Source organism: Mus caroli, unplaced genomic scaffold (genome assembly GCF_978045245.1).
Source record: "Mus caroli unplaced genomic scaffold, Mus_caroli_1 scaffold_19, whole genome shotgun sequence".
Classification (NCBI taxonomy): Eukaryota; Metazoa; Chordata; class Mammalia; order Rodentia; family Muridae; genus Mus; species Mus caroli.
The window spans coordinates 3,924,132-4,068,310 of record NW_028227274.1 but is presented as its reverse complement, the minus strand read 5'-3'; the positions used below and the strand labels follow the sequence as shown (position 1 = coordinate 4,068,310).

The window sequence follows — 144,179 nt, the reverse complement described above, 5'->3', positions numbered from 1 at the left end:
TGTGTAAGAGCTAGGAAGTTAATGTTGAGAACAGTGCAGAGAATGAAGGTCTGGCTTGTGAAATTTCAGATGGAAAAAAGACTCTTTTCAGTGCCATTGCTATTTTGGATTGTGAAGATTCTGTGGTTCTGGTTAGTTGGGGCTGAAGAATCAGCTGTGATTAACAAGATACCAGAACTACTAAAGTGAAAACTTTTCCTTACTGGGATTATATATGCTGGTTAGCTGGAGCTAAGAAATTAGAGGTGATTAAGAAGAGACCAGCATCATTGAAGCGCTATCTTCTGGGAAGTGTTTTCTGAGAGGACAGAGGCTATGTTCCAGAGATAGCCAATATTGTACTCCTGTTGCAGCGGGACTTGGTAATGTGTAAGAGTCACCCAGGTAATACTGGATTTGAAGGCATGAAGGGGTCGCACAGTGCAGCTGAGGCTCGGCACTGTGAGAGGCCATGGAAGGTCATTGGCAAAGGTGCAGCCTCAGTTGCAATTGACAGCCCAGGACTGAAGGGGTCATGCAGTGTTTTGGAGATGCCAGTACCATAAGATGACCACCAAGAGCAGCAGCAGCAGTGGAGTACAGGCATCTGGAGCCTAGAGGACAACTCGTGTGCTACAAAGGGCATGGCTGGAAAAGTGACCCAATCCCTTGGAGGAGCCCAGAAGATGGTGAGTTGGATCCCAGACATTGGATGGTTGGAGACTGATTTTTGCTTTTGATTGTGACTGTGCCCTGATATTTCCCCTCTTGAAGGAAGAAACTATTTTAGTGGAGCCCACAGTTAAGAGACTTAATTGTAAAAAAGACTTTGGATTTTTAAACAGATATTTTAAAGTGATTGAAATTTTAAGAATATGGAATGACTGTGGGACATTTAAAGTTATTTGGACATTGGGGATGAATAAGAATGTAAGGGTTGAGGCTTACTAGTGATGTGTTTGTGTGTCAAGTTGACAAGGGGTCAATTGTTCTGGCTAGTTTTGTATCAACTTGACACAGCTGGAGTTATCACAGAGAAAGGAGCTTCAGTTGAGGAAATGCCTCCATGAGATACAACTGTAAAGCATTTTCTCAATTAGTGATCAAGGGGGAAAGGCCACTTGTGGGTGGGACTATCTCTGGGCTGGTAGTCTTGGGTACTATAAGAGAGCAGGCTGAGCAAGTCAGGGGAAGCAAGCCAGTAAATAACACCCCTCCATGGCCTCTGCATCAGCTCCTGCTTCCTGACCTGTTTGAGTTCCAGTCCTGACTTCCTTGGTGATAAACAGCAGTATGGAAGTGTAAGCCAAATAAACCTTTTCCTCCCCAACTTGTTTCTTGGTCATGATGTTTGTGCAGGAATAGAAACCCTGAATAAGACAGGTAGTGTCTGTCTTATTTCCTGAGATGGGTTTCCTGTAAGCAGCAAAACATTGGGTACTGTTTGTGCTGCCAGTCTGTTAGTTTATGTCTTTTTATTGGGGAATTGAGTCCATTAAGATATATTAAAGAAAAGTAATTGTTGCTTCCTGTTATTTTTGTTGTTAAAGTTGGGATTCTGTTCTTGTGGCTGTCTTCTTTTTGGTTTGTTGAAGGATTACTTTCTTGCTCTTTCTAGGGTGTAGTTTCCATCCTTGTCTTGGTGTTTTCCCTTTATTATCCTTTGAAAGTCTGGATTCTTAGAAAGATATTGTGTGAATTTGGTTTTGTCATGGAATACTTTGGTTTCTCCATCTATAGTAATTAAGAGTTTTGTTGGGTATAGTAGTCTGGACTGGCATTTGTTTTCTCTTAGGGTCTGTATAAGATCTGTCCAGGATCTTCCGGCTTTCATAGTCTCTGGTGAAAAGTCTGGTGTAGTTCTGATAGGCCTTCCATTATATGTTACTTGACCTTTTCCCCTTACTGCTTTTAATATTCTATCTTTATTTAGTGCATTTGTTGTTCTGATTATTATGTGTCAGGAGGAATTTCTTTCCTGGTCCAGTCTACTTGGACTTCTGTGGGTATCTTGTATGTTCATGGGCATCTCTTTCTTTAGGTTAGGGAAGTTTTCTGCTATAATTTTTTGAAGATATTTGCTGGCCCTTTAAGTTGAAAATTTTCATTGTCATCTACTTCTATTATCCATAGGTTTGGCTTCTCATTGTGTCCTGGATATCCTGGATGTTTTGAGTTAAGATCTTTTTGCCTTTTGCATTTTCTTTTTTTTTTTTCTTTTTTTTTTTTTTTTTTTTTTTTTTGGTTTTTCGAGACAGGGTTTCTCTGTGTAGCCTTGGCTGTCCTGGAACTCACTTTGTAGACCAGGCTGGCCTCGAACTCAGAAATCCGCCTGCCTCTGCCTCCCAAGTGCTGGGCTTAAAGGCGTGCGCCACCACGCCCGGCGTGCATTTTCTTTAATTGTTGTGACCATGTTCTCTATGGAATATCTGCATCTGAGATTCTCTCTTCCAGCTCTTGTATTCTGTTGCTGATATTCACATCTAAGGTTCCTGATTTCTTTCCAATGGTTTCTATCTCCAGAGTTGTCTCCTGTTGTGTTTTCTTTATTGTTTCTGCTTCCATCTTTAGATCTTGGATGGTTTTGTTCAATTCCATCACCTGTTTGGTTTTGTTTTCCTGTAATTCTTTAAGGGATTTTTGTGTTTCTTCTTTAAGGGCTTCCACTTGTTTAGCAGTGTTTTCCTGTAATTCTTTAAGGGATTTTTATGCTTCCTCTTTAAGGCCCTCTACCTATTTAGCCATGTTCTCCTGTATTTCTTTAAGTGAGTCATTAATTTCCTTCTTAAAATCCTGTACCAGTATCATGAGATACAATTTTAAATATGAGTCTTGCTTTTCGGGTGTATTGGGGTATCCAGCACTCACTGAGGTGGGAGTGCTGGGTTCTGATGATGGTGAGCGGTCTTGGTTTCTGTTAGTAAGATTCTTATGTTTGCCTTTCATGCATCTGGTAATCTCTGGAGTTAGTTGTCATAGCTGTCTCTGGCTGGAGTTTGTTCCTCCTGTGATTCTGTTAGCCTCTGTCAGCACTCTGGGGGGTCTAACTCTCTCTTGAGTCTCAGTGGTCAGAGTACTCTCTGCAGGCCATCTCTCCTCTGAAGGGGTAGGAGTGCAGATGTCTGGAACTCAGATCTGCTTCCTGGCTGAAGATGACTACCTAAAACTGGTCCTGTCCCAGAAGCTATGTTGCTTCTGCAGTCCACAGGATCTCCTGCACAGACTGGTCTCTGAGAGACCCGGGATACAAGATCGATTTTTATATTTTCAACTGTTAATATTCAACAGACAGAATAATTATTTTAAGATATATTTTGTTGTTATGTCTCTCTTTTCATTTCTGATTTTATTAATTTGAATACTGTCTCTGTGCTCTCTGATTAGTCTGGCTAAGGATTTATCTATTTTGTTGATTTTCTCAAAGAACCATCTCCTGGTTTTGTTGACTCTTTGTATAGTTCATTTTTTTTCTATTTGGTTGATTTAATCTCTGAGTTTGAGAATTTCCTGCCATCTACTTCTCTTGGCTGTACTTGCTTCTTTTTGTTCTAGAACTTTCAGGTGTGCTGTCAAGCTGCTAGTGTATGCTCTCTCTACCTTCTTTTTGGAGGCACTTAGAGCTATGTGTTTTCCTCTTAGCACTGCTTTGTGTCCCAGAAAGTTGGGTATGCTGTGCCTTCATTTCCATTAAATTCAGAGAAGCTTTTAATTTCTTTATTTATTTATTCCTTGACCAAGTTATCATTGAGTGGAACACTGTTCAACTTCCATGTGTATGTGTGCTTTCTGTTGTTTTTGTTGGTATTTAAGACCAGCCTTGTTCTCTAAGGAATCTTCTGCACCTGAGATTCTCTCTTCCATCTCTTGTATTCTGTTGCTGATTCTCGCATTTATGGTTCCAGATTTCTTTACTAGTGTTTCTATCTCCAGTGGTGTCTCACTTTGGGTTTTCTTTATTGTGTCTCCCTTTTTAGGTCTTGTATGGTTTTGTTCATTTCCATCACCTGTTTGGATGCATTTTCCTGTTTTCTTTAAGAACTTCTACCTGTTTGGTTGTGTTTTCCTGTTTTTCTTTAAGGACTGTAACTCTTTAGCAGTGTTCTCCTGTATTTCTTTAACTGAGTTACTAAAGTCCTTCTTGATGTCCTCTACCATCATCATGAGATATGCTTTTAAATCCAGGTCTAGCTTTTTGTGTCTGTCAGGACCAGCTGAGGTGGGAATGCTGGGTTCTGATGATGGTGAGTGGTCTTGGTTTCTGTTAGTAAGATTCTGTTAGTAAGAGTCTCAGGTGCAGAAGATTCCATAGAGAACATGGTCACAACAGTCAAAGAAAATGCAAAAGGCAAAAAGATCTTAACTCAAAACATCCAGGATATCCAGGACACAATGAGAAGCCAAACCTACGGATAATAGAAGTAGATGACAATGAAGATTTTCAACCTAAAGGGCCAGCAAATATCTTTAAAAAAATTATAGCAGAAAACTTCCCTAACCTAAAGAAAGAGATGCCCATGAACATACAAGAAGCCTACAGAACTCCAAATAGACTGGACCAGAAAAGAAATTCCTCCTGACACATAATAATCAGAACAACAAATGCACTAAATAAAGATAGAATATTAAAAGCAGTAAGGGGAAAATGTCAAGTAACATGTAATGGAAGGCCTATCAGAATTACACCAGACTTTTCACCAGAGACTATGAAAGCCAGAAGATCCTAGACAGATGTTATACAGACACTAAGAGAACACAAATGCCAGCACAGGCTACTATACCCAGCCAAACTTTCAATTACCATACATGGAGAAACCAAAGTATTCCATGACAAAACCAAATTCACAAATTATCTTTCCACGAATCCAGCCCTTCAAGGGATAATAACAGAAAAACACCAATACAAGGACGGAAACCATGTCCTAGAAAAAGCAAGAAAGTAATCCTTTAACAAACCTAAAAGAAGACAGCCACAAGAACAGAATGTCAACTCTAACAACAAAAATTGGGACAGACAGGTAGATCAATGGAATAGAACTGAAGACCCAGAAATGAATCCACACACCTATGGTCACATGATCATTGACACAAGAGCTAAAACCATCCAGTGGAAAAAGATGGGATTTTCAACAAATGGTGCTGGCACAAATAGCAGTTATCATGTAGAAGAATGTGAATTGATCCATTCTTATCTCCTTGTACAAAGCTGAAGTTTAAGTGGATCAAATAACTCCACATAAAACCAGAGACACTGAAATTTATAGAGGAGAAAGTGGGGAAGAGCCTCAAAGATATGGACACAGGAGAAAACTTCCTGAACAGAACAGCAATGGCTTGTCCTGTAAGATCAAGAATCAACGATGGGACCTCATAAAATTGCAAAGCTTCTGTAAGGCAAAAGATACTGTCAATAAGACAAAATGGCCACCAATTGAGTGGGAAAAATTTTTTACCAATCCTAAATCTGATAGGGGACTGTAATGGTTTGTATATCCTTGGACTAGGGAGTGGCACCATCTGGAGGTGTGGCCTTGTTGGAATAGGTGTGACCTGGTTGGAGTGGGTGTGTCACTGTGGGTGTGGGCATAAGTTCCTCACCTTAGTTGCCTGGAAGTCAGTCTTCCACTAGCAGCCTATGGATGAAGACATAGAACTCTCAGCTCCTTCTGAGCCATGCCTGCCTGGATACTGCCATGCTCCCACCTTGATGATAATGGACTGAACCTCTGAACCTGTAAGCCAGACCTAATTAAATGTTGTTTTTTATAAGATTTGCCTTGGTCATGGTGTCTGTTCACAGCAGTAAAACCCTAACTAAGACAGGGACTAATATCCAATATATATAAAGAGCTCAAGAAGCTGGATCTAGAAATTCAAATAACCCCATTAAAAATGGGGTACAGAGCTAAACAAAGAATTCTCAACTGAGGAATACCGAATGGCTGAGAAGCACCTGAAAAAATGTTCAAATTCCTTAATCATCTGGGAAATGCAAATCAAAACAACCCTGAGATTCCACCTCACTCCAGTCAGAATGGCTAAGATCAAAAATTCAGGTGATATCAGATGCTGGCCAGGATGTGGAGAAAGAGGAACAGTCCTCCATTGCTGGTGGGATTGCAAGGTTCTACAACCACTCTGGAAATCAGTCTGGCAGTTCCTCAGAAAATTGCACATAGTACTACCAGCCCACAAATATACAAGAAGCCTACAGAACTCCAAATAGTTTGGACCAGAAAAGAAATTCCTCCTGTCACATAATAATCAAAATACCAAATGCAAAAAAGAAAAGATATTAAAAGCAGTGAGGGGAAAACTGGATATAGTACTACTGGAAGATCCAGCAATACCTTTCCTGGGCATATATCCAGAAGATGCTCCAACTGGTAATAAGGACACATACTCGACTACGTTCATAGCAGCCTTATTTATAATAGCCAGAAGCTGGAAAGAACTCAGATGTCCCTCAACAAAGGAATGGATACAGAAAATGTATATTCACACAATGGAGTGCTACTCAGCTATTAAAAACAATGAATTTGGACACCCGCCATGGGAGTTTAAGACTTCTGGTGAGTGGAACACAGTGTCTGCTCCAATCCAATCTCGCAGGACCTGAGACTGCATTAGTTAGGGAAGCAGAAAACCGGCCTGAGTAGGGGCACAAGCCCCTTCTGGTCCGACCAGCACCAGGGTAGCTAGGGCACAGAGTCGGCTGACACCCGCCAGCTACTCACAACACCAGTCACAGGATCTTAAGACTTCAGGTGATCCGGCCAGAGGACAAGTCTCCGCCCGGCCCGGGAGCCCTTTGCCTCAGGATCAGAGGGAGCCATCTTGGTTCCGGGACTACGCTGAACTTAGTCTGCACAGGTGAGAGTGTGCACCACAGAAGCTGACAGCTTCTGGGACAAGAGGGAGCCACAGAGCTACTGAGGCAGCACCCTTTTCGGGCCCCAGACATCTGGCCACCTTCCTGGCCAGAGGACAGGTGTCCACCCGGCCCTGGAGGCTTTTGCCTCTAGATTGGCAGTAGACATCTTGGTTCTGGGACTCCACCGAACATAGTCTGCACAGGTGAGAGTGTACACCACACAAGCTGACAGCTTCTGTGACCCACCAAAGCAACACAGCTTCTGGGAAAGGTCCTGTTTTGGGTCTTCATCTTCGGCCAGGAGGAGGTCCAAACACCAGATATCTGTGCACCTTCCCTGTAAGAGGAGAGCTTGCCTGCAGAGAGTGCTCTGACCACTGAAACTCAGAGGAGAGAGCTAGTCTCCCAGGTCTGCTGATAGACGGTAACAGAATCACCAGAAGAACAATCTCTAAACAGAGACAACTATAATAACTAACTCCAGAGATTACCAGATGGCGAAAGGTAAACGTAAGAATCTTACTAACAGGAACCAAGACCACTCACCATCATCAGAACCCATCACTCCCACTTTGCCCATTCCAGGGCACCCCAACACACTGGAAAAGCTAGACCCGGATCCAAAGGCATATCTCATGATGATGGTAGAGGACATCAAGAAGGACTTTAATAACACACTTAAAGAAATACAGGAGAACACTGCTAAACAGGTAGAAGACATTAAAGAGGAAGCACAAAATGAACTAACTAGTACCTCCAGAGCTCGTGTCTCTAGCTGCATATGTAGGAGAAGATAGTCTAGTTGGCCATCATTGTGAAGAGAGGCCCCCTGGTCTTGCAAACTTTATATGCCTCAGTACAGGGGACTGCCAAGGCCAAGAAATGGGAGTGGGTGGATAGTGGAACAGGGTGGGGGACTTTCAGGATAGCATTTGAAATATAAATGAAGAAAATATGTAATAAAAATTGAAATAAATAAATAAATATTTATTTTAAAAAAAGAAAAGAAAATATTAAAATCAAGTTCTACAAACATCACGGAAATATTATTGATAATCTTTCTCACTGTGCTTGAAATTAGCATTTTCTTAATGTTTAGCTTCAAGAGTTTTTGCTATTATGAAATTTTTAAAATATACTTACTGATAAAATACGTTCCCCCTAGAAACACTGATAATCTTAAGTAAACTGATGATTAGACAATGTACACAGATATATAGTGCATTCTAAATACTCTTTTACTATGTAAGGTGGTATCATATAAGGGCTTTTGAATATAGTTCTTAATGATTCATTTTTAATGTTTTATGCTCTTTTACTATGCTTAATTCCCAAAGAATATTTTGCATTTTTTAAAAAATGATTTAGTATTCAACATTAAATATAGGATCCTCAGTTATGGATACTATTAAATATTCATTAATGATTTTTTTTAGGGTATGAAAAGATATCAATATAAAAGTTGAACAAGGTTTTTATGTATTATTTGATTCTCAAAATACTTAATATTATTAATATGTTTGACGTATAAAATGCATTTAAATAATAAAAACATTTAAGAAAAAGGTGAAGATCATTAATTTAGAAAAATATTGATAAAATACCCATGTTTTTTATTTAAATCACCTGAAAAGGTAATCAAAATTATATTAACAAATGATCCTTGGATGGTAAGAAAAGAAGTTTATTTTCTTATTTTGCTTCCCTAATTTTCAATTTACTCACTGAACACATATGGTTTTGTAAGAATAAAATACACAGAGGTGTGACCTCACTGACATTGTATTTTAGGCCATTATGCACCCGCAGCTGATTCCTGCAGTCATTTTTAAAGACTTTATAAACAGATTATTTTTAAAATCTAGGTGTGATTGCTCTCACCTATAATCCCAGGGGTGAGAAGGCAGAAGTCATGGAACTTTAATCCAAGCGTCATCTACCTAGTAGTTCCACCTAGTGTGGTCAAGCCTTGTAGGGCTACACATTGAAACTTGGTCTCAAGCAAAGAAGCAGAAATAAGTATATCACCTGGAATAGTCTCTGTGGAATCAGCTGAGGTCTTCCAGAGGACACAAATTCATGTTTGTAGCAGTCAAAGAAAGTTTCCTAATCATTAGTGTTATATTTTAATGTTTATGTGTCCACAAAATTCAAAAACAAATCTTTAAGTTTACAATATCAATCAATTGATAAATAAAATTTAAACGCTAGGGAATGTCCCGCAAGAAGTGCACAGACTACAGGAAATCCATGCTCTACAAAATCAGCTCACAGATTCAGCTAGTCCAACCTCTGGTCTGCTTTGGAGGCAAGAGCACAGAAGGCTGCTGCAGCAGAAATGGGGTTTATTTCCAGGGAAGTCGTGGGTGGGAGCTCCAGCCACAATCATCAGGGCCAGAGCCAGGCTAGTACTTGACCTTGTGTCCACCACTGGTCATCACGTTCAAAACAAACATCCCAGCTTCTTTACTTAGCAGCTGTCTGACCCTGAGCACAGATTCTTAACTGGAAAGTCTATGATCAGACTGCTTCAGACATCCTTGAGAGTTTTATTTTATTTTTTAAAGATTTATTTATTTATTTTATGTATATGAGTGCACCATTGCTCGCTCTCTCTTCAGACACCAGAAGAGGATATCAGACCCCATTACAAATGGTTGTGAGCTATTATGTGGTTGCTGGGAATTGAACTCAGGATCTCTGAAAGAGCAGTCAGAGCTCTTAACCACTGAGCCATGTCAATTTTCTGGAAAGCCCTGGAACATTGTCCAGTGCCCAAATGTTCCATGACTGTCAGTTCTCTGTTCAGTGTTTGTTCCCCCACTTGCAAGGACTTCATCATTTAAGCACTCACTCACAACTGCAAGTCACTCACCAGCGTCCAACCCTTCCCAGGAGGAAATCTGTGCTTGGCCTCATAGGACTTCATTCTTATTTATTCATTTAAAATCTCATCTGCTTGACGACATTGAGGCAGGGTCTGACTGGGTAGCTCCAGTTGACTTTGAACTTTCAATCTTCCTGTTTTAGCCTCCTGAGTTCTGGGATGACAAGAGTATGTTCGTACATCTGACTCTGCTTGCTTCATTGTTACATAATAAAAAGCGAAAGAAGCAGGTATGAGATCCCCACTTCCTGTTAGGTATCGGGGGTCCATGACTAACCAACCATCTAATGTTCACAAATGCTTTTATCTCCCAGTTTCAGTTTAGCACCATAACAAACCCTGCATCCCCTTAAGACCTGACATTGAATAGAAATCCTACAGATATTTAAGAACAAGACAACACAGAAAACATTCCTCATCTGCCCCCTTCAGGTAAGGAATGACATTTAGTAACAATTGAGAAGATAGCTGTTTCCAGTTACTGATGACATAAAATTGTGCCCTTTATTGTAAGATTTTGCTACTGAAAATAACCAACTGAAACTTTTTTAAAACTTTGGGAATTCAATTTTTGAACCAAAAATTTACACCTTTCTGAAGAATTTTAGTGGGATAATGTTCTTTATGAAAATAAAAACATGGTTATTCACTAGTTTTTCAAGAATTCGTTGCTATTAAGGGATATTTAAAAGTGAAATTTCAGCAAACTTCTGCATAATTTGTGACTGAGGCTCAAAACTATAAGTATAGTGTGGAACCCATTCCCTATGTTAACCTTTGTCTTGCTTTGAAATGTTCTTAAGGATGATGGCATTGCAAAGTTAAAAATGCTTACTAATAATAGGGAAATATTAAAGTATAAAACTCATTAACAGAAAAAGTAAATTCAGAAATCAAAACCAAATTCAGATTACCCTAATGTTAACAAAAATACTTAAAATCATAATAAATTCTTAGGAAAGAAATATAAACTGTGAGATCAAAAAGGTGGGAGTATCAAAGTATAGAAGATTGTGTGTGTGTGTGTGTGTAGGTGTGTGCATTTGTGTGCCTGTGTGTATGTGTGTGTACACGCACCTACATGTGCACACACAAGAGTGAGCATGCTTCTGAGTACACTGGAATTTGTAAAGTGGGCAGAGATCTGTATTAGATATTCTCAATAACTCTCCATCTTATTTTTTTTTTTTTTTTTTGGCAGGGTCTCTCACTGAACTTGCAGTTCACCAATTTAGCGAGGCTACCTGGCCAGAAAGCCCTGGGGATCCCTCAGCCTTCCCAACACCCAGTGCTGGGGATCTGAATTTAGGTCCTCATGTTTGCAGAACAAGCACTGTCCTGAGTGAGCAATCTCCCTAACCCAGTTGAGCATTTTTTACATGTCATAGTTATCCACTTGCTGACCTGTTATAATTGTTATTAGATGTTCTGTGTAAGCCTCACGGTAACCACAGAACAAAGACCTGTTGGAGCTTTACTGGAGATGTCAGCACTGAAAACAAGTCATTAGAATTTGAACCTAGATGCTAGTGTTTAGATCACTATTACATCCTGGTTTGGAAAAAGAGCATGAAGCAATTTCAATTTACATTGCTTTCATGAAAATATGAGTTGGTGATATCAACAGTTTTTATTATTTATTAAGGGTACTTTTGTGGGAGAAAAATATTTTTATATTAATGGATACATAAAATTTCAAGTCTATGTTAAAATACTGTTTAGTCTATCTTTGGTTTGCTTCTGTCCTTTCTTTTTGCTCTGGGACTTGAACCCATGGCTTTGCAAAAACTAGACAAGTACTCTACCATTCTGCTATGCCTGCTCTCTGGTTTTGACATTTGAAAGGTTTCCTTTTTACCTGCTTTAAAAAATGTACACAGCATAGCAGTACAATATTATGCCTTCTTACAAAGAATTACTATAGGTTAGAGCAGTATTTTTTTCAGATAAGTGTACAATCAAAGGGGTTGGATATTGCCCTAGAGCAATTTTTCTCAGCATATGGCTCAGAAAATAGCCCTCTGTAGCACTGTGAACGCTAAGTTACACACTCACACGCATACACACACACACACACACACACACACTACCTAAATGCGTCTGCTGTTTGGGACTTAGTGCACTGATGGATTCTGTGTGAGTGCATGTATATTTGTGTGTGTGTTTCATGTGTACCATGGTCTGTATGTGAAGGTCAGACAACCTCAGGTGTCCATCTTTATTTTCTACATTATTTGAGACAGTCTCTTTGCCTCCCTGTATTTGGGTTAACTGGCCCACAAACTTTCTGGAATTTTCCTATCTCTGCCTCCCATCTCATAGGAATACTAGGATTACAGATGTGCAGTACTGAAACCAGCCTGACATGGATTCTAGAAACAGAGACTTTGGTCTTTATGCTTATGTGGGCAATACTCATTGAGTCTTCTCCTCATCCCTCCCACAGTTCAGCTTTAACCTCAACATTTGTTCTTTGTGACCTCGCCATTGAGACCTCAAGGAAATGATTTTACATGTCACTGGCCTTCCACTCTCAAACTCAAGCTTGGTCACACTCTAATGTTGAAAAGATTTGTGCCACACAGTCAAGAAGTATGAACACAGCATACAGCCTTGCCTCATGCAACATGATTCCCATCTTCTGCCCAATGGTGGTGGTGGTGGGGGGTGAATCCCATTGCCCATCTCTAGGGGGCAGGGTCCATCCCATTGCTCTTCCACCAAGCGGGCAGGGTCTACCCATTGCCCATCCTCGGAGGATGGGGAGTAATATCATTTTCTTGCTTTTCCAATGTATGTTTCTGGAAGGATGTGGTCAATCTTTGCAAGAGCTACTCCTGGCAACAAAGATCATCAGGTGATATTGAAGCTGGGGTGTAGCTTCATCAAGAGAGGTCTTACCTTGTGAGCCCAAGGCCCAGCACTACGTAAGGTGAGCATGAACATGCCTGTAATCCCAGTACTCAGAGGAAGAAACATCATTAGTTACGTGCACACTTTGAGGCCAGGTTGGGATCCATGAGATCCTGCACTCCAGAAGAACATGATGTAGTTTAAAACATCACTACAAGTAAATCAACAAACATTCAAATCTAGAGAAGGAATTCCTGAGTCTGAAGCCAACTGCTCTTAAAGCAAAAATATTTTAAACTTAAATAAAACAACTAAAAAAAATTTAGCATTACTTAAACTATATGCTCATAATTTTCCTTTTCTCTGCTAATTTTGTATATCATTTCACAAATAATACTGTAAAGATAATATTCTAAAATTCTTCATGTTTATCACATTGTCTATTCCTTGATGAGAACTGTTTTCAGATTCTTGACACTTTCTGCAGATTTACACTTGTTTCTAACCCTTTAAAACACAAATCATGAAGGCGTGCTGGCTCTGATAACACAATTAATTACTTTGCTCAAAAGAAGATAAAAATACATTTCATGATATAAATACATTGTGAATTATCATTTATGTCTTTCAACTTATTTCTCACTTGAGGATTTTAAGCCTAGCCTCAAAATACCAAGACAATTGCAATAACACATTTATTTGTGTCTTGATATTTTTCCAACAAAAATCTTAATTTAATTTATATCTTTCCCCAGCATGTTTTATTGGTTAAGAAACATAGTAGTACATTAGCTTGATGTATGGCTTGTAAATATTTAGGCATATGATATATGGGCATTCTATTGCTTTCTTGCCTTGGGCCCCACCAAAGTTTAGCTATAGGCTTGATACAGTAAATCTGATAGAAGAGAAGGTGTGGAACAGCCTTGAATGAATTGGCACAGGAGAAGACTTCCTGAACACAACACCAACGACTGAGGCACTAAGAACAGCCTTCAGTGAAGGGGGCCTGATGAAAATGCAAAGCTTCTTTAAGGCAAAGGCCATGTCAATAGGACAAAATGGCAGCCTACAAAACGGGAAGAGATTTCACCAGCTTTGTTGGTGATTTTTAAGTGTGCTGTGATGTCACAGGCACAGGAGAGCTCTGAATAGGAGAAAAGGTGTTGCTTAATTAAGGGGCAATTGAAATGGCCTGAAGTCTAGAATAAGTGGAACCTATCAATATCTAAATGTCTGCAGAGCAGAGGTGTCACTCCAGGACATTTGTTCTGATATCATTCTTCCAGACAGTCTCAATGAAAAGATGTATATATTTTCATGATTTATTTTTTATTCACATTATACCCCAATCATGACTCTCTTTTCTCCTCTACCCCCAGATCTGCCCTTACAAATCTTTCCCCCACATTAGCCCTTCTGAACCCTGGGATATCCAGTTCCAGCAAAACTAAATACATCCTCTCCCACTAAGGCACAACCAGGCAGTATAGGTAGGAGAAGGGGATCCAATGGCAGTCAACAAAGTCAGAGACAGCCCCTGTTCCAAGTGTTAGGGGACCCACATGAAGTCCAAGCTGCATATGTGCCACAAATGAAGGGGAGCTCATTCAAGCTCTCTGGTTGGTGATTCAGTCTCTGTGAGTCTCAGTGGGCCCAGGTTAGTTAACTCTCTAGGTCTTCTTGTGATGTAGGATATGTTTTTTATTGGATATATTCTTTAAAACTCACAATTTTCCATACACAACGCTGACTGTGTCCCCGCACACTTCTGAGTACTACTCATACATCTCTCCCAGTCACCCTTCAGAGCACAAAGTCATTAGGCCTATGTGGTAGGCATATAGTGGGCATCAGTGGAGCTGGCATTTGGACTCAGGCAATTCCAGAAGATGCATGTCTTTGAGCTCTGTGCTTAACAGCAGAAAAGTCACTAACACAGTTCATTCTTAATTCTGCAGGTGGATATCTTGCATAGGTGAGGAGCAAATAGAATCTTATTGTCACCTGGAGCAGGATGGGCTTGTGAGAGTCCAACACTGTGTTAACAAGAACCATGAGCTCCACATTAACTGTGAGCTTACTCTCCAGACCAATAGCTGAACATTCCAAGGTTCCTGCAACGTGAAGACCATCCTTCCCACGGAAAATGAAAAGCAGTATGCCTTGGAATGGCCCCAGAGATCTTCCAAGGATCTTTGATCCACTTAGATTTGGGTTTTATGGTGATAAATATGGATCTATTTGCATTCTTTTGTATGCACCATCCAATTAGCCCAGCACCATTTGTTAAAGATGCTTCCTTTTCTCCATTGTACAATTTTGGCTTCTTTGTGAAAACTCAAGTGCCCATAGGTGTTTGGATTTACCTCTGAGTCTTTTATTCTATTCTGTTTACCAACTTGTCTGTTTTTATACCAATATCATGCAGTTATTATTACTATTGCTCTGTAGTACCACGTGAAATCAGGACAGATCTTATATTTCCATTCATTCTGCTGGATCTCAGGGCTTCACTCCTGGTCCTCCCCCCATCCCCATACCTGATCATGTTCCCATTTTCCTCTGCCCCTACCCCTCCACTGTCCCACTCAGTTCCCTCCCTCTCTCTGCCCTCTCCTTTCTCCTCCCTCCCAAGTGGAATTGAAGCATTCTCACTTGGATCCTTTGGCTTGTTAACCTTCTTCAGTTCTGTGGATTGTATCCTAGGCATTCTATACTTTTTTGGCTAATAACCACTCATTAGTGAGTACATACATTGCATTTCCTTTTGGGTTTGAGATACTCATGATTATATTTTCTAGATTCATCCACTTGCCTGTGAAAATTATGATGTCCTTGTTTTTAATAGCTGAATAGTATTCCATTGTGTAAATGAACTACATTTTCTGTATTCATTCTTCCATTGTGGGACATCTGGGTTGTTTCCAGCTTCTGGCTATCACAAATGAGGCTGCTATGAACATAGTGGAGCCCATGCCCTTGTGGTATGATGGGGGATCTTTTGGTATATGCTCAGGAATGGTATGGCTGGGTCTTCAGGTAGAACTATACCCAGTTTTTTGAGGAACCTCCAGATTGATTTCCAGAGTGGTTGTACCAGTTTGCAATCCCACCAGCAAAGGAGAAGTGTTCCTCTTTCTCGACATTCTCAAGAATATATAGGTGTTGGGGCTGGTGAGATGGCTCAGTGGGTAAGAGCACCCGACTGTTCTTCCGAAGGTCCAGAGTTCAAATCCCAGCAACCACAACCATCCGTAACAAGATCTGGCTCCCTCTTCTGGAGTGTCTGAAGACAGCTACAGTGTACTTACATATAATAATAAATAAATAAATCTTTAAAAAAAAAAAGAATATATAGGTGTTATCACCTGAGTTTTTAATCTTAGTCATTCTGGTTGGTATAAGGTGGAATCTCAGGGTTGTTTTGATATGCATTTCCCTAACCACTAAGGACTTTGAACATTTCTTTAAGTGCTTCTCAGCCATTCAAGATTCCTCTGTTGTGAATTTGCTGATTAGTTCTATACACCATTTTTTTTTGATTGGGTTGTTTGTTTTTTGTTTTTTGTTTATTTTGGAAGTTAGCTTTTTGACTTCCTTATATATTTTGGATATTAGCCCTCTATCGGATATGGGGCAAGTTAAGATTTTTTTTCCCAATCTGTAGGTTGCCAATTTGCCCTACGGACTGTCCTTTGCCTTATGGAAGCTTTTCAGTTTCATGAGGTCCCACTTATCAATTCTTAATCTTAGAGCATGAGCCATTGGAGTTCTGTTTAGAAAATTTCCCCCTGTGCCATTGAGTTCGAGGCTCTTTCCCACTTTCTCTTCTAGATGCAGTGTATCTGGTTTTACGTTGAGGTACTTGATCCACTTGGACTTGAGCTGTGTGCAAGGTGACAAATGTGGATTTAATTTTATTTTTCTGCATACTGACTGCTACTTAGAGCGGCACCATTTATTGAAGATACTTTCTTTTGTCCATTGTATAGTTTTGGCTTCTTTCTTTGTCAAAGATCAGGTGTTGATAAGTGTGTGGTTTTATTTCTGGGTCTTCAATTCTATTCCATTGATCAGCCTATCTGTCTCAGTAACAATGCCATGCATTTTTTATCACCATTGCTCTGTAGTATAACTTGAGGTCAGGGGTGGTGAAGCCCCAAGAAGTGCTTTTATTACTAAGAATTGTTTTCATTATCCTGGGTTTTTTGTCTTTCCATATGAAACTGAGAATTACTCTTTCTACGTCTTTGAAGAATTGTGTTGGAATTTTGATGGAGATTGCACTAAATCTGTAGATTGTTCTTGGTAGGATGGCTACTTTTATTATGTTACTCCTACCAATTCATGAGCATGTGAGATCTCTCCATTTAGTGAGGTCATCTTCAATTTCTTTCTTGAGAGACTTGAAGTTCTTGATTTTGTTATAAAGATCTTTCACTTATTTGGTTAGACTTACCCGAAGATATTTTGTATTATTTGTGACTATTGTGAAAGTTGTTGTTTCCCTATTTTTTCTCAGCCTACTTATCATTTGTATAAAGGAAGACTACTGATTTGTTTAAGTTAATTTTGTATCCAGCCACTTTGCTGAATTGTTTATCAGCCATAGAAGTTCTCAGGTAGAATTTTGGGGTCACTTATGTATACATTCATATCAACAGCAGATACTGATACCTTGACTTCTTTGCCAATCTGTATCCCCTTGATCTCCTTTTGTTGTCTTATTGCTCTGGCTAGAACTTCAAGTACTATATTTGTCTTAGTCAGGGTTTCTATTTCTTGACAAAACATCATGAACAAGAAGCAAGTTGGGGAGGAAAGGGTTTATTCAGCTTACACTTCCACATTGCTGTTCATCACCAAGGAAGTCAGGACTTGAACTCAAGCAGGTCAGGAAGCAGGAGCTGATGCAGAGGTCATGGAGGGATGTTCATTACTGGTTTGCTTCCACTGACTTGCTCAGCCTACTCTCTTATAGAACCCAAGACTACCAGCACAGAGATGTCCCACCCACAAGTGGCCTTTCCCCCTTGATCACTAATTGAGAAAATGCCTTACAGTTGGATCTCATGGAGGCATTTCCTCAACTGAAGCTCCTTTCTCTGTGATAACTCCAGCTGTGTCGAGTTGACACAAAACTAGCCAGTACAATTGACCCCTTGTCAACTTGACACACCAACACATCACTAGTAAGCCTCAACCTTTACATTCTTATTTATCCCCAAGATCTCAATAACTTTAAAAGTCCCACAGTCTTTACATATTAAAAGCTCAATTCCTTTAAAAGATTCAATATCTTTTAAAATTCAAAGTCCTTTAATAATTCAAATTCTCTTAACTATGGACTCCAATAAAATACCTTCTTTCTTCAAGAGGGAAAATATATCAGGGCACAGTCACAATCAAAAGCAAAAATCAGTCTCCAACCATCCAATGTCTGGGATCCAACTCACGATCTTCTTGACTCCTCCAAGGGCTTGGGTCACTTTTCCAGCCATGCCCTTTGTAGCACACACATTGTCTTCTAGGCTCCAGCTGCCTGTACTCCACTGCTGCTGCTGCTCTTGGTGGTCATCTCATGGTACTGGCATCTCCAAAACACTGCATGACCCCTTCAGTCCTGGGCCATCAATTGCAACTGAGGCTGCACCTTTGCCAATGGCCTTCCATGGCCTCTCACAGTACTGAGCCTCAGATGCTCTGCATGACCCCTTCATGCCTTCAAAACCAGTATCACCTGGGTGACTCTTACACATTACCAAATCCTGCTGCTGTACGAGGTACAACTTTGGCTATCCCTGGAACACAGACTCTTTGTTCTCTCAGAAAACACTCCCCAGATGTCACCTCAATGATGCTGGTCTCTTCTTAATCACCTCTAATTTCTTAGCTCCAGCTAACCAGCATCAATAGTCCCAGTAATGCAAAGGTTTCACTTTAGTAGTTCTGGTATCTTGTTAATCACAGGTGATTCTTTACCCCAGCTAACCAGAACAACAGAATCTTCACAATCAAAATAGCAATGGCCCTGAAAAGAGTCTTTAATTTTCCCTCTGAAATTTCGCAAACCAAGCCTCCATATTCTGCACTGTTCTCAACATTATCTTCCAAGCTCCTACACAACATCTGACAGAGCTCTTAACAACAAATGGATCTTCTAGCCTAAGGTTCCAAAGTCTTTCCACAGACCTCCACAAAACATGATCGGGTTGTCACAGGAATACCCCACTCTGCTGGTACCAATTTGTCTTAGTCAGGGTGTCTATTTCTAGACAAAACATCGTGGCCAAGAAGCAAGTTGGGGAGGAAAGGGTTTATTTGGCTTACACTTCCATACTGCTGTTCATCACCAAGGAAGTCAGGACTGGAACTCAAGCAGGTCTGAAAGCAGGAGCTGATGCAGAGGCCATGGAAGGATGTTCATTACTGGCTTGCCTCCACTGGCTTGCTCAGCCTGCTCTCTTATAGAACCAAGACTACCAGCCCAGAGATGGCACCACCCACAAGGGGACCTCCCCCCTTGATCACTAATTGAGAAAATGCCTCACAGCTGGATCTCGTGGAGATATTTCCCCAATTGAAGCTCCTTTCTCTGTGATAACTCCAGCCTTTGTCAAGTTGACACAAAACTAGCCAGTACAATATTGCATAGATACAAGGAGAGTGGGCAGCCTTGTCTTGTCCCTGATTTTAGTAGGATTGCTTCAAGTATTCATTTAATTTGATATTGGCTGTTAGTTTTCTGTATATTGCTTTTATTATGTTTAGGTATGGGCCTTGTATTCCTGATCTTTCCGATCCTTTTTAACATGAAGGGGTGTAGTACATTTGTCAAATGCTTTGTCAACATCTAATGAGATGACCATGTGATTTTTTTGAGTTTGTTTATATAGTGGATTATGTTAGTGGAATTTCATATATTAACCAAACCTTGCATTCCTGGAATGAAGCCTACTTGATTGTGGTAGATGCTGGCTTTGATGTGTCTTGGATTAGGTTTGCTAGAATTTTATTGAATAATTTTTGCATCAATATTCATAAGTGAAATTCATCTGAAGTTCTCTTTCTTTGTTGGGTCCCTGTGTGGTTTAGGAATCAGAGTAATTGTGGCTTCATAGAATGAATTAGTGTTCCTTCTGTTTCTATTTTATGGAATAGTTTAAGGAGTATTGGTATTAGCTCTTCTTTGAAGGCTTGGTAGAATTCTGTACTAAAACCATCTGTCCCTGGGCTTTTTGTTTGTTTGGGAGGTTTTTTAATGACTTCTATTTCCTTAGGGGATGTGGGCCTGTTTATATAGTTTACCTGCTCTTGATTTAACATCAGTACATAGTATCTTTCTAGAAAATCATCCATTTCATGTAGATTTTTCAGTTTTGTTGAGTATAGGCTTTTGTAGTATGATCTGATGATTTTCTGAATTTCCTCAGTTTCCATTGTTATGTCTCCCTTTTCATTTCTTATTTTGTTAATTTGGATACTGTTTCTGTGCCCTCTGCTTAGTCTGGCTAAGGGTTTGTCTATCTTGTTGATTTTTCAAAGAATCAGCTTTGGTTTTGTTGATTCTTTATATAGTTTTCTTTGTTTCTATGTGGTTGATTTCAACCCATATTTTGACTATTTCCTGCCTTGTACTCCTCCTGAATGTGTTTGTTTCTTTTTCTTTTAGGACTTTCAGGTTTGCTGTTAAGTTAGTGTATGATCTCTCCAATTTCTTTATGAGGCACTTAGTGCTATGAATTTTCCTCTTAGCACTGCTAAGAGGAAATGTGTCCCTACAATGAATTGTGTCCCATAAGTTTGGATATGTTGTGCCTTCATTTTCCTTGAATTCTAAAAAGTCTCTAATTTCTTTCTTTATTTCTTACATGACCAAACTATCATTGGGTAGAGAGTTGTTCAATTTCCATGGGTATTCTGTTGTTTTTGTTGTTATTGAAATGTAGCCCTAGTCCATGGTGACCTGATAGAATCCATGGGATTATTTCAATCTTCTTGTATCTGTTGAGGCTTGTTTTTTGATTGATTATATTGTCAATTTTGGAGAAGGTATCATGAGGTGCTAAGAAGAAGGTATATTCTTTTGTTTTAGGGTGAAGTGTTCTGTACATGTCTGTTAAATACATTTGGTTCATTACTTTTATTAGTTTCACTGTCTCTCTGTTTAGTTTCTGTTTCGATGACCTGACCATTAGTGAGAGTAGGGTGTTTAAGTCTTCCACTATTATTGTGGGATTCAATGTATGTTTTGAGATTCAGTAAATTTTCTTTTATGAATGTGGTTGCCCTTGCATTTGGGGCATAGATGTTCAGAACTGAGACTTTCTCTTAGTGGTTTTCCCTTTGACGAATATGAAGTGTTCTTTCCCATCACATTTGATAACTCTTGGTTGAATGTGGAGAGCCTTTTGGGGTGCCGCTTGGCAGAAGTCTGACATTGGCCAAAGACAAGGAAATGGGTTTCAGACAGGAATCTGACCTTGGCCATGACAGGGACATAAGCTCAGGCAGGAATCTGCCATTAGGGCATGATAAGGAAGTAAGTTTCGGCAAGAATCTAACTTTAGGCTATAATAGGGAAATAGAGTAAGGCAGGAATTTTAATCTTAGGGTGCAACAAAAGAAGTAGGCTTTGAGCAAGATTTTGGGCTTGGACAAGAAAGTGGGCTCAAGTACTTTGGTCATTATGACAAGCCCTTTTAAACAACTGTCTTGGGAGTAATCACAGGACTTTGCTTACTACCTTGTTAGTTCCTTATTGTACTGTTCATCCTTAATACTTGCATGTAATTAAAATGGTATAAAAAGCAGATTGGGAAAATTAAATTTGCCTTCAGTCTTAGAATTGACTGGGGTCATGCTACAATGTTGTCTAACTGTCTTTTTTCTTTTTAATTCTCACTCCCATGCTGGAGGACCACGCTGACTGACTGAGCAGGCTTGATCAGTTGAATTTCTGATTTATTGGATATTAGGATAGCAACTCCTGCTTGGTTCTTGAGACTGTTGGCTTAGAAAACTTGTTTTCAGCCTTTAATTCTGAAGTAGTGTTTGTCTTTGTCATTTAGGTGTGTTTCTAGTATGCAGCAAAATTCTGGATTCTGCTTGCATATCCAGTCTGTTAGCTTACATCTTTTTATTGGGGAGTTGAGTCCATTGATAATGTGAGATACTATAAAGAGATGATTGTTAGTTCCTGTCATGTTTGTTGTTGTAGGTGTTATGTATGCGATTCTCTTCTTTTGGTTTTGTTATGAGATGATTAATATTTTGTTTTTTTCTTTGATGTAGGTATACTCCTTGTGCTGAAGTTTTCCTTCTAGAATCCTCTGTAGGGCTCAATTGGTAGATTGTTTAAATTTGGTTTTATCGTGGAATATTTTGGTTTCTCCATCTATGATGATTGAGGGTTTTACAGGGTATAGTAGCCTGTGCTGGCACTTGTGTTCTCTTAGGGTCTATATAACCTCCATCTAGGCTCTTCTGGCTTTTAGGGTCTCTGTTGAGAAGTCTGGTATAATTCTGATATTCTGTCTGTATATTACTTGGCCCCTTTCCCTTACAGCTTTTAATATTCTTTCTTTGTTCTGTGCATTTGGTCTTTTGATTATTATGTGACAAGTGAATTTTCTTAACTGATCCAATCTATTTGGTGTTCTATAAGCCGCCTCTTTCTTTAGGTTGGGGAAGTTTTCTTCTATGATTTTGTTGAAGATGTTTTCAGGTCCTTTGAACTGGGAATCTTTGTTCTCTTCTATTCCTATTATTCTTAGATTTGGTCTTTTCATTATGTCCTGGATTTACTGGATGTTTTAGATTATGAGTTTTTTATGTTTTGAATTTTCTTTGACCATTGTGTCAGTATCTTCTAAGGTATTTTATACATCTGAGATTCTCTTGTATTCTGTTGCTAATGCTTGCATCTATAGTTTCTGACTGCTTTCCTAGGTTTTCCATTTCCAGGGTTGCTTCTATTTGTGTTTTCTTTATTGTTTCTACTTCAATTTTCAGGTCTTGGACTGCTTTGTTCAATTCCTTCACTGTTTGATTGTGTTTTCCTGTATTTCTTTTTTTTTTTTTTTTTTTTTTTTTTTGGTTTTTCGAGACAGGGTTTCTCTGTGTAGCCCTGGCTGTCCTGGAACTCACTTTGTAGACCAGGCTGGCCTCGAACTCAGAAATCCGCCTGCCTCTGCCTCCCCGAGTGCTAGGATTAAAGGCGTGCGCCACCACGCCCGGCCCTGTATTTCTTTAAGGGGTTTATTTGTTTCTTCTATAAGGGCTTCTACCTGTTTTACTGTATTTCTGTCAGTGATTTTTTTTTAATATCCTCCTTAAAGGACTCTATTATCTGTCTCTGCCTCCATTGCCTGCCTTTGGAGCCCTTCCCCTTAACTGGGGTGCTTTGTCTAGCCTCAAAAGAAGGTTTGCCTCTTCTTACTGCATTTGGACATTCCAAGGCTGGTTGATATCCATAAGAGGCCTCCCTTTTTCTGAGGAGAAGTGAGGGAATGAATGGGGATATGATATGAGTAAGGTAAGAGGGTGGGGCTGGGAGGAGAGGAGGGAGGGGAAGTTTGATTAGATGTAAAGTAAATAACTCAATTAATAAAAATATCACCAATGAAGATAAAAATCAAAAGAGGACTGATGACTTTACAAGCTATTCAGTATCTGCTGCCTGATTGTAAAATTATGATCCAAACATTTGTGAAACAGCCAGTATTCTCATACTTGGGACAAATGGACACATCCCTCCATAAGCTCCAATTGCTTTAGCACCATACAGACAAGTGTGTGCAAACAATACCTCTCTCCAATCTTGCTATCTCTTCTATTTACAGGTATGAGAAGTTTGGACTGGTGGTAGGGAGAGAGGAAGAGGGTTAGAGCTTGGCTTAGACCAGGGAAGGAAAAAGGAAAATCAGTACATGAGTTCAATTCATTTATTGTTTCCATACTTATTTATTTATATATTTATTCTTTCAACGGAAGCCCTAAATCTCTGTTAAAACCCAGATGGCTTGGGCATAAAACTTGAAAAACCTGGTGTGAGAGATGAAAACACTCTTTTCAATTTAAATTTCTGAAATAATGTTCTCTCTTTGCACATTTTGGGGAAGAATGTTGGTAATATTATAGTTACAAAATCTTTAGCAGACACATAAATGACAGTTTACGAAGATCTCTAACTCCAGCTTCAGGGGATCCACTCCTATCTCCAGGCCTCTAAAGGCACAAGACAGTCACATAATGTGCATACATACATCTGGTCAAAGTACTCACACACACACACACACACACACACACACACACACACACCACTACTTGTTTTGGCTCCTAAGAATTGCATTTACATTTTGACATAGTTGCAAAAAATAGAAAAATAATTTGTGGCATGGGGTGATTGCATAAAATTTAAGCTTCAGTGTCCATTTAAGTAAAGATTTATGGGAATACACCAACACTACCTCACTGACTCATGGTCAAGAGTTGGGGGTAAGGAAGAAGGGTGTAAATGGTTAAACACAGTGCTCAGGAATGAAATTCTCAAAAATAAAAACATTAAAGTTAAGTTTTTAAAAAGACAAATTCTGAAGAAGCAAAGGGTCAGGCAGGGCTGCTGCTCAGTTCGGGTTCTCCATTGGATACACCAGGACCAGGAAACAGCGCCGCCTGCTTCCAGCGTGGTATTCCCACCTCAACTGACACAATCAACATAAACTAGTCAATATGGTAGGAATTTCGTGTTTTCTTTGACTCCCCCCGCCCCCAGCACCCCAGGTTTCTTGAAACAGGGTTATTCTTTGTAGCCCTAGCTGTCCTGGAACTCTCTCTATAGACCAGGCTGGCGTCCAACTCATCTGCCTGCCTCTGCCTCCCAAGTGCTGGGATTAAGGTCCAGTAGTACCACCCCCTGGCAAGTAGCTACTAGATTAAGACTCTAATAGAACTTTTGTGCTATAAAACAAGGAGGACTACTTAATTCTCCCATTCCCTCCAACATAAAGGGAGGGTCATCAGGAGTTTCTAGGCCAACTCAGTGGGAGAAAATAGCCTGTAAACTGAACGGTTGCTCATATTCCTCCACTGATGGTCTGTGCCCTTCCCCCCCAGCCTTGAGCAGGATGAATCAGACTTTGGTTCTGCCAGAGTTGGCTAGCCCACCTAGGGTGGAGTCTTCGACCTAGGTAGTCTTTTGTCTGCCACATCTGCAGTTTCCTATAAGAAGCGACCTATGTGTTTTCCTGACTGAGATCCTGACAAAGTGACCAATGGGATTCTGGCATAGTGGGGGATGGGTCCCCCTGTTTAAAAATCAGACCCTAGAATTAAAGTTGAGCCTTGATTAGAGAACTTTGTCTTGGCTCTTTATTTCTCTTGCCATCCTTCACATCCATCCCCAGCTTTCCTTTCAGGAACCCAGTAACCTGTGGCAGCTGGCGAGTACAATGATCCTAGACAGATATTTTACACATAGACACTAGGTGAAATTATAAAAACAAAGTCAAGAAGTATAGATTGGGGGGGGGTCATATGGAATTTTGGCACATATTGAATTATACACACAGGAGTTAAAATTTAAAGTCTTGTTCTCTGGAGTCCATTAGGTCCCATGTAGAGTCCTAAACTGTGGCAAGTTTTTGCTACATTACACTAAATTCCTTTCTTCTTTCCTTTGCTCTTTCCTATTTACCTTCCTTCTTTGCTCCCTCCTTCTCTTCCTTCCTTCTTTTCTTTATTCCTGCCTGCCTGCCTCCCAAGATGGGGTTTGACTACATTGCCCAGGTCTTCAGCTTTTAACCTTATGTAATTCTTGGTGTCCACATAGTCAGGGTGACCACTTTGACATAAGGAAAATTGTTTCTCAAGCTAGAATGCTGTTCTCAAAATAATTTTAGTGTTCGAGTATTTCTAGATCTCTGAAGAACAGCAGTATGGCTGTTTTTCATGTGTGTGCACAGAAGGTACCCAAGCACACAGAAAGTTCCTAGGTCCTTTGGAATCAAGGGGCTGAGATTCCTTCCAGCTATTTCAGCAGCTATGAAATAAAACCAGATACCCCACTTAGGCTGCACTTGATTGATTGCTCATAATTTTTATTTTTAAAACACATCATAGCCATTTTTAAATTGCAGTGATAAAATACTTGCATGTTTTCAAAGGGACAGGTTACATTTGACTCATAAATAATTATTATCAAAGATGGTTATCTCACCAGACATTGTGGTACATAGCTATAATCCAGTCCTCAGAATGATGTAGCAGGAGGATTCTGAGTTTGAGGCCAACCTAGGTTACACAGTGAGACTTTGTCTTTTTAAAAAATTCAAAAATTATTGCAGCTGAGAGATGGCTCAGCAGTTAAAACCCTTGTAGCTCCTGTAGAGAACCCCGATTCAGTTCCCAGCACCCTTATGGGACTCTAGTTATGATAGTCTTATCTATGACTCTAGTCTAACGGAATCTGATACCCTTTTCTGACCTCCCCAGGTATCAGGCACATACTTGGTACCCAGGCATACATGTAGGCAAATCATTCATACATATAAAATGATAAAATAAATCTAAAATAATAATAATAACAATAATAATAATGATAAAAGCTCTTGTATTTATTAGCTGCTTTATGTGAAAAAAGTTAATATCCATGGACACTAAGCAAGGAGAAGGCTGCAGCACAGTCAATACTTGTACAAAGAATCCTATCTTACATCTTATTGCTCACAAGAACCAACCACATCCTTGCTATGAAAAGCTGAGTGTCAGTGCCCCTGGCTCTCAGAAACACACTGCAAAAATGACTGTCCTGCTTCTAGGTTGTTAAAAGACAAGCCCAACCAACCATCTGCATTAGAACCACAGACAGGAAGCATGGCCTAGCTGTACCCTGAATTACATACAGTATAATATTAAAACTCATTGGAGCATAAGATGGCTTTTGAAAATTGAAGATTAAATGGATTAGAAAATAACATATATTTATAATTATATCACACGTTAAATAAAATAGATGAAAGATTTTTGACAAATGTCCTTAACAGCTCCCTAGCTTCAGAAATGGCAATATGTTACTTTCAGGGTTTTTTGTCTGTTTTGTTTGTTTGTTTGTTTGTAACTACCTTAAAAATAGGGTTAGGAAAGATTGTGGAAAACTTATTACTTTTATTTTACACTTTAGTAAATTTGACAAAACCAACATCAAATTAACCAGAATTAAGTGTAGGGCTGGGGTTTTCATTCTCTGAGCAGGGGTTTCTTTTTTTGTCTCTCCCCTAGTAAATAAAGGGTACCTTCCACACACTCCACAGGAGCTTCCCTCTCCCCACCCCTGCTTCAAAGGGCAACTTTCACATCTGAGGCTGAAGATACAGATACACCACTTCATAGACTGGGAGAGTCTAAGTAAAAATCAATTTAGGAAAAGGTGAAATTTAATATGACGATAAAGGTGTCTGAGCTGTTATAAAAACATATACTTCCCCTCACACACAGGCTGAAACCTGGAACATTTTCTGTGAACTGTTTGGAAAACACTTTCATTTTTAACACGGGCCTTCTACTGTCCCTCTACTGCAAAATAGACCCGAGCCATTAAGTCCCCCAGTCCAACGGAGAAGTGATATATTAATTTCCAGTGACCTCACGTGAGACTAAGATGTGTGTGGCAAATATATATTTGTTTAATTCTGTACCTCTTATGCGCGGGGGGTGGGGGAGGAAGCTGTGTGCCAATGTATCACGCAGTCCCCGGTATTTTTTTTTAACGCATGTAAATACATTGAAACACTAAAGATCACAAAAGTCCTTTGTTCTGTACTACAATAGCATAACTGTAGCACACAGTTCCATAAACCAGTAGAATATTATAAAATCAGAATCACATTTGCTATTGCTACTTCGTCCTAGGGAAGGGCAGCTGAGGTCAGAAGGCGAGGTTGCAGCCCAATGCCTACCGAGCATCTTTACACAGAGACCGCGAAAGGGAATGAACTCTTTCTTCCTATGGATTGTCAACTGTACCCGCCTCTGTTGTGAAACGTGCCCGCTGAAAATCGGTGGTTGAAATTGTCAGATTTGTCCTTGGGGTTTAAGCCGCTGAGGTGGCATCTGTGAATGAGAGCCTGCCCTCATCCTACTGCACAAGCGCAGCGCAAAAGGCAGCAATGCAGTACCGCCAAGGAACATCACATAACAGAAACACGGGAACAGCACAAAAGTCGGTCGATCAAACTATGGTGCACATACGCGTGGAGCACAAAAATAAAAAGCCAGTCTCCTTCCTTGTTTAAATTGTGCCTTGCTGAGTTTCTTGTTGCTAGCTGAGGAGATGACAACTTTGAAGAATCGAGGGTGAGATTAGTTCTGGAAATAGCTTTATTATATATTTTAGCCACTTCTAGACCACATAAAAGGCAGATTCTTAGGTGGGGCTCTTGCCTGTGTGGCTATCGTTAAGGGAGAAAAGTACAAATGATACTAATTCTTTCAGGTATTTTTCGTGTTTAAGTCTTCTTTAGCTCTTAAAAGACATAGCCGGTACCAAGAACAGCGGAGCCCAGCCACCGGAGCAGGAGGCTTGATGCTCCACCTCCGTGACTCTCTGAGCTGTCACAATTTCTTGACGCTTCTTCCGTCCAACTGCGCAGTCTTTGGTAGATTACAAATCACATTTTAGAGAATGTGGTAGCCATTCTTTCTTCTTGCTCCGTATGACTTTAGGTTCTAACCCTGGGGCACATGTAGATAGATCCAAGTCTCCTCGCATTGTCTTCTGCACACCTGGCTGTGGTAGCACAGGCACCTGAGGTCGCCTTGCCCCACCTCTACCTGCAGGCATCTCAACCTCTGCAGTGCAAGTGATGCTTGCCTGGCCTTGACCTCCACAAGCCTGGACTTTGCAGGCCAGCTCAGCGACACCAAAGGGATCCCCAGGTGCAAGAAGCTCTAACCTCCAGCTAATCAGGAGGGAAACACCTGGGGTGTCTTCGCCACCTCCTTGCCCCCAGCCTGGGTTGGTGACATTTCCGACACCAGGAGCAGCTAAAAAACAGGATTTGCACTGCACTGTTGCAGTGCAACCTCTGTCCTGTTTACGCGAGCCCCAGGCTCCGGGCAGCTTCTCGGATTACACCTCTGAGCGCAAAAGGAAAGAAAAAGCTGGTTTTGCTGGGCGCTGCTTGGCAAAAGCATCAGGGAGCGGTGCCCCGCTGGGAGGATGAGACTGCCTCGGGTTCCCGGCTTGGCCGGTGGCTGCTGTCTACCAGAGGGGTTAACAGCAGCTCCCCGCCGCCCGACCGGCGCGATCGCTTCCTCTCTCGCCGCCCGGGAACATGGATACCGCACCCGCGGGATGTTCGCAGGCTGGGCCGGACAGTCGGGAAACATGAGAAGGCTTCGGTATTCCTGTTCCTGGGCCGCGCGCATCAGTCTGGGTAAATAAAGCCGAGACGACTCCGGTGGCCCCGGTGAACGCGTCGGAGCCTGAGCCGAGAACATGCGGTGGGGATGGGAGTGTGCCTAGTCCCGAGACAGGACAGTCAGCCGCTGGCTGCCGATTCCGCGGCCACAGGTATGGCCTTTTCTCCCCTTCCCCGAGCGCTGAACCCTAGGCTAACCAAGGCTGGGACGCCGCAACTCCTCTGCTCTCTGCATGCCCCGGCTCTGCCCTCCCCTCCCCCACCTCCGTCTGAGATCTTGTGGGGGGACCCGCTCCTAGTGTCGGTCAAAGCTAGAGGGTGGGTCTGGGAAGCAGCTAGCAACCCACCTGGCTGCCCTCGTTTTGCTTTTTAATTATCCGCCAGGCAGTTCTGCTGGGATCGCGCTCGTCAACACTGCTAGGAGCGAATCTAGGTACGCGTAGAGCACAGGGGCTGATATGGGGTGTTGGGGACCTCTCACTGGAGCCCCGGAAGAATTGGGAGCCGCAGGTCTTCACTGCCTCGTGCCTCACGCCCGTTGCAATAGTTCAGGGCTCTCCTGCCACGGCGCCTGCAGTCGCAGAATTAGAGCATGGCGGTGTTTGCAGACTGTGGGAAAGGTCTGTGGTGGCAAAGCTCACCAAGGCTTTTCTTGGGAAAGTGAGCCGTTGCGTTTAGGACTGGGTTGGTGGGAAGAAGTGGAATGGCATGGGGGAAGGGAGCTTGCACCCACAAATAGGAGTGGACACTAATCATTGGGGTGGGGGAGTCAGGCTTCCAAACTTGCATTGACACTTATCTACGAGGCGGGGTGCGCACTCCAGGCCTCCCGCTTGCGCAGGATTCAGCCCAAGGGCACAACGCAGTGGCCACCAGAGATCTGACTTCACTTTCCACACCAATACTGACCGTGGCCGTCACCTAGTTGCTGTGCCCTGTCCTAAATGTCGCGCGTAGCAGTAGTAGCCACTGCGCGGCGACAAAAGGAGGGGAGGGGGCAGTTAACGAGGGTAGGTGCTGCGTGTTCGAGAAGCTCTCTCTCTCTCTCTCTCTCTCTCTCTCTCTCTCTCTCTCTGTGTGTGTATGTGTGTGTGTGTGTGTGTGTGTGTGTGTGTTTTGAGGGGATGCGTGGGTTGAACGAGCTACCCGTAGTTGCGCGCGGACTAGGGAGGGTGTTGGAGGGAGATCCTGCCGGCGGCTTGTTCCGATTCTCACAACAGTATTGTGGCTGTTCTGCAGCCGCGCGGCCTTGCTTCGGATGTCCGCACCTGGCGGGCTGAGGCTCCGCGGCACTCCAACTCCAGAGGTGAGCCTCGGGCTGTCCTGGAGCCCACGGTCTGAATGGTATGCGGGTCTCTGCCAACTTGGAGGCTCCCGGCGTCCGAAATGGGCTCGAATTCCTGTGGACTGTAATCCCCAGAGACATAGGACCTGGCACCTTCGTTCGGAGTTCCCTAGCTAGATTGGAAGTGGGGGTGGGGAAATCTGTGACATCTTTTCCTTAGACCATTTGATTTTCAGGTTTGGGGCTCTATTCCTAACTTCCCATTGCCCTTATCCCACCGGGAGAGCTTAACCGAAAGACGCAGGGGTCTCCATCATACGGGTAACCGAAAGACGCAGGGGTCTCCATCATAAGGTCCAGGATCTAGAAAACATGAAAATCCTGACACCAAGATCTAGAGCGCATTGATGTGTCTTTGTGTACTCAATTATTCATTCATGTTATTTTAAATCGTCTCTTCCTTCCAACTTCTGGATACCCCAGAAGAGGCTTTAATCTGTGTGGCGCTTAATGAACATTTCCCTTACTTGTTTATTCCGCTTTGCTGTCCTGATTGTGTCTCTCTTAGAGACCGAAAGTTCCTTTGGAAATTGCTTTTCCTTACTAGGTAAATTATTTGTTTGAAGTTTCTAGAGGTGTGGGAGCTTGATTGGCCAGAGAAGCAGGGTAGGGAACTGTCCCAGGAGCGCTGTATGAGTGTGTAGGTAGCAAGGTATGGAAGAAGGGTGTTTCCTGGTCATTAGCACCACTACAGCCCCTTCCTTCAGCTCAGCAGCCCAGCAGCCATACCAAATTCTGGGCTCCTGGGTTGCGGGAACCTGGGAACGGTCGGAAATAACAGGCTGCGTCTTGATCTTCTAGAACCCGAGCCCTGCTGCGGAGCTCCTGTTGGACTCCGAGGCTCTGCCGCAAGGCCGCGCGTCCCTGCCAGCCCCCAATCATGAACACCATCGTCTTCAACAAGCTCGGGGGAGCCGTGCTTTTTGAAGACCGAGGCACCCCAGATCGGGAACGTGGCAGCCGGACATTCAGTGGTTTCCTGGACAATCCACACACAGGGCCGGAGGTGGGCATACCAGATGGCCCGCCCCTCAAGGACAATCTCAGCCTGAGACACCGGAGGACAGGGTATGCTTATGGTCGGGGTGCGGACCCGCTAATCCGAAAGGGTAGGGGCGGCGAAAAGCGGGTGGGTGAAGTATAACAAGATCAGGAGTCCGCAGCTGCCAGGATTTACCGCCCCAAAACTGGGAGGATTAATTCCTTAAAACAGTTCAAAAGAGGCTTGAAAAAAAAAATTGAGTCCGCTCCTAGTCTTCCCGCACCTTGGGGTCCCTGGTACTCAAGGACCCGGCGTAGTTTCTTGCTTCCTCTGTAGTATAGCAGGAGCAGATTGAACGCTGTGACAAGGTGGCGTCAAACAGATGGCTCCCAGGTGAGACCTCGGGCGCTTCCTTTTCTGTAGTCCGAGGACCTTACCCCAGCCTAGGACTAAGTGTTGGGAAGGTGTACTCTCCCAGGGTGTCCTTGGCTCACACAGCTCGGCGGGGCCCGCGGCGAGCCCGGAGAAAAAGGCTACTGACTTGAAGGCTTTCGGTTCCTGGGGCTAAGAGGGTTGTCGGGACCCAGGAACTCCAGGGCAAGCCCTCTGCTCCAGTCCCGGGGTGTGCGGCGCAGTGTGTGCCGGGCAAGGTTCTTGCGGCACCTAAAGCAGCCGGCCCTCTCTAGAACCACAGCACCAGCTGCTATTTTGCAGGACTGCTGGTTGGTAAGAGAGATTAGGCTTGCTCAGGCTGTTACTACCAGTCAGCGCGGGTGGAAATGCATTTCAGAGTTTGAAGACGCTCACGCCCTTGAGGCAGGGGCGCAGTCGCAAAAGCGGGAACTGGGGCTGGGAGAGCTTTCAGATGCGCGGCGACACCTCCCGGAGCCTCCCGGGAACGCAGCACCCAGTGCGGGCTCCAGGGCCAGCTGCTGAGTGTTCCTTCGAGGAGTCTTTTACAAGCCTTTAGCTGTTGGTACAACGATTTGTGCTTTTCAGATTCTTAAAGAGGGAAAAAGGCCTTAGAGCGCTTTTGTACGGTCTGTTCCTTTTCCAGCTTCTCGCATTTTCAGAGCATTAAATGAAACAAACCGGAGTTCACAGAACCTAGGCAGCCATCATCCTTTGCTTTGTTTCCAGAGTTCAGTGTGTGTTTCCTGACCACTGGTGACCCACAGCCCTAGGACCCGAGGAATAGAACTTGGAGGGCTGGCCCTCCTCTGTGGCCAGGACTCAATGGCCTGAAGGAGAGGTCGAAGCTCTAAGTCCAGATCTGCAGTCTAGTGAACGGTTTTCCAGCCACGTGGCATTCGTCCCTACCCCCACATCCCTGCCTTACTAGGATCAAAATAGCTCCCCCTTTCAGTATAAATGTAAAGCCTTGCATTGGGCGTGTGATTCCGTGGCCAGCCGGCTATTCAGAAAGATGCATAGTAGCCGGTGCTCACACTGAGAAATTGTGGTTTCCTTTTCTTGCTTTGCCCTGACTTTGGGGGCTGTTAGAGCTGAATTGCTTTAGTATAAATAGCCTGGGTTGCTGGGAGGTTGTGAGATGGGGGCACTCTGCTATTAATCCCGATCTGGGTGCTGACATCTCAGAAATGGGGTCTATCATGGAGGGCCTTCAGGCCACCCATAAGGTTCCACTAACACGTCCCTCTCCTCCCCTCACATCCCAGGGCCCGGCAGAATGGAGGGAAGGTGAGGCATAAGCGACAGGCCCTGCAAGACATGGCGCGTCCTCTTAAGCAGTGGCTTTACAAGCACCGTGACAACCCGTACCCTACGAAGACTGAGAAGATACTCTTGGCCCTAGGCTCGCAGATGACGCTAGTGCAGGTAATCCAGACTCCTCCAAATTAGGTCTCCCCGCTAGTGGCTGGGAAGCAGAAACACAGTGCTCCTGCGATTGTACCTCATCCTTCCTAGGATGGTGCCTCCGAGTTCAGAGGCAGGTCCAGATCTTTGCCTTCTGTTGCCACAGAGGATGAGGTGCCAGGTTCTGTCATGGAAAAGGGATTTCACCCCTATCAAACATCTCAGAGCAAATGGTTGGTTGCAGTAGGTATTTCCATGATTCGTTGTTTCGGGTGGAGGGAATGGAAGGCCAGCTGCATTATGATACAAAAATGGGTAGGAATCTGGATTTAAGAGCAATGATGGATAAGGATGGTATATTTACAGTTATTTTCTGTCATTAGTGTGTATCAGTTACCAGGAAGTGTACTTGGAGCACATATTGTATCCTGCTCTGCTCACTGTTCCTGATTTTGTAGTTCTGGGATGGGGCCATAATGTGCATTTCTAACGCGTTCCCAAGTGATGCTGAGGACACTGGTTCAGTTTGAGAACCCAGGAGCCTGCAGGTGCATATTGGACCCCAAGCTAAAACTCATGTACATACTTAGTAAGTAACTATTATTCAGAGGTAGCTCTGAAAACAGGAAAGGTGGGAAGAGGCTTTTAAATGCTGCCTCCTCCTGGCCCCAGTACGTTGCTTTCTGTTGGACTAGGGAGAGAAGACTCCAGAATGTGAGTGGCTGGTTCATGTTGCCTCCCATGCCAGCATGTTTCTTTTCTAGTGAACAAAAACACTACTTTACATTTAACTAGACTTTTTTTTTTCACAATCGGTATTTGGTATTCTCCCAAACACGTGCTCCAGAGCAATTACTATCAGTGTTTTACCAAGGTGAGAGTAAGCTGCAGGCAGAGGCCTCCAGATAACAAATCCCAGATTAAATGCTTTTCCATCACACTGCAGTGTTCTTTACTAAATGTCGAGATGCAAACTTTTATGTAAACAACAGATTCAGAACGAGGAGTCCACAGGGTGAGCTGGTAAGTTCTTTATGTTACAGAAGCTGGGAACTGTTTTTATATTACAGCAGCACATGCGTGAAAGTTTGGGCATTTCATCAAACATATGACAAGAGGAAACTGGGAGATCCAAGATAAAACTGCACTCGATAACATAAAAATCTCTTCCCAGAGTATTTAAGAATTACTGGAAGGTTTGACAGAGCATTTGTGTTGGCTTGTAGCAACTCGCCACAAAATTCTACCATGTATTTTTCTGCTTATTTTCAGAATACAGTTTTAGAGAAAAACATCTGCTTTCCTTCCTATTAACAGGAAATTGTAATAATGGTGATTTGCCACAGCACTGGAGGCAAAAACCAATCCTGTATTCTTGGCTTGAGATCCATTTAGCACAAAACTGTGAACTTTGCAAAAGCAGTTTCTAAATAAGTTATTACAATCAGAAAAAAAATTGACTTATGAAAATAAATTATATACTCCAATGTCAATTTAAACAGGCCTGTTACTTGTTCTGGACATATGCCCACTTACGGAGGTGCTTGATGCTAGCAGTGAGTTCAACAATAAAATAGTACATTATTTTGGTTATGATATGGCTTCACTGCTGTTCATATGTAAAACAAGTCTATTTGACACGTTTTTAAAAACAGCTTTAAGTGAGAAAATTAAACTATTATATATGAATTGTTATCTTGGGAAAACTGCAATACAAAGTTATATTTTTAATTTACTTAAGTAGTAATTTGCCACATTTGTTTGTTTGTTTATTAGTTTTTTGAGACAGGGTTTCTCTGTATAGCCCTGGCTGTCCTGGAGCTCACTCTATAGACCAGGCTGTCCTCGAACTCAAAAATCTGTCTGCCTCTGCCTCCCAAGTGCTGGGATTAAAGGCATGCGCCACCACTGCCCGGCTAATTTGCCACTTATAAAATTATAATGATAATTTTAATACAAAGAACTGTTTTCACACTTATATTTTGGTAACATTACAGTTTTTAAGAATTTATGTGAAATTTTTGTTCAAAATTTTTTGAACAAAAGAATAAAACAGAGAACAGAGAATAAAAAAATGTAATTCTTAAATGGAGTAAAGATTGTTTACAATAATAAATAATACATATATGATAATGGCTTTTTAATTATTGTCAGTATGATAAATTTCTTAAACTTTTTAAAAGTGATATGTGGAAAAATTGAATGCATAAAATTACCACCCTGGGATCTTACTTATAATCTATCTTCGGTTCAGTTACTTTCAACTATGCACAATGGCATATGTAAAGAACATACATCATGTGCATATACATATAGCCACATATTCAGCTATCTGTTTTTATATATAGGAATCTATATAAGTCAAAAATAACATCCAAAGCATAGTCCAGTTTTAGAAACCGCATCAATTATGCAAATACTTTACACTTCTAGAGGCAAAGCGAAGAACTGTGATGAGTCAAGTGTTTGATACCTGAGAATTAGACTCTGTGTCCTGAGTCACTCTCTCCTGTGGGGCCAGCCTTCTGGAGAAGAGTGGTCTTCTCTTCCTCACAGGGTCCACCCCACAGCATGGCTCATTCCCTGCAGCATACTATCCCTACGATACTATTCCTTCTGGGAAATGACATTAAAGTCATGCATAGCTTTCCAGAACATCTCTGGCCATTGTCAGAAGCCTTGAGCTCTGGCTGGTGAGAATCCTTCAGAAGACATGCACAGGGCAGCTTCTTAGCTTTTCCTATAGGCTGGTGACCAGGCTCAAGTAGGACTCACTTTAATTGTCTATGAATACATATGCCTGCAGGCAGTTATGGAAAGCTGCTTTTATTTTTGAGTCCTTGGTTCATGTTGACTGCAGGGCCTTCTCTTGCTTCTTCCTCAAGATTTATAGCAGCAATCTATCCCCCAAGACTATTTTATTCCTCAACAAGATGCTGTAAGTTGGGACACTGATTCTTCATTTAACATTTCCTCTGAGTGTGCGCCAGGCTTCCTACACAGTAATTTTAAGTTCCTTTGCTCCTCTTATGCTGTTGAGGAAGGTTGTGAAACCAGCTTTTCCTAATCTCCCATGAAGCCTAGAAGGAAAAAGGTAGAAATATGTTTTAGTACTTTTTCTGCTACACAGAATTCCAGAGGACATTGGTTAATACCTACAGTGTTCAACCTTGGGAAAATAGAACAGAAGTGAGTGAATGGACCATGTGACTCATTTATTGTCATTCACTGACCCTAACAGTTTGGCCCTAATTTGCTAGGAGTCTTTAACTCCTGTTTGCATGTGGTATCATCCTTATGACAGCATAAGAAGCATTTTGATCAAAATTAAGGATTTTGTGACATGCTTTGATGTCAACCAAACAAAATATTACACTAGTTGTGGTGCCTATCACTAACACTGTTCATGTATTATAAAAAATGTGCTGTGTACTCCTCAAATAGGAATAGCTTGTGTTGTTGTGTAGCAGTACCGAGTAGTGTGACATGGAAAGCTGGTGTTATTATGAGATTTGTAGCTCACCAAGGAGTAACGACTAGGTGTCTGGGACTCCTCTGAGACTATAATTTCACATTCCTGTGATGTGCTCCTGTATGCTTGGTAAAATCACAGTTCTACAAAAACTTTGCTTCCAACATTGGCATGGCTTCTTTTGCTGAAAGTTGAGGCAGTAGTTGCAATATTCAGCAAAGTCTTATATGAGGCTTTATACATCATTCCAAGTGTTGCTGGGTGTGGTGGCGCACACCTTTAGTCCCAGCACTTGGGAGGCAGAGGCAGGCAGATTTCTGAGTTCGAGGCCAGCCTAGTCTACAGAGTGAGTTCCAGGACAGACAGGGCTACACAGAGAAACCCTGTCTCAACAAACAAACAAACATCAAACAAACAAACAAACAAACAAAACCTTCTCTGTCCACATGGCAAACCTAAGCACCTTTGGTGAAGATGGCAGAAAGCAGGGTTTTTTTTTTCCCCCTTCTCTTCCAGCTTCTAAATATTCAGTTCTCTAAGCTTTCATTTTTAAAATATAGAGTTTTAAAGGCACTTCTGACATTTAAACGCTGTTCCAGAACCCACTCTTAGTAAGAAAATAGTCATTAATATGAAGGAATCTGAAGCAGGTGTAAAACGTAGAAAATGTGAATTTATATTTTTATTTTTGTCAGTGACACAAGACATTTCCATTAAGTCATGAGGAAAATTGCAAAAAAATGCAAATTCATCAGCCATCAGTACCTCTGCTGTTCATGGAAGTCAATATGAAACACCTCATCCTGCACCTTGCTGCTAAATTGTACTGTACATTTCTAGTGATAAATACAGCGGCATCTGCATGCTAGTATACTTGGTACCAATTGAACTTAGAAAACCGGTTTAGAAAAGCCTTTGTTAGATAACACAGACTATTCTGGGAATTCTCCAATGTTATTATAGTAGTTTAAGGGCTATGAGTATATAACACATTTAAAGGTAGATGGTCCCTAATTGTGAAAAGCCAGTTAATACCCATGACATTTAAATATTCTTTCTTTTTTTTTTTTTTGAAAGAGGGTGTCTCTGTGTAGCCCTGGCTGTCCTAAAACTCACTGTGTAGACCAAGAAACCAAGGCACTTTCAGTACTCTGTAGTCACAGGACAGAAGGGCATTAATGATGACTTGAGGAAGTGAATTGATTAAGTCAAAATAATGCATCACAATTGAATTTGGTAATAGTTGCTAAGACCCATATAAGAGAACAGAATGGAGACTAGGGAAGTTTGGAAGAATGTTTTTAAAGTCCCTTAGTAGTCAGGGGATTGCATGAATCTTTGGGCAGTGAGTGAGAGAATGAGAGGTGGGAAGGAAAGTTAGTGAAAGGAAAGTTAGTGAACAAGCTCCTGCTTCCATGGTCAATGACTGCCTGTGGTCTCAGATTATCACTTTTATTATAGTGGTTCAGGCAAGTGTGTGATGTTTGTAGATTCATGTGTGTTGATATGGTCTTGTCAAGGCCTGCACTTCATAGCACAGTTAGTACGCAATAGGTGCTCACTGTCTATTTGCTGAATAAATACTCCTGGAAGGTGCCCATGTGTGGAAAAGAAAGCCTGAGAATTTAAAGACCCACTGAATAACAGCTCAGTTTGACACGAATAGAAGTTGATGAAGACTAAGCTTTTAGCTATGACCTGGTACACAGTGTGAAAGGACAGCCATCTTGACAGAAGAGGCAATATGAGTGTGTCATGTTGAATTTATGTGAATAAAACAGTACATGCTAGACATGGAAGGAGAAAAATGTAATTTTACCTTTTAAAGCAGAAATCACAATAATAATTAGGAATCAAGCAATTTCCAAAGTTATTTATTTTGTATTTATAGCACTTACACTGTACTATAAATACATTAAGTCTATTTTATACAATGACTGAGAAAGAAAAAAAAATCTACCATTGAAAATATTGTCACACAAACCACTCTAATAATAGGAGTTTGTGTTCTGAGACAAATACACAGAAAAAAATACTTATATTTATATAGTTTATATTTTTAAAAGCAAGTATTGTTCTTTTACCTTTTTTTCTCTGAAACAGTTATATGCTGTTGATATCCTGATATTTTATGAGGAAAGTACAATTTTTCCTCTGAGAACTCAATGGCTCCTTGAAGAAAGAGTGAAAGTAATTTTTCTCTGCTTTCAAGTAACTTTTTTTGTCTTCACTGATGTAAATAAGAAACAATGGACTTTCAGTTTCAAGCAGGAAGCTCATTGGCCTCCTCCTCACTTCTCCAATTGCACTGCCTTTTGTCGGTTTGTTCGGTTTGCTAGCTCCTCTGTTAAGTGTCCAATCTCCTCAGTTGGCCTCCAAAGCTTGGCCCTCCACTGTCTTCATTAAGCCCACTCACATGTAGCCTTCTCCTCCCTCTGAGCCTCAAGTCTCAAACCTCACCCTACCTCTGCCTAAGTCTCATGTGTGCCTTTTGTTCTCCTGTTGGATATTCATCCCTGTGCTTCTCTAGTACCCTAACTTAGACATTTCCCAATCAGGACACACTGGCTCATCCTCAGAAGGCTCTCTTACTTTTCAAAATTTCAAAAAAACAAGTTAGCACTCTCAATATCATCATTAACTTTTCTACTCCTTGTGTTTGTGGAGTCTTGTATCCATTTGTCCTTCAACTCCCTTCTACTCCTTGTGTTTGTGGAGTCTTGTATCCATTTGTTCTTCAACTCCCTCTCTTTCTCTTCCTTTCTCCCCTTCCCTGTCTCTTTTGAGAAAACACCTTCCACTGTTCCCAAACCTGACTCTAAAACCTGGTCTCAAGTGATTCTCTTGCTGCAGCCTCCCAAGTAGCTAAGTGCATACCAACAACCCTGGACTTGGGTCCTTTAAGAGAAAGCAATTGCATGGCCACCACCACCATGTTTGTTGCTGTTTTTTGTTTATTTGTTTGCTTGTTGTTTTGTTTTTGTTTTTATTTTTTATTGGTTATTTTCTTTATTTACATTTCAAATACATTACATTTCAAATTTCCCAGTTCCCTCCCCCTGAGACCCTCATCCCATGCCCCTCCCCTGTTTCTATAAGGGTGTTCCCGTACCCATCCACCCACTCCTGCCTCCCCACCCTTGAATTCCCCTACACTGGGACATCGAGCCTTCACAGGACCAAGGGCCTCTCCTCCCATTGATGCCCAACAAGGCCATCCTCTGCTACATATGCAGCTGGAGCCATGGGTCCTTCAATGGTACTCTTTGGTTGGTGGTTTAGTCCTTGGGAACTCTGCAGGGTCTGGTTGGTTGATATTATTGTTCTTCCTATGGGGTTGCAAACCCCTTCAGCTCCTTCAGTCCTTTCTCTAACTACTCCATTGAGGACCCTGTGCTCAGTCCAATGGTTGGCTGAGAGCATCCACATCTATATTTCTCAGGCTCTGGCAGAGCCTCTCAGGAGACAGCAATATCAGGCTACTGACAGCATGCACTTGTTGGCATCCACAATAGTGTCTGGGTTTCGTGACTGAATATGGGGTGGATCCCCAGGTGGGGGCAGTCTTTGGATGGCCTTTCCTTCAGTCTCTGCTCTACAGTTTGTCTTCGTATTTCCTCCCATGAGTATTTTGTTCCCCCTTCTAAGAAGGACCGAAGCACCTACCCTGTGGTCTTTCTTCTTCTTGAGCTTCATGTGGTCTATGAATTGTATCTTGGGTATTCCAAGCTTTTGGGCTAATCAAAACAACTCTGAGATTCCACCTCACAGCAGTCAGAATGACTAAAACTCAAGTGACAGCAGATGCTGGCAATGGTGTGGAGAAAGAGGAACATTCCTCCATTGTTGGTGGGATTGCAAGCTGGTACACCACTCTGAAAATCAGTCAGGCGGTTCCTCAGAAAATTGGACATAGTATTACTTGAGTATCCAGCTATACTACTCCTGGGCATATACCCAAAAGATGCTCCAAAAAATAACAAGGACACATACTCCACTATGTTCATAGCACCCTTATTTATAGTAGCCAGATGCTGGAAAGAACCCAGATGTCCTTTAACAGAGGAATGGATACAGAAAGTGTGGTACATTTACACAATGGAGCTCTTAAAAACAATGTCAGCTCTTAAAAACAATGAATTCATGAAATTCTTAGACAAATGGATACAACTAGAAAATATCATCCTGAGTGAGGTAATCCAAACACAAAAGAACACACATGGTATGCACTCACTGATAAGTGGATATTAGCCCACCATGTTTTAATGCACTGTTAATTGAAAAATTAATGCCGTTTTAGGTGTCAAATTGGTTCGCTAATGCTAGACGTCGGCTGAAGAACACTGTCCGGCAGCCAGATTTAAGTTGGGCCTTAAGAATAAAGTTATACAACAAGTATGTTCAGGGCAACGCTGAACGGCTCAGTGTGAGCAGCGATGGCGACTCCTGCTCTGAAGGTTCGTTCAGGTTTTTGTTTTCCTGTCTTTGCTTTGCTTTTTCAACAAGTTCACCCTAGGTGCAGTCTTAATGACCCCGCAAGATATACTAGTCCACAGATTGTTTTCTATTCCATAAGGCAACTTCATCTTTACAGTTTTATAAAGCAACAGAAGTTATAGCCATTTCCTCTGTTTATATATCTGCCATGTGGAGGAAAAGTATTTTCATCAAAATTAAATACTCTAGGGAACAATCATGTAGGTCATTGCTTCTCTTTACCTAAAAATTAATCATATATAACAATAATCTTACATATGGCATATATTCTTCTGTTATGTATATTTTTAATGACTAAGTGTGACAGTTGAGCAGTTGGAGAAGGTATGTGCAAATACTAGTTGGTGATATTTCCCCCCTTAGATGGAGAAAATCCCCCAAGAAATCACATGAACGAAGAGGGCTATAGCACCCCTGCCCACCACACTGTGATTAAAGGGGAGAGCTCAGCAATAAAAGCTGGTGGGAGACCAGAGTCAAGGGCTGCTGAGGATTATGTGTCACCGCCCAAGTATAAGAGCAGCTTGTTGAACCGTTACCTTAACGACTCCTTGCGACATGTCATGGCCACCAGCACTGCCATGATGGGGAAAACAAGGCGAAGGAACCATTCGGGGTCTTTTAGCTCCAACGAATTTGAAGAAGAGTTGGTGTCTCCATCATCATCAGAAACTGAAGGCACCTTTGTCTATCGCACAGGTAAGCCCATTCTTTGTTCTAATTATGGTGACCTATGTAAGACAGATAAAAAGCTGTGATGTAGAGGTTTATTGTAAGAGGTATAAGAAAGCTGTGATACGTGGATTGCTACAATTTTTATGCAAAACTTTTGATTTGTTTTAAATTGGCAATAGGTACATTTGCTAATAGATGATGGTGACAGAGAGCCTTGAGACTTTTTCTTTAATAAGCATCTTCATTCTTACTGATAATTTTAGTTATGATGACATGATATCAGTATTTCTGTCTTTGCTGTGTGTTTTGTGTGTGCAGCTGTGCATGGGCCCATGTGTGCCAGATACCTTGCTCTATGACTTTTGGCTTTATGGCCTTGAGACTTGGTTTCAGTCTGAACCTAAATCTAGACTTGTAGCCAGTGACACACAGAAATGTTCATGTCTCTGACACAGGAGCCCTGGGTGACAGGCACAAGTCCCATCATGACTGATTCTTTTTATGTTGGTGCTGGGGATAAGAACTCAGGTCTTTATGCTTGTGCAGCAAGTTTTCTTGCATTTGGAGCCATTCCACCTGCCTGATGATAACAGTATTTAGAGGATGTATGTGTTCCCTTCATGAGTAATCCATATGGTGGAGAGTTGTGCTTGATTGTGGAGAGCCTTGCAAATGTTTCCTGTTACATCTTTTCCATATGTTGATTGATAGAAGTGAGAGGAAATGAATACAAAGTAACATGAGTGCCAGGATATCAGAGGGGAAAATGCAAGCCTGGATCCAGTGGCTTTGGAAATCTCTCTTTCATTCCTGGAAAGTACAAGTAATAGCACAGAAGATTTTATATTCATTCCAGAAATAGTGAGCTGGTTCTACCTGTCCAAAGCATCCAGATGGAATAGCAGGTTGTCGAAAAGTAGTAGTCTTGACTTTAGCTCAGAGAGATTTGCATTTAAGAATATTTGAGCAGGGTTACTTTGGAAAAAAGGATAGGTGAGATCTACATCTGGTATATTTGCTGCCTGGCTTCTAAAAACAACAGTGGATGAGAGTTAATGTTAGATCTGGAGACAAGGAAGCACTAGCCCAGGTAAAAGAAAGAGAGAGGCGGGTCATGGCCATGTGGAGAGAGGGGAGAAGGGAGAGAGAGAAGTGGGGCTAGAGATGAGAGTAAGAAAGGTGAGAGCTTAAAGAGAAAGGAGGGGACAAGCAGCCCCGTTTTTAGTGGGCTGGACTACCTTGCTGTTGTCAGGTAACTGTGGAGGTGGAGTCTAGCCAGAATGCCAGGAGCTTGGGGCTTTTTCTGAGTGACTGATAGTCACAGAATTATGGAGTTGGGGGCTCTGTGGTGTTAGGCCCCTGTCTCTGGGAATGTGGCTCACTGTTCCATCCCTTGTAGAGTTTTCTACTGCGTTTCTACTGGGTCTCTGGAGCAAGCCTCATTCAACCAAAACAGGCTGCCTTTCACGGTCCTACAATGGACCAAGTCAGAAAGACCACTAGGTGGAACTTGAAGCTGAAATAAATGACCTACACGATCTTCTTGGAGACCAGCAAGCATACGAAGGCAGAAAGAGAAAGGGATGCTACTTTGCCACCAACTCCCATGACAAGGATGTGATTTGCGTACGGCAGGCTCTTCTCTGTCTACTGGGCCCTTCTCTCTCTCATAATGGTATTTGTTCAACTCGTAGTGACTGATTAACTCGCTACTGTCATTCATTGACTAAGTAGCAAGGAAACATTTGGCCCTGCTACCGGGACTGCAGACCTTTACACAGCCTGGTGCTGTTGAGGGCCCATATGGCAGCAGCAGGGTGTGAGGAAGGAATCCACAGTTAGCACTAACTTCAGCCTTCGAATTGATTAGCCTGAAATCTCAAGTGTCTGCAGATGTGAACAGTGGTGCATTCTTAAAGTGTCAGCACACCCTTTAAACCCAAGTCAACATTTTTTAGTTAGCATCTCTAGCTCTCACGTGAAGTAATCCCAAGCACATGGCAATACAAAAACACCCTCAGAGGGTAGGACTGGATCTAGGAGGAAGTTAAAATAAAAAGCCACTTAGACAATAATGCAAATGAAGAAGCAATATATTAATATGTGACCACTATGGTTCAGATTTTTAGAAATATTTTCAGAGAAAGGAAAATAAATCTAAAAAAAGAACAAAAGTAAAAAGGGATTAAAATTGAAGGTAGAAAATAAATTAACCAAAAGTTTGAAGGCAGTAATAGATAAACAAAAAAATGGTCACAAATTAAAGTTGGAGATGACAAAGGGGTTAGAAACATACATAATTATTAAGCAGGAAATATGTATATTTAAATGATCACAGAGGACTGGGAGAGGACTCTGTAGCTAGGGCATCTGTCACATAAGCAGGAGGGTCATAGTTCAGATCGCCAACCCCACGTGATGTCAGTTGGGTTTGGTGGCTCTCCTAAACTCCCAGCAATTGGAAAGCAGACAATGTCCAGAGATAGCCAGCTAGTGAGACAAGCTGGATCAACAGGCTCTGGTCTCAATTGAGAAGCCCTTTTATAGCAGATAGGGAGGCAAGTAATTAAGGGTCACTCCAGGTATTAACAAATAGTTAAACAGTGCAAACACAGGTGCAAACACATGCACAAGCACATACATGCACACATACACACACATATCATGAAAAGTTGTTAACAGTTGTTTAATAGTACACCATCTGTAACTGAGTATGCACAATACATTTATATTAGTCTTAACATGAATGATAAATTCATAAATAAGAAAGTTTTATAAATGACAAATAACTCAGGAAAAATTCAAGTTTTTAGTAAATCCAGTGCCCCAAAATTGTGAATTGATGGAACTATTAGGATTTTGTTTTTTAAAATTTCAAGCCGGGCATGGTGGCCCACGCCTTTAATCCCAGCACTTGAGAGGAAGAGTCAGGTGGATTTCTGAGTTCGAGGTCAGCCTGGTCTACAAAGTGAGTTCCAGGACAACCAGGGCTACACAGAGAAACTCTGTCTCGAAAAAAAACCAAAACAAACAAACAAACAAAAAATCAAAAACAAAAAAAAAACTCAAGTAAATAAATTCTCTGCTTTACAGATTTTCTGAAACATTTAAAACCATAGAAAACTGAGTTAAGTACCAACCGTTTATTTAGAAAAAACAATGTTTCTTGTAAATGTGTTTATATTGACTAAGGCCATATGCCTATAATTTTTCTTTTGCTTTGAGGCTTTTGAAAATGCATGTTTTTGTCAAAGGTGACAAAATACAGTCAGAAGAAATGCTAGGCCTGCGGGTGATGCTTTTCAGACTTAGTATTGTCACTGTTTATTTTTTTTAAACCACCCCTAAAGTCCTTGGTTCATACTAAGCACTGTCCATCTGCCAAGCTCTCTTTAGAAGTGAAGTCCACTCTTCAGTTATTCAGCCAGTGAGAAGCAACCTAGACATGTAACTTTTCATGCCTGTGAGGAAACTTAAAAAGAACAATCTGATTTTTCCCTCTTGATGTTCAACCTTGGAGAATTAAGAGAGACTAAGGGCCTAAAAGTGTTATGCAAAGTTTGGGGCCAAACAATAAATGACTGTCTTCTGGGGGTGGGGTTGAGGGAAGGACTGAGCAATGGCCCTATCATAGCCAGGTTACCTCTTATGGAAACAGAAGCACAGGGGCGCTAATTGAGTAGCCACTGTAGCTTTCCTCTGCATTCGAGCCTACTCCAAATTCCTTTATCTGATTAAGTCTCTGTCCTCATCAGAACAGAATTGTTTACAGTCAGCCGTGCACTCATTCTCCTAGCCCAGCAGCTGTAGTACAAAGACTTTAACTCCATTTTAGAAGAGAGATTTGCTCATTTGTCTAGACTAAGCAATTATATCTCCCTGCACTTTTTTTCCCAGTTTTTTAAGAATGTACTTCATTAAGAATATAGAATCAGGACTCAAAATGAAAGTTGGTGTGTGAAAGAATCTTGGGGCACTGAGTTATATTTCACAGATTTTTTTTTCCTGACAGAGTCTCTGTTTATACCAGCGTGGCCTAGAACTCACAGAGATCTGCTTGCCTCTGCCTTTTAAGCACTAGGATTAGAGGTAGCTCCATACCATGCTCAACTTGCATCATTTCTTATTAAGTCATCAGAAGGAAGAGAGAACCTGTGCATTATAAAGTAAAAACCAGGAGTACAAAGATGTTTTGTTGACCTTTATGTAAACATTGTTTCTCTGTATTTTGCAGCCTTGGACATTATGCCAAGGCCATAATAGGTCTTCAGTAAATATTCACTGAAATATTTTCAATACACCTGATTAGAATTCCCAGTGTTCTAAATGAATTAAAGACACTGAAGGCAAGCAGTCACTCGTGTGTCCCCGGGAAGAAGTCCTGTGAATTAAAACAGTGATTTGTTTTCATTGTGCTGGGCTGATGAATAGGAAGGAATGTTCAGAGACTTGCTGGAGTGAATTTCTGTTACAATCTGACACCTAGTACTGAAGTGTGTCAGAACAATCAGAGTAAAAGTCTCTAGTATCATTTGTCCCCCTGTCCAATCTCTTCCTCATATTCTCTACACAAGTCCAACTTAGTATGCCACCTTATAAAACAAGCCTTCATTAGGACCTTGCCTAGAGGATTTAAATTTGACTCATGACTCAAAACCAAACCTATTGAATTTTCTTCTCTGTGGAAACAGGGAAAGAAATTTCTCAAAAGTGTAATGATTGGAAGACATCAGGAAGCCTAGAAATAAAATTTAAGGACTACTACTTTCAACTTGGCTGGAAAACAAGGTGTGTGTGTGTGTGTGTGCACTGTTTGTGTATTTGTGTATGTGTGTGCACTGTTTGTGTATTTGTGTGTGTGCACTGTTTGTGTATTTGTGTGTGTGTGCACTGTTTGTGTATTTGTGTGTGTGCACTGTTTCTGTATTTGTGTGTGTGCACTGTTTGTGTATTTGTGTGTGTGTGCACTGTTTGTGTATTTGTGTGTGTGCACTGTTTGTGTATTTGTGTGTGAGCACTGTTTCTGTATTTGTGTGTGTGTTTGCGTGCGTGTCTGTCTGTGTCTGTGTGAGTGTTCTTGGCTCACAAATGAATCTCTTTATACGTGACTGGAACACACAGACATTTCTCTGAGCTCCAATGTTAGTATATAATTCATCAGTGTAACCTGCTCCCAAGAGGCTGAGCATTTTAACTTACTCTTGTTAAGATGACTTAATTAGACACATTTGGCCTAGACAAAACATACAGGCCACTGGGACTGTGATGTGAATTAATCATGTTTAGCTTTTGCTGTGCTTGACTGAGGTGAATGTCCCCAAATAAAGGGAAACTTGTGATAGAGAGGAAAAAATAAAAGCTATATTCTGAGGTAGGAACTATTTAGGCTGCCTGCCATGCAGACTTGGAGGTAAGGCACTGGAGTTGCCGGAGAAGTACACAAAAGATTGTGAAGCATAAGGGCCTTTGCTGCTGTTGTTTTTTTCATAGCTGAAGGTGGCCCTTTAAGGAATAAGATGTTCTTTTCTGCTTCATTTCCTGCATACTGAAGTATATCAGAATTTAAGCTGGTGTCTATAGTAAGGTCCAGGTTTGCTAGTGAACCAAGCAAGCCATCAGGAAAACCTGGTCCATACACTCTGGTTCTGACAACCTATGAAAGTCTTTGAAAGTCTGTCCGTCCTGCCCAAGGTTCTCCTACCTACACGGTCACATACAGAACAGAGCATGAGGGCCAGGAACCCTGTGCTTTGGCCCAGCCCACTTCTCAATGAAACTTGAGTAGATGAACCAGAGGGAAGGTTTTAGAAGACACCTTAACAGTCATTTTTCAATGGTTAAAATCAATTATATCAGGTCTGCACCAGTAACTTCAAGATTTTTACTGAAGCATTGGTCCTCGAGGAGTGACAGGGCTTTGTGAAGGACAGTGTGTGAGTCTCTGTGTGCACATGAGGTTTCTCTTTGGATCGTGTATACCAGAACTTCTACTTTGGGTGCAGTTTTTTTTTTTTTTTCTAGTGTGTGTATGTGTGTGCTCATTCCTGTGCACTACCATTTGTGTGTGTGTGTGTGTGTGTGTGTGTGTGTTATAATTTGCCTGCTTCTTCTTAGTGAAAGTGTTGAGCTTTGCCATTTTTGATTATTCAGAACAGTGCTTTCCTGGCAGGGCAACAATAGTTGATAGAATACAGCAGAAAAGGATAAAACCAGCTTCCTCTGGTCCAGTCAGTGACATTTAAAGGAGATTTGAAAATTTACCCAGTTGGTTTTGGCCTTCTAGCTTACCTATCATACCATTTGGGAAGGAGGTAGTAGACATGAAAATTCAAGGTAGGAAAAATTTAAGTATAAATGTAAAACTGCAGAATTATCTACTTTCCTGGTGTCATAATACTTAACACTCCTTTCAGGATGTGTGTTCTAAGGGCCTTTCTTTTCTCTGCTTATGCTTCTTGCCTCCTTCTAGAGCTTCATTAAATTGTTCTAAGAATGAGATTCAGCCCAGGCCTTAGACAACAGGACAGCTAGTCTACCACTGAGCCACACTCCTCTCCCCACATGTCTTTTAGGAACTTTGTAACTTTTTCTAGCCAGAACCCTTGGAGTTTATCTCAACAGTAAGTGGACTCTTAACATCTTTGGGTAAAAAACAATGACTTCACAGGGCGTGGTGGAACAGGCCTTTAATCCCAGCACTTGGGAGGCAGAGGCAGGCAGATTTCTGAGTTCGAGGTCAGCCTGGCCTACAGAGTGAGTTTCAGGACATCCAGGACTACACAGAGAAACCCTGTCTCAGAAAATGAAAAAAAGAACAAAACAAACAAACAAACAAACAAACAGGACATCCAGGACTACACAGAGAAACCCTGTCTCAGAAAATGAAAAAAAGAACAAAACAAACAAACAAACAAACAAACAACAACAACAACAATAACAACAACAACAAAAACCCAATGACTTCATAGATTTTGAAAAGGGGAACTTTTTCATTTACTTATTTCCAGGCAATAATATTTCAAAGGAAACTTATAGACATTCTGACCACTGGGTAAGATCAGGACAACGTGAGATCTGTAGGTTCTTAGTAAACATTCAGTAATGAGCATATTTGCAAAACTCACAGTGCTCATATGAGGATGAAACAAATTGGTATTTGAATTTACATTTGCTTTATAGATTTACTTGAAAAATATAAATGGAGTTACACAAAGTGTCCCACCCATTATGTAGAACTGAAAGAGTCACAGGCAGAAGAGAAAGAGGCAGAGGCACAGAGTGACAGAGACAGAGAGACAGATAGACAGACAGAGAGAAACTGAGACTTGCTCACTCCCTGAGTGACTCATTCTTTGCCATGTTATGGGCACCTAAGAAGGCAAAATGAAGATCTGAGGCTCTCAACCTCAGTAGCAGGATGGCTTGTAGGTGAACCCAGAGCACCCATCTTAGTTTGGAGAATGTATGGATTTTTTTAAGAGCTGGGTTTGATCCAGATATATGTATTTTTTTTTTTTACGTTGTAACACTTAAGACATAACAATTCTAAGTTTATACTTGTCTTAATGTAAACAAAATATTGTGTGTTGTGTGTTCTCTTCGGTATTTCTCTCTTTCTATGTGCTGTGGTGTGTGTGTGTGTGTGTGTGTGTGTGTGTGTGTGATGTCCAGAAAGCAATTTTGTGAAGTTTGAGTCTCTTGACCTTTTTGTGGGTTCTGGAGTTTGGAGACCAAGGTTACCAAGGGGTGAGGTGCTGAGGTACTTTTTTTTTTTTTTTTTTTTTACCAAGGGGTGAGGTACTTTTACCTGCTGAGCCATCTTGCCATCCACAAAGGGTGATTTGAAATCCAGGCACATTCTTTCTCTCCATTATGTAATGATTCCCAGTGCCTTGCAGGCATTACAAGTTCTCAGTAGCCCTGAATGGGTGCTGTATTGTTTAAGTTTTGATATGCTCCCTAGAACTTCAGATAGTAATATACCCGCTCCCTAAATGTTTCTTAAGTGATTTAGCATGTCTGTTCTTAAAATATTGACAGACATTTAAATGTGCATAGGTGTATGTTGGTTCCTATTTGTCAGAACAGGAGAAAGAAAAAACGATTCTGAATAAGTTTCAGTTAATAAAACCCCAGATTTTAAAAGAAAAATATGTACAATTTTGTAACCAGAAAAAAATCTTAGATCAAATCAAGCTCCAAAGAGATTGTAAATGAAAGTAGATTTTACATAAAAGAGAAACTTCCAGGAAATTAATAGGTAATAAGTGGGAGAGATTGGCTAGTTTGAAGAAAGTCCATCAATGAAAGAAACATGTAGCAGGTATGTTTATCTTTATCAAGTACACAGTCTTAGAGACTAGGCTTCCGGGACAAAGTGAGACTCAGACCCATTCGTTAAAGCTCTCTGTCAGTCTCAGGGTGACAAGAATCTAGAACAGAGCTGTGCATTTGTAAGAATGACTGGGGTTGAGGGTGTCCCTTAGAGCACACACACAGCTGCCATGTGTGAGGACTTGAGAGTGTGTGCACTCCTCACCCCGACTGACTTCAGTTACATCTCAGAATAGGAGAAAGACTTTGCAGAAACTTACGTTTCTCCCCTCTAGTGTCTTTAAGAATGAAGAGCCCATTCACTTTATGTGGCTTCCTACTAAAACCAGTTGGTGAGCAGGGGACTTTGCTGCTGCAGGGGCATTCTCTCTGTTTAGTCCTGATTCTTCTGCTGGGGTCTGTCAGCAAATCCAGTGTGACTAGTTTCTGATGCTCAACCTTGCCCAGCCAGTCACCTCCCAGGTCAGTTCCTTGGATGTGCCTGTCCATGTCAGTATGTCTAAGACTGTGTCAATGTTTCCATTAAGAGACTTTTCATTCCCTGGGGTTTCTAAATAAGTCATTAAAATTCAAGCCAAATTCCAACCCTGGTGTAAAAAGGCTTTCCCCCTTGTTTTATGCATAAGGAATATAGGCCAATAACCCCCACTAATTCTAAGTTTCGTTAGGCACTTGAACTTTCTGAATACCAATGCGACTAAATAAGTGACATTGCCACCACTCTGTAGCTGGAGCCGAAAGAAGATGTAAAACATTTTTACTGCCTTTAAAAACTAAGATGTCTGTGTAATGAACATGACAACCCCACATCTGTTTCTGTGTGTGTGTCCTGCCTGTTTCCCTCTGTCTCCCTCTCTCCTTCACTTCCTCCCTCCCTCACTCCTTCTATTTCCTTCCTCCTTCCCTGCTTGATCAGTTACAGTTCGTTTCCCCATTCCTACTCCACTACTTGGTTTCTAAAATGCAGCAGGTATTTTTCTTTCTAAACCTAGCCTTGGTGTTATGGAAGCTTTACTCTGGGTAAATGTGTACTTTCTACCAGCCCTGAATATTTTGATCCTTTGAAGTTTTAAGGCTTCATGTTCTTGTTTTATATAATTCCTTAGATCATTGATAACTGTGAGTCTCTAGGAAGCAAAAGTGGATGATAATAAACTTGTTTACCCTGAATAGTACTTTTTTCTCGGAACTTTTTTCCTTGTGTTTTTTTTTTTTTCAGGTCGGTGAAAGATGGTATGTTTCAATACCAGTTATGTATTGAACCTGTCCTTCTTCCATGATGGCTTTGTTACAATTTCTCTCAGTGTGGTACACTAAAGGGTCAGGTGGGCATAGACTTTCCTGAAGGATCCTCAAATGGCTCTGGGTGCTGTCATAGGACCTGAAAGGTGCATTTTAAGATGTGAATAGCTTAGACTACTTGCTTTTGGTGATTCCAGGTATTGGTATTTGTTTAAGAATTCTTAACTCATTAGTGTTGAACTTTTGAGAACTTAGAACAAGTAGGCGTAAGAACATTTCTACCAGTTTCATCGTAATTAAAAATCACTTATTATTTTATGTGATAGAGTATACACATATACTCAAGTCAAAGTGTGTTCTCTGTGTGTGTGTGTGTGTGTGTGTGTGCGTGCGTGAGAGAGAGAGAGAGAGAGAGAGAGCTTGTGGTTGTAGGTCAGAGGACGATTCTGTGGACTAGATTCTATCTTGCCATGTCTATGCTTGCAAGCTTGGGTCGTCAGGTATGACAAAGACTTTGCCCATGGAGCTTTCTTGCTGGCCCAGGTTCTTTCTTTTAATGATTATTGTGGAATGCTCTTATTGGCATTATAAACTGTAGATTGTGATGGTCTGTCTGTCTGTCTGTCTGTCTCTTTATGTCTAAGGTACCTGGGGATGATTTTCAGTTAGTAAGAGGAAATAGGAATGGTTTGTAGATCACTAGTAGTTAACGGTGGTGACTGGAGGTCTGTGGCGTACATGCATGAGCTTGCTTGTAGCAGCAACGGCACTGAGCACATGGGAGAGTATAGTAGCTTTTGAAAATGACGAATATTGTCTACCTTTGCCTGTGATTGATACTAGGAACAACTCCAGTATTAATAGCATCCTAGTTTGCTAGTCCAAAGATGTGGCTTGGTCTCATGTAAGCAATAAGACTACTCTTTTGTTTCTAGTGATCTTGAGACTTCTCAGTCAGATAAATGAATCATGAACTTTCTCCAGTAGGACACAGCAGCTTATGGTACCTGAGCTTCTGTTAAGGCATTTCTTGTGGGCATTTCCTAAGGTTGTATGGAGAATGCCACATCAGGTCTGTCTTAGTCAGGGTTTCTATTCCTGCACAAACATCATGACCGAGAAGCACGTTGTGGAGGAAAGGGTTTATTCGGCTTACACTTCTTCATTGCTGGTCATCACTAAAGGAAGTCAGGACTGGAACTCAAGCAGGTCAGGAAGCAGGAGCTGATGCAGAGGCCATGGAGGGATGTTCCTTACTGGCTTGCTTCTCCTGACTTGCTCAGTTTGCTTTCTTATAGAACCCAGAACTACCACCCCAGGAATGGCACCACCCACAATGGGCTCTTCCCCCTTATCACTAATTGAGAAAATACCCCACAGCTGTATCTCCTGGAGGCTTTTCCTTAAGGGAGGGTCCTTTCTCTGTGATAACTCCAATTTATGTCAAGTTGACACACAAAACCATTCAATACAAGGTCAGTTTGTGAACATTTTCTCAGATCAGATTGGGAGTACTCCCTCAGGCCATATTAGGAGCACTCCATCAGGTCACCTTGGGAGCATTTTCTCCGGTTGGTTTGGGAGAATTTCCTCAGGACAAAAGTGGAGCTCAGATTAGAAATTCTTCCTAGAGTCAGATTGGGATCACTCTCTTAGTACTGCCGAGGGTAGGGTCTAAGAGAACTAGATGGTGTTTAAACTTCACTAGCTCAGGACACTGAGAAGCATTTTATCCACTGACCCTGTAACCTTCGGGTTCTTTAGTACCTTCCAGAATTGCTGGGCCGTAGATAGGGTTGAATTGCTTCACTGCTGACATTTGGAACATTTTCAATACAGTGATGGAAGTAAAAATCTCTGGTGGTAAAAATGTGTGTGTGTGTGTGTGTGTGTGTGTGTTCACTTGTACACATGTGTGTCATAAAAGAAATTTTGCCATTGAATAGTTTTCATTCAAAGAAGTTGTTTGTTTGTTTGTTTGTTTGTTTAACAATAGCAATGCAGAGAGGAGTACATTGGGAATGAAAACACCAAGAATTCAAAACGGAAATCAAACATTTTAAAACACTGAAAAGTGGCAGGTGATGCTTTCTGCACAGTGGGATTTTAAGGGACAGACTGCTCTGGGTTTTCACATCACTGCCTGTGCACTAAGAACTCCTTGTCCCTTCAGTCAAACCAGACTTAGGCGCTGGTGGACAAGGCTCAGTCTGCAGGGCTGTTTGGAATAGGAATGCCCTGTTCTGCCAAGACTGTCATTATGACCCTTTTGCGAAGGGCCAGATTTCAGAGTCTATCCTTTCAGCTTCCACACTGATTTAGACAGCAGATGTGTTAGAAAGGAATGTGGTATTTAGAATCATTTATCACATGACTTCAAGGCAAGAAGAAGAAGAAGAAGAAGAAGAAGAAGAAGAAGAAGAAGAAGAAGAAGAAGAAGAAGAAGAAGAAGAAAAAGAAGAAGAAGAAGAAGAAGAAGAAGAAGAAGAAGAAGAGAGAGAGAGAGAGAGAGAGAGAGAGAGAGAGAGAGAGAGAGAGAGAGAGAGAGAGAGAGAGAGAGAGAGAGAGAGAGAAACAAGTGGGTATCTGGCCAGAGCAAGAATTCCTTATGTGTTACTAGGCCCTATATTTCTAAATGTAAATTTCAAGGCCAGACATTGCCAGGTGCCAAGGACCTTTGCTGGGATGGCTTAGCCTATCTTGAAGAGAACCGCTATGCTGTTGTGACTGCTTGCAGTCCACATGGCCTTTGAGAGTTAAAGCGGAAGCCGAGCACAAGGATATTATTGTTTCTCATGTTCAGTTAGTTCTGGTTCCGACTATAGGGATTTGTTTCCTTCCACCCTTAACTCTCCTGTGAGCTGCTAAATCTGTCTAGCTGGATCTCGGGGGTCCCATGAGAGCCGCGTCAGAAGTACTGTTGCTCTTATTTCAGTTGTTGCGTCTCCTGGGTTTCCTTATTTTAGATCTCTTAAGAAATATGGCCCCGATTCTGACTATTTTTCACGTTTTACAGGGACCACATCTCTAATCTGTACCCTTGTCCTTTCAGATTTTTCTTAATGTATGCTTTTCCTTTTTAAACTCTGCTTGGAAAATGTAAACATAAATATCTAGAATCGTAATGATCAACTATGCTAAAGATATTGAGGACTATGTCACTATGTTTGAGGCTTTAAGATTTCATTTCTAGATTCAATAACTTTTCCTTTCATTAGAATGTGTGTGTGTGTGTGTGTGTGTATACACTCAATGTTGTGTCATCTTACTAACTCTGAAGCACAATTCCTACTCGCACCTGGTAACGTGGAGTGTAAGGCTTTCCAGGAGCTCAGAGAGGAAGGAATCCAGGGAGCAGCATTGGTCAGACCCCAACTTGTACTCTCTTGTCCCTCACTTTTATTAAAGTACAGAGTACAAGGCCCAAAGAGTGACTCCACTGACACATTCCAAGTTGCATCAATAGTTTTATCATAGTTAAATACCTATAGGTTCTGCTGAGCTTTAGAAAACAACCTTACTGGGCCCAGACTTTCTCTCTAGCCAAAGCCTCCTTACCCGATTACAACAAATGTCCCTCTTATGCCAGAATTGCTAGCAGTCTGTTTGTGTCTAAGGTAAGAAGTCCCTTTATCAACCCAGGCCTCCTGTTCCTTCACTGTAAAGTGAAGGAATGTGGTGATGTAAACTGTCAGCCCCAAAAGTTGTGTCTCTGTGATACCCCTAAAAGTCTGTGTCTCTGTGAAAAGGACAAGAGAGAAAGAATCACACAGCTTGCAGAAAGCCCCGGCCGGATGGCTGCACTTTACCCAGGATGAGCAGAAGAACTGGGGCTCTGAGCCTCAGGCCAGGAGCACATTGGAGAGTGTTAAGTCCCAAGGCAGAAACCCTTCATGAGGCACGTAAAGGACTCTCCACTATGGGATGATCCTGTGCCCAAGTATGGGCCAGGGGGCTCGTAGAGCACAGTTGTGTCTGTCATGGTGGGCTTTATATGGTGTGTCATTTTAGAAAGTTCTTGCTCACATTTATACACATCTGCTTCTATGTTTTCTCTAATATTTTAAATATTTAAATTGTATAGTACAGCTTATACTCTATCTAGAATTTATTTTTGTAAATTATTTGAGGTAATTATCTGACTTCTGTGTTTTCTTACTTATTTATTTCCTGTTTCACTTTTTGCTGTTTTTAGAAAGGGTCTTAAGTAATTCCAAACTCTGTATAACCAAGAATAACCTCGAACTCCTGATCCTGCCTCTTGCTCCCAAGTGCTGGGATTTAACTTGTATTTTTCTTACGCCATGGATAGCCAGCCAGCTGTTTCAGTATAACTGCCTGGATTCGCAGAGTTCCTAACTGACTTGAAAGGCTACCTCTGTTAAACACCAACTTCATCAGGATGGTGGTGTACTCGATCACACTTAATGCGCTTCCTGGTTAGCCACACAACACTCTCTCAGCTCTGGTGTTAGAGACTGTTTTCCCAGCTCTGGTTTTAGAGAACACTGTGACACTGAGCAGCATGTGTACATTTTCATTTTTCCTCGAGACATTCTCATGTAGATTCTTAAAAGCTCAATTCCCAGCTGAGCTTCGTAATAAATTTGACAAGCTCCATTATATAATATTCTTGTTAAAAATCAATTTGGTATCACATTGGATATTAGTCTGACTGTTAGCAATACTAGTTTGTGGAATATTTTTGTCTTTAATATAGCAACTCTTTCCACTAAGGAATGTTTATTCTGGTCAACTTTTGTGACATTCAGTAAATGTTTACACTTTATATACAACGTGCATATTTCTAATGAAGCTAATTAAGAGATATTTTTGTGTTCTTAGTTGCTTCATTATATGCAATTTCTTGCCAATTATGTTATAATAGTTAACACTGATATAAGAAAAACTATTTCACTCTGTATATTTTTGTTATATCCAAGTGGCTTTTCGTAGTACACATCTTATTCAGATACCATTTTGTATGTCCCTCTCCTTTCCCTACCTCCCACTTTCTTTATTGTGTCATATTGGTGAGTATACAAAACACCATTGGATAGCAAACACTAAATGTAATTTCTCTAATGTGTTACCATTAAGTATATACTTGCAGAAGGCATTGGTTATCAGAAACCAATAATAAGAAAATTACTGAGTAAAGGAATTCTTCAGTAAGTCCTACAATAGTTAATAAGGACACCTGCACTCAGCAAGCACGGGTGTGTATGTTACACTTACCAAATGCTATCTCTACAGCTTAAGATTCTTCTCTCTAGTTATCTTTTAATCTATTTGTGTTGGGATTTCAAAAGAAAACTTGCTATATTTAAGTGTCCTTGAATTCTTGGGGAAATTTTCATTTTCATCACATTCTTTCAACATATTTCCAGATCCAGTTTATATTTTATTAGTGATTTTACATCAAAATTCTCCAATTTGCCTATAATTCTGTTATTCTGGTGCTCTTTCAAAACTTTAGTCAAAGATTTATCTCATCTTGTGGAAAGTGATAGAAACTATTTTTCCTTTTTTATTATCCTGGAAACTTTAAATGAAGTATTAGTGTTTCTTCAAATCTTGAAAGTTTTACCTCTGAGATGGAAGATGTTTACTTCTGAGTCACTGAGATGGTCTTGACCTTGAAGCATTTAGATGACCTTGGCCTTGAATCATTGAGATGACTTTGTCCTTGAGTCATTGAGAATAACTTGGCTTCTGCTTTTCCTCATTATTCATATTTCTCTTGTATATCATGAACAGTTTCATAATTTTATCTTTCAAATTATTACTTTGGGCTTCAATCCCATTCCCATTTATTAAGAAGTGTTATACTGAAGTTAATCTTTTTTTATTTTAGTGTCTTATTTTCACTCTCCAAGAATGTCATCTTTTTATCTTCTGTTACAGTGAGGACCTTAGGTGTTTTTCAAAACTCGTTTGTTAAAGATGGGCTCACCAAGGTAGGGGAAACGATGGGACCTTTGGGAGATGAAGCATAGGGCAAGGAACTTGGGCCATGAAAGCGTTCCGTGAAGGGGCTATTGGGATTCTGACTCTTTAGCTCTCTCTTTCTCATTTCCTTGCTGCCATGAGGTGAAAAAATTGTCGATGTGTTTTCTGCTGGGATGTTCTCCCTCTCCACAGGCTTCTCTTTCTCCACTCTCTGTCTCTCTGTCTCTGTGTCTCTGTCCCAGTCTCTCTCTCCCCCTTTCCCCGTCCCTCCCTTCCTCCTTCCCTCTTTTTCTATCTGGTGATTGAACCCAGGCCTCATGCATGCTGAGCACACACTCTGCCCTGACCCTCCACTCACTTCCAGCCAATGTGCAAACACTGAAGGTTTTTTTTTTTATTCGAATAATTTATTTATTTATTCTATTTAAGATATTTTTTTTAATTTCCAAACTCGTTTATTATTTTTTTAATAACACTGAAGGTTTTAAAGCCTTTGCTTTTCAACACATTTACTGATTTTCTTAAAGAATATATAGAATACTAGGGGTCAGGTGACCCATTAATCGCTTGTTGAGTCAAGAAGACAGAAAAGGCACAACCTCCTTCTGAAGGGTGTCCTTTAGCTGGTGCGTCTCATGCTTCCACTTACTTCCCTCAGTTCTGTGTGTTAATTTCTGGCCTGCAGTATGTTTTGTGTTCTGTTGGGACAAGCAGCTTACAGCCTGTTCACTAGCTGAGCTGTGACTCCCTGTCCAGATTTCTATAACAATGTGAATCTGTGTCTCCTCCTCCTTGAATTTCTCAACTTTTCTGATTTGACAATGATTATTTTGATTGTTTTTATACACTGTTATGTACATATTTGATTTTGAATTTACATCCTATTATTTTAAAGGACAAATTATTCAAACACTCAGTACACTAACTTAAATGAGAATCTTGTAATACAGATTTTGTAAATGTAATTATCATAAAAAATATTTCCTTTGTTTCAGATAGTTTTAAAGTGTGACATTGGACACACAATTGTGCCTACATATGCAATGTCAAGAAATAATAAATTATTTAATTTATATATGTGAGTACACTGTCGCTATCTTCAGACACATCAGAAGAGGGCCTTGGATCCCATTACAGATGGCTGTGAGCCACCATGTGGTTGCTGGAAATTGAACTCAGGACCTCTGGAAGAGCAGTTAGTGCTCTTAACCACTGAGCCATCTCTCCAGCCCAGCAGCGGGAGGGGAGAGGGGATTGGGGATTTTCAGAGGGGAATCTAGGAAAGGGGATAACATTTGAAATGTAAATAAAGAAAATATCTAATAAACATTTTTTAAAAATAATAAATTTAAAGTAGTTGTCTGGACTCACAGAATTACTAATGGAAGGACAGTCAGATGGCACAGCTGGTAAAAGCTCTTGCCACCCTTGACACCATGAGAGTGCCTAGAACCAATGGAAAGCTCCTGGCCTCGGCAGCTCAGATCTGCTGCATATCCATGATGTGACAAGAAATGAAGACAGGACAATCATCTCAACTCTTTAGGCAATCTAGCCTGGCAAATGCAGCATAGCAAGCAAGAGAGACCCTGCCATAGCAGCAGGCTTGAAAGAGAGAAATGAATCTCTTAAGGTCTTTTGACTTCCACATGCACATCAAGGTATATAAGTACAGTGGCACACCTCCTACACATGCACAATGACACACTTTAAAAAAAAAATGAAAGTTTGCTGGAGAGATAGATGGTATAGTTATACATAGTGATTGCTGCAATTCATAAGGACACAAATTCTGTCCCCAGTACCTATATTCTGCTCACAGCAACATACAGCTCAAGCTTCAGGGAATACAACACCCTTTTTTGGTCTCTGTGGGCAGACACACACACACACACACACACACACACACACACACACACGCACGTACACACACTGGCACATACACACACAGGCACAGAAATAAAAAACCATGATTTTTAACATTACTGACAGGCTTCATCGGCATAAACACGGTTTGTTCTAATAGCAGAGATTCCCTACGTTACATTTCTTCTAGAAAAACTTTAAGTATAATTAATTGAATTAGATCGATATGCCTGTAGTTAGGGCTGTGGGACGGACGGCTTCCTGACAGTCGCACTCCACAGACAGACAGCGCTCGCCCGAGGTGTTACTGTGCTGAAGGGCTTCACGCTTTAGTTAGGTCTGTAGCACAACACGTTAGAAAGGTACTGTTCAAGCCGGGCGTGGTGGCGCACGCCTTTAATCCCAGCACTCGGGAGGCAGAGGCAGGAGGATTTCTGAGTTCTAGGCCAGCCTGGTCTACAGAGTGAGTTCCAGGACAGCCAGGGCTACACAGAGAAACCCTGTCTCGAAAAACCAAAAGAAAAAAAAGAAAAAGAAAGAAAGGTACTGTTCTTCTTGTCTTCCCATGGAAAACTTTAGAAAACTAGTGCAAACTTTTAAGTGACACAAGGAACTGTGAATTCCACTGTGTTTTCCAACCTTTCTGTCAAGCAAAATGATCAATAATTAAAGCATTAAATACCATATGCTTCAAATGTCTTTTTAGCCTTTTGTACTTGAGTTACTTTTATGATTTTAACTAATGCCGTTAGTATAGTTGATGACAGACACACAGAAGAAGCAGCAGGAGGAAGGGGGGTCGTCGTGTTTGGAAGGAATTATATTAAATAAAAAGCATGCTAAATTTGATATGTGCACTTGACTTGTTTTGAAAATGTCAAACATTTATTTTCTTTCCTGTTCTATTGCTCCTTCCTGCCATCTGACAATAGTGTGCATCGTGTCTGTGCAGAGCACTCCAGCTTAGATCTTCCCTGGATGGGTTAGACTGTGACTGGTCTGAAGAAGTATTTCACAGTGATTCTGGGTCTCTATGCACTGATAAGCTGACCTACGAGAAGAAGCCTGATTCTTCTTCTCTGTTAGCATACACAGCAGCAACACTGGTAACACAGTAGTCCCCAGGTCTTTCCAAGGCTGGCTCTTTCTTTCCCTGGAATAACTGACATTTCTGGTGTCTTTTACCTGCTGTGAATTATGGTCATCTTTTCTTTCCCTGTACTGCCTAGCAATTTGCTTCATCCTTGAAGACTGTTGAGTTCACAGACTTTGAACCCTTTCATTACTAGCTGTTTTCGCCATTGGAAAGGAAGCATGAGCAAGCGCCACTCTGAGCAGAGATTGTAGCATTCTCCTCTCCAAAGCTTTTCCTAGGAAGGAGAATCTGAAGTAAATTTTTCTTTATTTTTATGCCCTTTTATTAATTGACAAATAATAATTGTATACATTTATAAAGATGTGATGATATATATATATATATATATATATGGAATGATCAAATAATGCTAAATAACACACAAATATTTATCAGTTCATTGTGGTAAGAACAGTTAAAATCTCTCAACCCCTCTGACATATATAGCACATCTATTTCTAACCATGCTTGATTCTCAGTCCTGGAATAGCTTGATCTCATGGACATTCTAACCAGACCTTTTCTGGAATCTCATGCTGTTTCCTCTGATGGCTGAAGTAATTTACATTCCTATCAACAGCGGAACAGGCTAACATCAGGATGTCAGTCATTTGGCTCCTACTGGTACCACAAGCAAAGAACCCACTTGCAGACTTACTCAAGGCATGAGCAGAATGTATTTCTTTCTAGTTATAGGACTGAAGTAAACATTTCCTTGCCTTTCTGGTTCTAGAAAATTGTCTTGCCCCTTCTCTGGTTTCTTGCTTTTTTCAACAAATACCATCACATAGACTTCCTGTCAAGCATGAATTTCTCTGACTCCCTTTCCCCTTTAGCCAGCAAAGTCTTTGTGTTTAAGGTTGTTGCTACTGTGCCCACCTAGATGATCGAGAATAATCTCTCTGTTTTAGGGTCAGCCAGTTGGTGACCTTAATAGAATCTACAAAGTCCATTCCTCATATATAATACAACATACTTATGTGGTACCAAGGATAAAACTTCTGTAGGGCAATGTTTTACCTTCTCTAATGTAGACCACATAAGAAAATTTTGAAAGGTTTTTCTCATCCCTGCTTCAATGTACACATGATAAATATAGTACTAATAGCAACTGAAGCCCTTTTATTGTAAATTATCAAATGTGTAATGCTTAGATGCTTTGGTCTGAACTGTCTACAAGAGCCTGTCTAGATACAGAAGTTCACATTTCTATTCTACTTGTTTGTGTTCATTTATCTGCATATAAATCCCTATCTCTCACTCTTCTGGATTCTGTATATACCTTGGATACTTTCTTAAAAGTTAGATATTATCTCATAATATGAGGTAGGCAAATGACACGTGAACATGCAGTTCAGCATCAGGCCACTAATGGTATACTCCAAGAAAGCTGCTAGGTAGTTGCAGTGGCTGGACGAATGCTGAGAAGGTAGCTTCGCTGTATAGTGTGATCAAAGCTGCTGTTTGTCACACAGCCAGGCGTGCCTGGCGATGTATGAAGTGTTTTACCTGCATGTGTTACATTTAATTTAATCCACACAATAACCCTGCACCAGGTATCACTGCCCTCTTCTAAGATGAGAGCGTACCTAAGTAACAGGCTGCACATGTGAGTGCTGCTGCTGCAGAGCCTTAATCTAACTTAGGCCATTTAACTTTAAAACCTGGAGAACATCACCAAGATGGAAATGTAGAGATGCCACCATGGTGGGGATGTCACCATGATGGAGGTTGAACTTTGTGGAATATTTTACCCCCTTCTCTAAGTCTATTTCTGCTTCCTGGGTTCTTTTGTTCTCTCCACCAAAGACCGTATGTCCTAATGATGTGCTCAGCCCTATGCCATCATAGTGGGTCATTTGTCCCTCCAGAGTTGATGATCTTCTGCATCTCCATTGAAGCCTACAGACTCCCATTTGGGGCACAGCTGATGGCAGCAAGGTCTGAGGGCTTTGGAGTGGCAGAAATCTCAGTGTCACTGAATATTCACAAGAGCCACTCGGCACTGACTTCCACATTGATTTCCTTACTTAGCTCCCACATAGCCAGTGAGTGGGCATCATTACTGCCCTCATTTCCCATAGAAAGCCATGAATCTCCAGGAGATGAAGAGGTCGCTGGATTCCTTGGCTACTGTGAGCATCATTCCTGAAGATTAGGGTCATCCCAGAGAGCGCCTTCATTTCTGCCCTCACCTTTAGCCTTTAGAATTTATTCCACCCCTCTGTCCTCTGGTCGGCTGATCCTTTTCTTTGAGAGCCCCATGTGAGCATGTGAGACTGAAGACAATGCAATAGAGTCAGCTTAGGACAGACAGTGGCATTCTGGCCTTAGAATTCCAGTGAGAAGACAAGAGAGACTTTGCAGAGAGGATTAGGAATTTGGGGACATGTAAAAGCAGAGGGAGGGCCAGGCAGTGGTGGAGCACACCTGTAATCCCAGCACTTGGGAGGCAGAGGCAGGTGGATTTCTAAGTTCGAGGCCAGCCTGGTCTACAGAGTGAGTTCCTGGACAGCCAGGACACAGAGAAACCCTGTCTCAACCCTCCCCCCTCCCCCCCCCAAAAAAAAAAAAGCAGAGGGAGGCAAGTACCTGAAGCAGCAGTTTGTCAGAGAGCTGTACAGTAAAATACTGAGGAAATCAGGAAAGAAAATGAATAAGCCAGGTATCCTGCTATCTGGGACTGGAGGACTGGGCACAGCAGGCCTGGAGAGACCAGACCTGGATGGAGCCTGGGGCAGTGCTTACTGCCTTCCTTGTAGATTGGACTTAAACTTTTCATGCCCTTCTTGACAAATCCATAGACTATGAAGGCATGCCTTGATTTTCAAAATAGATTCCCAAGTTTTAAAAAGCTTCAATGAGGTTAAATTTTAAGGACAGTACAGATAGTGTTTTCAAATAACCCTGCAGTGAAGCCCTTTGTCCTATGAACAGCTTTTCTCAACTTGAGTTGTTTTTTGAGCTTCAATTCTTAAGATTTGAATCTTTTCTTAAATTTAGGGTAAAGCTGCATGGCCAGCTGTCTTCTCTGAGGTCTGTCCTCATGTCAGTGGTAACACCTGCTGACATTTAACATCCCAGGTTTAAAATGCGACAGTGAGTGAGATGTGACTGGTGTAGCTTAAAAGTCACAGCCCGGTTGTCTTCATGTGTGCTGTGTGTACAATACTTAATCTTCCTACATCAATGAAGATGGTTAGTTTACAAAGGATTACTTTTTATAATTTTAATGCTGTCTTCAATGGTGAGACTCAATAGCATTGCTTGGAAACGACTTTCATTAGAGTCGGCATTTTCTTTTAATTTAAAGGCTTCTCTTTGAACTAAAATAACACAGAACTTTTAAGTATGGCTCCAAGCAGCTGTAGATACATTTCATTTAAACCACAGAGATGGCAGTTAGATTTCTCAATGCCAGACATACTGCAAATTATAACTGCAGCCTAATCAGAAGTGAGTGAACATCTGGATGCTGTAGGATGAGTGGGGCTAGTTGGAATTTTCGGATTGTCCCTGACCTTGGACAGTCCCCACAAATGACTTATCCTTGCATGAGATCAAGCAGCATCACCTTTGCATGTTGAGAAGCATGTGAGGCCTCCTCTGCCCCTTACTGCATCTTAACGATGTTATGCTCGCCTCCAGAGGAGGGAGCCATATGAAGAAGCTACTAGACTGCAGTCGTAAAGTAAGGCCAGAATGGACTGCAACACCAAGGCTTGCATGTGTGTTTAAAAATGCCATTTAAAGTGAAGGTGATGGTTTACCAAGGCAGGAAAAAGGGTTACAATTCATGATTGAACTGTAGAAATATTTTTACTAAGTTCGTTTTCATACTTACTATTTTGGTATTTGATTAACAAATCTCATGCCAGATTAGATCTAATAATATCTTCCATTGTGTTGCACTGTGTACTTCAGAGTGCATGAACATCTGTTATTCTATTTGATCCTCATTATGACTCTATGAGGTAAAAGTATGGATAATTATTCCTGGATTCTACAGGGTGGGTGGGAGTGACCTGCTGCAGCTACTTAATGGCAGAGCCAGAAAGAGAAATGAACTCTTTTCAGTGCCTGATTCAGGTTTTCTGTCCAAATTTATGGTGTTTTCCATTCTGGTTAAATGGACTAAAAAACTGATAATGATTTGCAGAGAACTCTTGAAAATAGTGACTGAGTTTATCTGAAGCTTTTTTTTTTTTTTTTTTTTTTTTTTTTTGTAAATAGTCTGCTTTAAAGTTATGTATGAGGTCCTGGAAAATGCACACTGTCTCTGCCTCTCCAGATTGTGTAACACAATAGTGGAGGTTGGGTGCTGTTACAGTCTGCGGCACCTGTACTTCCTAAGATACATTCATCTCAGGTTGAAGTTGTGTTATACATGCACTCCTGCCCTGCAGCATGTTGATCTGGACACAAAAGGAACTTCTTCCTCTAAGTGTCTGAGGCATGCACACTTAGTGGGCTGGATGGAAAATATGAATAACATAAACGAGGGCCTTCCAGTCACATGACTTCCTGGCTTACAGAAACAGCACTTCCTCTTCCTCCTGTCTGCCATGCTCTTGCACATGTGTGAGAGTCAGCAGTCTCCCATAGTATAAGCACATCCCTCCTTCCTTCCTTTTTCTACCCTGTTACCTATTCCAAGGGCCTGGTGTAGTCAGAGTGGCTGGTCTAGAGTTCTGTGAGTCTGAGTTCTGTGAGTGTCCACATTTGTGGATCTGCTCATTTCCTTCAACTGGCTAAACAAGAGATAGGGGTAGTAACAAAATAAAATAAAATAAATCAGTCCAGGCAGAAATGACTATGATTTATCCTTACCAGTCCACTTAGACCTTTTCCTTTATAAAAATATTCATTATAAAGAAAAGCAAAATTATGTTACAGAAAGAGAGAATGGTGTAAAAACATGACATGGACAGAAAATGGCATACATAGCCTTATACCATTTTTATTTTTCAGTGGATATTTATTTTTAAAGTTAAATAAAATATTTAAATTCTTGGAGATTTTATACATTCATGCAGTATACTTTTATCATATGTATCCGCCCTCTTCCCTCTAATTCCTCCTAGGTCCATTCCTTACTTCCCTTTCTAACTTCCTTCCCCTTTGTTTCCTTAATCTGAGTCCAGTTTGTACTGTCCATATACCCATGGGTGGGGAGCCATCCACTGGATCACAGGTGACCTACCAGGGAGCACACCCCAAAGAAAATTTAGGCTTCCTCCTCTAGTAGCCATCAACTGTCAATAGCTCCTCGGGTAGGAGTGGGGGCCAATATATGAGCCCTTCTTATTTCTATGCTGGAATGCTAGTTGGCTTCATCTTGCCTGGTTCCTATGAAGGCAATATCCAGAAGACACTATTTCACTCCAGTCCTTCTTGTCCATATCACAAAGAAACTTCTCTGGTGAAATCTGAGAGCTCCATTGATATCTGAGTACAGAGAAATGACATTTGAAGGCAGTTTGATACTGTGCCCACTTAGCAAAAATAATAATAGTAGGTTCAGCCCTGGATCCTATGAGCTCCCTAACTAAGAGTTCTTGACCAGATTTACAGTACCAGTGCTTCCTCCTGCAGGGTGGGCTATAAATTCATGTAGTGGATAGTTGGTAACCTCCGTAATATTGGTACCACTATTGCACATAGGAGCATATCTTGCCAGACTGGTAGTTATTGTAGCTCACAAGACTCAGCTGAGTAGTACCATCAGGTATATGGAAGCTGGCTGTAATGGTTTGTATATCCTTGGACCAGGGAGTGGCACCATCTGAAGGTGTGGCCTTGTTGGAATAGGTGTGACTTGGTTGGAATGGGTGTGTCACTGTGGGTGTGGGTATAAGATCCTCACCCTAGTTGCCTGGAAGTCAGTCTTGCACTGGCAGCCTTTGGATGAAGACATAGAACTCTCAGCTCCTCCTGCACCATGCCTGCCTGGATACTGCCATGCTCCCACCTTGATGATAATAAGATTGAACCTCTGAACCTGTAAGCCAGCCCCAATTAAATGTTTTTTATAAGACTTGCCTTGGTCATGGCGTCTGTTCACAGCAGTAAAACCCTAGCTAAGACACTGGCCAACAGGAAAAAGCTTTCTGTTAAGTACCAAGTTAATTTCTCTTTGTCCCATGGCCAATTTATGTGGTATCTTCAGCAACACAATCTGATAATCAAGTTCTCTAGGCAACTAGGACCAAAGCAAGTGACCTATATTCTTTGAGATGGGGTCTCTTGACCAACACCTCAAGGGCATGTATTCCATAGTGGCATTAGGCTTTTGTTTGGTACCTTATGCCTTCTGAAAGATATCCCCTGTGTAGGTAACTCTAATTAAGATATATATATATATATATATATACACACAAAAAAAAAAAAAAAAAACACATATGAATGTTTCTGTGGGCTCCCTACAAGTTCTACTGCTGACCGTGAAACAATAGAGAGGCAAGAATGAAAACTTGGTTCATTTCAACTTTGTTAGCCAAGCTGGATCAACGTTCTGGAATCTGATACAAGGCAGTTTATTCTAGAAATATTTAAGTATAGTATAATCTTGGGGGAAAATGTTTCCCAGTAAATATTATACCAATCCTATGTGCACCATGAAGTTTAAGGCATGGCTATATCAAAACCCTTTGCTAAGTACATGTAACGCCTGCTTCGAAGATGGGTTCTATAACTTAGCAACATAGGGTCTGGTGGTCTCTGACCAAGATAGTGTTAATCTCAGCAGAGTATAAAGTACATGTGTCATCTCCTGTAAGGATGATTCTACTGAAAAAAAGCTAAAGATAAAAGTATAAGGAGGGAGAGTCTGAGATAAATATTCCGGGTAATTTGAATATCTGGCTTTACAAATATCAAAGGTAACCTGGGTATTTACCAACATCCACCCCAAGCCTTTTGGGTGGAAAATAGGTATTCATTTCCTCCACTGAGGGAACAACCCTTCAGGATTAACATTCCCGGTTTCTCCCAGTCCTATCTGGGAGAACTATGCCTTCAGGATTAACATTCCCGGTTTCTCCCAGTCCTATCTGGGAGAACTATGCCCTCAGGATTGACATTCCCGGTTTCTCCCAGTCCTATCTGGGAGAACTATGCCTTCAGGATTAACATTTCCGGTTTCTCCCAGTCCTATCTGGGAGAACTATGCCCTCAGGATTAACATTCCCGGTTTCTCCCAGTCCTATCTGGGAGAACTATGCCCTCAGGATTAACATTCCGGGTTTCTCCCAGTCCTATCTGGGAGAACTATGCCTTCAGGATTGACATTCCCGGTTTCTCCCAGTCCTATCTGGGAGAACTATGCCCTCAGGATTGACATTCCCGGTTTCTCCCAGTCCTATCTGTGAGAACTATGCCCTCAGGATTGACATTCCCGGTTTCTCCCAGTCCTATCTGGGAGAACTATGCCTTCAGGATTGACATTCCCGGTTTCTCCCAGTCCTATCTGGGAGAACTATGCCTTCAGGATTAACATTCCCGGTTTCTCCCAGTCCTATCTGGGAGAACTATGCCTTCAGGATTAACATTCCCGGTTTCTCCCAGTCCTATCTGGGAGAACTATGCCTTCAGGATTAACATTCCCGGTTTCTCCCAGTCCTATCTGGGAGAACTATGCCTTCAGGATTGACATTCCCGGTTTCTCCCAGTCCTATCTGGGAGAACTATGCCTTCAGGATTGACATTCCCGGTTTCTCCCAGTCCTATCTGGGAGAACTATGCCTTCAAAAGTAGAGTTGCTTTTCAAAGTTCTGGGCCTGCTCCACCCTTCCCTCCAGTCCTTCTTCTCATTTAACCACTTCTTCCCATTATTCTCCTTTCCCATTTCTTATTTCTGTGGTGGGTATTGATTTTAATTACATTTAGTTTCAGTGTGAGATTTGTTCTAAGTCACCTTCCTTTCTCAGCAATGAACATCTGTTCTAAGTGAGACCTGGTCTGTATCTCCAGGGCTGTCTAGCAGCTATGGTTTTAGTTTCAGCAGAGACTGGGCATTGCAGAAAGATTACTATCATTCTATTTGAATAACATACTTAACTAGCATCTATCACATTTCTGAAGGAAACATTGAAAGCCCCAAGGTGACTTATAACTAGTCCAAATATATCTGTAAAAAACTGTGAGACTTTTATCTAACCTTGTATTTCCACCTCCACCTTCCCAACCTCTACTAATAAAGGGTATCAAAATAAGTTATGGGAGGCTTTGTTCTGCTGTAACAACACACTGAGGTAGCATAGTTCACAATGACACAGTTAGACATTATGAAGGGTTAGAGGACTCTGAAAATAGAGCAATAAAAAGGAAGCAAGCACTAATTATCCTGATTTAATCAGAGCAAGCTACATGCATGTGTTGACACTATACAGTACCTCAGAAATACATACAACCATCAAACCTGGCAGACACAGTTTAAGGGAGAAGGATTGATTTGGGCTTGTGTTTTTAGGGTATTTTGGTGATTTGTGGAGAAGATGTGGCAGAATAGCTGTAGAGCAGAGGTTCGTTCCCATGAAGCAAATAGGACACAGAGAAGGTAGCTAGAACCAAGGAGACTATGGCATTCCAAGGTCCAACCCTGATGATCTACCTCTGCTGGCTAGGCACCACCTTCTAAAGGTCCTTCAAATAGTGCCATGAGCTGGGAGCCAAGTCATAGCATGAGATGAACATTCCAGATTACATTTCTAAGTAATGCTAATCCAAAACTTAAAAAAAAAAATCAAGGTCAATATCATGGAACAAAGGAAGGAAGGAAATAGCCAGGGAGAGAGGGAAGGAAAACAGCAAAGGTTAGGAAATTGGGCATAGACAGCAAGCACCACACAACCGCTGGCTCTGAAGTTGAGAAGGTGGAAGTTGCTGTACTAGAATTTGAGTGCTGACCCAACTGTCCCTGCTTTTCAGTGTGGTCTGGTGCCCTTGAAGCTTCAGTGTGTGCACTGGATGTGATAGATGCTAAATCAACACAGTAATTTGCAACATACTTGGCCTTCTGTAGTGAGTTTATCAAGATCAGATTCATCTCCCCTCTCTCTTCTTAGGGAGAGTCAGCCAGGGTCAAGGGCTCTTGACTCTCTCTTTATACCACTCAAGTACTACTGAGTATTTGTATTTGGGTAATTTAGAGAATTACTTGTCATCTTCTTTCCTGGAAAATATGTCTTCATAGTGGAGGACAGGTTAGATAAATCTGCCTTGATATAGCAGTTAGAAGATCCTGCTTGGTGTGGTGATGCATGCCTGTAATCCTGGCACTCAGGTGACTGAGGCATAAGGACTGAGAATTCAAGACCAGCCTAGGCTATGCCATCAGACCCTCTCTGAAAAAATTAACAGAACATTTGGAAGATCTGATTTTAAGGCCAAATGAGCCAGAACAAAACACTAGAGATAAATTTAATTACCTGCCAGTTTAACCCATGATGGTAGATCACTAATAGAAAAAGAAACAGAAAGGGAAAAAAATCCAGAGGTGGGGAAAAGTTACAGCCTCTTAGTGGTGGAGAGAAAATACACGTGAAGAGTTGACTCAATTAAAGTAATAAACTCGGAAAGAAAGGGGGAAATAAGGACCTAAGCAAAAAAGACTTTTAGGAGTTGGTCCTACATGCTAAGGATCAGAGTGCTTAGGTACAAGGAAGTAACCATTGAGAAATGGGACTGAATAATCTCCTGAAGGAAACTATAGATTCTGTGCTGAGGAGTTCTGGACAAGTCTTCCAATGGGGTTCTCTATTGTACCACAATATAATGTCGTAGTGCAATAAATGCTGCATTTTACTTCTTTAGCACTATTCTTTATTTATTGGATACTGGACACGTGTTCATAAGTGTTACCCAGTCTTCTCCCAGAGCCCATAAGGGAAGCATATAAGGAGTGAAATCATGATGAAGTGGAGCTTGATTTGACACTGCTGGGAAGGCCCTAGAGGCCAGACTGGCCCCATGCAGAACCTTTCTCCCCAACTCTCCAATCCTGTTGTCCCTCAGAACCAGCTCCTACAAGTTGTCCTCTCACCCCCACACACTCACCTTGGCCATGCTGTTCTTTCCCACAAATAAATACATACACCAAAGAACAAGAAAAGTCAGGTCTTCAATGATTCCCGATGAGCTCAGGAGTGTCTGGTTTCACAGAGATGCTGTGTGTAGAAATGACAGGCCGTCCTGTATATTCTACTTTATAAGACAACTTTTGTGTGGTTCTGTGGGCTTGAGGTATCTAGAGTAGTAAAAATCATAGACGTGAGGAAATGTGCTGCCAGGCCTAAAGACAGAGAGAGATAATGGCTAATGGGTGTGTGTTGGGTGTAGTTTTTAAAAGCATGCTTGTTCCTTGCCTGCTCAGAATCCCCCTCTCTGCATTCCTTTCTTGTCTTCCTGGAAATCCCACCTTATCCATCGTCCAGCAATTGGCTTCTGCTGTCTTTATTGACCCAATCAAGAAACAATTAGGGAACCAGATTTTAGTTTTCAGCTCCTCCCCCTACATCTCACCTTTTCTGTCCAAAATAAATAAATAAATAAATAAATAAATAAATAAATAAATAAATAAAATATAAAAACCTCTTCTCCCAGAAAAAAAAATATAAAAACAAACATGACAAGTAAATTATACAGTCTGAGGTATAAATGATATCCAGTCCATCAATTTGTCAATTTAGATCATCTACCCTAACTTAAAAGACTTACTATTCTACACATGAGTTATGTCCTGGTTTTAGCTTGCATACAATCTGAAAACCAAGCCGGGCGTGGTGGCGCACGCCTTTAATCCCGGCACTTGGGAGGCAGAGGCAGGCAGATTTCTGAGTTCGAGGCCAGCCTGGTCTACAGAGTGTGTTCCAGCTCAGCCAGGACTACACAGAGAAACCCTGTCTCGAAACAAACAAACAAACAAACAAAAAAAAACCCCAACAATCTGAAAACCATCCTCTCAAATCTATATCATCTCTCTCAATGCTAAACAGCTTGAGTTAACTATGAGACTATAACCCATCTTCAATCCTGCCAGAAATCCAAGAATGACTTAAATATTACCTGAAAATATACGAAGCACCAAACATGGCTTCCAAAACTAAGCCAATGTAAAGACAGTCCCCCAATTTTTTAGAATTCAAGAGCATCCATCTCCAGCCTTCTGGCCAAGAATCTTCTATCTGACAGACTTATGACGCAGAAAATTGAAGGACTGCTGTCTGTTTTAACAAAACCAGGAGTCGATTATTCTGCAACATGTATCCTTCTCTGGACAGAATTGTCTGTAGATGAAATGGTCAACTTCTGCCCCGTGTCTGTCCTGCCATGAAAGCAACCTCCCAGAGGTAATGATGCTCAGCATCCTCTCCACACTGTGAAGAGGGTAGGAAGTAGCAGACATGTAGGTCTTAGGACCGATGGTGACTGCGGAGGCTAAGGAGGATGGGACAAGAAATTCTTCACCCAGCAGTTGTGTGGTTTTAAAATAATAAGGCAGTCAGGTGTTTTCCATCCACAGAGACTCCCGTGGGAGGAGAAGGCAGCTGGCCTGGGATGTAGAATGAGAGCCCTTAGCTCCAGGCATTCCCAGGAGGGATGGTTGGGCAGCTTAGCAGAGCAAGTAGGAGGAACAGGAGAGATAGAAGTGATGTGGTTTGGAGCTAAGTTGTGAGGGGCCATGGAACTGGGTAAGGAGACCAGGCAAGGAACAAGTGTGTTCTTAAAGTTATACACAACAGGTGTGGACATCCAGTTTGGGAAATTGAAAACCTTCCTGAGACGGACGGTAGGTAATGCCACTGTGCTCAAGCTTACTTACCTGAATGCTTAAAAATGATGACAATGATAAATGTGTGTTAAGTATGTATTAGGCTGGAAAGCGGAGAGGGAACTTTCATTGAGCTCTGCCTGAGCAGTATGCTAACGTGTTAGGTGTGCCTCTGACTCAGACTTTTAATTCATACTCAACAGGTTAAAAAATGGTCATCAGTTTGTACTGTGCCGAAATATCAAGAATTAAGCAATTATTTTGTTTCCCTGTATGTAGCAGCAGGACTTGGGGTATTTCCACATCATGTAAGATGGCAGCTGTAGCATGTCAATCACATCCACTCCCAATAAGATTATGGTTTTCAGCTTTGAAATACTGAGTCCCAGTTTTCCATTACCACTTATTAACTGCAACACATTAACAAATTCATCTGACTCCCCTAGTTTGTTTTTGTATATGTATATAAAAAGAAAAAATGCAAATCTCACAAAACTCTGCTGAGGGTCAAACCAGGTCAGGCCCTTGACACAGGTGCCCCGCTGTGCTCCGTCTTGTTCTTTCTCCTCTTGCTATGGATATTTCCCACAATTGTAAAAGCTGGATTCTCCCCTGTGGCTTTCAGCCTTCTGTAAATCTGCTCACCACACAGTTTCTGCATATACTCCAAGTGTGGAAGGAAAAAATATTCTTTGAACAATGAGTGAATTCCTTTGCTGACATTTAACCAAGATACGATCCAAACCTGAAGTTTTTTGTAAGGCTAAGAAAATATTGGTCACCTTTTTGTAAAAAAAAAAGTGAAATAAGAATGTTTATGTATCTCAGCCCTTCCTTGATGAGCTGGAAGCAAGAACACTGGAGATTGTTGCTTTGTGGTGTTTCAATTCCAGGAAAAATGAAACCAGAAAATAGAGGAGACTTTTCTTAGGAAAGCTTTCTTATTCTTCCTTTTCCTTTTTTCTTTTCTTTGTTTTGTTTTCATTTTATGATGTCTATGCCAGCATTGCCTAATACTATGAAAGTCACAGACCTCCAGTTGCATACAGATTTTCAGCAGACTGATTCTGGTTAGTGATTCATGGCTCTCTCTTCTGAATTAGTGGACTTCAGAGAATGGACTGCAGTCTATTTCCTGTCTGAGATACAATGCTGAGCACTCATAACAATCCAAATGAATGGGAAATAATTTGCATACATAGGATTTTTGTGTTTCCTTCTGTGAGTAAGCATCTATATCAAGTTTCTATCTAAAGTCTTATGACTTGATCCAGTTTGACTATTGACGGTTACTTTGTAATAACCCAGCCAGTTCTTAAAAGAACTTACTTTGAGTTTTGAATCTAACTGCCTCTTCTGGCCCTCTGGCAAGGTGAACAGCTACTCCTTTGCCTGTCTCCATGTTTTCTCTCTGCTCATCTTACTCCCAGGCTGTTCTGCCCAGCTGTAAAACTGAGTTTTTCCAGAGAAGCAGCTTTGCCCCTGCTGGCTGGCCTACAGTTGACTTTCTCCAGTGGCTGGGCTTTGGGAGAAGAATCTGCATACCCTGGTTTCCCTAAAATCGGTACTTTGACTGTAGTTAGAATCTGAGGAATCTTCTAGGTCTTGGAAGACTGTGGATCAGTTTTACATTAAAGGGAAATGAGACCTCACTGCACTCTCTCGCAGAAACAGGCATGAAGACCTCGTCTTCCACATATGGTGCAGATTTGTTTGCTGATATCAAAGGCAGACACACAGGAAAACACATCCCTTCTTTTGTACATAGGCATGTATGGTCTTATATATTTATATATACAGCTTTGTATCTATCATCTTATAAATACCTATTATGTAAATTCATCTTTTGTGAACCCTCCTGGGGGAGAACAATGTGGGAATGTGCTGCAGAGCCTTCTGAAAAGCCTCCATGGTTGAAATCCAACAGCTGTTACTCCATTGTGGCAGAACTATCACCTCATTACCTTAATTCACAGAATGCTTCTCTAAGCAAATTTTGCAAGTTAGGGTAAAAGTCAAAGGCATCAAAACGAATCATCAAAATAAATGAGTCCTGAACTCAGAGCTCCGTAGATGTTGCCTGCATCACCAGAGTGCTATAGTGACTGTGGCACCCCTCCTCCCACAGAATGGACTTGTTAACTCGATAGTACACAAGTGTCATGCAAGAGTGTAGTTCTGGGGTTTAGGAATTGTCTCTTTATAATATTATAATTAAAATAAGCAAACAAGGAAATGACTTCTCTCATTTGTTACTTTTCAGATACTCTCTGACTCCCTACTAGCTCAGCAGTTCTCAACTTGTGGTTTGTAACCCCTTTTGAGGGGGCAGGTGTAGCAACCCTTTCACAAGGTTCGCCTAAGACCATTGGAAAACACAGACATTTACATTATGATTCATAACAGTAGCAAAAATCATAGTTATGAAAGAACAACAAAAAATAATTTTATGGTGAGAGACTGTATCAAAGGGTTGCAGCCTTGGGAAGCTTGGGAAACACTGCCCTAGCTGTTAGCAATAAGAGTGTGACAAAAGAAAGTCTGCTGATTGACAGGTTGTTGATGGATCACTGGGGAATAGAGGTGCTTCCACATTCTCTCCCTGCTCGGTTTGGAGAGGAAAGCTTGTACAGCTTTTGGTGTGTAAATCTGACAACGGGCAAGGTAAATGTGATAGGCTAGAGAAAATTCTCATCTAATTAGGAACAGAGCCTGGGCAAAGGAAATGGTTTATGTTACTGCAAAAGCAAAAATCTTCCCTTCATGTCAGATCCGGCAGTAAGACCCGGAGCGCTTGCCTTCTGCCCCTAGCACATACGATTCCAAGCCATCTCTGGAAGTCATTTACTCAATTCTTATTTCATATGCATGTTCTGTTCTGGGGTTTGCTGCAGAACTTGATGGAAAGTTATTTTCTTTAAGTGACAGCTTGTTTACAGAAATTCCTTGAAATCTGCATGGTTATTGAAAAGAGTGAAATAAATGTTGCCTGCAGCTGCCTGTCGCAAAGTTCTGCCCCACCTTCCAAAGTGTTCCCATGCCTTGCCAGTAAGTCAGCTAACATCCATAAAGGTCATGGAGACGGCTCCCTTTGTAATATGAAGAATTTATGTTACTATTGCAAAAAAAAACATGGTGTGAATCATTTTGGTGTTTTTAGGTTGAGCATACATAGTAAATTATTCCAAAATTATGGGGGCCAAATGTCCTTCCTTCCAGAAATTTGTGTAATATCTAGTTATCTGAGGGCAGATGACTGCTCTGGATAACCAGTCACAGACTTTGTCAAGTTAACTCCAAGTAAACACGGCTGAACGTAAGCAGTTGGGCTACAGGGGTCTCTTGAGCTTTGCCAATATCATATGACCTTGCAGAATGTTGATTTTTTTTTTAAGCTACAATTTGCTTTCAATGGAAAAGGGAATTGCTTTAAATTAACAGTGATGATTAGAAGTTTGTTATGTTCTAATTTTTAGATGCAAGGCAAATGAACATGGGCACAGGCACCCGGCAGAGCCGCCGCCCCCCCCCCCCTCCCCCCCAGGAAAGCTGTCTCCAGTCTGAGGGCAGAAAATGGCCAGGATGCTAGGCAGAGGCCAGCTAAATAGAGTTTGTCTTAGGAAAAGGGGCCATCGTCACTTGTTTCCTTCAAGTCTTTGTGCTTTTCAACATATTGGAATTGTGGTTCCAATGGGCACTAGCAAATAAGAATTACTGATCCATCCATTCATTTTTAAAAATTGTGTGTATGCATGTATGTATGCGTGTGTCCATGCTTATGTTACAATATGTTTCTGGAAGTCAGAGGACAGCTTTCTTGAGTTGTTTTTCTCCATCAGCCAGGTAGGTCCTGGGGATGGGGCCCACGTTCTCATGCTTGACTACAACACATTAACAGACTGCCCTGCCTCTTGGGCCTGGTTTTATTCTTTAAGAAGTACCTGGCCTCAGTGGGAAAGGAACTGCTAGTTTCCAGCAGAAATTCCCATCATTCAAGATGTTGGTATTTTATTTTAAAAATCACATGTTGAATAGTTTTAGGTGAGCACATGGACAAATGTTCGTCTCTTTATGCTGATATGTTATCCTACAGTTAAACCCTTTATTATCTACTTATTCATTCCTCCATTCACCCACCTTTCCCAGGATTCCACAGAGAGAAATGCCTTACTGAGAATCTTTTGAAATGTGCTGCTAGCCCAGCATCACAGTTTGGCTTAATACTATCATAGATCTCTAGTGGTCTGTCCACACCTGCACTTGGATATCACAATACATCAAACTCTGGATGTACAGGAATCAAACCCTGTGTCTTCTTCCTCTCCTCTTTAACCCAGAGATACCATTACCAGTAATTCTTTCTCACAAGGCAGGGTCTTGAGAAATAATTTAGACTTTTGCCTCCTACTCCCAGGTCCACTTGGGCATTTAACAGTTCCCAGTCTGACTCCAGCCTGCCTTTCCATCTGGACTGCTACTTCCAGGATCCATCACCTCATTTCTCCCCTAGGTCCCTGCAAGGATCCTCCCTGTCTCATTGCTTTTATACCACAGCAAAAGGAATCTTTCTAATGATCAGATAGGATCCCATTTGACTATCCATGCTGTCTCCTGATACCTGTCAAAGGAGAGTCCACATTCCTTATATTGCATACAAAGCTAGAACCTTTGGCTTATGTTATTATCTCCTGATTTACTCCCAACTGCCTCTCTCTTCATCTGTAATTCAGCAAGATTATCAAACGGGTCATGACACTGCACTTTTACCAAGCCCTACTCTTCCTATGGAATGTGCTGTTATATTATTCATCTTAGTAGCTCCCTTCTTCTGTACCTTTGCTGTGTCTTCGTACTTGCATAATGACATCATGGGCTGGGTACATGGCATGACAAAAGGAGACTGCTTGCTGTTCGAGGTTCTGTTTGTCTGCCTGCTACAAGCTCATCATCCTCACATGACCCTCATTGCTTCATCCGCATCTTCATGGCATCACCATAAGTTCCTTTCATTCCTCCTGGGATTGAGTCTGTCACAGCATCTGGTATAGCGCCTGTACCCAGTTGTTTGCTGTAACACGTCTGGTGTAGGTGTCTGCTGGGTGAGCCAATGAACATGTAGGTGGATAAATGACAGCATAAATAGAGTTCTACTGCACTTGAAAGAAGAATAGGTGTCCAGCCCTATTCTTATTGACAACTGAGACCTGGACCTGCCAGAGAACTTTTCTGAATTTTATTTCCCACTATGGGAAATGTGGAATTTTTTCCCTCAGTGGTAGAAACTGAGCCTAGGGCCTTGCTCTTGCCAGGCAAGCACTCTGTCATTGTAAACCCTCAACCAAAGAATACATTAAATCATCTCAGTGTGTGCAAAACCATATTAAATAAATCATGTCGTTATGATGTGCAATGATTCACAAATGTTGTTATTATCACCATAAATCATATTGATGTGTCCTAGCCCTTAATTATTCCAAAAAAGAGGAAGAAAAGGCAAAATTCTATGTACAAAATAATAGGGTTTTTTTTTTTTTCTGGCACTCAACAAAAGATTATTTGTTTTTTTCACTCGGGCAAATTCAGATTCATTAAAATATGGTTATATATTTTCTACCAAAGCACCAAAGATGGAAAAAAAATAGAAAAGTCACTCTATCTATTAGACAAGTTGAGGCAAAACAATGTGGACTGCCTGTTTAAAAGGAGCACTGGATAATTTGCACATTGCTGCTCCAGTCAGAAGATCCTGAGAACTGCTTAGCTTAGCACGAAATAAAGGCACAAATAACACTGCTTAACTGTGTGTGTTCACAGAGGTTGTCTGCACCTATGAAAAGCAGACACTGGACTGAAATAGATCCTTAGGAAATCAGGAGGAAGCAGCTTTGTTAAAGTGGGAACTTCCAAATGTCTCTCTCTCTCTCTCTCTCTCTCTCTCTCTCTCTCTCTCTCTCTCACATACACACACACACACACACACACACACAAGCTTCTGGTGCAAAGGCCACTACAGGTGTGAACCCAGATAGTGAACAGCCAGCAGATTGGCAGCTGCCGTATGCCTGCTATACACACTCATTCTCGCTGTCACTGAAAATCCCTTCTTAATGGACTGTGTATTATGACTGTTCACCAACTGAAGCAACCTTCTCTAGGCTGTTGCAAAACTGAAGCTCCCATAATTATGCATCGTTCCTTTTTGAGAATTTTCCACACTGGAGCTGCCTAGACATAACATGGCTTAGACAATTCAAACACAAACTAGGAAGAGCTGTTGTGTTTCTCATTATCTGATCCATTTCAAGTGAGTCTTCAACTGTTTTCAACTCTTGCTACAAAAACTAACAAAGGCAACTGTAGAATTGTCTTTTATCATTATTGGTTGCTTAGCAGCTTACAGAAATCATTTCAGATTCTTACACTCTTTGTGCATATTTTAAAAAGTGAGACTAGAATGACTAAACCACCTAACTCACAGGCCAGCCGATAAGCAGCAGCACTGGAGTGGCTCCCTAGCCTCTCTGTCCTCCTCTTTGGTGTACCTCTCTGTTTCAGGAGTAAAGTCCTGTGAATGCACAGGCCTATGCATTTGCAGTTGCTGTAGGTAAGAGGCTGTCCCATTTGAGATCAGCCAAGCGGAGCCTTTAGAAATCTCTGAGTCTTTGTTTTCCTTCTCTGCAAAAAGGAAATTAGCAGAGTTTCCACTTGGGTATTTCTTCAATCAATTCTAACCTGTAGCTCCCTGGTCTTAAGGACAGTAATATTCTGAGACCTATATATAGGCCAAATATACATAGACACATATACAGATATAGCAATGATAAAGCTTAATTTCTAATTACACAGTAAGAGATTAATAGAATAACTAATAATAAGATCAAATAATATAACGATATAGTGATAAAACATTATTTCACCTTAAAAATGCTTAAGGACCCTGATATAGCTGTCTCTTGTGAGGCTATGCCAGTGCCTGGCAAACACAGAAGTGGATGCTCACAGTGAGCTATTGGATGGAACACAGGGGCCCCAGTGTAGGAGCTAGAGAAAGTACCCAAGGAGCTAAAGGGATCTGCAACCCTATAAGTAGAACAACAATATGAATTAACCAGTACCCCCCAGAGCTCATGTCTCTAGCTGTATATGTAGCAGAAGATGGCCTAGTTGGCCATCATAGGGAAGAGAGACCCCTTGGTCTTGCAAACTTTATATGCCCCAGTACAGGGGAACACCAGGGCCAAGAAGTGGGAGTGGGTGGGTAGAGGAGTGGGGGGGGGTATGGGGGACTTTTGGGATAGCATTTGAAATGTAAATGAAGAAAATACCTAATTAAAAAAATACTTAGTCATTAAATTTTTGTGTGTGCCTATGTGTATGTCTGTAGTATATTTGTATGTGGTGTTTTTGTGTGTGCTCAAGTGTGCACCTGTACAGGGACACACCCTCCTCTAACCTTATTTCTTTGAGACAGAGTATCACACTGAATTTGGAGCAAAGCTGGCAGCCAGCAAGTCCTGGGGACCCTCTTTTCTGCCCTCTACAGTGCTGTGGTCGCAGTTGTGTGTGTGCAGCAATGTCCAGCTTCCTTTCCTGTGATGTCTGAGGCCAGAAGGCACATGCTTTCTCCAGGAGCGCTCTTCTCAGTGACCATCTCCATCCCCCACTTTCCCCTTTTCTCTGGAAGCCAGCTTGGCTGTTTCTCTACATGGCATATCCAAATCCTTGGTGTCAGTGTTCTTGCACTACATTATAATGTCAAATAAAGGTTCCTGGACCACACCACTGTGTTCCTGGGTAATCTGATACCACTGTGTGTCTGTGGCAGGTAGAGAAAATACAAATCCTACAAATGGGAACTGTCCTCCCTCAGGTGAAATTCGGTAAGATCACATATTGTTCAGAACATTATATACTCTGACCTACTAGTGTTTATTTCTGGAATTTTTCTAATTTTGGGAGAGTGAGGTTGACTGGACCTGTGGACTGTGAAACCATGGATGGACCACAGGAGAACAATAACAACTGTAACTCATTGGTCAATGCTTTCAACATGGGCCCCATAGAAACGCCTGTTAAGATCTTCCTGTCCTCTTTTATGTTTTATGAGTCTTCCCAACCAAGTTGTGTACTAATCTGTGTCTTCTAAGATGACTTTTATAGACCTCAGAAAATGCACTGTAAATCAGCTGAATGAGGTATCTAGTTACCTAAGGCTTGGCAAAGATGAGAACATGTTTTCCCCAGAAAAGACTCACTGTCCACCTTCTCTCTCCTACTCCTACTCTTGTCTTAGGTTGACACTGAGTAGATGTGCTGAAGAGATGCCCTGGGGCTCACATCTGTGGTATTTTTTAAATGCCTTGTGTGGGACTCCTACTGTGAGTGGTCTGGGAAGGAGCCTTTCTCCTGTGTTTGGTAGATACCTTCAGCTCCAGTGGACCCTGCTGAGCCCATGTGCAAACACTTTGCAGCACAGTGGCACACTCCTGCAGGATGACAACTAGGGGTGCATTTAACTGGACAGGCATTTACACTAATAGAGACAGACCATTATGAGCAGTGGTGAGTGCTTCTAGGTTTAGGGATCCTCATAGTTCTTGGTTTCTTCCAAGCTATTCAATCCTTGAATTCTTACTGATCTGTACAGACAACCCTTGCCTTCATCCTCCAACTGATGGACACATGACTTATATAACCATATTCTACTAGGAAAGGGCATATGCCTTAAAAGCTTTGGCATCTTGCAAAGAATGTCTGACTTTCCTGGCTAGTACACACAAGCACAAGGACATTTGCTTGTAAATCTATAATAAAAGTATGTTGTCTGTTTACTCCTGTGTGGGAGAGCCAGGCTCATTTCTGTAATGCTTGATTCAAGAAAGTGGCTGCTATTGGTTTCACATTGCACAATCACTACTTCTTCTAGATGTCTTAGGAGAATGCAGGGATTTGAGATCATGAAATTTGATTTTCAAACCACTCCAGTTTATCTAGACTATATTCCACCACCAGACCCCAAATGTCTGAGTGGGTAGATATGATTTGTCCTGAAAATATAACATTTCTGACTCTCTATGTGTCTCTGTCTCTGTCTCTCTCCATCAATTCTAATTTATTCTGCCCATCCACTGAAGCATATCTGACCTACCAAGAAAATTAGCAATTAAAAAATTGACACTTCCTCTCCCAGAAGGTATCAATTGCCAATAGCTCTACAGCTAGGTCTGGAATTTCATGCCAACCTCCCCTCTCCATTGTTGGGATTTTTTTCTGGCTTGAAATTTCGTAGGCCATGTGCGTGCTATCACAGCCGTGTGTTATTTTGTAATGTCTTGCACCAACACAGAAAAGCCCTCATGGATTAGATTGTTGGAGTTGTTTTATGAAGGAGATGTATTACTCAGAGGTTTTTAGAATAATAGAACTTATACAATGGGAATTTATTTATATATAGGAAGGGGATTTTAGAATGACTTACAGACTGTGGTCTACCTAATCCAACAATGGCTACCTGTGAGTGGAAGGTCCAAGAATCCAGTAGTTGCTCAGTCCACAAGGCTGAATATCTCAATTAGTCTTCAGTATATAATGGGATCCTGAAGAAATAGGCTCTAAAGCCAGTGAAGGGATAGACTTGCTAGGGGTGGGAGTAGAGCAAGCAGGCAAAAAGCAAAAATCTTCCTCCTTCTATGTCTTTATATAAGCTTCTAACAGAAGGTGTGATCCAGATTGGAGGTGAGTCTTCCCACCTCTAAAGATCTGAATTAAAGATGTATCTTCCCACTTCAAAGATATGGATTAAAGATGTGTCTTCCTACCTCAAAGATCCACATGAGAAATAAATTTTCCCACTTTAAACTAAGCAAAAAATTCTTAGAATTTGTATGTCTTCATTTTGGGTTTTAAATTTAATTCCAGATGTAGCCAAATTGACAACCAAGCATAACCATCACAGAAGCCCTGATGAATTAAGTTTGCATCTGATTTCTGGTAGACTACTGGGAGAGATGCTGTGAGCACAGGATGGCTCCACTTGCTCTGGTGGAGGAATGAACTCATCTATCTTTGGACCAACCTTCCATGAGGCACTCTCAAATCTCAGTCTCTGTCTCTAGAATCTTTAATGGGGACTTTGCTAGATTCATTCTCAACAATTTAGTCACAGACTGCAAAGAAAATAAGTGCATTTTTTTTTTATTGCCAAAAGCTGGAATGTTCAGTATCCAGGCACTGGCATCTAGTGAGGGTTGTCTTGCTGCGCCATCCCATGGCAGAATCCAGGAGGTGCCAGAGAATGTCAGGGAGCAAAATAAAGGGATAAACACATGTTTTCTGCAGAATCCCACATGAACAGTGACTAACACACTGACCCATCCATGAGGACAGAGCTCTTGAGACCTAATCACATCTCAGAAGTTCCCACTTCCCAGCAGGGCTGCTTTAGCAGTTAAGCTTCCACAGTAGGAACTTGAGGAATCATTCAAACCACAGTGCTAGTCCTTTGGTTCCAGATGATAATAGCTTGTTCATATTCAAAAGTGAACAGCAGCCTGTGTGGGAACCACTCAATCCACCTTCATAGCCAAGTTTAGGATCTCGGTCCCTCTGTTCCATGCCCATAGCTTTAGGCTTGACAGCTGCCAAGTTGACTTCAGGGTGCTGCATGAACTTCCCCCAGGGAAGATGTGAACAAAGGTCTACTCACCCAACATACCAACAAACCAAAGTAATAGTTTCATCATAGTCTAACTAAGTGAACAATGAGCTAATAGGGATCACAAGAGCAACCATTAGGAGGAGTCAGATGACCTCAAAAGCAACTGTATCTCCAAAAATGCTCACCCTACTGTGGATGATGACTTCCCTGTAGAGTTCCCCCTTCCCTTGGTCTTCTGCCCTCTATATTTCTGACACATCCCAAGGCCACAAGATCATACTCAGCTGGGGTGGAGTTACATATGGCTGGAAGGGAGATATGGGGAGGAATAGTTTGCATCTCCAATGAGGGTCAAATGACTTACCCAGTGCCCCCTTTATGAGAGAAGGTCAGCAGTGTAGATATTGAAAGCCTCTTGATCTCTTCTCTTAAGAGACCAGCTACCTCTCAGGGATGCCATAGAAATAACAGATTAAAAATGACCCTGTTTGGAGACGGGGAGATGGCTCATTGGTGCTTGCTGCACAAACACAAGAACCTGAGTTTGAATCTCCAATTCTCTCATTAAAAAGCCACATGTTAATGAGTATGTCCGTAATTACAGTGCTACAGGCACTGGAGACAGGAGGATCTGGGAGGTTTGCTGGTCACTTGTTTAGCTCCAGGGGTTCTCAAGAGATATAGATATAATAGATTATCCATATACACTTGTGGACATGTGTACCCACATGTGGAATATTGCATATACCTCACACACAAATAAAAATACAAACATAAAATTTTAAAAATAGTAAAAAGAAGAAAGAAAGAAAGAAAGAAAGAAAGAAAGAAAGAAAGAAAGAAAGAAAGAAAGAAAGAGAAAAGAGAAAAGAAAAGAAAAGAAAAGAGAAAAGAAAGAAAAAAAGAAACCTGTTTACTGAGCCTTTTCTTTGTGTCAGTAAAATAAGAAACCTGTTGATTAAGTATGCTGTAGGCTAATGATAGCTTGAATTCTTTGGTTCTGAAGTTTCTATTACTAATAACTCCCTGTTTAAGATGTCATGCCATAAGAAAATTATAATAATAGAGCAAAGTTATACAACTGGAGTGGATCGCTTACCTCCGAGGGAGTATTTTCCCTGTTTCCCTTCTGCCTATGTCTAAGCAAAGGCAAGTGGGAAAAGGTGTCCTTTTCCTCTCTGAAAACAACCTTACAGAACCATTAACAACTGCACAGAACTGCTATAGTAGAAACTCACATGAAAGTAAAATCAAGAGCACAATGTGCTGTGCTCAGCCATGAACTAGTTGATGTTTGTCAAAATTCTGGGAACGCAATAGTGATTTTTACAATATCAAAGAAAGCACTGCCTTGTGCTGCCATGCTTGAGTGAAGGCCCAGATACTCAATCTGTGTGGTTTAACTTAAAGTAGTGTGCTTCCCTGCACTAGCGTCACACTGGGCCAGACTCCACCTTCTGTGTCAGAACTCCTGAGATGTTTCTTCCAAGTCAGAACCATCAGTTCCAGACCTAGGACCCAGGGATCTGCCCTTTGGAGACAACCCCTGCCGATCCCCAGACACTGGAGTTGCATGCTCTTCTTTACAAAATTCCCCACAACATGGACTAGATTCCGAAAGAATGGCAGAAGAGACTTGGAGGCAGTCTGGACACCTTCATGGATGTGGGACAGCCCCACGCTTCTGAAAAGTAGCTACAGTGTAGCTCAAAATGGCAGGAATCATAACACCATGACCCTAACTCCACCACATCTGCTCTGGCATCCTGGACTTCATACCTTGTCTTCCAGGCAATCTTAAGAATGAGATGTTACTGTCACCCTATTTTACAGGTAAGAAACTCAGGCACCATGTGTGGGCAACCCACCTGATATCACCTGCTTAGTGAGTCTGATCATTTTTTTCCTGTGATCCCAGTTCAAATCTTCTGCATTACCTAAATTATTGCAAAGAATATGGTTTGTTACCTATAAAACATATAATCTGACCCAGCAAGATGGATCAGTTAAAAAAGGTATTTGCCTCCAAGCCTGATGACCTGACTTTAATCTCCCGCATACATATGGTGGAAGGCAGGAATTGTCTGCTACAAGTAGTCCTCTAGCCTCCACTTGTGTGCATGTAAACACACACACACATACACACAAATAAAAACAAAAAATAAATGTAATAACAAAAAATAAATGTAATAACATCTAAAACAATGTTTTTGCCTCTTCAGGATGAGCTTTTTAGGTTAAAGCAATTTACTTCCTACATTTTTTTCCTAGAAATTCCCTGGATTCCAAATGTAGATGGAAATAGAGAAGTGAGCTCTGTGTGCCACTGGAATTCAGTAGATGATGTAATTTTTATCCAAATTCACTTTTAATCAATTTAAAACATAAAGATTGCACATACTTACAGGGTACTATGTGATAATTGTACATTTAGAAAGCAGTATATATTTTAGTTAAAATTCATTTTATTTTGTAACTGGCAAACAAAAGCATAACAATTGTATCTTTTGGAAGTATGATACAGTCTTTGTGTTATAAATTAGTATGAAGGAACACAGTCAAATATTGCTGTCACCAAGCCTCTAGGTATGGCTGCTTTAGCCAGAACCAGTCCCAGAGGGAGACATCTGCCCTAGGTGTGCAGGTGTGGGTCATCCCATAGACAGGCAAGGGCAGCTCTCAAATGAAATGAAGATGGCTCATCTCTTCTTTTTGGGGGCTTTTGTTTCTTCCTAGCTTGGAATGTACACCTCTGGGCAAAATTTAGAATGGATACCCCTGGTAAGACAGACTCATGGTAGAAAGGATTTACCAGTGTTCTTTTGGTCAAAATGTGCCCTACAGGCCCTGTAGAGGCTGTCTGTCCTCTAGGCACAGCTACCACACAAGGACCAGGCAGGAACCTCACCTTTATACATGGCTTCTTTTCCCTTTCACCCTTCAATGCTTTGGAAGCAATCTGGGGAAGGATATCTACATAGCACATGTAAACAAATGGCCAGAGACAACCCCAGGAGTCAGTCCTCACCTTCTGCCTAAAGACAACTTTTCTGTGTTGTCCCTCAAGCTTCTGGGAACTCTCCTGTCTCCATACCTCCCGTCTAGCCTTCCGGGAGCTGGGATTACAGACGTGTGCTGCTGTGCCCATCTTTACGTGAGAATTCCGATTCAGATCTTCATATTTGTATGGCAAGTGCTTTTACTCTCAGAGCTAGCCATCCATGTTTCATTTCAAACATACCTTCATTCCTGTTTAAGTTTTACACAGTGTTTGGAATTTTGTGTGTGTGTCCAAATGCTAGAACACAGAGCACTTCTAGGATAACTTCATTTTTAAGGTTCAAGTTGATCAAGAGTGTTGCAATGCATTTGGAATGTGGGAAGGCTGCTGATAGAGTCCATCTTGTGTCTACAACATGGGTTTTTTTCTTTTGTAATAAATATAGCAGTTAAACTGTAAATATAGAGCAACTGTCAATTGCTATTTTCCTGAAAGAGCCAAGATGATTGTGCATGTCATCTTTTTATTGTGTCATTTCTGGTGTTAATGCAGTCAGACAGATTTAACCCCAAGGTTCTGTAGTCTGAAGTATCGTTTCTGGAGACGGAGATGCGTGGAATTTGAACACCCTGGCAACAGTGTGAGCCAACTCAGAAATACACTGCAGTTCATATATCAGAGGAAAAATACTTTTTGATGGTTTATCAGAGATACTAAGAGGTTGAAAATGCATGGAGGGAGCCAGAAGTTCCAGCCCATTACCAGATTATTACAAGTGAATATTTTTCCATTTAAAAGGCTTATATTTTGCTAAAGAAAGCCATATTAGAAGTTTGTAGCCTAATTTTATTCAGCTGTGTATTTGTTAACCAACATTACCCTTCTGGTTTTGCAGTGGGCAGGTATAAGCTTGCTCTTATAGGGAACAGTGCTCTTGAAGAACACAGGAGACCATTGCAAATATGAGGGAACAAAATTAACACGACAGTTTCAGAACTGGTTGCTCAATTTGTATGCAGAGTGGATGCTTTTGTAGACCTTGAGTGCTCCTGCAACATGGAGTCACACAGAAGCAATTCATGCAGAGCTAGGCAATCATTTTCTGAGACTTGGCTGGAAACCTGGCTTTCATGCATGAAGCATTTTGGGTAGCATCTCCAAAATTCCCTTTGAGAAAATGAAGTAACAAAACCCATCAAACACTCAAGGTCAGCAGCTCTTTAATGTGGCTCCAGGGCTCGTTGTTCTGGCGTGCTGTGGTATTCTGGCACACAAGAGCAACAACAGCGCCATCTTTGTCTTTGAAGATGATAGATTCCACACACTTAGTTCATTAATCTGAGTTGGTGGGCTTTGCCTGGAGTTAAATATTCTCTCCTTACACAGTGATTTTCATATTAATTTGTAAACAGTACTGCTTTTGTCAGTGTCTGCATACAACCCCACTTTAAGGATGTAAAAAAATAAAGTAAGATAGGAAGTCAGTATTTTTTTCACAAGAATCCTTGTGCTGTGTGTGTTCAGATCCTCTTTTGGTGTTTTACAAAATGTTGTCATGTAGTTTTTATAAACACCCCACAAATCTGTGATCCACTTTCTAAATGAGAAAGTAGAGATGCAGAAAGTCACACAGCTGGCAATCCCTCAGACAGCAAGAAGAGAGCAGGGCTATGCTATCAGGTGAGTCCAGACTCTGCCTCTGTGTTACCCTGTGTCACTGTGACCTCCTTTAGATCACCTTCATCGATAATACAAGAAGCCAGGGAAAGTGAGTATTCATCATCTCATCATCTCAGACCCTCTGCCTGGTCACCTCCCAGCTCCTTCCTCCCACAAGCTGCACTCTGGTCTTCAAAGCAAAGTTTCAGACTGGAAGCTTTTAGCTTAGAAAGGGTGGAGCAATCTTGGAAGAGGAGACGATGCAGAATAACTTCACATCAAGAACACTCCAAATGGTTAGTGGAAAAGACTGAGAGTGAACCAAAATTTTATCATTGGATGATACTGTTTATTTTAAGAAGCTACTTTGAAGTTACAAATTCCATTCCCTGCATGTTCAATCCACCAGTGCGATCCATGAGAGTGCAATGGCTATACATCATAGAAGAACAAAGACAGCCAGGAATGAACAGAACCAGAGTAGCTGTACATCTCACCAACACAGAAGCACAGAGGAGTGAACAAAGATTTACCATCAGAATCCCATGTGCTCTGCCCAATAGGAAAAAAAAAATCCATTAAGGCCAGTGTTTCCCAGTGAGTAAGGGGCCACACAGCACATTTACAGGGAAATCATGGCACTGGTGCTTCCACAAGGAGAAAGATGCTGTGCGTTCCTGTGAATGGCAACACTGTAGACCCTGGAAGTTTTGAAATGTCACTGTCTCTAGATAAAGAATTCTTCACCACTGGTCCCACAGTAATGGGTGTGGCTTCTATATTTTATATTCTGACATGACCCAAAGAGGATTGTGTATTGACAAGAAGGCAGCTGAGGTGGGAATCCTACAGATCCAGGACATCTGGGCATCATTAGCCTTGGCTGGAGCCAGCCCACATGAGAGGTAGCAGGAAGGAAAAGAATGTTGGGCCAGATGTGGAAGCCATGCTATGGGAAATACTGGCTCAATTTTTGGAAAGATTTTTCCTCCGACTCTTAAATGATTTTGGAAGCCACCTAATAGTGGCCCTGAGATGAATAATTTAGCTAGAATATTGCAAAGGAGGGGAAAGGCTGTAGATCTATCCATGGAGATGAGATTGGTTTCATTTTCTAATTCTCCGTAAGTAGGTTTCCAATGGGCTCCACCCCACTGCTGGCACACCAAGAGATACCTCATGACTCGGACAGAAGCAACAGACCAGCTAGTGACTCAGTATCACTCCTGAATTCAAGGCTTAGAGGGAAGCTCGCTCAGGAGGGACTCTCAGAAGCAGTTTAGTCCTCTAGGTGTGGGTGTTACATCGTTGGGGTTCTCCTTCTTTCACTTCCCTTTTGGTCAGAAGTCATTTTAAATGATTTACTTCAACTCTGCAGAAACTCTAGCTGTCCCTAGGAGATAACCACAAGTTCTTTTAAAAGTCATGAGACAGTGGCTGGCCTGCAGTGATGTAGCAGCAATTCCTTCCAAGCTAGAGTACAGTGATCACAGAGCTAGCATAGCTCTTAAAACATCGATCTAATTAAAGCCTGGGGGTGCTGTGGGGGCTTGCTTATGTTTCCTTTTCTGAGACTTGGAGAAATGCCTTGATCACAGATCAAACCACAGGGAGAGAAAGAAAGCCTTTGTTAGTGTCCTTGTGTCCCTGGTCTACAATTCTATAAAAAAGAAAAAGAGTTGAATGGCTTGTCTGTCTGTCTGTCTGTCTGTCTGTCTGTCTGTTTATGTGTGTGTCTCTGTGTGTTTATGTGTCTGTATGTGACACGTAGAATTTTGGTAAGAGTTCTCCAATACATGCAGTGATGAAGCTGGAGAGATGGCTCGGTGGTTAAGAGCACTGGTCAGTCTTCCTGAGGACCTAGGTTTGATTCCCAGCACCTGCATCATAGCACAACAGCTGCCTGTAAATCCAGTACCAGAGGATCTGAGGCTCTCTTCTGGCCTCTTCAGATACCAACACACACGTAGTACACAAATGTACATGCAAGAAAAATACAGATATACACAGAAAAAATACTTTTAAAAATGCATGTACTGACTATCCTGTTTAAAATGGATGAGTACGAATTGCCTAGAGAGCCATCTCTCTTGCTCTCATTTGTTTTTGGTTGCTGTGATAAACATCATTACCAAAAGTAACCTGGGGAAGAAAAGGTTTATTTCACCCTACAGATTATATAGTCCATCACCAAGAGAAGACAAAATAGGAAATGAAGGCAAGGCAGGAACCTGGAAGCAAGAACTGAAATAGAGACCATGAAAGAATGCTGGTTTCTGCCTTGGGTCCACGGCTTGCTCAACTCGCTTCCCATACACCCGGCATTACCTAAGTAAGGGTAGTGCCACTCACAGTAGGCTGGACACTCCCACATCAGTCATTAACTAAAAAAAAAATGAATTTGGGGCATACATATCCACAGGCCAACTGGTGCACTCAACTCTCCAGACAAGGTCCCACTTCCCAGATGACTCTAGTTTCTGTTGAGTTGACAAAACTAACCAGTGCACAAATGTTACTCTTAGGCCTGAGTGTCCTATCTTAGTATATTGCATACCATTTCCCAGGTTTTACACAGTGAACTTTTATTACTGTCGTTTTTTGATTTGTGAGTGTTGAATTCATGTATTTTTGTCTACAACAAATGGAATAAAAGTACCACCAGATTCAACCTATTAGCAGAAAGAGTAAAAAGTTTTAATATGTTTTTTTTATTTATACATTTATATATTTATTTATATGTACATAAATAAATACATATATTTATTTATTTATCTAGGAATAACCCAGAACAGAATCATCAGTAGACCTAGTCTAGAAAATATCAGATTACAACAGGGAAATGTCATGATTTGAGCTGCAGCTAGAGCATACCTTTCATGCTAGTGTTCACATGTGCTGATTGTATAGTGTGATAATGCAGAATCTTCATTCAGGGATCAATGAACACTATGGCGCAACTGTTCCCTATTGCATTACTTTCCTATTAGGGAAAAATAAGAAAAGCTCTTTCATTTTTTTTTAAATTGCATTTATTTATGTGTATGTTGGGTGGGGGTAGGGAGCATGAATGCTATGGTGTGACTGTGGAGATCAAAGGATAAGCCATTCTAGTTTGTGCTCTTCTGGATTCTAACTCAGACTGTCAGGCTTGGTGGCAATCACTTTACCCACTGAGCCATGTTGCTGGCCCAATAGCTTTTATTTTAAAGGAGAAAAAAGTAAAGCCATCATAGAAGCATCTATGTGGGCAGAGGGGCAGCCAGGTACCCTGAGGTGGGGAAATAAACATTGTAAGGGTCACATTGGGATGAGACACATGGATGGTGGCCACTGCCTTCTTTAAGGGCCTACTGCTTTGGAGCAATCAGTGTTTTATTTCTTCACAGAAGGTTTCTGTCCTCCATGTTTGCTGGGTCTTCTTTTCTTCAGTCTTTCTATTCCTGTAAGAATAGAAAGCTGTGCCTGGTGCCCTGTGTCTCAACTGCTCTCACCAGCCATGGCTGCCAAACTGACCACCTTGGTGGAAGCCTGGTAAGCAGACATGGGGATTTATGGCTTACTTTGGAGAATGGACATAAGCTCCAAGGCTTTAATTTCCCTGTGAGGACATGAGGCTAGGTGTGATAGGTGAGGTGGCCTATCACCTTAGAGCAAGCACAAGCTCTGGCTTTCTCTCCCCACCCAAGTGGTCCAATGGCCTGCTTTGTTTTCCTCTGGACAGAACAACTTCAGTGTTTCTCTCTCATTCTACTGAGCCCCATGCTGAGACAAGTTGCTGCACAACTGACATTTCCATAGGATTGTTTCTCTGCTTAACTTTCTAAGGAAACACTCATCCAAATTGAGAATAGCCCTTCTTTAAGTTTCAACATGCTTTGAGTTTTACAGCATCCAAGATTTTCCTAACTGCCCACATCTTTTTCTTTCCTTTTCTTTTTTTGGTCTTGAAACAGGCTCTTTTGGCTGGCTCAGTAGCAGCTCCTGCCAACCAGTTGCTTTTATGGTAATTGACAGCATAGCTGATTTTTGGAACCTTAGAATCAAAAAAGGCATTTTAGCCCAGACAACGGGGAGGCTAAGCCAAGCTACTTGCAGAATGAGATACTGCCGAGCAAACGTCAGACCCGGCTCTGTATATGCTAATAAACTCCACCAGGGAGCCATACAGCACCACTGTAGCACAGGTCTGCTTTCTCTTCACTCTCAGCTGTACGTATTCTGCATCTGCCCTTCCTTCTCCTGTCTGTACTCCTACCAGAAGGGAGCCCCTGAGACCAGTTGTAATGGGGTGGACAGAAGTTACCTAAGCATCATGACCACCAGTGACTCCTTGAACACTGACTACAAGGCAACTACTATAACCAGAAAAGAGGAAGCAAGTGCTTGCTTTGACAAAAAACCAATAGGGAAAAATTGTAGCCTTTAGTAGCAGCATTTAGTGTGAGCCATGAATCGCAAACTTGCTGGGCATTCCTCAGGTTGTATTGGTCTCTAAAATGTCTGGGACATCTCCCCAGACTCCATCTCAACACCGTAAATAGAAGTCCACAAACTAGCAGATCTTTAGAGCACTTGCTGTCCAGAAAATACACAAATATTTCCAAGAAAGGGGAGGTTGTTTATGAACTTCCTTTTGTGGTTCACATGGAAACGAGATTCACCACACCTCAGGCATGGTCCAGATTGCAATATCCTAGTCACACTGGAAAACCACCAATAATAATAGCCACTCCAACCACCATAGATGCAGAAAAGCTTCCAGATATGACAGTCAGCTTCTGCACCTGTTCTGAAATCCTCAAGAGTGCACCTTGGGACAGTTTTAGCCTTGATAGGAACACAAGCTGTTTCCCAGCTATTGCAGTTTATGCAGCTCTGTCTCAGTCTTCAGAACCAGTCCTACTTTACAACACCAAATGTATCCACAATCCTTAAAATAAAGTGTAAAGTTCAACCTTGGGACGTGTACCTCCGACCCGGTTCTAGGATTTGTCTAAGTAGGGGCTAGCAAGGAGGCTTGTTGGATAATAGCACTGTCATGCAAGTTCAGAACCCAAGTTCAAATCCTCAGGGCTCATGTAAAAGCCAGGCACATAGTGGGAGCATCTGTAATACTAGTGCTCCCACGGGGTTGTAGGAGGCAGAGACAGAAGAAATCTTGGAACTGGGAGAAACCCTGGAATCAGGTGTACAGGACAGTGAAGACTCTGGTTTGCTTCAATCATGGCAAAACCAGTATCAGAGGTCAGAGGTCACACTCTGACTTCCCTCTATGCATCATGAGCACACATTCACACCCACAAATGTGAGTGTGTATACAGACTCATATATATATATATATATATATATATATATATATATATATATATATATAGAGAGAGAGAGAGAGAGAGAGAGAGAGAGAGAGAGAGAGAGAGACCATTGCCGGGGCCATCAGCATCGAGCCACTCCGGGGTGCAGAACAGAGGCTTCCTGCTCATCTTGAAGATTCTGCATCTTCAGGATTTTGCATCACATTACATTCCTGACAGCTGCAAGCTTCCTGTTTGTCTGCAGCCAGCATTCAGCTGACTGGTCATGTAGGAAACCATAGTCCCTTACCTTCAGCAGCTGCAAATGGTTCAGCTATGAACCTGAGCACCAGAATGTAGTCTTTTCTAAGTTGAGTTTTCTTATTTCCCTAATGTTTCTACTTCATGGATCTTAGTCTGCTTTTGACAGATCTTTTTATTGACTGAATATCCCTAACCTATTGTTTCACTTTTGGCAACAGCTGTGGGAAAAGTTGAGCAAAATCCAAAATATTGACTTTCTGTTTCTGTGTCTTTGTCTCTGTCTCTGCCTCTGTCTCCTCTCTCCCTTTTCCTCCTCCCTCTCTCCTCTCTGTAAAGTTTCCAGTGTTGCTGACTGAAAGGCTTGACTTGTTCTCTGATTCTGGTAGCATCTTGTACCTGTCACTACTGAGTGAAAATAGATAATAGGGGAGACTCCATGGACACCAAAGAGACATGGGACCCTGTACAGAGTTACCATCGCTGAAAACCTTGGAATGGTGATGCTGAGATGACTCAGTGGCTAAAGGCACATGCTATCTTCACTGACAAGTTGACTTAGATTATGGGATTCGAGTGGTAGAAAGAAAGGAATTTCTGTTCTCTGACTGCTATACATATGCCCCATTAGTAAATAAATGTGATTTTTAAAAATGTTATAATGCAACACTGAAGAGACTCAACTCTTAGAAGAATCGTCTATAAATCAGTATTATTGGAGTTCTGTGGGCCAAAAATTATTGCTGTTTTACTCCCGTTACATGTATTGTGGATAGTTCTGGGGCTATTTGCTATTTGATGCTAATTCCATTCTCCTAGGAGGGGTTGAGAACAAAGAATGCTTCAACACTCAGGTGATTTCCTATAAACTTTCTTCCTACTGTAATTTATAAAATAAATGCAAGAGCTTGTGATTGGGCAGATAGAGGGAAAGTGGAGCTGAAAGTGAGGAGAGAGGAGGAGTGGGAGAGAGAGAGAGAGAGAGAGAGAGAGAGAGAGAGAGAGAGAGAGGCGGGGGGAGAGAGGATGGTGGAGGAGGAGGTTGAAGGAAATTGGAGCAGAAGCAAGTGGCCTGGAGAAACCACAAGTTATAAGGGGTCTCATAGATGGGGAAGAAGGTAGTGTAGTGGTAGATCTGCCCAATCTAGACGTCCAACGTGAGGCACCACCTGTTGCAGGAAATATTAAAAAAGATGAATGGATCATTGCCCACTAGAGCATGGTCCACCAGGCTACCTGGACAGAGGCACAAGTGCAGGAATGTACTTGGTTCATCTTTTTAAATATTTTTGCAACATACATGAGTGACTTTCAACCCCAAATTATCCAACACAGCAGGATGCGGCTCTGACTGTCCAGTCAGAAGATTCCAGGCTGATGGCGCTCCAGACCCAAGCATTTCTCCCTAGCTGTATTATATGCTACTTGAATGCTCAGTGGAAGAAAACTGAGGGCTAACATGAGCCCAGAATGGCAGGTCATCTCATGTATTCTTCATATAGGCCTTGAAGTGCCTTCACTCAGTACTTTTGATTTTCTGCTTTTTTTTTTTCAAGTTTGCTGCTCCCTCCAGTTGTAAGTAGCTCAGAGCACACTATCCCCATAGAGAGCTTCCCTGTTAGGAGGCTTCTGGATTCCCTGTCTGCAGAGGACCTTGAATCTGGCCACCATTCACAGCCATGCAGTTATTTCTTGTGGCTCTCTTCTTCATCCTGTGAACTATTGCTCAGGTTAGAATACATTGTAACCTGTTCCTTCCTCTGAGCTTTCCTGGGCTCTGACTCCTAGAGCTCTTCATTGGGAATTAAACTGCACTGCCTGGCAGACCTTGGGCACATCAGAGATAATGGAGAAGGCCCTAGAGAAATACTGAATAGGAAGAGGACAAGGCAAAGGGAAAGACTGAGACCAAGAAAGGACAGTTTTGCAGAGGTCATAGGAAGAGGAGGACTTTGAATACATTGTGTGCATTTTCTGCTTCCTTTCTGCCCTACGATGCTTCCTTAAGTTTATCGTCTCCTGTTACTGCAGATGATAGTTAGTGGGGCTGTGGTGACCACAGTGCATCCACTACCTAGATTCAGAGTTTTCTGAGCTTATAGGGAGACCCTGACTATTCCCACTCCTGACCTACACATTTTTATCCCCAATAAATCAACTTTTGTGTTTCCCAGGCCATATTCCTTAAACCAATGGAATGAATCAAACCCAGAACCCATTTCAGTCTTTCATTATATTTTCATGGTATTGGACTTGACTGATGATCAGGGAGCAGATGTGCCCATCTCTGGCATACGTCAGCTGTCTCCTTGTTTTTCATGACAGCAGGACGAGGAGTTTTGGAGACTGAAGACTGGTTTCTTCTGATGGACCAGGAGCTCCATATAATATCAGCATTAGGTCTGTTACTCATGTATTGACTATCCAGATTATCAGTCTCACCCCCCCACACACACACCCAGGCTGGAGTCTCAGGAAATTGCAGAATATGAAGGTTGGGGGAGCCCCAGGAGCTTCTAGGAAAGTCTTTGTTCTGGAGTTGAGGAACAATACATCTACCTTGTGTGGTGTTGTGGCGTGCTGATGGTTGCTGACAGGTGAGGAATGAACAAGAACATTGACCTAGTATCGTCACTATGCCTCCCTGTACAGCCCTTCCAAGGCTTGGCTTCTTAGTAACCTTAATAACTTATGGGATGTTATAAGAAAAATAATTTCAGCCATGTTTCTGGATAAAATTTTATTCTTGGCAACAATGAAGAAATTCCTAAGATTAAACAGGACTGGGGGGGTGGCTCGGTACTCAAGAGCAGTGTCTGCTCTTTCAGAGGACCTGCATTTGGTTCCAGGCACCCACATCAGCTGACTTACAGCTGAGAGAGAGAGAGAGAGAGAGAGAGAGAGAGAGAGAGAGAGAGAGAGAGGATAAATCTTACAAGACAAAGTCCAAGAAAGAGACAAGTGACTGAATTTGTGCTTCTCTTTATAGACACCCCGGACATCGGATCTACTAAGGGTGACAGGTGAGCAAAATGATTTTCATTTGCCACTGGTGCTTTGCTGGGATACTGTCTCCAGGGCACACAACAGTGGGTCTGATCTCTGATCCTTCCTCTTCTTTCTTGCACACATGCAGTGCTGCTAACAGAAGGGGACCAAGCAAAGATGACACATACTGGAAGGAGATCAATGCAGCCATGGCCTTAACAAACCTTGCCCAGGGAAAAGATGAAGTGCAGGGGACGACCACCAGTTGCATCATCCAGAAGTCTTCCCACATAGCAGAAGTAAAGACAGTCAAGCTGCCACTGGTGCAGCGCTTCTAGAGTGGCCAGGAAGTGCTGAGCTGTCAGTGGGTTGTTTGTTTGTGTTTGTTTTTACCTAAATCCTCATCCTAAGAGCCAAAGCAGAGGTGAAGAGGACTCCCGTAAACCTCCTGAGTTCAACTATCGTAAATATATCAGTTGCTTCTATAAAAAGACATATAAGTTATAAAAACTCATTTTAATCAAAAATATTAACTTATTTTTATGTTACTGAAACTATGCATAAAGTATCTGCATTACCATTACAGTAAGTGCCTTGCTCCCTGAGGTAAGCCCCAACGTGGGCACAGTGAAGAGCTGTGCCTCAAACCATCAATGCTAACACTTGCTAGACTGCATCATTCCCACTGGTCCAGGACAGAAGCCAATCGCTGAAAGCCCATGAAACAATTTCATTCATTCACATGTTCAAACTTGGAAATCTGTTCAGCCCAGATGAGGTGATCTTTTCTTTCTTTTTTCTTTTTTCTTTTTCTTTTTCTTTTTCTTTTTCTTTTTCTTTTTCTCTTTCTTTTTCTTAACTTCCGGTGTGATGGTGAGAATTTTATGTGTGGGTTTTGTTTGCATATCAGTTAGTGCATCCAAAATGAAAGGTGCAGCAGGACCACATGATGCATACACTTAAGAAGAGATGCTTCCAAACGAGTTTAACATTGCAATGCAGTCAAGGATGGTTTTCCTAAGCACTGGTGGAAAGTATCCCAATGCCCTTTACAACTAATTGGGATTTTTTTTCCCCTGAAGCTTTAAAAAGAGTCTTATAATATAAATCTTTGAATTTTTTTCCTGTGTAAAACTAAACCTAAAGTTTAGGTTTAAAACTAAACCTAAAGTTTAGTTTTAAATCATAATCTTGTTTGCATTAGAGCTCAGGGTTCCTGTGTGATGGAAGCCGCTTTCATGTGGAGTGACTAAAAGCTTTTTATTTGGTTCATTTCAAATTCCAATTCAGATGGACAACTTGTATTGCAATGAGAACAAGACAACGAAGAAAAAAAATCTGTGTGTATATGTATATGTATATACATATACATGCAGAAAAATTGATTTTTTAAAAATTTAAAATGTATGGGTAGCAAAAGATGTTCATGTAGCATAGACTGTTTAGTCTCTGATTTTTGCCAGGTAGGACATTCAAATAGAAATTACGTAAAGTCTTGCATTAAAAGAAAGAAAGTCTTGTTTCTAAATGTCACTACCACAGAGTTAAAGTGATCGCTATCAAGAAAAAAAAGTGTCTTTTCCATCAAACAGTAACATCCTCCCCTGCTTGGGAAGACTGCAAACCAGAGGAATGTGGAGATGCCCAGGAGAAAAGGAAATCTGGAGATGGCCTATAGAACAGAGCAAACGTTCAACAGCAAAGTAAAAAGGACTAGGCTATAGGGGAAATTTTTTTCTGGTTTTTGTAATGTATTTTCTAATTGTTTTAGGCTGGAAAGCATTTTTGCAAGTGTGAATGACATCTGGTTTCACAGCACATGCTGACGTTTTTTTCTTTATTTTACAAAATGCTTTTAATGCCAAAGTTAATCTGGTTGCTGAGCAGACATGACGGCCTTGATGGCCATCGTAGGACACTTTCTCCTGTATCATAGCATAGTGGGGTGGGGGTTATCTAGTGTAATGAAGATAATTTGATATGAAAATATTTTGTATGTATATTTTTACTTTGTTTTCTTAAGTGCTGTTGGCAGTTGCAGTAAGCCCTAGGTGAGATGTGTAAGTGCCGACTGTATGACTGGATGAAGTATTGCGTTCTTCTGGTGCAACCAGCATGCCAAGTGGGAATCACTACAAGACAAGCCTGCCCAGATGTGCATGAGGCAGTGAGAAACAAGAACAAATACTTCACTCTTTTTCATACTATTATAAGTTATTCTGGTATTAAATATTTTAATAAAAGTGTTCTTGTTTTAACATATTGTGATTAGATAAGTGAACTTTGGGTTGTATCTTATTTGAAATTGTCATTTTTTTTCTATCCTTTGGGGGGAGGAATCAGCTAATTTGTTCTGTATTATGAACACAAACCAGTGACAGGATACTCTCCACATAATTTCTTTGAAATACCAAAGCTTGGAGTCTGGCCTATACACACATGAAAAATAGGTAATTAGCATATCCTGAGCAATGTCTCCAATTAGAATCATTTTATTATTTTTCTGTGTTACTGTTGTTTTATCTGGAAATCAGAGCCCCCTGACCCTTAAAAGCACCTTGAGCAATGCCAAGCCAGCAGCTAAGAGCTCGGCTGACATGTAATTTATATTGAAGAGAAAGAGACTCGCTCTTATTTTACAGTTGTATTTTAATAAAATTAAAGTCTGTCAAGAGTTCTTGACAGATGTAAAATAAAAGTTCATTTCTAGACTTCAGTGATCATATGGGATTTGTTTGCCTTTGAAAGCTGGCCAGGGCAAGGGAGCAGGAGACAGGAGCAGCCTCGCATGTGGCTCATGGATTGGGAGTGCTATAGTTGGACCAAGTTTGAATTCTATCACTTTAGGCCACTAACCTACCTGCTAAGACCCAAGGATGGGAACACAACACAGACTGTTCAAATACTGGGTTGTACTAAATTCTCTTTTTCCATAGATAATACAACAACCATTCCTCTTCCATATTTACATATTCATGGATTTTAATTACCTTAAAAAGAAACTTTTATTAGCATACCAAACCATGGGTATTGTCATGACATTTCCATGCTTCCATATCTTTAAGCTTTGTTCATATAGATCCCCTACCCATTACTGTTGTGTTCTGTACAGGAGAGGAGCTTAGCTTGGGAGTCAGGCAGAACCGCACTGCAGTGCTGACTCTGCGCCCTCTCCACACACAACTGCGAGATTTAGACTCAGTCTTTAGGTGTTCTGCACACAGAGTATGAGGAATGAGCAAGACCTTGCAGACTCTGAGGGATTGAAACAGTAGATGATACACAAAATGCAGGAGCCAGCAAGATGGAACAGTGGAAAAGAACATTTGCTGTGAAGCCTGACACCAAATTTTGCTCTCTAGAACCCATGTGGTAGAAAGAATCAGCTCCAGTCAGCTGTCCTCCGATCTCCACACTCATAGAGTGAAATAAGTGTAAAAAAAGTAAAATACCTACTACAGTGGCTGAAAAATAGATGATCAATAAATGAAAAATGCTATCACATACTGTAATTTGTCCCATGTGATATGTATATAGGAGCTAAAAGTGTAGGTGGAATAGGGATAGGAGACAAAAACACCTTTACAGAAATCTTGACTTTTGACTTGAAGGACTGCAGTGGAGAAGTTAGCTCCAGAGTTAAAGCATGGAAGGTGATATGTTCATTACCATCATTGGAAACTTCTACAGCAAAGCATGAAGTAGGGCAGAGAGAGGAAAGCAGCACACCCACCAAAGATAGTGTGCTTGGTGGTGTCCCTTACCAGATGACAAGAACTGCTTTTGCTCCTGTCTCCTCTTCACACTGCTCAAGATGCCTACACTCATGCTGTTGCCTGTGTTCTTTGAATGCTCTAAATAGCAGTGTTAAGCATACCGTGCCAGCGGCCACTGTCCTCTTCTAAGACTCATCCAGCTCAAATGGCATAGGAAGCAAAGACTAATAAACAGAGAGTAAGAATGAGCCAAGCAGCCTCCCATGGAGGTGAAGGACCTGTGCCCTAGAAGGCATCATGGGACTGGTGGAGTGGAGGAACTAGCAACTGGGGAAGAAGTATCACCAGCCAAGTCCACCTTGGAGTTTCATCAGTGTAATTGGGCCTCTGCTCATCACTAAAACAGCAGGTAAAACACTTTGCAAGCTGCACCCAAGTGTTCATAGGGCTGTGGTTATAAGTGTGTGCCCCTGGACCACCAGACACATAGCCATCCTTTCTTGGCTGTGATTACAAGTGTGTGCCCCTAGACCCATGGACATCATAGCCGTCTGGCTATGTAGGTTGTGGTTTTCGTGGAGAGTATAGGATTGCTTGTTTTAGTAGACATGTGTTATGGTCACAGTTAGGTTCTCCTGTGCACAAGGTGGTTCTTGGATCAGGAATTCTTTGTGACAGAACCAGAAAATGGCAGGTGCTTGTTATCCCACGGGGATACTAGCACCGAGACCTGTCTTGCTTGGGAAAAACAAACAGCAAAATCCTATATTTTCTGAGGTGAAAAGACTGTCAGGATTGGAGGAAAAAATATCCAATGGTTCCCACAGGAACTCTATAGGACTACATCCCATATAAAATACTCTATAAGAATTCATCCTATGTAAAGAAGTTTAGAACTTTGAAAACAAATGCCAATTCATAGTCAGTTTCTGAAAATTTCTCTTGTAATGCATCTGATTAGTTATCAGTTTGGGCTTTAATTTTAATTAATATACAATAGTTGTATAGATTGTTGGTAGAGTGTGATATCTCTATATTGATGTGTTGCAGAATAATAGAGTCAGGGCAATCAGTACATCCCTCCAAAAATTTGTTTCTTTGTGGCAAGCATTCCAAATCCTCTCATCTAGATATTTTAAAACATTTAGGTATTTTGAAGTTTATAATAAATATGTTATTACCAACTAGAATGGAGCTCTACCACACATTCTCGTCTATCTTATCTTTGAACCATACTTCTGTTAGCTCTCTGCTCCCTCCATACCCCAATGCTACAATAACAATAATAAAACAAACATGTGAACACGTCTTCAACACACCAATTTCAATTCATTCAAACGTATATCTAGGGGTCATGCTTACATCATATTGAATTCTGAGTATTTGTTTTAATCTATTTTGGTTGAAGGGATACCATCCAGATTTTCATAACTATCCCAACTTACCTCCAGCAGAATGGATGGATTCACTTACTTTCACATGCTTGCCAGTACCAGCTCCCTTATGGTTTCTACAACAGGAGTGTCCTCTGGACTGAGCTGATGTCTCCCATGGTATCCCCTAGAAATTGATGATGACTTTTATTACTATTATCCTGTAGTCTCTTGAGAAATGTCTGTGTTACACATGTCAATTCCCTGAAGAAGATATGAACATCTACTCCTTCCTCCTAATGCCCTAACAACAAGCCAAAGTAGAATCCTACCACTATTCCTCCGGGAATCAGTGGGTCTTCTGGGTGTGGGTGAGGGGGTTACTGGAAGGAGCCCAAATCATCTGCACTGGAAAGTCTTTACCCATCATGAATAATGGCCTCCCCTGACTACATAGGAGCTCCTTTCTTTTATTCTTCCCAGCCTACATACTGTACTCTCTCACTCATACCCAAAGGTCATATGCAAGTAAGACACAATTTCATCAATGCCTGGAGGAGGAGTGGTCAGATATTCATGAGAGCATCCAGTGGTGATCCCTGAAAACTCCCAGTTCCCTCTTTCTAGAAACGAATGTCATCAGTTTGTGTTCTTCTACTGAGTGGAGTCCTTTAATTTAGCCTATACATCCTGTACTTTAACACCAGGTCAGGTGCAGTTTGCATAAATCTCTGAGTCTGTAGATCATCTCCTTTTTCTTGCTGACTGGTTGCTATGAAGGTGGTTTCTTAGCTTAATGTAACCTAGTTATTCTATTCCTCTTATAGCCTGATTTTGGGGAATCCTGTCAGAAAGCCATCCCTATTTAGCCCAATGTCATGAGGTGTTCCTTCTATTAGTTCTGTGGTTTGCAGTCTTGTGCTCCATTTTAAAAAATGTTTTTGGTTCATTTTAATACATTGCCAGAGATTTAATGATTGGTTTGTTGACTTTGAATAAAAGTTTAAACTTTAGTGCTTTAGTGTAGGTATAACTTTATATCAGTAATAGAAAAATTTATATAGTTTCAAAGCCAGGAGATAGAAGCTCCTACAGCCCACTCTCCAGGTCCCATGTCTGAAGACAACCATGACCACATGGCCTTTCCTAGGCTTCTGGAACACAGTCTTCTTTTCACCTTGTGTTTTTTACTGTGTAGGCTACCTTACCCCACTTTTCCATGTCCATGTGTATCTTTCCATCTGAATGTATACATTTCATTTTTTAAATAAGTGGATAATACTTTATTTTTGGGTTTTTTATAATCTGTTACCAAATGCCCCTTGGAAGAATTTGGGTTATTGGTACTCAGTTTTACCACACTGAAATAAGGAGCTTGCCCAGAAGATGAGTTAATATGTTATTTTCTCCATCAAGAAAACCTTCCTATGAGAAAAAAGTCAGGTAAACCAAGTGCCCTTGAGACATCTTGTTTATACTGAACAAGGCTGTCATAACACTGGCTGCATAGGTGACCTTGTGCTTCTGTGCCTTCAAATTGGAGCCTTTGGACTAGAGACTCACACAGTGAACTAATGGGCCAATGGACAGGTGCCTGGGTCTCAAGAACTTGTGACAAATTATCATTTTAAAATTCTACTGGTTTACTTTTTCAACCATAGGTGTTCTGGATTCTCCTCTGACCAGTCAGAGCACTGAAGGGAGTGAACTTTTCCAGGTTTGACAGTGCAAGGAGTCATTGGTATGAATCTGCTTGTACTTGTGAAGATAGCTGACCCAAGATGGGGTTATTAGCATATCTTTTCTGCAGTTTGTTCATGGTTTTTCTTCTTTTGACTTTAATTGTCTATTTGTGGGTCTTTTAAATATATATTTAAAAATCAGTACCTTGTCTGAAATGAGATGGGGAAGTTTTTCTGTTGTTTTAAATTTTAAACTTCAAATAGCATCCACATATACATGCAGTTTGTGTGGAGTTTACCACACAACTCTGCCCCAAAACTGCACAGACTGCAGAACCACTCTGCTAAGAACCATGGCTGGCTGCCCTTGCCTGCTCACTGATACAGAAGTCATGGTCTCGACAGCCATGTTGTTTCTGTTCACCTGTCTGAGACATAATCCTAGTTAGAGCTGTTTCTTATCACTGTGGGGAATTACAGCACATGTGATGTCTTGAATAAAAAATGTCTCCATAGTCTCATGTATTTAACCTCTTGATTCATTAGGCATGCTGCTCCAGGGTTGTGAGACCTTGGGATTCAGAACATAACTTTGTTTTGCTTTGGAATTTGATGAAGGCCATTAGCTAGGCCATCTGTGTGACTATGAGTATAGAGTTATCTATTGGAACCTGACAGGTTACCTGATATTGTTTCTCTTTATTGTCCCCTTACTTCTTGTTTAATAATTTCTTCTAATTTTTACATTCTCTTTTGTATCTTTGGTTGATTTTTACTACTCTGTAATCTGTCTAATTTTAAATTTATGTAGCCTGATAGTATCATGGTCTTTAGTAATGACCTCTTCCTTCACAGAGCTTCAGCCTTGGCTTCTAAGAGCTGGAATATTCCCAAGTCAATAAAGATGGGGTGGTCATGGAGAACTGATAACCTGTACTTCATGTTCACCCTCTCACAGGTAGTTAAGCTTAAATGTGCACTATAAAATCTCTTCAACCAGCAAGCCCAACCATTAATCACTAAAGCCTTAATGATCTCTGCCTTTTGGATATCCTAACTCCCCAAAGGACTATCAGTTTAACCATAACTACCTAACAACTGCTAAGTTAGACTTTACGAGCTGCTGTTGAGAGTTCAGCTATTTAAGGCTGATTTTAGAAATCACTGGCATTTCATGCCATTTTCTTGATCACTAGTGCTGTAAATAACCACAAATCAGAAAAATTTATTTTCCTGTAAAGTATCGGCAAAGATTGCCATGTTATCTTTCTCCATGCGGTTAGCTCACTGCCTGCTCATTCTTCCAAGTTTGCTCAAGCCAAACAGGCGAAACAAAGTCAGCTCTCAAGAGGCTGCAGGATTTCTAGGGGAAAAAAGCCTAAAGACAGGAGGCCAGGAGAGATCACTGGATCTTCTGAAGCTGGAGTTACAGACAGTTATGAGCTGCTCAAGAAGGCTTGGGGAATTGAAGTCCAGTCTGCTTATAGCTCTGGAACGTATAAGAAAGGTAGCTGAGTGTGAAGACCAACAAGCACTCTTAACCACAAAGCCACCTCCACACTTTCCCAGCTTCAGTCTTGCTGTCCCATGTGTTAGGACTTTGTCTTCTGTAGCTCACCTAATACTCGACTTTGCTTGTTTGTTTGTTTGTTTGTTTGTTTTGTTGCTATTTTGGGAGGGTTGGGCTTTTTTTTGTGTTTTGTGGTTTTGTTTGTTTGTTTGTTTGGGTTTTTTCCACAGCAACTTACTTTGAATACCTTTGAGGAAAAAAAAAAACAACAGACTATGTGATTAGGTACACAAAGCCATGGATGTCATGTCAAAAAGCTTTCTCCAAGATTTTGGGGCTGGGTAGTTACAGGTCTCCTTGCAGGGTGATGGCCAGCAGGAGGTCTCTACTGTTCTCAGAGCCTGTTTCCTTATGAAACATGGTAACATAGATTTGAGTGTTTGATATGGTTACCCCCTCTGAGACTTAACAAGACTCACTGGCTGGTGGTTGTTGCAGTCTTCTCGGCACACCAGAGCACAACCCACTCACCCCCAACTAGGTGGAAATTGGGAAGTTTCAGCTTTCTGAATAACCTTGGTCTTGAAGAACCACAGCCAATGCCCCACATCTGCTTGGGAAGCAGGCCAGATCTCTCAAACAGGTATGCCAAGTCACCAACTGGTGACTGTAGACCTTCAGCCTAGCCCCAAATCCTTAAACCAAGATAAAGAATTTGCCTTTGTTCCATTGCCACAGGTAGAGACAGGAATCAGATGCTGTGAAGGCCTGGTGGGTAGGAAATGCTGGGCAGACAGTAGGACTAGGACAGGCCAGTTTTCCTAAATGTTTTTTCCCTAAAATGCTATAGATGCAGAGGGATGGATGGCTGAAATGGCAAATGCTAGGGCAGGAATAAAGTCAGTAGAAAAGGCAGTAGGCAGGCTCAGGCTCCTTGCATAAGAGAGATGGAGACTGACGAATGCCTCAGTCATTCAGGAAACTGGTCATCTGGGGAATTGATTGTGGAAAAATGCTTTCATGAAAATGGTTTGAAGCAGCTCAACAGTCTGTCCAGGGACTTCTTCAACTTAACCACTCTGACTCAGGGACCTGTGCCTCCGACTCACCAACTTACTTTCAGAGTTCTCAGAGACTAACAAGTGTCACACAGTTGGAAGAAAACCCTGATGTGGCTGACATCTGTCACATTATTTTACCTTGTTGTGATTTTTAAAAATGTGTACGTGCAGTATAACTCCTGCAGACATTGAATGTCATTGCATCTATCTGCTGCGAAGTTTGTGAAGGCCTCTTGTGAGGGACCCTCTCACCAGTGGGTGAAGCTGCTTACGACATGCAGAACCACAGTACAGCTGGGCTGGGTGAAGCAGCAACTGGGCTTACCTTATCATTTAGGGGCTGGAGAGAGGGCTCTGCAGTTAAGAGCTCTTGCTGTTCTTGCAGAGGACCTGAGTTCATTTTGCAGCAATCACATGAGTGTCTAACAGCCACCTGTACCCTCAGCTCCAGAGGATCTGAAACCTTCTTCTGGCCTCTTTGGTTACCAGTACTAATGTGTGCATGCAAGCATGAACACACACATGTGTGCTCGTATGGGTACATACACGCATGAAGGTACAAATAGATTTTTAAAAACTGCATTTAAGTAAAAAATTATCATTAAGAAGGAAATATGCTTTCATACCTGGTCATTGTATATATACTATGCATGGCTGAACCAAATTCAGGGGAAGTAGTTTTGTTTACCATTCTTCTGCTTTCTGTTGAGATGAAACATCCTGACACATAGAAAAAGAAGAAGTCAAATGATCCCTTTGCAAAGGACATGGCATTATACAGAAGAGCTCTCCAAAGCTCTACCAGATCAGTAGCCTTTAAATATACCAATAGCAAATGTTCTGAGATTTTGGACACATTCCCATTTATAATAGCTTCAAAAAAGAAAAAAAAATCCAAGAATAAACCTAACCCAGGAGGTAAAAGACATCCACAATGGAAACTTCAAATCTCTGAAGAAAGCAATTAAAGAAGATATGAGATTATGCAGACATCCCATTTTCATGGATTGGCAGAATCAATATTGTAAAGATGACAATTCTACCCAAAGTAATTTACAGTCAATGCAATCCCAGTCAAAATCTCCATGATGTTCTTCACAAAAATAGGGGTGAAGAATCCTAAAATCCATATGAAAGCACAGCAGACCCCAGAAAGCCACAAAAAGTCCTGAGCCAACAGAGTGATGCCAGAGGGATCATCATACCAAGATCTGTTGGAGAGCTGTAGGGATAAAAACAACACTGTATAGACACAAAACCATATAGATCAGTGGAAAAGACTAGAAGACTCAAACTCAACATCACATAAGTATAGTCACCTTATATTTGACAGAGACGCCCAGAATACACACTGGAGGAAAGACATCTTCAAGAAATGGTGCTGGGAAGACCATCTGTCTACACCCAGAAGGATGAAATTAGAGCCATATTTATAAGCCTGTGCCAGAACATGGTCAAAAGAAGGACCCACAGTGAACAATGCCGTAGGGAACTGTGACAGAGGCTCCAGAAAAAAAGACAGAGAGCCTTTACCTCGAGTGTATTTGTTCCCTGGATTGTTCTTGGAAGTGATTTCATGCTCTGTGACAAACATTTACACCTAATTTATAAGACATGTTTATTCTTGTTGGATGTCAGATCATAGCTATAGAACACAGTCTGATCAGTGTATCCTGAATCTGGATACGGCCTTCTGCCTTGGTTTCATGCTTTCCTAGCAATATATAATAAATCTATATATAACCTATATATGGGCATAATATATGTATATATTATATAATCTATACTGTATGCTGGCTATGGTGCTTAAATTGATCTGTCCTGAGACAGTCCTGGGAAAGGACTGCTCTATTAATATTTAGTATTGCTTGCTGATGTTTATTTATGTGTTTCTCTGGCCATGTCTTTCTGAACTCAAACAACCTTCCTGGGATCATTGCTTTCTTTGTTACATTTGTGTATGAAAATACTGAAACTAAAATAAGTTTGACTACAGCAATAGCCTACAGTCTGCCCCATTCTTTCAGGTGCTCAGATCCCAGGTCTAACACAGATCTGCACAGGTTCATCTGGAAAGTCAACCACCCTGTATAAATATCAACTCCAAATGGGTCAAAATGTCAGGGTGAAACCTGAAGTTGCTGGAAGAAAACACGGGCAATATCTGAAGGACTCTCTGACTAGGGTTCCCTCCTCAAGAATTAAAGCCAACAATTGACAAATGGAACTTAATTGAACTAAAAATCTTTTGTACATCAAAAGAAACAATAATCAATGTACCTAAGAGGAAGCTCACAGAGAATCTTCGCCAGGTACACATTGATATTAAGGATATACAAAGAACTCAAAACCTACAATTTTTTTAAAACAGGGGCTACTGATCTTAGCAGAATGCTCAGAAGAAGAAATAAAAATGGCTAAGAAGTGTCCCAAAAAGCTCTCATTATTCTTAGTAGTTAGAGAAATGCAAATTAAAACTACCGTGAGACTTCACCTTATCCCAGTCAAAATACTAAGATTGAGAAAATACGTGTCAGCAAGTGCTGGCAATGATGCTGGGAAATGACAAATCTTCATTGTTAAACTGATGAAGCCTCTATGTGAATCAGTGTGGAGAATCCTCAAAATATTAAAAAATAATCTAATGTTTCCCAGCCATATCATCCTTTGGCATATGCCCAAAGGACTCAATATCCTATTACAGAGATACATGCTTTCTCATCTTCACTGCTGGTCTATTCACAACACACAGGAAATGGAAGCATCAGCTGTTTAATGAATAAGGAAAATGTGCAGATGCACAAGAGAATTCTATTAAACTGTAAAGATAAATGAGATAATGAAATTTTCAGGAAAATAATTTGCTGAATGAAGCAACCCTGACAAACAAACGCCACGTGTTCTCTCTTATCTGTGGTTTCTACTTCTGAATCTTTAGATTTTAGTATTGTACTGACTATTTTTACTCCAACTTAAGCTGGAGTCATCTGATAGAACAGATCCTTAACTGAGAAAATGTCTACATAAGATCAAGCTGTAAAACATTTAATTAATGACTGATGAAGGAGGACCTAGCCCATTGTGGGTGGTACCATACCTGAGTGGTGCTCCTGGGTTATATAAGAAAGTAAGCTGAACAAGCCATGAAGAGTAAGGCAGTAAGCAAACCCCTCCATGGCCTCTGCATCAGCTCCTTCCTCCAGGTTCCTGCCCTGACTTCCTTTGATGATGAACCACTATTGGAAGTGTAAGCAAAACAAATGCTTTCCTCATCCAGCTGCTGTTGGTCATGGTGTTTCATCATGATAGAAACCTTAACCAAGTAACCAAAGTAACCAATATAACCTGAAGTAACCAAAGAAGCCAGAAAAGATAGAAAAGGATAATGGAGAAAAGGGGAGGGAAATGGAGCTCTAGAGATCAGGAGAGTAGGACATGGGTGCTATGAAGGGAGAAGGGAAAGTGGGAGGGTGTAACTAAGAAGGGAGAGGTTATACATGGGATGGGGCTGGGGATAGAGTACACAAAAGATGCTTGAAATATAGCCTTTATGATATGTACATATATACATTTTAACAAATATGTAAGAGTAAGAATCTCAAAAGAAGAAAAGGACTAACCATATAATTTGGAACCAACTGCCAAGCCCAATGACCTGAATTTGGTCCCTGGAAACACATGGTAGAGTGAGACAACCAGCTCCCACAAGTTGTCTTCTGACCTCCACTCTTGTGCTGTGGCATACCCACACCGTAGAAGATAGCCACTAACCTCATGGTCGCAAGGAAACAGAAAAAAATAGAAAGGAACCAGGGTTTCGTTACTCTTTTTAAAGTTACACCCTATGACCCACTTCCTCCAACTGGACACTACTTTCCATGGTCCCATAATATCTAAAAGTCTACTCGAGTCTGACCCACGAGTGAATTAAATCATCAAATTGGACATAGCTCTCATAATCAAATTGTCTCTGGAAATGGACACACAGATACATGAAGAGGTGTGTTCTCCTAATCCCAGAGACAGATATTTCTCAATCTAACAAAATCAAGATTCACTTTTATTTTAGAAAAAGAGAGAGGTTTGTACTTTTCTCCTTCACAGGGCCTAATATGGAGGAGCTCACTATGGGATAACTCCTTAATGGTACCCATGAGACGTGGAACATCTCAACTCAAAGATAAATTGGATACCAGAGTGCCACATTGAACTGTATTTAACCTTTGGGTCACAAACTACCTTGCATGTGGCCTCAATTTTCTGCACATTCTCCAGATCTATAAATAATTTTTTCTCACATAGTCAAATAAAGAAACTTTTTTTGAAATCAAGCTCAACTTTATGGTGAATCTCTGAGGTCAGCAGGAGAAATTCTGGGAAACACAAAATTGAGGTTGCTCTGGACTGGAGAATACTCTTCTCATGCTAATTTTAGAAGGTACTGGGCAACTTCCACTTGGGAAGTGGGGATTTTTTTTTTTTTTTTTTGCTTTTTTTTTTTTTTTCTAATTCACTTACTTACCCCATTCAGCCTTACCCAAACACATGGAATCAGTTATTAATTTTGCTCAATAGAATGAACTCAGTAAGAAAGAAATTCAGTGCTAGTAGCTTTCAACTATTGCCTAGCAGCTTTCCCCAACCTCCAAACACACCAGCTGCAAGTAGGGTACACTGCCACAAGATGGTGCAGTCCTGTAACTCTGATGTTAAAACTAGTAGCAATCAAACCTAACCCTGACCAGCTATGTCAAAATGACCTGAGATTATTTTTCAAATACAGATTCTTTGCCTCTGTCTCAGACTTACTGAATAAGTTCTCTGGGAACTGGACTTGTGAAATGTTGTTTAACAGTTTTCAGATAAACATCACATATGGTTGTCAACATTCTTGATATAAATACATTTAGATGTTTCTAAAAGGTTAACTGCTTCTAGAGAGTACTGACTTGTTTCCTCCATGTCCTGTGACCAATGTGAGTAGTGTCTCCAGCAATATTGTCTTATGATCAAGTTCTGGTGGGCTATCAAGAGCAATGACAATAGCTGAAAGATTATGAGGGTCTCTGGGATATCTCTGAGCAGTCACTCAAAGGAAGTGTCCTGTACCTAGCACTGGGATCTTTATTTGGCAAACCGTGGATTCTGGGAGCATCATCCTCTATGAAGGGTAACTCCAACTAACCTCTTTCATATGTGTACACACACACACACACACGGCTTACATGTTTCCATATGCCTTTTTCAAACACCCTAGAAATTAGTTATCTCTTTCTCCACCCAAAGATTTCTCCCTGCTACCTATCTGTCATAATATCTGTAGTGTTAATCAAGCTTCTGGAAGTGACAGTACAGTACTCAACAGTCTTACACAGATGTGAGCCCTGTAAACTGTGATGATGACCACATAGCAAAATATGCTCATGAGCGAAATGGTGGCACAAATGTTATGAGGGTAACCAACCACTGTTTAATTGGATTTAAGACCCACTTTTATAGGAGGAAGGTGCAAAGACCACTACATGTTATGGGGGTAACCAATCACTTTCTAATTGAATTTAAGAACCACTATAGGCAAATTCGGCGGAGAGTCCCAAGGTCCCCAGAGGACTCTCCACACTGCAGGTACACTAGCACACCCAGGACCTTAAGATCACTGGGGAGTAGAATGCAACATCTGTCCCAAAAAACCCAGAGGGTCTTGTGCTAGTAGGAATAGGGACAAAGGACATCTGCCCAACCAGTGGCTGAGGTTCCTTCCAGCCGGCGCCAGCCCTGTGCCATCTTGTGCGCGAACTCGGCAGAGGGTCCTAAGGTCCCCAGAGGATACTACATGCTGCAGGCACCCTAGCACACTCAGGATCCTGGGATCGATGTTGGGTGGAACACAGCATCTGTTCCAAGGAACCTGGAGGTTCTTGTGCTAGCAGGAACAGGGACAAAGGACAAAGGACAAAGGACAAAGGACAAAGGCAGGCACTAGCACACCCAGAATCTTGGGATCACTGAGACCAGTCTATGCAGGAGAGCATGTTGGTGGCAGAAGCAACAGAGCTTCTTGGACAGGGTCCCTTCTGGCCTTCATCCTCAGCCAGGAGGCAGAGCTGGGACCCAGGCCCTGGGCACCTTCCCTGCCAGAGAAGAGTCTGCATCCAGGGAGGGCTCTGTCCCTAGGACTCAGGAGGTGGATCTGAGCTCCAGACTTCTGTTCACCTTCCCTGCAAAAGGAGAGCTTGCCTGCAGAGAGTGCTCTGACCACTGGGACTCAGGAGAGAGTTGGACTTCCAGGAGTGCTGGCAGAGGCTAAAGAACCAAAGGAGGAACAATTCTAGCCAGAGACAGGTAGAACATCTGACACCAGAGATTACCAGATGGCGAAAGGCAAATGTAAGAATCTTACTAACAGAAACCAAAACCACTCAGCATCATCAGAACCCAGTACGCCCACCAAAGCAAGTCCTGGATACGCCAACACACCTGAAAAGCAAGACTCAGATTTAAAATCATGTCTCATGATGCTGGTAGAGGATTTTAAGAAGGGCATTAATAACTCACTTAAAGATATACAGGAGAACACTGCTAAACAGGTAGAAGTCCTTAAAGAAGAAACACAAAAATCCCTTAAAAAATTACAGTAAAACACAACCAAACAGATGATGGAGTTGAACAAAACCATTCAGGGTCTAAAAATGGAAGGAGAAACAATGAAGAAAACCCAAAGGGAGACAACTCTGGGGATAGAAACCCTAGGAAACAAATCAGGAAGCACAGATATGAGAATAAACAACAGAATAAAAGAGATGGAAGAGAGAATCTCAGGTGCAGAAGATTCCATAGAGAACATGGACACAACAATCAAAGAAAATGAAAAATGCAAAAAGATCGTAACCCAAAACATCCAAGAAATCCAGGACACAATGAGAAGACCAAACCTAAAGATAATGGGTATAGATGAGAATGAAGATTTTTCAACTTAAAGGGACAGCAAATATCTTCACTAAATTATAGAAGAAAACTTCCCTAACCTAAAGAAAGAGATGACCATGAACATACAAGAAACCTACAGACCTTCAAATACATTGGACCAGAAAAGAAGTTCCCCAAGACACATAATAATCAGAACAACAAATGCACTAAATAAAGATAGAATATTAAAAGCAGTAAGGGAAAAAGGTCAAGTAACATATAAAGGCAGACCTATTAGAATTATACTAGACTTCTCACCAGAGACTATGAAAGCCATCCTGGACAGATGTTATACAAATTCTAAGAGAACACAAATGCCAGCCCAGCAAAATTCTAAATTACCATAGATGGAGAAACCAAAGTATTCCATGACAAAACCAAATTCACACAATATCTTGCCACGAATCCAGCCCTTCAATAGAAACTACGCCCTAAAAAGAGCAAGAAAGTAATCCTTCAACAAACCTAAAAGAAGACAGCTGCAAGAAGAGAATCCCAACTCTAACAGCAAAACAAACAAACAAACAAACAAACAAAAAACCCAGGAAACAACAATTACTTTTCCTTAATATCTCTTAATATCAATGGACTCAATTCCCCAATAAAAAGACATAGACTAACAGACTGGTGAAATAAATAGGACCCAACTTTTTGCTTCTTACAGGAAACTCATCTCAGGAGAAAAGACAGACACTACCTCAGAGTAAAAGGCTGGAAAACAATTTTCCAAGCAAATGGTCCAAAGAAACAAGCTGGAGTAGCCATTCTAATATCGAATAAAATAGACTTCCAAGCCAAAGTTATCAAAAAAGACAAGGAGGGGCACTTCATACTCATCAAAGGTAAAATCTTCCAAGATGAACTCTCATTTCTGAATACCTATTCTCCAAATGCAAGGGCATCCACATTCATTAAGGAAACTATAGTAAAGCTCAAAGCATACATTGCACTGTACACAACAATATTGGGAAACTTCAACACCTTACACTCATCAATGGACAGATCCTGGAAACAGAATATAAACAGAGACAAATTGAAACTAATAGAAGTTATGAAACAAGTAGGTTTAACAGATATCTACAGAACATTTTATCCTAAAACAAAAAGGATATACCTTCTTCTCAGCACCTCATGGCACCTTCTCGAAAATTGACCATATAATTGGTCACAAAACAGGCCTCAACAGATACAAAAATATTGCAATTATTCCATGCATACTATAAGATCACCAAGGAATAAGGCTGATATTCAATAACAACATAACTAATAGGAAACCCACATGCATGTAGAAGCAGAACAACACTCTACTCAATGATAACTTGGTCAAGGAAGAAATAAAGAAAGAAATTAAAGACTTTTTAGAGTTTAATGAAAATGAAGCCACAACATACCCAAACTTATGGGACACAATGAAAACAGTGCTAAGAGGAAAACTCATAGCGATGAGTGCCTCCAAAAAGAAACCAGAGAGAGCATACACTAGAAGCTTGACAGCACACATAAAAGCTCTAGAACAAAAGGAAGCAAATTCATCTAAGAGGAGTAGACAGCAGGAAATAATCAAACGCAGGGACGAAATCAACCAAGTGGAAACAAAAGAACTATTCAAAGAATTAACCAAACCAGGAGCTGGTTCTTTGAGAAAATCAACAAGATAGATAAACACTTTCCCAGACTAACTAGAGGGCACAGGAATAGTATCCTAATTAACAAAATCAGAAATGAAAAGGGAGACATAACAACAGAACCTGAGAAATCCTAAACATCATCAGATCTAAATACAAATGGCTATACTCAACAAACCTGGAAAACCTGGATGAAATGGACAAATTTCTAGATAGATACCAGGTTCCAAAATTAAATAAGGATCAGATTAATGATCTAAACAGTCCCATATCCCCTAAAGAAATAGAAACAGTCATTAATAGTCTCCCAACCAACACAAGTTCAGGATCAGATGAGTTTAGTGCAGAATTCTATCAGACTTTCAAAGAAGACCTAATTCCAATTCTCCTCAAACTATTCCACAAAATAGAAAGAGAAGGTACTCTACCCAATTCATTCTATGAAGCCACAATTACTCTGATACCTAAACCACATGAAGAACCAACAAAGAAAGAGAACTTCAGACCAAAATCCCTTATGAATATCGATGCGAAAATACTCAATAAAATTCTCGCTAACCGAATCCAAGAACACATCAAAATGATCATCCAACATGATCAAGTAGGTTTCATTCCAGGGGTACAAGGATGGTTTAATATATGGAAATTCATCAACGTAATCCACTATATAAACAAACCCAAAGACAAAAATCACACGATCATCTCATTAGATGTTGAGAAAGCATTTGACAAATCCAACACCCCTTCATGAAAAAAGCCTTAGAAAGATCAGGAATTCAAGGCCCATACCTAAACATAATAAAAGCAATCTACAGCAAACCAGTAACCAACATCAAAGTAAATGGGGAGAAGCTGGAAGCAATCGCACTAAAATCAGGGACTAGACAAGGCTGCCCACTTTCTCCCTACCTATTCAACATAGAACTTGAAGTCCTAGCCAGAGCAATTCGACAACAAAAGGAGATCAAGGGGATACAAATTGGAAAGGAAGAGGTCAAAATATCACTTTTGCAGATGATATTATAGTATATATAGGTGACCCCAAAAATTCCACTAGAGAACTCCTAAACCTGATAAACAGTTTCAATGAAGTAGCTGGATATAGAATTAACTCAAACAAGTCAATGGCCTTTCTCTATACAAAGGATAAACAGGCTGAGAAAGAAATTAGGGAAACAACACCCTTCACAATAGTCACAAAAAATACAAAATACCTTGGTGTGACTCTTACTAAGGAATTGAAAGATCTGTATGATAAGAACTTCAAGTCTCTGAAGAAAGAAATTGAAGAAGATCTCAGAAGATGGAAAGATCTCCCATGCTCATGGATTGGCAGGATATATAGTAAAAATGGCTATCTTGATGAAAGGAATCTACAGAATCAATGCGATCCCCATCAAAATTCCAACTCAATTCTTCAACAAATTAGAAAGGACAGTTTGCAAATTCATTTGGAATAACAAAAACCTAGGATAGCAAAAACTCTTCTCAATGATAAAAAGTACCTCTGGTGGAATCACCATGCCTAACCTCAAGCTGTACTACAGAGCAATTGTGATAAAAACTGCCTGGTACTGGTACAGCGACACACAGGTGAATCAATGGAATAGAATTGAAGACCCAGAAATGAACCCACACACCAATGGTCACTTGATCTTTGACAAGGGAGCTAAAACCATCCAGTGGAAAAAAGATACAATTTTCAATAAATGGTGCTGGCACAACTGGTGGTTATCATGTAGAAGAATGCGAATTGATCCATTCTTATCTCCTTGTACAAAGCTCAAGTCTAAGTGGATCAAGGAACTCCACATAAAACCAGAGACACTGAAACTTATAGAGGAGAAAGTGGGGAAGAGCCTCGAAGATATGGGCACAGGGGAAAAATTCCTAAACAGAACAGCAATGGCTTGTGCTGTAAGATGGAAAATCGACAAATGGGACCTCATAAAATTGCAAGGCTTCTGTAAGGCAAAAGACCCCATCAATAAGACAAAAATGCCACCAACAGATTGGAAAAGGATCTTTACCAATCCTAAATCAGATAGGGGACTAATATCCAGTATATCTAAAGAACTCAAGAAGATGGACTAAAGAAAATTAAATAACCCTACTAAAAATGGGGTACAGTGCTAAACAAAGAATTCTCACCTGAGGAATACTGAATGGCTGAGAAGCACCTGAAAAAATGTTCAGCATCCTTAATCATCTGGGAAATGCAAATCAAAACAACCTTGAGATTCCACCTCACACCAGTCAGAATGGCTAAGATCAAAAATTCAGGTGACAGCAGATGTTGGCAAGGATGTGGAGAAAGAGGAACACTCCTCCATTGTTGGTGGGATTGTAAGCTTGTACAACCACTCTGGAAATCAGTTTGCCGTTTCCTCAGAAAATTGGACATAGTACTACCAGAAGATTTCTGCCTGGCCATATACCCAGAAGATGTTCCAACTTGTAATAAGGACACATGCTCCACTATGTTCATAGCAGCCTTATTTATAATAGCCAGAAGCTGGAAACAACCCAGATGTCCCTCAACAGAGGAATGGATACAGAAAATGTGCTACATTTACACAATGGAGTACTACTCAGCAATTAAAAACAAAGAATTCATGATATTCTTAGGCAAATGGATGCATCTGGAGGATCTCATCCTGAGTGAGGTAACCCAATCACAAAAGAACATACATGATATGCACTCACTGATATTAGCCCAGAAACTTAGAATACCCAAGATACAATTTGTAAAACACATGAAACTCAAGAAGAAGGAAGACCAAAGTGTGGATACTTCATTCCTCCTTAGAATGGGGAACAAAATATCCATCGAGGGGGTTATAGAGACAAATTTTGGAGCTGAGACAGAGGAAGGACCATCCAGAGACTGCTCTACCCAGGGATCCATCCCATAGACAACCACCAAACCCAGATACTATTGCATATGCCAGCAACATTTTGCTGACAGTACCCTAATATAGCTATCTTGTGTGAGGCTATGCCAGGGCCTGGCAAATATAGAAATGGATGCTCACAGTCAGCTATTGGATGGAACACAGGGCTCCCAATGGAGGAGCTAGAGAAGGTACCCAAGGGGCTGAAGGGGTCTGCAACCCTATAGGAGGAACAAAAATATGAATTAACCAGTACTGCCAGAGCTCATTTCTCTAGCAGCATATGTAGCAGAAGATGGCCATCATTGGGAGAAGAAGCCCTTGGTCTTGTGAAGATTATATGCCCCAGTACAGGGGAATGCCAGGGCCAGGAAGTGCAAGTGGGTGGGTTGGGGAGCAGTGTGGAGGGAGGGTATAGGGGCTTTAGGGATAGTATTTGAAATCTAAATGAATCACATATCTCATAAAAAGAACAAGAAGGGGGAAAACCACTATGTCGGGGAAGCATATCTTTGATACTGCACAGCTGGCCAACAACCCATGGTTGGGAAGATCACCAGGTCCAGGAGTGGTCCTACTACTATTAATTTTCTAAGTGAACATAATATGAAATAGTCTCCAAATCTATATGTCTTTACTTATAGACTACTGCAACTCTCAGCTCTCACCTCATCAGAGAAGTGATGCTAACGCAGAAAATCACAACTGGTCAAAGGTTAGAAAGTAGGTGACTGGAGTACTCTGCTAGAAATGAGATATATACATCACCTGCTCCCCACAGCTCAGGACCATAGAAGAGTGTCTTCTGTTTATAACAGGGCCACTGCACTCACAGGCTCACAGCACTGTGGTTACTTGCACAGTCTGTACAGAATCAAGCCAAACAATATTCTAGCATGGGATGGGAAGAAGGTTCTGAAGTCTTCACCTCTGACTGAGGAGCTAAGGACAGTTGGTGAATTCTTGGAGGGAGAGTCAGTTGTTTTAATGGTGTGGATCCTGGTAGATCAACTATGCTCCAGTGCATAAACCCACACCCAGAAGTATATGGGCAAAATAAATTGAAGTTTATGGTCTAGTAATTAAAAAAAAAAGAACAGAGTACAGGAATTCAAGCATACTAACATAGGGTAGATCTGAAAGGAGTTAAGGTGGGTGCATATGATCAAAATATATTGTATAAAATTCTCAAAAGATAATTAAAGTATTTTTTAAAATGTTTTTAAAAGAAAATTTTTTCTTCAACTATTTCCTCAACCAATGCAACTTTGGCTCTGTAATAATTTCCTCAACTTGTACTTTCCAAAATGTAGGACTCATATACTAAGTTTACAAAGTTGATCTCCAGAATGATGTTCTCTCAGAATATTTTTTCAACTTCTCTCTACTATGGAAATATTTATTTATTAATATATGGCAGTGGTTCTCAATCTTCCTAATGCTGTGACCTTTTAACACAGTTCCTCATGTTGTAGCGATCCCCTAATTATAAAATTATTTTCATTACTACTTCATAACTATAATTTTGTTACTGTTATGAATAATAATGTAATGAATATCATGGATGATATGTAGATGGTCTTAGATGACCCCGATAAAGGGGTCATTTGATTCCCCTGAAGAGGGTTGTGACCCATAGATTGAGAACCACTAGTATGTATGTGTGCTTACTTGTATGTATGTGTGTATGCATGTGTGTAAATGCACTTATGTGTGTGCACATATAGAAGCCTGACATGACACCTAATATATTCCTCAACTCTCCTCACTCATGGAATTGGAGTCACTCAAGAGCTCTCCAATTCAGCTTGTCTAGGTAGCCAGCCTCTCAGAGGGACCCCTGGCTCATACTCCCTAGTGCTGAGGTTACAGATGGCTGCCGTACTCACCCAGCTTTATTACATGGTTTCTGGGGATCTGAGCTCTAGTCCTCATGTTTGCAGCAATCACCCTGCCCTTCCTGAGAAGTTTTCTCAACTGTTTTGCATGTTCAAATCATCAGTTCAAATCTCTTATCCCACCTTGCAAGTCATTGCACGACTTCATTACTTTACTTCTGTTTTTGAAAGTTCTCTCCTATCATATTCAACAGTGCTATCTTTTCAACAGAAGGTTCTGCCCACACATGACTTCCCTTTCAACACTAAATCCTTTAAAAAGATGTTTTCTCTCTATGTCCTTTAAATTTTAGCTGTTGAGTTTCCTCCTCCTCCTCCTCCTCCTCCTCCTGATCCTTAGGGAATTTCATCCTAGGTCCTCAAAATGTCAAAGTTCATTCAGGAAAAAACAGACAGAAGACATTTTGAATGGGGATGTTTTAAACAGACAACAAAGAGGTGCAAAGAGGTGGTTCAGTGTTTGGGGAGTGAAGTGTGGAGAAGTGAAAGGGCCATTCTTAGCAGAGCCCAGGAGTTGGGTCACCTGAAGAAGCTGCGACCCCACCAGAGCAGCACAGGGTGTTGATAACTCAGAGGGAGAGGCTTTCGTTGGGGGGAACTGGAGCCACAGAGGAAGTGTGGCTCTTGCTGGAAGAGCCTTCTGAAGCAAAGACAACCTTGTGGCTTCTCCCTTCCTCCCAGTGCTCCATCTCTGAGCAGTTGTCTTCTAGGATCAAGAAAAGGTGGTGGTGCAAATCTTTAAAGGCAGTACTTGGGAGGCAAAGGCAGACAGATCTCTGAGTTTACATAGTAAGTTCCAGACCAGCCAAGGATATAGATATTGCCTCAAAAGAGGAGGAAGAAGAGAAGAAAAAGAAGGGAGAAGAGGAGGAGGAGAAGGAGAGGAGGGGGAGGAGGAGGGGAGGGGGAGGAGGAGGGGAGGAGGAGGAGGAATGCTGATTTGCAGCATGTGTCTCATCATGTTGTCACAAGGACTGAGTCAGTGTTGTTTTCTGAAGGTTCAGAGAAATGCCTGGCCTAATGTGAGCAACAAGATGCTTGTTCCTGTGTGGTCCTCTGGGGCGTCACTCAGATCAACCATGTGTGGCTGTATCTTCTCCACCTGAGCTTCTGTCTCCTGAGTACTTCCTTCATCCTGCAAACAGGTATAGAAAGTTCATCATGTTCTTAGCCTACCTGGTGACACTAAATTGATCATAAGTATCTCTAAATTGTGTTTTCTATATCTGACCTTGATCTATGAATGTCAGTGAAAGAGTGCCACAAATTAGCAGTATGCCTTCTACAAGCATTGAAGAGATATGATGCTGTAATATAAGGTGCAAAGCATAGAATGTTGGGTAAAACAAGAGGAGCAGCTCTAGAAAAAGCAGGATCTGTGGTTACGAAGACTTATTCAGTAAGCATCTTGGGATATAAGTCATAGAAGGTAGATATCATAAGAGCTTACATTAAGAGGGTTGAGTCCAAAATATATCTAAGGAATTCAAGGGCAACTGGGCATTATAAGCCCTTGAAGTGGGATTCATCAAACTAAGGAAACTCCTTCACTTCAGCACCGCCCAAACCCATTTCAATCCATGTACATCTAATGGATAATTTTTTTTGTGCTTCAGGCTACATTTCCCGTTTCTTTCCCTCCAGTGTCTCTGAAATGTACATTTTTATAATCGCAACCATAGCTGATAGTAACTGGTCATCTCACATTTTGAAATCCAAGATCTTGTTGGAAAAAGAATCAGACTTTATTTGGAACAGCAGAAAGAATGTCAAGAAAATGGTGAGAACTCAGACAAGGCTGCTGCTTGGGGGGTCAGGGAGGACTCTGAAAGGCTAAGTGTCTTGGGCCTCAGAGATGACAGCATGCTAGAAGTAAGAACCACCCTCGTGTGGGACTGTGTTCTGCCAGCAGGCTTATTTGCAGCCCAGAGACCCAGGGTGTGTCCAAAGCAGCTTCACTCTTGTTTATAAGAACCTACAACTAGCTTTCCAAAAATTCTATGAGACACTAAATAAATACAGCCATCATTAAAAATTAAACTATACAAATTCATAGCTGGAAATTATATTAAATATGAGGTAGTTTAGAAGACTGTTTCCAGCCAGGCAGTGGTGGCACATGCCTTTAATCCCAGCACTTGAGAGGCAGAGGCAGGTGGATTTCTGAGTTCGAGGCCAGCCTAGTCTACAAAGTGAGTTCCAGGACAGCCAGGGCTCTACAGAGAAACACTGTCTTGAAAAACAAAAAATAAAATAAAGGAGAGAGAGAGAGAGAGAGAGAGAGAGAGAGAGAGAGAGAGAGAGAGAGAGAGAGAGAGAGAGAGAGAGAGAGAACTGCTTTCAGAACCCAGAATCTATCCCATAAAAGATGAACTATTTGTAACAGACACACCCCTTCCAAATGCCTTAAATCATCTCTAGGCAACTTAAGATGCATAATGCAAAGTAAACACTGTGTAAACATATGTCTTGTTGTATTGTTTGGGAAACAACAACAGGAAGAAAGCCTGTGCAAGTCCAGCACAGATGCCAGTGTCTTTATTTATTCATTCATTTATTTACTTTTTTCTCTGTTTTTCATTCTGACTTGGTTGGACCCACAGGTGCCGAGTTCTCAGGTGAGAAGATCCATTATTCATGCTCATAGCTTCCTGGTTGTTTTTTTATCAGCTCTGACTTTACGATTCTTTCAGTCACTGTACCTGTGCAGTGGCAGGGTCAAGCACAGTACTGTGACAGCGAGGGCCTACTGCACAGTCAGTGGCGAACCTGTCAGCAGCAGGTGGAAGGGATCAAACCAGCAACACTGAAAAGCACGGCCAGTCAAAACATGGTTTGTTTATTACAGTTGCTTTTAAAATTGTTTGTATTACAGATCAGCAAATTATACTGGAAGGAAGACTGCCCCTTATTTCTGTGAAACTTATGAACCTAGATTGTGTGGCTTGTTGTTGTTTAAGGATTGGAAGAAAATAAAATGATATCACTTGACGTGAAAAATTAAATTACATTCAATTTTTCCGCATCTCCAAATGCATTGTTATTATTAGTAGTTGTCTGTATCTGTGTGGTATGATGTGCAGTGGTGGTGGCATGTATGTGTGTACACACGTGGTGTGTATCTGGGAACTCATGCCACCACTCACATTTAGAGTCCAAAGGACAACTTTATACACTCATTTCTCTCCTTCCACCTTTACATGGGTTCCAAGGATCAAACGTAGGTCACCAGGCTATGAGGCAAGTGCAGTTACCTACTGAGCCATCTTGCCAACCCTCAAATGAAGACTTATTGGAGCAAGGCCATTCTGACATATTTTCTCCTGCTAATTTCTGCTACAACAGCAATGCTAAGTAGCTGCAAACAGGGACCATATGGCCTGCAAAGCCAAAATATTTACTGTGTGGTTCTTTAAGGCAGAAATAGTTTTTTTGATATGGTCTACATTTAAGAGAATGAGAAAAATGCTAAGAATGAGAAGATTCTTAAACGTTAAAATTAAAGATGTTCTGTGTCTTACAGTGTTTCATTATGAAGAGCACACAGACCCAAGGGCTTTTATCCAAGTCAGCAAAGAATATGTCCCATTACTGACAAATTGGTGAGATTCTGACAGTTTCTCATGGCTTTACTTTGTAATTAAGACAAATGGAACTACCAACAGAATCCTGTGGCATGAATGTGCTTTGCTCAATTAGTACACAGACATTTATTCACAACCGTTATGTTATTCACAACACAGTTGCTGGCACTGGCTCTATGAAATCAATACTGAGGAAACTTCAGCAGGCAGGAGCAGAGAGCAATACCAAGAGCCATCTCTTCAGATGACCAGTGGGTTCTCCCTGGTAAAAGTCTTTGGAATTCTGGATTCTACTATTACCTTCCCAGAGAGATTTGTCCATCAAATTTTGTTTGTTCAGGCTACCCCAGCAGTCAGCATCATCGTAGCTCCACCCTCCATCTCTGGGCCTCAGCCTCCAGCCCCATGCCCCTCAGCTTGGCTAGCACTTCTGGGGTACCTAGCACTATCTCAGTTCTGACCCTACATGAGCGGCTGCTGTGCCTAGGTGCATAGGTGCAGGCACACAGGCCAACAGCCTGATGCAATCTCCTTCTGCCAGAGCAATGACTCCCAGGGAATGGGAAGAAATCTGTTTCTCCCTTTCATTTCCCAGTTTCTTTCCTTTAGGGGTTTATATTTAAGGACAAGGATACAATAAAGCACACAAAGAGGCCCAGAAGATTAGAAAGACCCACAGAGACCCCAAATTTACACCTCTGGCTGATTGCTAGCCCAGATATATACTAATAATTAAAAACTAAATAAGCAAAACAGAACAGCTAGAAACACAGCACACTCTGAAGCATAGGTCAACCCTAACTTCCAGAGTTACCATTCTATTAGACCCAAATGTCTAGCAATAAACAACAAATTACTAGCCATATCTAGTATCAGGAGAGAATGGTTCCTTGGAGGGGAAAACATTGAACATAACTGTCCATAAGAACTAGGACATGGTGAAGTCACTATGCAAGCATCCAAAACCATCTGTGTTTAAAGAGCAGTGTAAGGTGTGGACAATGTCTGGGACATGATGGAGCAAAAAGGCAGAAAGCGCAATCACATACAAAGGAATCCTGGAACTGGGGGTTGCAATGGCTGGAATAAAACATTCTACAAGTTAGAGGCAGATCGATCGAACAGGTGAGATAATCAATGATCTCACAAGTCAACAGAGATGGTGAATGTAACACAACACACACACACACATGCACACACACGCGCGCGCGCACACACACACACAGAGCCCAAGGAAATAATGGAACACTATCAAGCACATCAATACATAGTGTGATGTTCTCAGGAGGAACAGAAGGAGGTGACAGGAGAGGCAAGAAGATAGGAGAAAGGGCAAAGAAGGTGGAGGAGAAGGAGAAAAGAAAGGGAGGGGATGGGAAGAAGAAAAGTATAGTGTGGTTTGAATAAAATGGTCCCCACAGCCCATAGGAAGTGGCACTATTAGGAGGTGTGGGCTTGTTGGAGGAAGTGTGTCATTGTGGGGGCAGGCTTTAAGGTCTCATATGCTCAAGCTATGCCCAGTATGACACAGTCTCCTCTCTGTGATCTAGATGTAGAGCTCTCAGCTTATTTTCTAGTACTGTGTCTGTCTGTCTGCCAGCATGTCCCACCACGACAATAATGGACTAAACCTCTGAAACTGTGAGGGAGCTCCAATTAAATGTTTTCCTTTATAAGAGTTACCTTGGTCATGGTGTCTCCTCACAGCAGTAAAAGCCTAACTGAGACAGAAAGGAAGGAGAAGGAAAAGGGAGGGGAGAGGGTAAATGGAAAAAGAAATAGAAAGGAAATGACATGACTGCTCCTAGGTGTGGTGGAGGAGAAAGTTTATTATCAATAATGTGGGAGAGCAGAGCAGAGCAGCAGAGGCAGGGACATCTGGGAGAGTCCAGAGTGGCTGTGACACTGAACATGTGGGGCAGGGGTTGGGGGAAGAGAGAGGGAGACAGAGGAACCAGGTGCAGCAGTTAGGAGGGCAAAAAAAAAAAAAAAAAAAAAAAAAGGTGGGAAACCAAAATGTCTGAATTATTTAGGGAAGAGCCTCTGGGGGAAGGACAGCCAGCTCCTTCCTGGACTGGAGAGGTTTAGGGTAGGGTGTAGGGTATGTCAACCATACTCACCAGTAAGAGGTAGGGACTGAAGAATGCTAGGAGAACCTGGCCGCTGGGTCTTCTTTGATATGTTGAATAGGCGCCTTAGTCTTTTGTCCTGGGTTTGTAACTTAACCACAGGGCAGGCAGGGCAAAGAAGAAGGAAAGGAGAAAGGAAAAGAGAAGAGAGGGAAAGTGGAAGAAGAAAGGAGGAGGGGAAGAAAGGAAGGGAAGAAGGAAGTGAGGGAGGAAAGGAGGGAAGAGCAGGTAAGAATAGCGGCACAGGCACTATATTCAGGAGGCTGCGGTGGGAGAATCATGAGTTGGAGGCCAACTTGAGCTTTGTATGCAGAGAAATGTTTTTTCAAAATAAGTAAGTAAATAAATAGCTAGCCCAAAGGTATAAGACATCCCCTGGGGACTGAGCAGGGGTAGAGGAGAGCAAGCACTCTGCCCCAGGGTAGCCCTCAAGGGTCTGCTTTGTGAAAGTACCCTGGCACTCACAGACTTTGCTTTCACTCCTGACGCCAGGGCCCCAGGGGGCGCTGCTCTCAGATGACTGCACTGTATTTTCTTCAGTCTGCTGACATCTCCACTGTTTTAGAAAAGTACTCCATACATCCTCCCTGCCTCCTCTTCCCTCACAGTGAATGGCCTTGATTATTCCCCAGGAAAACAGAAGCAACCACAGCAGTCTTCCACAAGTTCCAGCCTCTACACTCATCTGCAAAACCTCTTTGCTTTCTGAGTTTCACTAATCCATCTGCCTAAGGCCACCCTTTTTATTATGTATTATGGATATTGTGATAATAGCCTGGCAATAGGATTTCTTTTCTCTCTGCCTTCTTCTGTGCCACTAGACAAGTAGCTTGGAGGCCAGAAAAATGCACACACAGAAACAAGGACTCGCTCTCAAATGCTTCCACTGAGAATTTGGAGTTGGGAAGCCAGAGAAGCATCCCCACATCTTTAGGTAGGTTGCTAAGAAGGGGTTCTGTAGTCTCTTGAAAGAAGAAATCATTCCAAGACTTCAAGAACTCTACCAATGAGAACAAAAAGGAGGTGACTTGACAGACCATTTAGAAAAGGGTATTTTACTATGCACGGTAATACATGCCTGTAATCCCAGCGTTCAAGAGACTGAGCCAAGAAGACCATAAATTCAAGGTCTGTCTGGGCTATTTAACAAGACTATGAATTTGAAAAATAATAATAAAAGAAAAGGGGGGAAAGGGGCAGAAAACTAAATACATATTTTAACAATTTATTTTTATTGATCATGTGAGTTTGTGTCCACACCAAGGAGTATAGGAGCTTCAGAGGTCTGAGAACACAAGCCAAGACAGAGCTAGCATGTGATAAGAGTGGTTTAAAATACGTGTCTATATGACTTTAGGCCTGTTAAACTTACCATTTTTGTAGCGTGAGGAGTGCAGAGGGCAGCGGATGCCCTAGAGTGGGAGTTACAGGCTACAAGTTGCATGAGTAACTATACTGGTGCTGGGAATCGAACATCAGTCCTCTAAGAGAGCAGAAATCTAACTGCTGAGCCATATTCCCAGCACCTAAACGATGCTTTTTAAATGTGTTCTCACCTGTGCTACGATTCAAGGAATCAGTGAAGGCAATCGCAGCCGTGTTGCAGAGAACAGAGCTGTGAGCAAAGGGAGATCTCTCATGTGTGATGAAACTGTCATTGCAAGGCAAGACTTGGGAAAGAAGGGCCAAGCCTGATCCAACCTTTGTTGCTTGTGGTACAACCAAGGACGGCATGAGCACGCCTGGCCGGGCCCCAGCACAAACGTTTTGATTCAAAGAACCACAGCCCTGAAAAACATAAATGCAATCAGGTCCAATGTTTACTGAGACAAGGGGGATAAATTTCCAGAAAGTGTGGAAGGAACTACCCTTCCAGAGCACAGCCAATCATCTCAAATCCTCGCTGAGGCTCCTTCAGCCCAGACTCACCGCAGAAATCCCTGCTGGCCTGAAGCCTGCTTCTCTCAGCTCCCACCATGTATCTGCCTCATGGGCGGATCCTCTCTACTCTCCCTCACTGGCCTTAGCCCTCTCCACTTTGTGTTCTCAAGAAAATCCCTTTTCTTCTCCAAAGTAAACACCTTGTTCTCACTTCTCCAGTGATATCTTAGGGCACAGTTGCCCCAAGTCTCCATTATAAAACAACAGAATTCTCTTCAGAGAGGCAGAAGCTACAGGAAGGGCTGGGAGCACAGAACATTAACGATTTTCTCCCATCACAGTAGATAAAGTCGCGCCCTCCCCTACCCCCCATTTCAAGTGTCTTAAAATATCTAATTTCAAAAGGAGAAGAGAAAACACCCTTGGAAATACAGAAACACTGGTGAAGACAGAAATCCTTCTCCTGGAGTAGGGACAGCAGCCCAGGGAGCTGAAGAGCTGGGGTTCTTTTAAGTTATCCAGGCCGCAAAATGTAAATGAATCTATTTACTCAGCAAAATATTTCCTTATTACATTTTGAGTAATTTCCCATTGAAAATAAACAGTGCATGTCAAAAAGCTTGAGGTGTCCCCTAGGTCCTGGAGGTGCAGGACAGGTCCCACATCAGCAACCTTCCATCTTATTTCAAGACAGAAAGGCAGACATGTTGATTTTTGTGTTTGTCTCAGTGTTTTGATTTGGAAAATGCCACTGTCCGGTTGAGCCTTGGAAAAGACAAACAATAGCTGCCCCTACCTCTGCTCAGAGTGACTCCATGTGAACCCAGACTAAACCAGTAGGGGAACCAAAGCTGCCTCTGTGACAGGTTAGCATTCAGGGCGCTGTGTGCTGTACCTTCAGGATCAGTGCCTGTGTATAAAGGGAAGGTGTCATAAAGGTACCTTGGTGCTTACAACCTCAGCCAAACCCGCAGGGAACTATGGACCGGGAAGGATGCATCCCCACTGTCCTGTGCCCCACCCAAATCAGCAGTGAGGTGTGGTTTGCCTCTCAGAGAGTATGGATCTCTCTGATACTTAGTCTGGAGCAGCTGACAGCTTTCATGTGTATGTCTGTGCAAAGATGCACATGCATGTATGCATACATGTTGGAGTGTGCCTTTGGAGGGTGCATTTACATGTGTTTAAATGTTCCTCTGTGTGCATGTGTGTAGTGTTTGTGTGAAGGTATGCCTGTGTGGCTAGACACTTTGTTTGTTTGTTTGTTTGTTTATTTGTTTGTTTAGAAGCATCTTTCTATGAACCTGCAGGTCCCTGATTCAGCTAGACCAACTAGACCAGCAAGCTTTCACTAACCTTCCTGCCTCTGCCTTCTCATCTCTAGGATTACAAGCATTCACAGACCCCCTTGGCTTTTATTTAAGCCCTGGGGACTAAATTCAGGGCCTCAGCTTTACACAGTAAGCACATTACATTCTGAGATTCCCGACACCCCCTTTTTAATCTAACTTTAAAAAAAAACTTAATACTTTGTGGATGTTTCATTTTTTCATTTGAATAGATCTACCTTCTAGCTATGATAGTGTAACTGTTTATTGTAGAAATTATTTAATCCTGTATCAGAGTTTCTACCCACTTAACCACTTAATTCTGGATAAAAGACAAACATAACCTTTACATTTACAATAAACCTTAATCAGCACTAGAGTAGGACAGATATCTACCCTCTGTGCTACTAGAATCTACATTCTTATTGATAACCCTGAATTATTGCTTATTAGTTACTATGTTTCATCTAAGCTGCTCTTAAATCCAATTGGCCAGCCCTCAGGGCCATGCTTTCATGGCTCACCTAACCCATGGCACCTTCTCCTTCCTCCTTTACCTTCTTCTCCTCCTGGTTCTCCTCTGACCCTAAGCCCGGGAAACCTAACTCCCACCTGTGTCTCTTCTGCCCAACTATTGGCTGTTGCCATCTTTATTTTCCAATCAGAAATAACTTGGGGGTAGGGTCACTTGGGTCTACTTGTAGACTCCAGGTCTTGGAGGTCCCCACTTAGCATAGCAATAGGCAGCAAAACCAAACCTCCACAGGGCTTCTCAATACACTAGCTGTTATTAGCTCTCTGGCATCACCAACACAGCAAACCCATTAATTCTGCCAACCACACTCAGTGAGAACCTCTCCATGCTCCTGTCAAGTGTTTATGTCTTAAGCTTTCATGAGGAGTTTCTGCTTCTTAAGTCCTTTGTGACCACCAGGACAATCCTCTTTTTAAAAAAAAAAACCCCAAATTTTGCCCAGACTTCACTTCATGTCTCTCCCACTGTCCAACTCCACGTACCTCTGCATACCCCAAACCTGCCAGAAAAGATACATGTGGTTTTAGACTTTATGATTATCAGCAACTGTGACTAGATTTCAGTATGTCCCTCACTTACCTCTATATATTAAAAAGAACCAATACAGGTTTGTTCTTGCTAACATGACTTACACTGAATTTCTGTAGTTTGTTCTATAGTAAGCTTCCTTTCAATAATATTTGAGGATCCATAAAGTGCTTGCCACACAAACCTGAGGACTTGAGTTTAATTACCTGACCCAGAACACACATTTTTAAAAATCCATAAATTGTGCACACACTTGTAGTCTCAGCGTTATGGAGACAGAAACAAGAAGGTTCCAGAGACCCACTGACCAGCCAGCCTCATTTACTCAGTTTGTTCAGACCAAGAAGAGACCCTGTATCCAAAAAATGGTAGACAGTGTCTGGGAAATGACACTGGAGACTGACTCTGGCCTCCACATGTGCACACACACACATGTGCACATACATCCATACCCACATGAATATGTACCCACATTGACACAAGCACACACTAATCATAACTATAATAATGCTGATGACCTGACATGGTGGCACATACCTATAGTCCCTGCATCTAAGAGGCCAGCCTGGGCTACATAAAAATACCTTGTCTGAAAGACACAGTGTGAAGCTATAGCTTAGTTAGTTGTGTAACCTACAAGACACTACAATACTGATCCCCAGCTCTGCAAAAATGTCCCTCATTAAAGAAAGGAAAAGTTGTCCTGATTCACTATACTCCCTGATGTCCCTGTCATGTAAAACAAGACAATGAATGGCCTTTTACCGCTTCTCCTCCAATGTCCAACTTCTATTAATATGATTTACAGTTCTAGATATAAATAACTCACATTAATTTGTTAAAGTTTTTATTTTTATTCAACTTCACTTGTGTATATACTGAAATGTGAAATCATATGCAGCCCCCATGCCCCCTCTAGGTCTCTTCAGCAACCACAGTTTTTTAAATCAAGAGTCCTTCTATGCCTCTCTATTTGTCCCTCTGTCTTTGTCCCCAACACTGACCCTGCCATCAGTGTGAAATTACTGACCTTTTTGCCTACTAAAAGTTTATTCAAAGAACAAAAAAACATTTGAATAATCATCCAATCTGTTTTCATTTTAAAATGTTGAAACATTTCTGCCATTTAACATGGACTTTACTCCTAAAACTGTTTAAAGTTGAGTGTGTGTGTGTGTGTGTGTGTAATTAAATGCACCAGCAGGATGTTATTTAAAGGAAACTTAAGAGTGAATTTATTTTACAAACTGAAGGACTTTTTCCCGTTTTGCAATAATAATACATTATCCCAACCCACTGTCACTTCCTCGTCCCACTAACTACAATGACCATAAAATTTTTGATTTACAAATTTGGATTTCTGAATAGAATATGGGGCTTACCATATTTCATTTAAAAACTAAATACAAACATCATGCATTCCGCAGCACAGTTCTTTCTATCTGTAAAAAGATCACCCTTTCTCTGAGAACTTACTGTTTCTTTTCCAACGATGTCACTATCTTTTTTTCTACATTCCAGCAGACTACACCAGTGCACAGAAGAACAGAGATATGTAAAAGGAAGTCCAAGCAGGAAAGGTCATTTTAAAAAAATCAAAGATGTCTTTCTTTGTGTATCCCAAACTTTTTAATTCTTTCTTTCTCTTGGGCTTAGAATACTTTCAAGTTCTTCCTCCTGCTATTTCCAGTCTTGGAGTTGAAGCTGGTGTGCTAGATTCTGGGGGCGCTTTCCCTAACAGTGTTCCCCTGTATAGTTTCTAACGATGGCCTAATGAGCAAACGGCCTGAAACTTAGAAAACCTTGCAGTGAGAGGCAAGCTTTCCGATTTGTCCTAAGAGCCCTGTAGAGAGGCTGCTGAGGGTGGTGTTTAGGACTGGAGCTGCTTCTGGTGGTTGGAGGAGAGCCTGGTGGGATTCATGCTGTAGCCATTAGTGCATTTTTTATTATGATCTGACAAATTCAGCACTGAGTTGTTTGGTTTCTCTCTGCAGTTGCAACACACATGGGAGGCACATGTGTGCTCGACTGGTGTTTTTCTGCTTTGGAGGTGTTGATAAAACATTTTTGAAAATGTAATTCACAAGCCTGTAACATTCCTCAACCCTACAGGATGTAAACCCTACTCCCAGTCAAAAGGCAATACCGTGGCGGAGAGCCTGCCAAGATGCTCCCACTGTCCAGGCCAGAATTAACTGCCCAGCCCTGACCTTCAGCCTGGGCAGTTGACTGGGACCTTGCCTGGCACAGTGGAGCTCCATGGACCAGAGAGTGACACCATTAGGTTCTGCTCTCATCATCTTCTCCCAGCTCTTGCTAAGTTCTTTCTACTGGAACCAGCCAGGCCACCATCAGAGTCACGTGTTCAAACCTTAGGAGTCAGTGTACAAATGGTAAAGGGACAAAGCCAACATCATCCAATCCTCTGGCTTCCCCTTAGAGTTTCTTGTGCTTATGGGACCTAACAATCATTGCATCTTCCTTTAGGACCATCACCTTTACCTGTCACTGTTACAATAATCGTTCTGATTCTCTAGGCTTCTGGTGTTACTATTTTCAAAACAGATCTTCTACTATGGTCAAAGTGACCTTTATAAAATGCAAATGTGATTGTGTCTTTCCTTTTCAAAGCTTTCCCTGGCCATTGGGAAACCACTGGGATTAAGTTTAGAAGTGTTGGTATAGATTAAATAGGATGGTGCGCATTGTCCACAAAGATCATGATTGAAAATAAAGAATGGTTAGGGGCCAGGTATGAACTGAGACTATCCAAAGCTATGTGGAGCACAGGTCACCCAGGCAATGAGCAGATAGGTACTTCTCAATCCAATCTCAGCACATCCGCCCAGCCTCACACCCTCATCAATGACCATTTGGAATATCATTGGTCCCCAAGACACACGTTGCAGGCTTGGTTCGTAGCCCATGGTGCAATTCGGAAATGGTGGAAATTTGAGGAGGTGAAGCTTAATGGATGGAAGTTATGTCACTGGGAGTATGTCCTTGAAAGAGATATCGGCATACTATCCCCTGGCCCTTTACCTCCTTCTCTCTTTCCTTCCAACACCCTGCCTTCTTGGCCAAACCATGAGGTAGGAATCTCTATCACATGCTCCCTACCATGCTCCCTTCATGGCAGACCAAAACCAATAGCCTGGACTGAAGGACCCAATCTATGGGCCGAAAAGAAGTCACTCATCATAAGTTGGTACCTCGGGGCTTTTGCCACTGTAACAAAAACACCAATGTATGGTCGTCTTACTGTTCTACTGGCTGCCTTGAACAACTGCATTCTTTTCTATTTGCTCCACACCCTGGACAGCCCTGCTTCCTCTGCTTGCACTCAGCTTGCTGTAGGAAGCTGTCATTGACCCCTTCAGACTCGCTTAGTGCTTCCCTTTGAAGCTGTACTTATCTCTACTGTGTTATTTGTTGGATTTACCCTAAATACTTTGAGGATTGAGGTCCTGGCATCGACTGACTCGCAGCACATACAAGTAAATTCATGAGTCCTGAATGCTAGCAGGACATGGAAAGGGAGAACATGACAGAGGTTTGGAAGAGCCTGGGTGATATTAGTAAGCTTGGAGATTTGAGATACAGGCACAGCATAGGAACTTTGCCTAGGCATAGCACTGGTGGCCTGACACAGCCCTGCATTAAGGACTTGGTTTCACTTTGTCCTGGAGTTCCAAGATGAGAAAAAAAACCTTCATTTCCATTGGTTAAGCAGTAAAACATACTTTACAGTACGGTAAGCTGCAGGACAAGGATCATGAGCACCTCTAGAATGTGAATTGTTTTCTTATGACCTGGACACTGGATCCACAGGCATGTTCAGTTTGAGAAATTCTCTGCATGTGTATTATAATAAGTTAAAAATAAAGTGGGTAGATCCTCTTCCCAGACTGGATAACCGAGGTCTCACAGGATGTTGTATGTAGAAAGCCTCACTGTCAGTCTGTCTGCCCTTCCCAGACCCAGCTCAAACCTGGAAAGCTGCATAGAGGAAACATGTCTGCAAACCTTCAGAATTCTGCCAATGCACCAAGATGCTGAGTACACACCAACGAGCTACCTTGCTTACTGCCAAGTTGCCAGTTTAATTCTGAGAGACGCTTTCATTTTCGTTAATTGTGCATGCATTTGCAGTGGACATTTCAAATGTGTATTTATTTAGGCTCACCATCCTTTTGGAGATGGCTACAAACACATTACAATGCACCCTGTGTGCACACATTAGCACATAGTTTGAGACCCACCTTGCCGTCCATGAATATTCATAGTCCTGCGTCTCTGTTCTGTGCACCCTGACCCTCCTTTCCCCAGCTCCAGGCCCCTCATTTCCAATTTTGTAACCCCTCATCCCCACCCCAGAAGCTTACTTCCCTGGAGGTGTCATCTGGGCTGTTGCTCAGCCCATCCCCATTGTTTTAAAGTGACACTAACTGCTGACATCCAGTGGCAGCTTGGTTTTATTACAGATGTATGTTCAGTCTGCTAATGCTGGCCCTTGTGTGCCTGTTTGGGTGCTCTGAACTGCTTATGTGGCCCCAAAACTGACAGGAGAGTGGACTATGAAGACTGCTGCTTTGTTGATGTTTAAGCTCTGCCATATCTTGGGGGTTTGCATGCTCTCAGACTCTGAGGAAGAAGTTGAAGGCATGATGACCCCTATGAGTGAGTGACAGCGGGCTTAAGACACAGCAGCTTTCTGGCCTAAGCTCCTCGGCCTCCTCCTTCCTGTCCTCGGCCTTGCCTCCTCTCTGCCACCTTGAAGACCTAATGGCTAATCATTTCCTTACACAATGCTTGAATTGTGAAGCAGGAGTCATTTTAAAAGCACCATATTTTATTATTTTTCCAGAAAAAACAGGTTTTGCCTTGGCCAGCCTTGGTGCCATGGTAGGATATGACTTGTGACAGGTCTGAAACACATTCAGAACAGTAAACACAAGGCCAACCACAACTCCCTAATTTAAATGGGGGTAGGGGGGTAGGACAGGCTGTGTTTACCACGCTAAGGAGCACACATGGCTTCACTTCAGAGGAAGGCATTCCTTTGAATCAGAGACTGGGACAGAGAGAGAGCGTATAAGAAGGAAAAAAGTTTGGTTTTAATATGTGAAATTGGTGCCCCTAAGGGAAACTTTAATTCTTGTCAAATGTTTAGGGAGAACGCAAATGGGAAGGCTTCCATGTCTACAGATGTATCCCTTGGAGCTCCCGATTAAAAGTCTGTGTGAGTCTCTGTCTGTCAGCTGAGGTGCTTCTGGAGGGCACAGGTGCTAGACTGGTCACAAGGAGGAAACGACCAGCACCTGAGAAAATGACAGATGTCATCCAATCACAGATAGTAAGATGCCTTCCTTGTCTGTTCACTGGGTAGTGTCTCACACCTGTAATCCTAATACTGAGAGGCAGAGGTAGGGAGTCTGTGAGTTCTGGGCAAGCCTGGGCCACAAAAAGAGACTCAGTCTCAACAAACGAGTAACAGTAACCATCATAATTATTGAAAACCATATACTTAGCCCTAGTATCTTAGAAAACTAATGTCTCCCAAACCATTAGAACTTTCAGTCCACCCTAGACTATACAGTGAGAGCCTGTCTCAAAAGAAAGAGAAAAAGAAGAGGTGTGTGTGGGGGCGGGGGGGAGTAGAGACAAGGCTTTCCAGCAGGACAGCCTGAGCAGGAGTAGGAGAGGCATCAGGGGAAGGACAAGCCTGAACAAATTCTTTTCATCAAATAACTTTATCCTTCCTTCCCCTGGCTACCAGAGTTCTGAGGGCCCTGGGCTTCTGTGGGCAAAGGTAGGCCAAGCCAGGCCACCTTTACCCTTCAGAAGCTGGGAAAGTACAGTGCTCTGCATTGATCTACCAGCTACATAAATGTAGCTCTGAGATGGCCGCCAAAAACACATTTCCAGTGCCCTTGGAAGGGAAGTCAAAATTCTAATTATAACCAGCAGTTTCTGCCTTTCTGGGCATAGCCAATGTTTTGAAGAGGAAGGGGAACTCTATGGGCAGGGCTGGCAACTTTGGCAATAGGATGGAAGTGTTACAAACATCTTCCCCATAGGGCACAACTGACCCTACAGTTAGGTAAACACCGTGGGTAAACCACGGCTAACAGCCACAGTGTGAGTGGAGCTGCAGTCTGAAACAGATACACATCCCCGTCACAGACAAACCCTCAACCTCTGGAGCATCCAGAAGAGCTTGTGGGGCCTCACTCTTGTTGCCAACAGCATGTGACCTAGAGGAGGCATCCTTTCTGTGCCATTGTCTGTATCCATGGCCCTGGCTGAGTGCAGGAAGAACCTGAGCAGTCTATCCAGTGACTTGACCGGAAGTCCTGTTGTATACTTCCTGTCTTTCCAGCTAGAATTTGCATCAAGGACAAGGCTTCTGACTGTGCTGATGGCCTCTGGATTCTATGTGGCTCAGTAGGTACTTAGTGACTCTGCTGAGTAAACTTTGGCCCACTGCTGGGAAGGAAAAGGACTGAAGAAAGCAAAGGAAGGAAGATGTGTGTTGGGAAGGAGGCTCAGTCCCAGAAAAGCTTGCCACACAAGCACAAGGACCTGGCTGGATCTCCACAATCCACGTACAAAAGGCAATGTGCTGGATCTGTAAGACTCTGCAAGCCTTAGCTTACCGGGGACCCCCCCAAGTGAACAACGCAGAACCAGGGATCGATGCAAAAGCAAGAGAATTTATTGTTCTAGCATGCTGGGGTTATCATCCTGCACCCAAAGGAGAGGCAGTGACCCTGGGCGACCCATTTGGTGAGTTTTTATACAGTTTCCAGGGGCAGAATAGAGCATCAGCAACTAGGCACAATATGATTGGTGAAACAGTGCACCCTTTAAACTGATTGGTCTTTAGGGAATGAGGTAGTAGGGGATTGACTAACCTCTTCCTTCCAGCCTACATGTTCTCTGACCTGTCTCTTCTAGGAGGGGAGGGGTGCCTGGTGGAATTTTCCAATGACTCTGAGCTGACCTCTTCATTCCCTGCCCCCTTCTTTGTACATGCTTCAATCCTGAAGCTATTGCTGGTATTCTGATAGCTCATACTCCCGGTCTTGTGCATCTAGATCTTTGTATTTTTGCTTTAAGATCATTAGCTGTACTGTACCTATGCATTCCTTGTCAGAAGCAATCAAGCGGTTCAAAATGCAGGGGCCAAAAGTCTACATTAGCAGGAGAAAAATTAGGAGTGCTAACACGGTGGAAATGAGGGTGGTTAACCAAGGGGAGGAGTTAAACTAAGACTCAAACCAGCCCTGACTCTGTTCTCTCCCTCCCTCCCTCCCTCCCTCCCTCCCTCCCTCCCTCCCTCCCTCCCTCCCTCCTTTCCTCTCTCCTTCAGCATTAAATATTTAACAACCCCAGAATGACCTATATAAAAGCAACACTCCTCAGCTAAGGCAGCACATAACCCTCCTTGTTGGAGGAAAAGTTAAGTCTAATCCCCTCCTATTCTGTAGTACTACTTCTGACAATGAAGTAATTGATTCTTTAAGGTGAGTAATGGAAGTTTCTATTCTCTCTATATCTAAATCAATGGCTGCCCTCAGACTGTAAGACAAAAGCAGAAGTCCTGGTAGCTGTTCTGGACACCACCAACCCCAACGGAAGGGAGACAGTGGGTGCTGTATCAGGTTTGGCAGACAGGCACATAAGATGGGGGAAGGATCCAGAATCCAAAGGTACCACTAGGTAGTCATGATCAAGGTTGAGTGATCTTGAGCTTGAGCAGATTGTCCATCTTCTGTACCAGCCAGCAGGGGTCTCTGGGGAGCAGAGTGTCTGCAGGTTTCACATGGGAAGCTTGAACCCAGACCGAAATATCATCCACCTTGATGGCTGTGGAAGTGGCTAGCAGCACCAGGAAGGATCCCTTCCACTGGGGTTCCAGCGACTGTGATCACTGCCTCCTTACATAGATCTAGTCATGAGTCTGGAAGTGGTGAGGGGTCTCTGGCATCCCTGGAGCATTTAAGGCAGTCAGCTTGGGCCAGATCTCATGTTGAATTGACTGAAGGGCTTGGAGCCTCAAGAAGAGGTCCCTATCAGTGAGTTGGGATACCTCCAGGGAGGGCCCAGTGGACACCAAGGGAGTTAGGGTACCAAACAGGATATCAAAAGAGGTCAGGTTAAAATGGTAGGGTGTGTTCCAGGTTTGGAACAGGGCCAAGGGGAGGAGCACCACCCAGTCTGAGCCAGTCTTCAAGGTGAATATAGTCAAGGTCTCTTTTAAGGTTCTATTTATTCTCTCTACCTGCCCTGAACTATAGGGAGAGTATGCACAATAGAGCTTCCAACTAGTCCCCAATATCTCTGCCAATCCTTGACTTACCTTAGAGACAAAAGCAGGACCATTATCTGATCCAATTACCTTGGGCACTCTGAACCTCTGGGAAATTTCCTCTAATATTTTCTTAACTACCATGGTAGCTGTTTCCTGCTTGGTGGGAAAAGCCTCAACCTCTCCAGAAAAAGTATCTACAAACACTAGAAAGTATTTGTAACCATATTTTCCTGGCTTAACTTCTGTAAAATCAACCTCACAATATACTCAAGGCTGTTCTCCCCTAGGTCTTTTGCCCTATTTACTCTTGGCTGCATAAACTTCACTTGCTGGCATACCTTACACTGTTCTATTATCTCTCTGGCCCAAAACCTGAGATCTATTATATATACTTTAGGTCCCTTAACTGCTTGGACAAGCTTTTTATCCCCTAAATGAATTCATCTGTACCTTTAACCCAGTAAGTCTTTTGCTTGTTTTCTAGGGAGTATAGTTTTTCCTTTTTATGTGTGCCACTGCCCTTCCTTCTCTAGATAGTAGTTGGTAGAGTGTACTTTGTTCTTCAGTATATTCTAAGTGAGTCCGTCCCTTAGTCCAGTCCCATTTCCCAATGGGTGTTTCTTGCAGGCCCATAATCAGGATAGGCTCCTGCATAGCCACTTGTTGAACCACTTGATCTGCCTGGTTATTGCCTTGGGACACTGAGTCTCTTCCCTTCTGATGTCCTGGGCAATAAATAGTACTCACAGTTGTCGGCTTCATCAGGGCACCCAAGAGATCCAAGATTTCCTCCTTGTTTATTCTTTTCCTTCTGATGTGAGCAGTCCTCTCTCTTGGTATATAGTCCCATGGATGTGGGCTGTGGCAAAGGCATACCAGCTATCCATGTAATGTTTATCTTTTTGCCTGCCCCCAGGTCCAAGGCTTTGCTCAGAGCTATCAGATGCTCTGCCTTTTGGTCTGATGTTGCTGGAGGGTGTGGTTCTGCCCAGACTACCTGGTGCCTCCCACAATAGCCACAATGGTGGCCCCCACTTTGCATTGCCCCTCCACTAGGTAACTGCTGCCATCAGTGAACCAGGTCGCCTTGACATCAGGGAGCAGCCAATCCAACAGGTCCTGTTCCTCAGCTAGAATCTGCTGGCAATCATGAGCTGATGGGTAGAGGTCAGGGTCTGGTAACAGAGTGGTCGGGTTGAGGGTCACTGGTGACATAAAAGTCACCCAATCTGAATTTAGCAACAGAGTCTGATAATGAGTCATATGGGCATTGGTCAGCCATTGATCCAGGGGCTGGAGAACAATGTTCTCCAAGGTGTGAGGAACTGTCACAGTCAGGTTCTGCCCCAGAGTCAATTTATCAGCATCTTTAACTAGAATCATCACCAACACCACTATCTGTAGGTAAGCAGGCCACCCAGCAGTGACATGGTCTAATTCCTTTGACAGATAGGCAACTGGGTGTTTCCAGAAGCCTAGCTGCTGAGTGAGCAACCTCTTGGCTATCTCTGTTATCAGTCACATAAAGGTGGAAAGGTCTACTGTCATTAGGCAGTCCTAGAGCACTGGCCTTGAGTAGAACCTGCTTAATCACGTCAAAAGCCTGTTACTCTTCTTCCTCCCAATGGAAGGTCTGCCCATTTTTAGTCGAGGGGTAGAGGGGGAACAGCCAATTCAGCAAACCCTGGGAAACATAGCTGGCAGAACTCAGCCGTGCCCAAGAATTCCTGTACCTGCTTGGGACTCTGCAGAGGAGGAATGTACAGGATGGTGTCCTTTCGAGCGTTGGAAAGCCAGCGCCAGCCATCTTTCAGCAGGTTTCCCAAATAACTTACTTTTCTCTGGCAGATTTGTGCCTTCTTGGCTGAGGCTCTGTATCCCAATCCTCCCAGCTCCTCCAAGAGGTGTTTAGTCCCCTCTAGACAGTCCTCCTTAGTCTTGGGTCTTAGGTTTCTTCACAGGCAGGAGGGGAGTAATCCAAGCCACTGGCACTTCTGCAGGATGCCTTGCTCTAAAAGCCTGGCAATGTGGGACCTGATTCCATCCTGGGCCTCCCACGACATCGGATATTGGTGCACAGACACTGGAAAGGCTTGGGCTCTGAGCTCTACATGGATGGGGTGCTGGTTGGTGGCCCTTTCCATTCCTGCCATCTCAGCCCAGGCCTGGGAAAGGCCTTGAGCCACCAGTCTAGGTCCTGAGGTGCCCTGTCCAAGTCTCAAACAACTTGTATTCATCCTCTAGCCTGAGAGTCAGGACTTTTAGTGGTTCTCATTGTTATGGTAGACTTTCTCAGCAACCTGCACTAAATCCCTCAACAGCTTATCCTGTAGTCCCTCTAGCCTCTGAAGCTTTTTCTGATATCTCTACTAGCCTAGTCTATAAAATCCATTGTCACAGTAGCTTTGTGCTCCTTGCTGCTGGGGCCATATTATGTATACTGACGGAATGTCTCCATGAATCTCTCTAGAAAGGCAGCAGGCAGACTCATCTGATCCTTGTCTAACCTCATGTACCTTAGTCAAATTTGTGGGTCATCCTCGTGCAGCCCCCTTGAGACCTGCCAATGGAGTCTGGTGGTAGACCTTTAGATGTTCCTTACTTTCTGCCACATTAAAGTCCCAGTCAGGTTTAATTACAGGAAGCCCACTGTCACTGACAGCCTAGTCAATCAATGGTGCCCCTCTGTCTGAAGGGGGCATTCTTTCTGGCTTCCTGTATTATAAATTAAAGAGTCTCAAAGAGATTAATCTGCCCTTTGGAAAAGGGGGGGTATGGGGGCTGGGCCTTCAAATATTACAAGTTGGACAAAGAGAAGAGCCAATATTGCATAGCCTGATTGCCCTTTTCTAGAGGCCCATATGCCCTCAGTGAGAGAGCCACCATGATATCAGTGGAGGTGGCTTTCAGACTTTGGGTCCTCATGGCAGGACCAGGAAGTTGGGGGAGGTCTCCTTCCTCTGGTAAAATGGGGCACAATGGCCCCATTCCCATATAGGCTGAGGATCCTAAGCTGATGCTATCACTGGTGGGACCACAGGGGCAAGGGTAGAGGTATATCGAGGAGGAGGGTCTTGGAACAATAGGTTCACTGTTGAAGGGTCTTGAATGATTGACTTCTTCTCAGGTCCGGATCCCTCCTCCAGTGTTTCCTTTTCTTCCTAATGGCCAGAACCTCTGAAGTAGATTTTGGGGAAAGAAAGGCTTTTATCTGTGAGGAGGGGGTCCTCCACTAGAGTCTTCCAGGTAACTATATAGTGCATTTGGTCTGGGTGCCTGAGGGATCCTGGCCTAAAGACTCTTTCCTCTACTGCTTTGATCACCTGCAAGTCAAAGATCCCTATGGATGGCTACCCTACTCTGAAGGTGGGCCATTCAGAAAAGCAGAGAGTAACTAACGTTCTCTTCTTTACTACTACTGACAAGTTTTCTCCTCCAGTGGTTAACTAGAATGTTTAATGGGGTAGATTCAGTCTGTTCAATGGCCAAAAAAAAAATGTCATCAGTTCAAGGTCAAGAACACAGAACGAAATACCAACAAACATGGAGAAAGACAATCAACACATAGACAGTTAACCCCTGCCACAGATGACACAGAAAATGACAATCAACACATTCCACAGGTAGGCGTAGAAACTAGGTTATAGCAAGACTCAGTTGGTTCCCCCCATACTGTGTCTTGCTGTTTACAGACAGTTCACCCCTTCCACAAGTGGTTATAGCAAGACTCAGCTCTGGCTGATACTTTCTTGCTGTTTCCAGAAGGAGTGGAGTTCTCCCAGCTCCCTCTGGAGTCTCTGGAGTGTTCCCCCGGATTCCCTGCAGTCTCAACATTAAGGCACATCTGCCCGCTGCACTTGACTGCACCAGACACTGTAGGCTCTCCAAGCCCCCAGACGCTTGCAAGCGAACTGAAAGTTCAAACATACTTACAGACTGCAACTTTTTCTTTTTAAATTGGGTATTTATTTCCATTTCCATTTCCATTTCCAATGCTATCCCAAAAGTCCCCCAAACCCTCCCACACCCACTCCCCCACCCACCCACTCCCACCTCTTGGTCGTGGCATTTCCCTGTACTGAGGCATATAAAGTCTGCACGACCAATGGGCCTCTCTTTCTACTGATGGCTGACCAGGCCATCTTTTGATACATATGCAGCTAGAGACACGAGCTCAGAGTGGGGGTGGGGGGGATACTGGTTAGTTCATATTGTTGTTTCACCTTACCTCTAGGGTTGCAGATCACCCAGCTCCCTGGGTACTTCCTCCAGGTCCTCCATTGGGGGCCCTGTGATCCATCCAATAGCTGACTGTGAGCATCCACTTCTGTGTTTGCTGGGCCCCAGCATAGCCTCACATGAGACAGCTATATCAGGGTCCTTTCAGCAAAATCTTGCAAGTGTATGCAATGGTGTCAGCATTTGGAGGCTGATTATGGGATGGATCTCAGGATATGGCAGCCTCTAGATGGTCCATCCTTTCATCACAGCTCAAAACTCTGTCTTTGTAGCTCCTCCCATGGGTGCCTTGCTCCCAATTCAAAGAAGGGGCAAAGTATCCACACCTTGGTCTTCGTTCTTCCGGAGCTTCATGTGTTTCGAAAATTGTATCTGATATCATGGGTATTCTAAGTTTCTGGGCTAATATCCACTTATCAGTGAGTAGATATCATGTGAGTTCTTTTGTGACTGAGTTACCTCACTCAGGATGATGCCCTCCAGGTCCATCCATTTGCCTAGGAATTTCATAAATTCATTCTTTTTAATAGCTGAGGAGTACTCCATTGTGTAGATGTAGCACATTTTCTGTATCCATTCCTCTATTGAGGGGCATCTGGGTTCTTTCCAGCTTCTGGCTATTATAAATAAGGCTGCTATGAATATAGTGGAGCATGTGTTCTTCTTACTGGTTGGAACATCTTCTAGATATATGCACAGGAGAGGTTTTGCAGGATCCTCCCGTAGTACTATGTCCAATTTTTTGAGGAACCAACAGACTGATTTCCAGAGTGGTTGTACAAGCTTACAATTCCACCAACAAAGGAGGAGTGATCCTCTTTATCCACATCCTCACCAGCATCTGCTGTCACCTGAATTTTTGATCTTAGCCATTCTGACTGGTGTGAGGTGGAATCTCAGGATTGTTTTGATTTGCATTTCCCTGATGATTAAGGATGCTGAACATTTTTTTCAGGTGCTTCTCAGCCATTCGGATTTCCTCAGGTGAGATTTCTGTGTTTAGCTCTGAGACCCATTTTTAATGGGGTTATTTGATTTTCTGGAGTCTACCTTCTTGAGTTCTTTATATATATTGGATATTAGTCCCCTATCTGATTTAGGATAGGTAAAGATCCTTTCCCAATCTGTTGGAGGTCTTTTTGTCTTATTGATGGTGTCTTTTACCTTGCAGAAGCTTTGCAGTTTCATGAGGTCCCATTTGTCAATTCTTGATCTTACAGCACAAGCCATTGCTGTTATATTCAGGAATTTTCCCCTGTACCCGTATCTTCGAGGCTTTTCCCCACTTTCTCCTCTATAAGATTCAGTGTCTCTGGTTTTATGTGGAGTTCCTTGATCCACTTAGATTTGACCTTAGTACAAGGAGATAGGAATGGATCAATTCACATTCTTCTACATGATAACCGCCAGTTATGCCAGCACCATTTGTTGAAAATGCTGTCTTTTTCCCACTGGATGGTTTTTGCTCCCTTGTCAAAGATGAAATGACCATAGGTGTGTGGGTTCATTTCTGGGTCTTCAATTCTATCGCATTGGTCTACTTGTCTGTCGCTATACCAGCACCATGCAGTTTTTATTACAATTGCTCTGTAGTACAGCTTTACATCAGTCATGGTGATTCCACCAGAGGTTCTTTTATCCTTGAGAAGAGTTTATGCTATCCAAGGTTTTTTCTTATTCCAGATGAATTTGGAGATTGCCCTTTCCAATTCATTGAAGAATTGAGTTGGAATTTTGATGGGAATTGCATTGAACCTGTAGATTGCTTTTGGCAAGATAGCCATTTTTACTATATTTATCCTGCCAATCCATGAGCATGGAAAATCATTCCATCTTCTGAGATCTTCTTTAATTTCTTTCTTTAGAGACTTGAAGTTCTTATCATACAGATCATTCACTTCCTTAGTTAGAGTCACGCCAAGGTATTTTATATTATTTGTGACTATTGAGAAGGGAGTTGTTTCCCTAATTTCATTCTCAGCCTGTTTATCCTTTGTGCAGAGAAAGGCCATTGACTTGTCTGAGTTAATTTTATATCCAGATACTTCACTGAACCTGTTTATCAGGTTTAGGAGTTCTCTGGTGGAATTTTTAGGGTCACTTAGGTATACTATAATATCATCTGCAAAAGTGTTATTTTGACTTCTCCCTTTCCAATTTGTATCCCCTTGATCTCCTTTTGTTGTCGAATTGCTCTGGCTAGGACTTCAAGTTCTATGTTGAATAGATAGGGAGAAAGTGGGTAGCCTTGTCTGGTCCCTGATTTTAGTGGGATTGCTTCCAGTTTCTCAATATTTACATTGATGTTGGCCACTGGTTTGCTGTAGATGACTTTTATCATGTTTAGGTATGGGCCTTGAATTCCTGATATTTCCAAGGCTTTTATCATGAATGGGTGTTGGATTTTGTCAAATGCTTTCTCCACATGTAACGAGATGATCATGTGGTTTTTGTCTTTGAGTTTGTTTATATAATAGATTACGTTGGTGGATTTCTGTATATTAAACCATCCCTGCATCCCTGGAATGAAACCTACTTGGTCAGGGTGGATGATTGTTTTGATATGTTCTTGGATTCGGTTAGCGAGAATTTTATTGAGGATTTTTGCATTGATATTCGTAAGGGAAATTGGTCTGAAGTTCTCTATCTTAGTTGGGTCTTTCTGTGGTTTAGGTATCAGAGTAATTGTGGCTTCATAGAATGAGTTGGTAGAGTACATTCTGCTTCTATTTTGTGGAATAGTTTGTGAAGAACTGGAAATAGATCTTCTTTGAAGGTCTGATATAACTCTGCACTAAACCCATCTGGTCCTGAATTTGTGTATGTTGGGAGACTATTAATGACTGCTTCTATTTCTTTGGGGGATATAGGACTGTTTAGATCATTAACCTGATCTTGATTTAACTTTGGTACCTGGTATCTGTCTAGAAATTTGTCCATTTCATCCATGT

At 41.8% G+C, this 144,179-nt stretch overlaps 1 protein-coding gene across 2 annotated transcripts; it reads left to right on the top strand.

Moving 5' to 3' along the window:
• Nucleotides 1-28,809: 28,809 nt before the first annotated feature.
• Nucleotides 28,810-98,521, top strand: Mkx (mohawk homeobox). Of its 2 annotated transcripts, none has more exons than XM_021150152.3 (7): nucleotides 28,810-29,166; nucleotides 31,161-31,427; nucleotides 33,021-33,180; nucleotides 40,932-41,088; nucleotides 41,492-41,827; nucleotides 95,964-95,997; nucleotides 96,111-98,521. In XM_021150152.3, the coding sequence occupies exons 2-7, from the start codon at nucleotides 31,240-31,242 to the stop codon at nucleotides 96,298-96,300; spliced, it is 1,065 nt and encodes a 354-aa protein (XP_021005811.1). In that variant the 5' UTR covers nucleotides 28,810-29,166; nucleotides 31,161-31,239; the 3' UTR covers nucleotides 96,301-98,521. The 2 variants fall into 2 exon arrangements, with proteins under 2 accessions (XP_021005811.1, XP_029327629.1); XM_029471769.2 differs by lacking the exon at nucleotides 28,810-29,166 and adding an exon at nucleotides 30,234-30,320.
• Nucleotides 98,522-144,179: the final 45,658 nt, after the last annotated feature.

What these genes read in the sequence shown, in the direction of transcription:
- Mkx (XM_021150152.3), top strand. Translation starts at nt 31,240, where the DNA reads ATGAACACCATCGTCTTCAACAAGCTCGGGGGAGCCGTGCTTTTTGAA. An exon ending in CACCTTTGTCTATCGCACAG is followed by an intron (nt 41,828 to 95,963) that starts GTAAGCCCATTC and finishes TTCTCTTTATAG; the next exon opens with ACACCCCGGACATCGGATCT. An exon ending in GGATCTACTAAGGGTGACAG is followed by an intron (nt 95,998 to 96,110) that starts GTGAGCAAAATG and finishes GCACACATGCAG; the next exon opens with TGCTGCTAACAGAAGGGGAC.